General features: G+C 45.3%; 2 protein-coding genes across 3 annotated transcripts; one reads left to right on the top strand and one right to left on the bottom strand.

Annotated features, from left to right (window-relative positions):
- Positions 1–4,975: 4,975 nt before the first annotated feature.
- On the bottom strand, positions 4,976–79,421 carry XPO7 (exportin 7). 2 transcript variants are annotated; one of them, XM_045853139.1, is made up of 28 exons: positions 79,327–79,421; positions 39,103–39,249; positions 36,806–36,899; positions 36,081–36,247; positions 34,461–34,553; positions 32,014–32,118; positions 30,440–30,605; positions 29,647–29,720; positions 27,941–28,060; positions 26,720–26,866; positions 25,758–25,930; positions 23,462–23,655; positions 22,908–23,013; positions 21,332–21,467; positions 20,761–20,834; positions 19,525–19,605; positions 18,534–18,597; positions 18,049–18,157; positions 16,998–17,104; positions 14,289–14,377; positions 13,484–13,591; positions 11,664–11,746; positions 11,203–11,417; positions 10,842–10,980; positions 8,957–9,117; positions 8,076–8,174; positions 7,468–7,595; positions 4,976–6,569 (listed from the first exon to the last, which is right to left on the bottom strand). In XM_045853139.1, the coding sequence occupies exons 1-28, from the start codon at positions 79,342–79,344 to the stop codon at positions 6,476–6,478; spliced, it is 3,291 nt and encodes a 1,096-aa protein (XP_045709095.1). In that variant the 5' UTR covers positions 79,345–79,421; the 3' UTR covers positions 4,976–6,475. The 2 variants fall into 2 exon arrangements, with proteins under 2 accessions (XP_045709095.1, XP_045709096.1); XM_045853140.1 differs by having other exon boundaries at positions 34,488–34,553.
- A 6,209-nt stretch (positions 79,422–85,630) lies between these two features.
- Positions 85,631–90,049, top strand: DOK2 (docking protein 2). The gene is made up of 5 exons (XM_045853154.1): positions 85,631–85,797; positions 86,856–87,137; positions 87,354–87,441; positions 88,219–88,403; positions 88,944–90,049. Exons 1-5 carry the CDS (start codon positions 85,738–85,740, stop codon positions 89,547–89,549), a joined length of 1,221 nt encoding a protein of 406 aa, XP_045709110.1. The 5' UTR covers positions 85,631–85,737; the 3' UTR covers positions 89,550–90,049.
- Positions 90,050–121,896: the final 31,847 nt, after the last annotated feature.

The following is a 121,896-nucleotide window of genomic DNA, read 5'->3' as shown; positions in this document are numbered from 1 at the left end:
TGTACAGGTCTGGTATGAGCCTTGTTGAAAAATATATTCCTGTTTTCATATTTTTGGATGCTATAGCAAATAGTATATAAACTTTCATCTGCAGTAGTTTCAGTATCTAGAACTACAGTTGGTTTTTGTATATTGACCTTGTATTGTGACTTTGCTAAATTCTCTTATTAGTTACAGTAGCTTTTTTGTACTCTAAATCATATCTTGGAATAAAGACAGTTTCTCCTTGATCCATGTACTTTTATTTCTTTTTTGTGCCTATTTATTTTGGTGAGGCCCTCAGGTACAATGCTGAAAACAAGTAGTAAGAGTGGGCATCTTTTCCTTGTTCTCGATTTAAGGGGAAACATTATATTTTTTTACCTTTAAGTACGCAGTTGGTAGTTTTTTTCTAGATGTCTTTTCAAAAGGTTAAGAATGTTTCTATTCCTAGTTTGCTGAGAATTTTTACCATTAATGTGTATTGAATTTTGTCATGTGCTTTTTTGTCTTCTATTTAGAATATCAGCCGTCTCTTTTATTTATATGGTGAATTGCATTTATTAATTTTTTTAAAAGATTTTATTTATCCATTTTTTAGAGAGGGAAGGGAGGGAGAAAGAGAGAGAGAAACAGCAATGTGCGGTTGCTGGGGGCTGTGGCCTGCAACCCAGACATGTGCCCTGACTGGGAATTGAACCTGTGACACCTTGGTTCGCAGCCCGCACTCAATCCACTGAGCTAAGCCAGCCAGGGCCATTTATTGATTTTTTAAAATGTTAAACCAACCTTGAGTTCCTAGGATCAATGTCACGCTGTCATGATATCCTTTTTATATATTCCTAAATTTGATTTGCCTATAATTTGTTAAGGATTTCCACACTTATGTTCATGAGGAGTATTAATGTAAAAGGTTTTTTGTTTTCTTTTAATGTCTTTTGTCTATCCGGGAAATTCTTGGTTCATAAAATGATTCAAGTGTTCCCTCCTCTTCTATTTTCTGATTTTCGTGCCATTTCAGGTGGTGTGACTGCAAAAGCAGGGACGTTTCCTGGGCGCAGAGCACTCTGCCCTCATCTCCACTGTCCCCTGCTTCCTCAGCCTTGACTCAGTTGCCTGCTCTGTTCTCGAACCTGGGAAATCACTGTAGGATCCCCACCCCTTTATTCTCCACATCACATTAGTCAGAGTCCTGTTGATTCCCCCACCCTCTACCAACAGTTCTCAACTCCCCACAACCCTTGTCTTGGTTCAAATCCTTATTATTAGCTAGTGCGTCAAAGATTGGTCAATAGACTGCTTTGCCAATTGGCCCTGGGTGGAAATTGACGGCTTTTAGGATCAAACCCCAAACTCCCTTGCCCCCCGCCTCCCAACCCCGACAGACATGCGGAGGTCTGCACTCGGCCGCTGGCCATGCCGTATGGCGCCACCTGAAAGGGTACAGGAGTTTCGGGGGGGCTCTGTTTTCGCGCTGCCCGTGAGCTTCCCTGCCTTCTGCCACCTCTTTCTGTAGGTCTCCGCTCAGGCCCCTCTCTCATGCTCCCAGAGCACAGGGAGCCGTAGTGCGCATCCCCTCAGCCTGTCCGCGCAGCAACTGTGCTCTTCCAACTTGGGACACGTCTGGGAATAGCGCCTCTGTGATTGCCCCTGCGGACCCTGGGTGGAAGGCCGGGGGAACTCGAACCTCTACCGGGCACAGGGTTCCGTCGGGTCCGACGGCCGCAGCGGCCCAAGGCTGGCCTTGCTCAGAAGCGCTCCTGCAACCACTGAGCTCCTAAACTTTCTCGCTGCCGCAACACCAGGACACCCGGTGAAAAGACTCAGAACTGCGCCTGCGCATGGTGGCAGAGGCGGAGCAAGCGATGGCGCGAGGTGGACAGTCCGGGTTGTAGGCCTGTGTGCACAGCTCCGGCCGGGACTACAGGAATTCGTGGAACCACTTCCGGGGCGCGGCGTGTATCTGGAAGTAGTACCGGGGCAGGGGTAAACCCCTTCCCTCAATCCTCCCAGGGTTAGGGGTCAGATGTCGGTGACTTCTCTTTCCCTTTTGGTCGAGTTTAACCGCCCAAGCTGGGCAGCTGGGGCTCCGCCAAAATTAGGTCCAACCACTTTCCACCTACCGTCTCCTGCAGACTTTACCAAGGTTCTAGATGCACACCCTTCCACTCATCGTGAACTTTTTCGACTGGTCCCAGCTCGTAATGAGCACATGTTGGTTGCAGAGACGAAGAGAGAGGTTAGGACAACCTCAAATAGGAGAGAGGTTAGGACAACCTCAAATAGAACAGGTCGTTAGGCTGAGAGACAGGCCAGTAGAGGGAGACTTCAGAGAGAGTGGGCCTAGAACTCTCTCTACTCTGGGTCTTGGAACGGGTAGGTGGGCACAAGGCATGAACCTCCAGGCTGAGGAGTGAGGGTTCTACAGACGCGGAAAGGTGGGAGGTGGAGGCCGAGCTGTCCATGCCTGTGAACCGAGAGGTTCTGTCGCAGCGTTTGTACTTTGCTTGGTAGTTTGTAACACGCTTTGCTTTGTGATGAAGTCTAAGACTACAAGCTGTTTAAGGTCGGGGAATTGGTTTTCTAGTAAACAAATAACAGCCTGCTGAATTCTGGAGTAAAGAGTGGGTGCCTCACCTTCATCGCACAGCTTCGGCAGTCTTGGAAGAGCTGAGGGGAGGTGTGGGTTTCCCAACTGAAGAGATCACTGTGCTCTCTTACATCTGCCCACCCTTTAAAATCATCAGACTATACACTGGCAATCCTGAGCTGTACCTAAGGCTGAATCTGTTGTTCAGTTAATCGATTCTTACCCTGACTTTGGTTGCCCACCCAACCTTGAATCCAGGCATGCTTGGATCGGCTTAATTTGTTTCTCACTGGCCAACAGGGACCAGGAGAGCCCTCTGGTCACTCTATCCCCTTGTAAACTAATACTGGATGGGATGATCTGGGCCATATAGGTGATGCTGTATGCTCGTCTGAGTTTGTCTTTATAGTTGTCAAGCAGAATTGAATGGTATTTGGCCTACAGCAGATGCTAAATATCTGATGAACAGATAGCAGCAGCCAGCCTGTCCTGCAAACCTGAAGGGCTTTTCTGGGGAAGGGGGAGAATATTAGGAGCTTGAGCCTGCCCTCCCTTCTGATCATCTGCTGTTCCAGGACAGGTCATTTGTTTAGGTGACTCGCTATCCTGAAACACACCGACCTGAATTCCAGGGTAGCTAAGAAGCCCTGGATGGGTGTTAACAGACCCAGGGTCAATTTGCAGAGGCAAGAATCCTTAGACATTAATCACTTAGCACCTAATTGGCATTTGTATCAATTATGGTTGGCGAGTAAAAAAGAATTTTTATCTTTTTAAAGTATTTATAGAACGAGGACTCTTACACAGGTATAACTATTTACATTTTTCAAGGCTTTGTTATTAGACTTAGGGATTTTGCAGGTTTCCCTAAATTAAAAACTATTATTTTTAGTAGGCTGTAACTTTTCATACTTCAGTGGGAATAGACGATCCTTATCTGGGCACAGTCAACAAATACCTACATATATACACAATACTACAAATTGATAATCTACAGTAAAGGCTTCAGCTGTTTTGTCAATGTAAGGGACAATTGGGGTCAGTACACACTGTGTAAAGTACTTGAATCGATGACCTCAGTACCCAGGATAACCTAGAAACCAATACACTATGTGTAGCTGAATAAAATCTCCACCTGATTTTTCGCGGAAACTAAAGTTTAAAGGTAATCGGCTTTCACACTTAGTAGTTGACAAGTGACTATTACAAGAGGGGGCATCCAAAACCTGGTCAGCATGTGAAACTGACCAGAAAAAAGGGCTATGTTTTGGGTGCCCCCTCTTGTAACTGTCAATTAAGCAAGAGCAGCTGCACTGTTTAAGAAACTGTGGCTGTTGGGGGAGTTTAACTGTGGCCCTTGGTCACGACTGGACTGCACTAAGGCCCCATGGAGACCACCATCTCTGAGAAGTTTCTTGCTTCTGAAATAGTTTTTGTGACGGGAAGGGAGGGATCTGTGGTTGTACAGACCAATCAGCACCTCAGGATAGCTGGAGGGTGGAGGGCCTTCTTCAGGTACCTGGAGTGACCTTTTGTCTTGCTATAGAAATTGAATTCCAGGTCACTGAGGCAATGTGATTGGAGTGTTTGACATATTAATGAAGCCTGGCCACCTTACATTGTTTATATTAGGCTTAAACACAGACTGGGCTATGAAGAATAAATTGTTTGCCTTCTAGACCTTAGGATACAATTCTTTTGCCTTCAAAATAACTTAGCAGCAGGAAGTTACCCAGACGACAAACAGCAGGCAAAGGTCCACCCAGAAAGGGGGACAAGAGTGGCACTCTAGAGTCTGTGATTCATCAGCTATAAATCTGGTTTGAGGCAGGATTCCCATCTGTACCCAAATGTTCCAGCGTTTATGTCCTCTCATGCCTCGGTACTACACAGTCTGGGGGTGAGGCGCAGCTCCTCCTAACCACACTGTGCTGCATCCGCCCCATGGGTCTGCCACGTCCTGTAGCAGCTAACCCTTTATCCGTGAGCACGTCAGGATCTAATCCACATTACAGTCGATGTCAGAACACAAACAAAACTGGGCTTTCTGAAATACAACAGCATACATGTGTAAATATACACGTTCTCCTCACTCATACACAGCTTCTCACATCAGCATTGGTACACCGGACTTTAAAGATTCTAGTCACACTTGTTTTTAAACTTCAGCCAATATAAACCTTGTTCAAAGTGTTACAAAAAATGTACAGCCTGTAACTGCAGATTGAATTGTATTGTGTGTGTGTGTCAACTAAACCAATCATACTTTTAAAAGAAATCAAGTCAGACTCAGTCCAATGAGGAGGTAGTTTTACACGGTTGGGGGGTCCATCATCCACTGACTTTTAAGAATGCATGTTTAAACACGTCCCTGCAGACACACTAGACTTGATTGCTGAAACCGGGTCAGTAGAAACCATTGAAGTTTATTGGCGGTCACAATGCTTACACTGTAGGCAGCAAACACCCTTACAAGTCTATCCGCAACCTGATCACGCGAGAAAGGATTCACCACACAGTCGCCAGAGGAGAAGGAAGAGAAAATTAGTAGGTTTGTTTGTGGGGGTAGAGGAGAGAAATATAAATAAAACCTAATTGATGAGTGTCCCATGGGCAAGAGCTGAACTAGAGATGCGTACAACTAGCAGCAACAATTGTGGGAAAAGTACAAGGCAAATAGCTTTCTCCATTAATTTTCCTCTGTAGGTTAATTTTTTTAAATATTCAAAACATTTATTATGGTTTTCATTTTATAAAAATGTATATTTTTAAGGGGGTGGGAGAATGTTAAATACTTCATGCCAGGCAGACCTTGTTATTAAGAACCCCTCCGCTGTAGCAGCTTCCTCCAGTCCGCACATTCACGAGTGCAGGGTACATATATAAATATCCACACGCGCACATCCACACACATGCCGCAAGGGCTGGGGAAGACTAGACGTTACTGGCCACACGCAGCCAGGCCTCTGGTGGACTCATCCGCGTCGCTCCACCCGAGAGCAACGGGCTCCATCCCTTCTTTCCGGTCTCCACCTTTACAGAGACCAAGAACCAAAAGCACAGACTTACACCCACTTTTAAAAGCAAGAGGCATCTGTCTGAGGATGAGGGTAAGCAAAGTGGGGAGGAGGATGACACTAGGAACACCAAACACTTCTAGCTGGAGTTGTGTCACGGCAAGAGGCCGAGGGACCTGGGACAGCGTCTGTGGTCGGAAGGGGAGGGACGGTGCTCCGCATGGCTTTAAGTTCCTAATAACAAGGGTAATACAGTAACAGGAAGTGATAATTTGGGGGGCAAGGAAAAGGCAATAAGAAAAAATATACATTTGGAATTTTTACTTTTTTCTTTGCCTCTACACACTGTGTCACTAAATATATCTCTGCACGTTCACACATCCTCGTCCAGTAAAGCTTCAGGCCACCAGAATACACATTTTTTCCTCACTCGCATACACAACCCCTCACATCAGATCAGCATTGGTGCACTAGACTCTGTAAAAATTTTTCAGTCACACTTTTTTTTTTAAACTTGAGTCAATATAAACCTTGTTCAAAATGTTATGAAAAAATGTACATGTTTTTACAAGGCAGGTTGTGGCAGGACACTGGGGGTTCTCCGCCTTTGGGTGGCCCCAAGAGAGGGGGCTGGAGTCTCACATTTGCCTCTGTCTCCTCCCACCACCCTTCCCACCCCCCACCCCCAAGAACCAGCAGTGCCCTGCCCCCTAGTGAGTGCACTCACACCCATATTCCCTGGGGAAAACAGCTAGTTGACCTTTGCCACTTCCCCCACACCCCTGGAGGAGGGAGTCAGGGTCAGCCAGGCCCTCTCCCTTGTAATTGTTCGCCCCTTTGGGCCAGACCAAAAGGACGCTGCTCTGTACAGGTAGAGTCCGAGGAGGTGTCAGCTCATCATATCATTGCTATTCACGCCGTAAGTGGAATTCTTCATCGAATCGTTGACTTCTCGACGAAATGCTGACAGGTTCTGGGTGAACCTAAGAGAGGATGCACATAGGTTGGGGGAACAGAATGAAAGGGAAATGTTTTGCCTGAAATGTTTCTAGCAGACATCTGGCTGCTGAGAGGCAGAATGTATGAATTGATGGGTTCTGTTTCTGAAGTCAGTAAATCATCAGTCTTAAGACTAAGGGAAAGCTGGGCTAGTTTTGTGCCCCCTTCTACTTGCCACTTCATGGCTGGTCATAGCTGAGGCTGAAGGCCACCTTGGGTTCATGGCAGCACAGAAGGAATTTCACTGACAGAGGCGGGAAGTAACCTTCACAAAGGAAGAGGAAGAAGCTATCTCATTTCTTGGTGCTGAGAGCCATATGCTGGAGAATTGGCTACTGAGCACATGGGTTATGCCGTGTAATTGAGGAAGTGATTCAAAGGACATGAAACCAACATGCAGTCCCCCAATCACACCTTAATTAATTTTAAATTAAAATGCCATATTTTAAACTCAAGTAAAACTTAAAAATTGAGAAAAATCTGTTGTTCAATTTAGTCATTGGAGAACTTCTAAGAATGTATGTAACTTTTATGAAATCTAAATAAAATATTTCAGATGAAACTTGAGCATCTGAATTCAGATACCATGTAAGTATAAAATACATAAGATCTTGAACTTAATAAAAAGGAATGTTAAAATTCTCAATTTTTAAATATTGATCACACACTGACAATATTTTTGGTATAACGGGTTACATAAAAATACTGCCCGCTTCTTTTACCTTTTTGGAACATTGCTACTAGGAAATGTACAGTCAGTGATGTGGCCTGCTCTATTAGACAGCCCTGTTCACACAGCATCTGAGAGGCGAGGGGCCCCCTTGTGTCAACGACCTGAAAAACAATCTCCTAGGATTTCTCGGCAGGGCCCTCTATACTCACCTGTCTCTGTTTTTCGTTAGGAGATTGCGCTCTATGCCCTCCATCAGGTTTTCGAAACACAGATGCATAGCCTGCTGCTTCTCTGGAGGCTGGCTGTTCACGATACTGTTCCTTAGGTCGGAAAAGTACTGTGGGTCCAGGAGTGGCACGGGGTGAAGGGAGAAGAATGGGAAAAGGCGGATTAGTCCTCTGTCACCGCAGAGCGGAGGGAATGCTCTTCTCCCGCAAGACTGGACTATCTACTAAAACTGGCTACCTTTATTTTTAAAATTCAAGCAAGCAAGATCATGTACAATATCTACATCTCACAAACATCAAGAACTTAAACTCTGTAAACACTCTAAGTATTGGAACTAGAACTCAGGTCGCAGGTGCTCTGCTCTCCTTGTAACACTTGCTCACGCTTGACCTCTTCTGACCTGCCACATGTGCTGACTTCTACCGGGTAAGCGATTGCATGTGTTCAAAGCATGAGTAGGATGTGCTTAGAAAAACAGGCCACTTCACCGCTCACTGTGGGATGTTTGTGTGTTTCTCACAGTGTCCTCCTGGAAAATGTGCACCCACCCCTGCTGGTGGCTCCGGGCATCGGGGACTGGCCCGCTTACCTTCTCATTAAGCAGTATCAAGCCGAGCAGGGGTCGGGACATAGACCACTGGTTCCTGCAGTCTTCAAAGATGATGATGTTCAGCACCGTTGACAGCATCTGGAATCGAGAATCTGAAGCAGTGATCTAGTGGTGGCTACCCAAGTTAGAATTACAGATTCTAAACAGAGGAGTTTATTAGGATGGAAGCCTTTTCTGTCTGGAGTAAACCAGTGAAATATTTTGTGCAGCTTCACTGTGATCTTCTATTACAAGGTAAGTTTTTTTTTTTTTTAGGACATTTACTTTCCTGTTCTTTAAACTGACTTGATAATTCTTTTTAAGATGGACCTTCCTAGTCACTCTGATTTGTGGGAAACGGGATTGGTCGAGCCAAAGATTACAGTGCAAACTCACTTTGCACTACAGCTCCTTGCACTTGTCTCAGAAGGGATGGCTTTATACCATTTTGGGGCTGTGATGGGAATGTGAATTACTTCACTGTTTCCTTGGCAAGTAATGTAGACAAAGACGAGTTATGGGAGTAACAAGCTTTATGGCTGGATACTGCCAGCCCATGCTCCACTTACAGCCATGGGTGAGCAAAGTCATGGTCATGGAAGGAGAACAGTGTTCACGGGCCAGGCCCGAAGCCCAGGGGCTGTTGTGACACTCAGAGTGTCTGTATCCAGTGATTACTCAACACACCCATCATCCACTGCCATTTTAAGGATAAACTTCTCCTGGGCAGCATTAGTCTGGTGAGATATGAGTCAGACTCACTGTTTTGCTTGGCTTCCCCTCTCCTGAAGAGAGGTTCTTCCAGAGGGAAAGGAAAAGAGAGAGAGAGGTTCTTCCCCTGTGAGGCACCACTGTTGCTTGCTAACCCTCACGTTCCTCACCTGCTGGATCATTTCCGGATGCTGCTGCATGATATGCAGGAAGCGGTCACTCTCCTGGTTCAGGGGCGTTGTCCTCTTCTTGGTGCTACGTGACAGCTGCTTGAAGAGGTACGTCACAATGTGGTCCAGGCAGGAGCAGCAGCCCGTGCACACCATGGTGTCTAGAAGAGAAAGGGGAGGGCGGGGGAGAACAGGGACACTGAGCTACTGCTGGTGACTTGGGCAAACATGACTGCCCTTAGCTGGGGTCCCAGAGGTCCCTGGTCAGACTGTACTGTGACCAGTTCAGCTAAGGCCACTGCTCGGGATGCTTTCTGTTAACCCCTCACCCTTAATACAGGTCTCAGTTTGAAAGTGAGTGTGTGAAAACAATGTAGTATAGATGTATGTCTTCTGCTTCATAAAAAAATAACAAATAGTTTAGACGTAGCAAGTACTCCTACTGCACCAGACATTGTGCCGAGGACTTTGCAGATATTATCTCTAATTTATCCTCTTGAGGACTCCAGGAGATAGGCTTTCCATTTTACAAACGAGTAAACCAAAGCATGGAGAAGCTATGTGACTTGCCTCAAGATCCCACTGCTAGTAATTGCAGGGGCTGTGAACAGAATCCAAGAAGTGTGAGCAGTGAGTCTACCCCCTGACTACCTGGGGGATGCTGATGCACCCAGCTTAGTGCGGCCTATCAACACCGACACTGGCTAGGGTGGGTGCTGGCTTGTTTGTCTCTGGGGCGTCTTGGGGGAGTGTGCCAGTGGGGACTGCAGACTCATCCATTGCAGTTCACAAAGATGACACTGCAGTGCAGCCTGTGGACAGAGTTCTGACTTGGCGAGGCTCAGGACAGAAGACTAAGGGATGAACCTGTAAAAGAGGAAACCATTCTGCTCCTGTTTGTGCAGAGGTCCCTCTATTTTTAAGAAGCTATGAAGCAGCCTTCCCAAGCTGCCCTAGATACGGCTATCCGCCAGCTGAGGTAAATGTGCAGCAAAGGAGTGCAGAGGTGTGGGGAACTCCCCAGGGCGGACAGCCTGAAAGTCATTCTATGCACTTGCAGTGTATCAGGACTACTTTGCAGCTGACTTAACCTTCCTATTTATGTTGTGCTCAGCCCAATATAAAAGTGTATTTTATTCTCTGAACACACAGTAAGATGGCTGGAAGGCATCCTGAGGACAAAGCGGTCGATAGGAACCAGCTGGAGCAGGATGGAAAACGTCTGTACTGGCTGTGTAAAGCTCTCCCATAGCTTCGACTGCCTCAGGACAGACTCCAAACACCCCGACACGGCTGAAGAGCACCCTTGTGATCTCCAAGTTTGCCCCTGTCTCTCTCTTGCTCCAGCTTCATTCCTTTTCATCCTCTTCTGCACGGTGTGCAGCCATCTGGACTTCTGGATCTTTCTTGCCTCTAAGTGCTAGTACTTGTGGTTCTTGCTGCTAGGAAGCCCCACCGCCCTCATCCTGGTAAGACCTCTGCAGCCTTTCGTGCACGCTTGACACTGCCTCTTCTGTCTGCCTTCCCTGACACCCCTCCAGAAATCCAGGGGTTTGGGGTGCTTCCTGAGAACTCCCATAGCACTTCACACACCCCCTGCTGTCCTGGGTAAGCGAAGAGGCAGGTGTCTGTTTCATCCACAGATAAAAAGCTCCTAAAGGTCAGGGACTGTGTGGTACTAATCACTGTATCCTTAGTGCCCAGTATGTGTCTGGTCCTTAGGAGGTGATCAGTAAGGATCTGCTGGGTGAGAATGCAACTGTGGCATGCTCTGTTGGGAGGGCCGACTCCCTAAAGCAGTAATCCTTTGGATACTGGGGCAAGATTCTCTTTTTTGGTTTAGTTAAGTGGTAAAAAAAACCCCCCTGCCAACCCAGGTGCTTACCAAGTGCAGTGAGTCCTTCAGATATGGAAGAGAGAATATACATGATGACATGAGGTTCTAGGCTTGCAATAAAGTTCATGTGGTCCTGCGTCAGGACTTCCAGTAGTGAATAGTAAGACTGGCTGAGCTTGGGGTAGTCCTGTGGGAAAACAGGAAACCAAGTATCAGCTTAGGTGCTGTGAACCTCAGCATGCAGGGAGCAAGATCTTGAATAGAAGAGCTCAGTTCCCTTGATATGGGAAAACAAAACACCTAGTTGGAGCTAGGTTATAGTTCTCCAGAGAACTGTTCAATCGTGGTCTCAGGCCAAGAAAGCCTGAATGGGAGGGATCAAGGCCTGTCAATGAAGCTTAAGTCTTACCAGGAGGTCACTGTGGGGAATGGAGAGGAGCAGCTTGATGAAGGTCTGAAGAGCATTGTCCAGGGCATCGTCTCCATAGAGACGGAAGACTCCAAAGTTGACATAACTCCCACTGAGAGCAGCCTTCAGCATGGAGAAGCAGATGGAAATGCCCTTGAGCTTCAGTGCATAAACCTGATCCTTTGGGACCTCTCCTAGTGTCAGGATGCGATTGCCTGAGTAGACATGTGATAAATATATTTATTTAACCACATTACAATAGATAGTTTACATACCGACTCAACTCTCTTACTCCAAAGGCTCTCAGTGCCAGTTGACACTATAATACAAACATATGAGCAATCCAACATGCCTTGCAGTGCTGTCCTGGCTGCTACCTGCGCTAGCCCCAGGCCCCTACTGCACAGAGTGTGGTGCAGGTGCAATTCACTTCCAGGGCTGTGCTTCTCGGAAGCACTTACCATACATTGTTATCATCTTGCTAGTTTCTCTGAAGAGTAAAATGCCATTGGGGGAAGAGACATCAAACTGGAGTCGCTGGGATCTGAGCAGAGAACAAAAAAGGAGAGTCAGAGGTATGATGCCAGAAGACTGGGATACTCCAGGCTCTCAGCTGAGTACCTCAGGTGATTCTTTTTTCACTAAGATGTGTAGATTACATACCCTAATGTGAAATAACCAAGCTAATCAAAGGTATTTAACCAGTGATATAGCTTATATCTTGCAGGCCAAAATGCTAGATTTAAGTTCTATGGCTCAAATTGAAAACATTAAAAAAAAAAAAGAGGCAGCAGATAAAATTACTGTTTAAAACTCTCAGTTTTGTTTGATGAAAAGTAGAGCTTCCAACACTGTCACTTCTTGGGAGTATCAATTCAGTCTTCAGACGTTAATCTGCATTTACCTTAGCTTAGGTAGCAGCTAAGGGCGGGGACATGCCTCCTTACCCCTTTCTATGGCAAGAATGTGCAAAGGGACTGGGAATGCTGCACCATAAGTCAGGCAGGGCAGGCAAACATTTAAAACTGGCCTGAGATTTTAGTTCCTGACTGTGCCCTAGACCAGAGCAACTCTGGTTTGCTCTGCCTTTTAATGAGCTTCCCTCCCGACGCTGACTCCGTCGGGACCTAGCTCTACAATATGCCCTGAATCCTTTCACTTTCTCTACGGTCCTCTGCTTCCACTCCTGCCCCCTACAGTCCCATTCTTCCTGTGACAGCTAGAATGGCACCATTAAATAATATAAATGAGGCCACTTTAATTCGCACACCTCAGCAGCTTCCCGCTGCACTGAGAGCACAGGACTGTTCTTCACTACTGCAGTGCCACATCGCTGTGTGGGGGCCCCTGCCCGCCAGGCCCCCCCGTGTACCATGCTCCCTCCAGCGGTACTGTTCTGTCTAGCTCCAGCAAGCTCATCCCATAGCAGGACTTTGGCAGTTGTTTTCGATGTTTAGGATGCTCTCTGCCCTCTCTCTGCAGGGCAACCAGATTCCTTCCCGTCACTCAGACACCAGATTAAGCATCACCTTCTCTGACCCCTGCTCCCCCTCAATCCCTTTGTTTTAGTGCAGTTTGTCCCTACCCCTTTCCACTGTCTGAAATGATTGTCTGTGCTTGTTTTCTGTCTGTCACTCTCCCACAATGTAACGTCTAAGAGGGCCGAGGTTTGGTCCTGCACAATAGCTTAGGACACTGCCTGGCAAAGAGCAGATGCTCTCAAATCTCTATTTTATAAATGAGCAACTCCTGACTACAAGCCTTGTGGGAGGAAACCACCTCTTTTGAGTACCGCCCACTCCTCACCAAAACTATTCTCTCAGAAGAGATATGAGAGGCAGAAATGTCGGTCTGAAGTTCTAATTAAGTCAAAGTGCTGATTTTTCTTTTTCTCCGTCCCTAAATCACTGGGCAAATTGAACAATTTGGTGTTTTGGAAATTGTTCTTATTTTCTGTTAAAGTAAATCTTTACTGATCCAGCTGTAATTTGCCTATTAAGTACCTTTCTTAAGAAAGGGCATTGTAGTGTGTCCCTAGTCACTCTCAATTGCCTCTATGAAAGGTGAGGGGCACGGCATCATTACCAAATGTCCACTTTCGTGTGTATGCAGGGAGATCAGAATCCTGGCTGCCAAACTCACTTCTTGTAAGAATGAACAATGTGAGACTCTCTTCAGCAGTGAACCGTATCATCTTCCACAATATGCCCGAGATACTAGATAAAGCTGACTGGCTTCGGGCTGGCTCAGATAAAAGGGCAGCTGTGCCCTTCTTCCTTACCTGTTATGCACTAATTCAGCCATCAGCTTGAGCACAGGTGTGGTACAGGCTGGGTCGTGGTACCACAGCTCAATTGCCCGCTGGAGAATTGGCATGTAGGATGGGTATCTGTAAAGAAAAAGCTAAGGAAGAATTCTGAATCCAGGAAGGACAGAATTTAAAATTTCTCAGCTCTGGCCTAGTATAAACTGTCTGATTACAATTCTCTAATTTCCTGTCTTGCTAATTTGGAATGATTGTGTGCCCTTTAACTTGTAATAGGTACCTAATAATACATTGTAATTTATATACTGTCTTTCTTCTGAAGAGCACAATGTGTTTCATATTGTAATTTATTCTCTTACCACATGTGGTATGAAAGGGAATCAGCCATTCCTGTCACATAACTATTGGAGAAACAGAGGCACTCAGATTTGAAATGATTTGGTCAAATTATGAAGGTTTGCCTTTCTAATTCCTAGTAAAGCGGTCTTTTTTTTTTAGTAGACTGAAATGTCTCTCTTTCCTAAGTGCAGCAAGATTCCCATGCAACAGTTCCGCAGTGGGAGAGTTCGCCGGGCATTCCCATCTGTGACTCAGAGACGCTGGGAAGTGGTTCAGTCACTCTCCCAGCTCAGTGAGCAGGGCAGACGGCATCGTGTCATCAGACCATGGTGATACGACAGCTTACAGGACATGTGTATAGCAGGTGTTCCAGCCACTCTCCACCCTTTCTGCCTGACACTCCTCCCTCTGCCTTCTTCTCCAAGGACCTGTCACTTATTTAAACACCAGTGAAGGCCAGCTGTGATACGCGTTAGGATACATCCATTCAAACAGCATCATGAAGCTGGTCTTGGCATTGAAGGCAAAAGCTATCCCTCTCAGGTCTCTTACCAGGCCAACTAGAGTTCGCTGCAGAAGAAGGCAAAAATATGTTAAAAACAGAAGGAAAAGCAAACCTCTAACCACCCGATGGTGCCTTCACATACCTGTAATCAAATTCTTCCTCCCACCATTCAACAAATAACCCTTCCCAAATATTTGTAATTGGTCTCTTCCATATGAGAGTGAAATCTTTTCCCCTGGCAAATTATTTTCAGAACCAGGCTATACTAAAAAAGGGATAGTCCCTGGCCCATTATGGCAAAAACAGAGCCTGACCAAGGTTGAAGACATTAATGTGGTAAATCACGCAGAAAGCAGAGAAAGGAGAAAGCTTACACAAGAAGAGGTAGGGAAAGAAGGGAAAAAAGAAGAGGTGGACAACCATGTTCCCTGAAGGCCTGGCGCCACACCTAGTGACCGAAGGTGCCCGCAGCACCTCGGGGCCCAATGCGGACCCTGCTGGGAGGAAGACCGAGGAGGCCACACAGTTCCTGGAAATAAGACGGATGAGCCGAACCTTAGAGCTAAGAAGTACTACAGTACACTTTTTCAGAGAGAGACTGAGGCCTAGAGGTCAGGTGACTTGACTGAAGTCATGCTGCGAGCTGGCAAACAGGCCAGGAGTAAGCCTCACAGCACCAAGACTCCAAACCCAACACTTCCTCTCTTAGTAGAACTTTTACTTGTGGGCCCTGAACAGCAGTAAGACTCCTTGTAAAAGCTAGCAGTCGTCAGTAGGCTCAAGGAGGTAGCACATTGTGGATCCCGACTCCTTTGTTAAAAAATGTCTGCACTAACAGCCTGCCTTAAGCAAACAGTGCCATTCCTAAACCCATACCATGAGCTCCATGTTGAAGTCTCAGACATGGTCCATTTACAGACTTGTTACAGGAGGTGTAACAAAGATGGCAGCAGTTGTAGTTCATGGCCACGATGGTTCTTTTCATTAACTTTACCTGCATTACATGGAACTAATGTGATGGGGAAAAGGGCTGACATCCCTCAGTTATCCTTGACATTGGCTGTCACTCTAGCCTACATTATTGGTATGTTCCACACTAACATAGCTTTGAATGGTACTCATCTCAGACCCTAAAACTACACCAATATAAAGAAGGGGGGGAGTTAAGTGGTGCTGCTCTCTGACTTCCCTGCTGACTTGAATATAGAAAACTAAGAGGCTTTCTAAAGATGAAAAATTAACATTTTAGAACGTCAAGTAGTACCTGGCATTTTGGGGGGCAATACCCCTGGCTAGTTGGTAGGTCTAAAACTTAGCTTCAGTGTCATATGGACACTATGAAAACATCCTGCAAATATTAACAGCACAGTGTCTTCTGGTTTTGGTACAGAGATCTACAGGTAAGGAGAACAGATGTACATGAAATAAAAAGATAGGAAAAACAAAATCTAAAAATGACAATTCTGAGAGCCAGGAATCAATAATTAAGGGTAAATTTAAAATGTCAGTACTGGCTGGTGTGGCTCAGTGGATTGAGCGCCGGCCTGCAAACCAAAGGGTCATCAGTTTGATTCCCAGTCAGGGCAGAGGCCTGGGTTGCAGGACAGGTCCCCAGTGGGGGACACTTGAGAGGCAACCATACATTCATGTTTCTCTCCTTCTCTTTCTCTCTCCCTTCCCCTCTGTCTAAAAATAAAACAAATCTTTAAAAAAATTCCATATATAGAAATTCATAAAATCTTTTAAATGACTCATGTATCAAAGACATTTTAATGGAAATTAGAAAGTACAAAAAACTGAATGATAACAAAAATGTTAGACATCCAAACTTGTGAACGTAATGCTACTGGACTACACACCTAAATATGGTTACATGGTAAATTTTATGTGGGTTTTTAAAAAACTACTTTTTAAATCCTCATCTGAGGGCATGCTTATTGATTTTAGAGAGGAAGGGAGGAGAGAGGGAGAGAGAGAGGGTGAGAGGGAGGGACAGACAGACAAACAGGCACATATCTACGTGAGAGAAACAGCAACGGGTTGCCCCGACCCAGGATCACACCCACAACCCGGTAAGTGCCCCAACCAGGAACTCAACCCACAACCTTTTGGTGTACGGGGTGATGCTAAACCGAGTGAGCCAGCCAGAACCTGTGCGTGTGTGTGCACATGTGTGTTTTTACCATAGTTAAAAAGACAACTTCTGGATAATATACCTAGAGGCACATTTACAGTCTTACATGGCTACAAAAGGAAATAAGGACTGAAAAGTTAAGAAGTTAGAACAGAATAACCCCAAGGAAAATATATGAAAATAAAAATAAATGAAATACAAAACAGAAAATACAGAGCTAAAACAAAGTAAAAAAAAAAAAAAGACTAACGAAACTAATAGAGTATTAAAAAGGAAAAGGGAGCGTACACTAGACAGAGATTAACAGAGATTAACAAGGCAAGGCAAAAACATAACTTTATGCTCATACATTTAAACTTGAGACACACACACACAAATCCTAAAGGCTGCTTAGAAACACACTTTAACATAGGAGTTTATAAACCTATACTGGCTCTTCTATGTCAAAATCCTGGGAGTCTGGAACTCTTTTCTGCACTGCTAGCTAATCTAGTCTCCATAAGGAAATGTCCTCAACCAGAGGCTGACCAGTCAGCGGGTGAAGGACTCACCTTTGCCTCTTGCTCATTGAAAGTATTCGTGCTAAACATTTGGGCCACGGCCTCAAATGCTGCTGTGAGTGGCAGCATGAACTGCTCATACTGATCTTCATCCTCTCCTGTAAGGGAAACGAGCAGGACGTGACTCCAATACACAAAATACAAAGTTGTGTGTGCATGGAAAAAAAGACGTTATAAGAGATGAGCAGATCCAAGGCTAAATCAAAGGTCCTTTATTACCCCAACAGGTATTAGTAGTAACTTCAGAATAAAATGTATATATAGGAACCATTTTTAAACTAGAAAATGGCAAAAATCACCTTGTCCAGGAATGTTCAAATTTTTTTGATACTGACTGACAACATCAGAGATTCATGTAAATGTGTATAAGGCACTCTGGTGTTCATTACTTTTCATTCAGTGAGAACCAGTGTCAGCTGAGAAAGGACTAGTCTGGTGTGTGAGAGCTAGATGAGACTCGAACTTGAATCCGTGCATGTAGGGGCTTTGTTCACATTTTTCTTTTTTCAGTAACCTTTCATAAGCTTAAAAAATTTTAATATTACTGTAGTAGAAGTAGATTTAAATAGCCCAAACTTATGATGATGCCGTTCCACTTTGGGTACCAGTAGAGTCCACAGTGCTGATATCCCAGCTGGAGCTAGAAAGAGGCCCATGGCCCCTGGGCTCACATGTGCCATTGAACTGGGAAAGAAAAGACTTCACTGCCTGTCCCGGGTGGTTGCACCACTTTTGTGACTACAAGATGCATCCAGGGATCTCAGTTTCCAACTCCCCTATTTTATGGAAGAGAAATATAAACAGAATTTTAAACCCACTGCCCATCAGCTGAAATCTTCAGGTGCATTCTGTTATCTCTTCCAGGTATATGGACCACGACAGTGTGGCATAGTATTGGCGAAATCAGACTGTTATTTCATGTAGTTGTGTTACTGCTGAAACAACAGAAACGATCTTCTCCCACATCTAGTTTTCTATCCTCAAGTAAAAATTTAGAACTATGTCAGATTACTTTGTAAACCTCTAGGATTTATTGCAGTACCTAAATCCACCATGAGGAGACGCCCAAGTGCTGTGTAGAAGGTAGTCCGACACCGCATGTCTGTTAGGTTGGACTGATTGTTAATACCCAAAAACGAAAAGTGCTCGCTCTGTTGAAAAAGAGAAAACAACTGAAAACGACAGAATGCAAGCCAGTCATTTCAGACCTACTGAACCCTTTCAGGCTAATGGTTACATTGTTATTCCTTAAGGGTATGAAGGACATTTAAAAAAGGGTTTTTTTTGTTATTATTATCTACAACCAGTTTATCTTAGTATGAACAACAGCAGATCACTAGGACCCCAAAGAGCAGCTCTAATGACAGACAGCTAAGCTGGAGCTGTTGCTGTGGTGTGAGTCAGGAACCAACTTCGGCTGCAGCAGCACCCACCCAGGATCCAACCTAACATCTCCTTTACGTGCTGAGAAGGTATGAGTGGGGTGGCTTGAGAGCAGAGGTGGGAAGAGGGGCTACCATGACTCACCGTGTGATTGTTCAGCATGAACTGTACCGCACTAAGCTTCACTAGTTTCCTTACACTACTGTATGTAAGGACAAAGGAAGAGAGTCAAGGAAAGTGTGATGTGAATCCAGAATCTTTATAGCAGAAGGAAACTCTACTTTATCCTAGGTACAGTTTCTTTCTTTACTATGAATTCCATACTCAGATAATCTTGTTTTTCTTAACCACTTGAGTATAACACTGTCCAAAGGGAAAGCAAATGTGTTCTCTTCTAAGCAGTATTCAATCCACGGAGAACACACACTGAACTCCTGTCTGTAAGAAAATAGGAAGAGCCCAGCAGTGTCCCCAAGAGTCATGCATATCCTAAAGTGACTTCCTCCACAAGGCTTCTCAGAGACAATGAAGCCCTAAAGCCTCGCCAAAGGCATCCACTGTGTGCAGTGAGTCAACTTTCTCTCCCATGTCTTTAGGGTGGTACTAGCTATATAGAGTCTTTGAAAGAACTGAGAAAAAGCTTAGTATTTTAGGGTTTACTTCTTTGGCAGACCCTTGGTTGTGAAAGGTTATCTTAGAGTGATTCAAAATTTAAGCAGACCCAGTTCAAGTCAAGAGGAAGCACAGCCACTACTTTTACTGTGAAAACTTGTCAGCAGGTTGCTTCTACCAAAAGGCTGACAATCAGGATGGACTCTGCAGCCGCTGAGGATGCTGAAATCCTGGCCATAGAGAGTGTGTACCCACCAGACAGATCTGGTGGGTTTTGTGGGTCTCAGAGAGAGCCAGGGATAAATGTTAATAAACTATTGGCGGGTGGGTGGGCTCATTTTGGGAATCTGGAAATTATTCCTAGATTCTGCGTGGGCACTGCCTTTGGCTCCTGGGAGAAAGGAAGATACTTAAGTACACATAAAGCTAAATGAAAGTGGGAACAGCAGGTAGCTTCCCGCTTTCAAGAGGGCGGCACACCGCAGTTCCTGTTGTGCACAGAAGCTAGCTTAGAAAAGGATATCCAATGGAGAGGTCATTGAGAAGCTGTAGTGTCTTGGAGGTGATTGGTTCACAGCGGCCCCAGTACTTTAGGTTGGTGATGCTGGAGGACAAAAAGAAAAAAAAAAGCAGGAGACACTTTTGATTTGCCTGATTTCCTTGAGGGTTGGGAGAAGAAAATCATCCATCACGAATCACCACACATCTGCATCACCAATTCACAGACATCACAACCACAAAAAAATGGGTATAAAATCTCCGTACTTACATTTGGTTGACTAGAAAAATTATCCTTCAGATAATCTTCACTACTTGGTTCCAAAGCTACACTGGCCCATACCCAGGCCCTTGGAATTCTGGGGCACTCCAGGGCTGATTTCTGCAGCAAGGGTAAGAGATTTCTGCGGCAGTGATAACATGCAGACGTATGCAATTCTGCACCTGCACCATCCACTGTCAGCTGCAGAATTCTAGTAGCCCTTGCTTCTGGATTCTTGGCTGGCAGAGTCCTTTAAGACCCCCTTTGCCTTTTTCATCTTAAATTATTAACCAGCTCATGGAAATGAGTGTTTAGGATTGGGATAGTTGGAAGGAGGCAAAATGTCATTTTGCACACAGCCCTGGGTAATTTGGCTCCTAGTGTGTGCTTTGATAAATTGAACTCCTAAAAAACGGAAAATGTAAACAAAGGGGGCACAACTTAAAAAAACACAACAACAAAAAAGGGCCAATTAGGAGCTTTGTTTTCTTCCAACTTTGAAGACAAGTCAAACAAAAGCACTAGGTTTTAGAGATTCAAGACTCTCAAAGGGTGTGATGCTTCTTGAGAGGAACAAGCCTGTTTTAAAGTGGGGCTCTCCTCTGGGACGGGCATGCCTAGTGAAAATCAGCACCAGAAAGCAAGTGCCCACTAGGGGCACCCTGGCAGCAGGGAGATTGAGTGAGAGGCTGAGCACCAATCACTGGGAGGGAGGGCCATTTTCATGATGGCCCTGACAGGGTTTCACCTGTGACTCCAGAGGCTGTGGGTGAGAGTCCACGTGAACAAAATTAAATCCTTGCCTGTACAAGCCTGGAATGCTCTGGGGCCGGGCCATATCTCTAAGCACAGCTTGTCACACACTCAAATGCACAATTTTCTGACGCAAACGATCAATGCTGGAAAACCAAGGCACTGGCAGCACAATGCCAAGATCACATTTTACAGTTGCAACAGGATTGCAAGGGACACTTGCTGATGGCAAGCCAAAACACTTACATTTTTCCTATGAAGACGCTTAGGACCATGGTCTCATCATTCAAGCCCAGGACTTCCGAGAGCCGGCGGTACAGCTGGTGGCGGTAAAAGAGAAAGTAGCCGGAAACCAGGGATTAGAAAAATCATCTCTTAACACTGTTTGTGTCCTCATGCGGGACTAGGATGTGGGAAGAAAGTGGACAATGCCGGGTAGTCTACTGCAGTGATAAGCTAGTTTCTAAGTCTTACTAAATACTGGACAGATGCTGAGCTATCTTACAGTCCCCCTCAACCCTGAATTTACACTGTCACAGCCTCCTGCTGTTCTGAACATCAGTTCATGCACAGAGACTGAGAACTGACAATTCTGGGGACATCAACAGTTCTGGCTGGCCATTTGTTAAGTCCAGGGAGCACTAGAGAAGTGGGCCCACTCTTTGATGAGTCTCCCAACTCCACAGACTAAGACGACATTTGGACTACCCTGGTACATAAAACCTGGAGACTGTAGCTGAACTGCTTCCAGCTGTTTCCCTTAATCAGCAATCCCACAAGCAGAAAGAACCAATGGAGCCAACTGAGAGTGTGTTACCTTAGAGGATTTTTGCACCTGGTCCCCAATGTAGATCTTACGAAACTGTTCAAAAAAGCTCAGCATGGCCAGTTCTAGCTTCTCGTTGCCCGCCTGAGCCAAGCGAGAATCGGTGAGGTTCATCAGCTGGAGCACCCTAGAGGAAGCAGAGCAATGGTTCTCTCAACAGCAGGATATCCTGGCCACTCTAGAAATAGTCTTCCATGTCTCCTCTCCTTCCCATCCTATCTGAAAGGCATTCTCTGCAGGCTCTCAGCACTGTGCAGGGAACACATTTTCTTCTCCATTTCTGCCCCACAGGAACCACAGCCAAGGAATAAACATGAATGATTACTGAGAAGTTTAAACCCTTTAATCCAGAGAGACTGCAGACTGGGGCAGAACTCATAATCAGCTTAGAAATAGTGGGGGAAAAAAACCCTTGTACTACAATAATGGTCTTCCTTGAAATCCCTGTGAGACCTCGTGTAAAGCAATTTATTTTCCGAGTCCCAGTTCCTCATGTATAAACTGAGGGAGAATAAAGGAAGCTAGTGATTCTCAACTTTTTTTCTCAGAGCCATGAAGGAAATGGACACACGTGAAGGGCGATGTGCACATGGAGTAGCCCTTCCAGGGACCAAAGGCAGATATGCTACCTGTGACTTCATCCCTCTTCCTTGCACCCATGCCCCTGAGAGCGAGCCTATTGGGCTGCAGGTGAGGAATCATGCTGAATGAATGATAGTAGTATTACCATAAGCGAGTCATTTAACATTTCGATATTGTGAGAATAGGTAACAAGCCATTTGTGGCGTTTTGTGAGTCAGTGTAACTCAGTCATCGTGCTGCAACACTCAACAGAGAACTGGTATAGAAGGGACTGTCTAACTCAATTTATACTGTGACACACACAGTGTCACACCAGGCTGCAAACTCAAAGAGGTGTATTACATGTCATCCCTAGTAAATCTTTGCTCAACTCTTCAAAAAATGCCAATGTGACGTGCTGTGAAGACTTCTGTCAGGACTAAGGCACCTACGGGCAGATGGGCATCTGATAAACAAAATGGGGTAGAAAGAGACTGGAGGGGATTTTCAGAATACGAATAAAGGCTGTGGACCGAAATGCTCGGTACCAATAAATGCTAAGGCATCATGGTAAGATGTGCCGCCTCTAAGGAGAGTACCCAAAAGTTTAGAACCCTTCAGGGCAGCACTCCCCAGAAAGGCCAAACAAAGCGGCCCACATCTTAATCTGAGGTCCTGTCCTTCGGCAGAACTGAAGGCCGCTTCCCAGTCTGCTTTTCCTAATTCTGCACCCATCAACTCCATGCTCAATCACCACAAGAGTTTTTTGCTCAGGATGGTAGACAGAGTTCTTGCTATACTTATAAAAGGTTTAAAGTTGGACCTGTTTCTGTCCTTCATTTTCACAGGCAATCAGCTTTATGAGATTATATTCTGTAAATGGGGAGGAAAGCATTAATGAAAGCATTAACAAATCATGTCCAATTCCTGTGGTCCCAGAACCCGAACAGAGCATGGGCAGGGGCAGGCCCAGCAGTGACATGGGAAGCCAGGTGGGAGCACTTACCGACAGACAAGCTCGCCATCCATAGCATCTTGCTCATCAGTGCTGGCAAAAGAGACCCGGCCACCAATCACTGCACCAATGATGTAAACCAGCCACGTCAGCCTTCCTGCGACAGGAAGAAGATCCACCACTGTCACCTCCAGTGGTAATTTCAAGAAGAAATCCCTCACTGTGGGGTTCATTTCTTACTAGAAGCCTCCGTTACCTGTAGGACACTATGGAGAAGCCAGAGTCTTACTTCTCGTATGGAGTATAGCTACTACTCTACTCGGGGGAGGGTGACGCCAGGGGGCAATCCATCAGATGACTAAGGCTCCCCTATCAGCCAAGGTCATTATTTTTGGAGTGCAGTACTTTCTTAAATTTAAACGTGACCATTGCAGATGACTTCAGTTACTCTTCCCTAGTCCCCTGTGGCACTTAAATACATTTTTGTGTGTTCAGAGGTAACTGATGATGGAGGAAACCCTTTGAGGGAAGGCAGGAGGGAGGTGGCAGCGAGTGAAAGGGCACCGACAGCAACTGCTCCCAGGCCTGGCCCACCGCACGCTCACCTTCCTGCACGGCGATGTCCATCGGGCTCGCGGTGGCACTCTGCAGCAGCTCCTGATACGACTGGGCTGACTGGTCGAACAACTGCACCAGGAGCGCACACGTCTTCTCATACTCACAGCGCCCAATTGTAGACAGCTGGTCCAACTGCTGCTGGACCAGACCGGTGTCCTCCAGAGGATCCTCCAGTCCATCTCTACTCCCAAGGGAAGAAATAAGCCTATTGATTTCCCCATCTGAGCAGCTCTTTTTTCTTCATTTAGCCACTCTTTCCACACTACTTTTAACTAAGGAAGGAATATCAAAAAATTTGAAGCATATGTCTTCAACCTAGCACCAGTCTCCCTTTGGAATGTTTTGCTTGTTGGTGTCCAATCTTTCGATCTGAATTTCCAATTTGTAACATACGTTGGCCTGGACCGCTCATTCCTGTGTTTCTCCCCCTCAGGAGCTCTGACATCTTAGCCTCTCGCTTGTTCTCAACCACCGTAAACTTTGGGATGACAAACACCCTGTTTCTGAGTGCAGCCATTCTGACCAGATGTGTTTGGGAATTCAGAGACCTTCAGGTTTTAGGGAGGATATATGATATTTCTGCCATGTAATGTGAACCCTCAATGCGCTCTGCAGTATGTCAAGTACAGTATTACTACGGCAAAAATGTGTAAATAGTATGAAAAGTCATACTAAGTAGAATTTTTAAAAAAGATTACAAAGGGTTTCCAGTGCATGTCAAGTTTTGCCATCAAATGATTTTTGGTGCCAAACCTATGAGAAAACTTAAGTTTTCACATCTTGGATTTCAGAATTGTGGGCGGGGCCCTGTGGATTCACACCAGGCCTTGCCTTATCTACTGGTTTGTAAATTTGAAAATCTTATCATATCACAAGCTCTCTATGATTACACCACAGCATGACAACTCAGCTGCAGCAGCACCACCACTACCGGCAGGTCCCAGCTGTGTGTTACCATGGTCACACAGTGGGCCAAGTAATTTAATGCCCACAATGACTTCACCCAAGAGCACATGGCTGTAACCAGCTCTCTGGGCCCAGAGCACACAGGCAAAAGCACTCCCCAACATGGTCTCACTGAAACTGGCCGACTCCTCAGGAACAGAAACTATGTAGCTAATAAAACAACACCTCCCAGTGGGCTTCACAAATACTCAGCTTTTGAAATGATTCAAGTCATAAACAGCTGAGACAATGAACCATTATAACAATTAAATGCAGTCAAATCTAAGCAAATTAAGAATCCAACTTGGAAATAGCCGATGAAAGAGTATACAGAGTAATCTTAAAAGTTCTCATCACATGAAAAAACACTGTACCTATGTGTGGATGTTAACCACACTTACTGTGATCACCTTGCAATATAAAGAAATACTGAATCACTATATCGTACACCTGAAATTAACAGAATGCTGTATGTCAATTACACCTCAATTAAAAAAAGTTTAAATGAAATCTTAAGGGTGGGGCCCTAATCCAATAGGACTGGTGTCCTTAACGAGAAGAAACAACATAGATGTATCTGTGTGTGCGTGCACACACAGAGCAGGCCGTTTGGGGACACAGAGAGGAGGGCCGTCCACAAGCCAAGGAGAGGGGCCTCACCAGAAACCAACCCTGCTGCCACCTGGATCCCAGACTTCTAGCCTCTAAAACGGCGAGAAAAATAAATGTCTGTTGTAAACAAACAAACAAACAAACAAACAAAACCCAAAATCCAAATAAACAAAAAAACAAAAAAAAACCCATACACACAAACAAGAAAGGTCCTTAAAAGAAAGAATAACTTAACTTCACGAAGGTCATTTCTGAAAAGGTCTGACATTTCTTGAGTTACAAGTTTCTGGTCCAGTTAACAGGGCAGGCAGAAACCATGTGATAATGTAATGCGATTAGTGATCACTTGCCTAGAACTCCTGTATCTTCTAGTAAACTCTGGACTGTGTAATCCCTTTTTATCTATTTAATATTTTAGGAGTTCACATTATGCACCTATAATTTACATACTATGATTCTTACTATCCATAGTCTATAAACGTTTCTCTCTTGTTTAAAGAAAAATCAGTGACAAGGACAAACATTACACTGATATACTCTGCATTCGAAGACACCGCTCTGTCGGATTTTGCGCTGTTCTGCCAACGTAAGAACGTGACCACTAACAGTATTAGCTCCAATAAGACTCCCACCAAACACATTTTTGCCAACTGGGTGTCTGATCTCTGGCAAGTCTGACACCAGGCTACCGGTGGGGGAATGAGAGGGCTGTCCTAGTGTCCTTACCTCAGTATGATGTGCACAGACTCCAAACGGGATGTGATGTAGGCTTTGGTGACTTCAGGAGTGTAAGTTTCCAGCATGTGGGGCTCTGTGGCTTTCACATATGGCACAGAGGCAGCCAGCCGCTGCCACAAGCTCAGGAGATAGTGCACACTATTTGGGGCAAATTCCCAATGCTAAGGAAAACCAAGAGAGCAGGAGGCATATTTCTTATTTATACATAATACACCAGTCCCATGCCACTCGATACAAAGGATAAAGGCTTAAAAAAAAAAATGATAAACTTTTATGGGCTTTGTTCTGTGTATGGCAACTAGTCTAACATGTTTCTTAGTATTTTGGAGATTAAGCATCTAATGAGAAAGCTCCTCTATGCTGGATGAGTAAACCTTACCGCAAGGAAAACCCTGTGTTAATGACCCTCAAACATCAGTCTGTATGAGAATCACCTAGAGAACGTGGTAGAAACAGAGATGCCAGGGCTCCACCCGGAACCTAGTGAACCAGAAATTACGGGGGTAGGATCTAAAGCACCTGTCTTTTTCATCAGGCTCCCCAGATGATTTTGATGCGAGCCATAGCATTTGAGAAGTGCAGCTCTACATTACACGACTAAGACAGGGAGGGCACAGACTCTCTCCATTCTTCTGTTTAGCTATCTGTACCAACCCTGCCTTTCTGGAGGTGATTCTGAGGGGATTCTCCAGCCTTGCATCTCAGCATCATCCTGGCAATTCCCAAACCCTCTTTTCCCCACATTCCCTGCACTTCTGTAATATGCATGGGTAGGTCACAATAACAACTACTCTGCAGGGTTACCCCACATATACTTCTATTCACTTTCGGGGGGGAAAAAAAAGGAAGAAAGGGAGAAAGAAAGATTATAAGATTAAAAACAGTGAGCAAGGGAACAGGTTCCCATGTTTCCAATGTTTAGGAAAAAAGAGCCAAGCAATCAGACAAACCTGTAGGCTGGTCACTGTGAAGTTGGCTATCAATCGGATGACCTCAGGGTAGTTTTCCACCTTGACTAATTCTCCCAGTTGATAGTTACTCTTCAGTCGGGCCAGTAGTCTGCAAAACTCATGGTAATTGTTTGGGTCTGACAAACTCTGGTGACAGCACAGAAGGAAAACAAAATGCACAGTATAATTCACTACACTTCCAAATGACATTTGGGGTGGCATGAGGGGAGAGGGGGAATCTATTTTAACTTCTGAGATGCAAGTAATCATTCAGAATGACCCATTTGTATAATGTGTCTTAAAATAATTTTATAAAAAGGATGGTCACATCAATTACCTCATCTGTTCGTAATAATTATCTTGTGGCTTATTAGCCTCAATCAAAAGAGGCTGAAATGGAAGCCCAGAAGGATCACATTATAGGCCTAAGGTTGTAAAGCTGACAAATGGCAGACATGAAGCACGATCTAAGATGTAACCAATCTGTTTGCTTCCTATCAATTAAAGGAAAGATAATAAAATTTTCACTTTAACATCTGTCAAATTTATCAAGTACAATTGAACTATAGTAGCGAAGTTATGCAAATGTTTTATATATTTATATTATCATGGCTATAATAAATTTACCCATCCTTATATCATGTGTATATATTACACACTTATATTGAACTTCTGATTTGTTTGCATATTATACCAGCATATTTGTTTCCTTAAATATGTCTCCCTCTACTAACACAGGAAGACAGACTTGGGTTTGTTCACCGCTCTGTCCCTGGCACAAAGGTGTTTCATAAAATTTGTGGAATGAATGACAAATAGTTGAATAAGAAATCTCTCCCTTCTCACCTAAAAGCAGCCCTATACACTTCTGTAAATAATGTACATAAAAAAAAATGGAAACAAAAACAAATTTAAATTCTTAATTTCTTGGAGAAAAATAACTACAGTTCATTCATCTTTTCCTGTAGAAAGTGAGCTTTCCACAACTCTGGCATTCCTGAAGCTACAGGGTACATCTCCTCTTTTGGGGAAACATTCTCAAGAATTTTCTACAAATATGGATTCACTTAAATCTTTTGAAGAACAACAGACTGAGCTGTTTTCTGGGGTTTCCACTAAGTAAGGCCTCTAGATGGATATCCTTTTGACTCATAACAGACACATCCACACAAAATCATATATATATTCATATTCAAATAAAAACAAATCCTCAAGTCTTACCTGTGGATTTTCCAGTATTCGTTTAACACCATCAACGAGATGAGAGAGGAACTTGGCCCTCTCTGCGTTGTTGAACAGGGACCTTCTGACGGAGGCGATCTGGACTAAGCAGGACAAGACCTAAAAACAGGGCGCACCCCAATTATCACTGATTTTAAAAGACTGTACAGTGATTTTCACATCTTTTCCAATCCTGTAACATTCTTCTTTACACTTACCACTAATTCTATTCTTTCAACCTCTGCTATAATTATCATAATAGGGAAAGATCAAGGAGGATAGAACTTAAAAAAGAAAAAAAAAAAGCGTTATACCCAATTTGATCATAACACTACCTAAATTCATACTTTGGAAATTCATTAGGCATTATTCTCTGACCACCCCAATGGCTGCTATTCTTGTTAAGATATACATTTAAGGCTTGAAAATACCAAGCAATTCATCATTTGAATAAAGCTTTAGATCATATATATAATATTTTTTATTAAGACCTTTGGGCTAAATGAGGCTTTGCTATGTAGTGCTACAATGAAATAACCAAGTCATATCTGTGCCATGAAAAAAAAAAACAACAGTTTTTATGCTGAAAACTTTTTACCCTTTTCCTACTGTGCTAGGTATTTACACTCTCCGCCCCACCAGATTTATTTTCTAACCCCCGCCCCTCTGCTGTTCCCCTGGGAGGCTGGCCTCTGTGACTATCAACTACCAAGCTCCCTTGCCCTCGTGCTTCTAGTTGGCTTCAACCATTGGCATGTACCAGCAAGGAGATGAGGGCAGGAGGCAAGCAGCGCCACTCCCCTGCTAGGCCATGGCTGGCAGCTTCTCCACCTCTGTTGTGCAGCAGTCCCTAGGCCACAATGTCAGCTTTCTGCAGGGCTCCCTACTTTGCCCCTTGAAGTTTCCCATGTCTGCTCACCCCAGAGGGTACAGTCAATCCTCTTGTTGGATTTCCTTAATTCTGCCCATACCTTTATAAATAGCCTTTTCATTAATTACCTTTATTGACTACATTACCTTTTCCTAGAGTAAACTTGATAAAAACAACACTGAATTCAGACTTCGCTAAAGCAAAGGTCTACGTTAATCTGGGAAAGTACTACAATGACCAGGAAAGTAGAGCACTGTGGGAACACTATGCAAAACACTCACCAACTTATTATGTGTTCTTTGTATGTTTTGCACAACAGCGTTGTACCCAACATGCTGAAATACCAGACCTATGCCTTTTAGGACTTGAATGAATTTGGTGATTTGAGGAGTTTAATTACTGCTTTAAAGGAAAAATACATCATTCCCAAGAGTTTTCAAATGTTATTCAGAAATAAGTATGCAAGACTGCCTTCCCATTACAGCTTCTATTTATCACTTACGCCTGAGGGATTTTCAAAACCTTTCTCACTCAGGACACCCTTCAGGTCCACAATAAGGAGAATCCCTGCACTCTAGCCTGTGGCAATTTGAAGTATGGAGATGAGACCAAAAAAACTTGATTTCTACTGCAATTTGTCATTAGACAGGAATAATGTTAAAAAAAAATTAAGACTTGACTACAAGAACTTTTAAGCTACAAGCTTCATCCTGGCTAGATAACCAATTCTACTATTTCCATGCTTTAGTTCTGTGATTTTGTACCAAATAATAAACATGAAGCTCACTCATTATTGCCATTTCCAGAAATAGGTTCGCTTTAGAAACTGACTCACCAGAGGTGAAAATGAAGGAGGGATGGAATGATACAGGTCAAAAAACAGCTGCAGAGTCGAAGAGTCTAAGAACGCTGGAAGAAAGACACAAGAGCACTTCACTAAGGACGTCTGCACATGGCTACTGGCACTATGCATCGGGGAGCACGCATCTCTGCTTTCTCGTCTTACAGAATGTGTCCTTTGAAAGTGACGGGCAGCTCTTTTGAGAAACAGATTTATTCTTCTGATAATCAGAGAACTTAAGATAACCAAGACACTGTTCATAGCAGGAATTTTTATCTTTAGGAACACACAAACATAAACACATGTTCTTTTGTATGATTTTGTTTTTAAAGCTAGACATTACCACAAATGAACATCTCTGGGTGGTTAATATAAGATGGTCAAAGTCACATAGGCAAGTACTTAAGAGCTCCTCCAGGCTGGGGGACTCTAGAACAGGGATGTCAAACTCATTTTCACTGAGGCCCACATCAGCCTCATGGTGGCCTTCAAAGGGCCAAATGTAATTTTAGGACTGTATAAATGTAACTACTCCTTAACTAGGGGCAAGGAGCTTGGTGCTGCTGTTGTGCAGAAACAAGGTGCTGGGGCGGATTCAGCCCGCAGGTCCCCTGTGAGTCTAGAAGATCCTCCAAGAACCTCTCCCTTACTTCATAAAGACCGATGTTGAAATGCTAAATATTCTTGTACAATAAGCAAGGAATGGCTGGGGGGCCTTTAAATCATCCTACAGACGCTATGTGAGCTGAGTGAGCAGCAGCCTGTTTCTGGTGTGTGAATCCCTTACCTGATCTCCAGCTGGTGGGAATCTGGACTGTGCACAGGTCATCTGAGGACTCATCAGTAGACGTGCCAATGAAATCAAAGTTCAGGCAGTTATGAGTGAGTTTGAGCAGCTGCATGAGCAAACCATGCTGACTTTCATCATTCAAGTTTAGGTTCTTTCCGGAAGCCTGTAAAAATTACCATACAATGAGCCCCAATCACTCCTCTTTTAAATCTGCTACCAGACTCAGTAGTAGGCTGCTGAGCTAGAAAAGGAGGGCTCTATTTCGACGCTGAAACACGATGTTTCCCTGGCCACAAGATGTGGTGCTTCTCTTACCTTTCTGTCCCTAGGAAAATCCTAGCTCCTTATTTCATATTATAATATATTTATCATAAAGCATGATGCTCGTATTTAAAGAAATCTCCCTTTTGACACTTATTCTTTACATGTAGACACAGTGGCCAATGGAATTCCTGAAGCAATACGTGTGGTTACTTCATTTGTCTGTGAAATTCTAGCTATTTCTAGACAGGGTTAAGTTTCAACTCTGTTAGGGAGTTCTAGGAAGTTATATACCCTGTCCTACCTTTCTTTCTCTTTTTAATATTACCATCACAGGCATCAACAAATATCTCTCAAACAAAACTTAAAACACAATCACCACTGAACTTTATTTATTCACTCACAGTTTACCTGCCTACAGCTCAATGCTTGGACCATAGCTACTGGGACTCTCATAATCAAAGTTCACACCAGCTATGATCTTGGTCACGGCTGGCTAATTGTTTTTGATAGTATCAGCAAGGAGGATGCAACCCTTAGTTTTTTCAAAAGCATTTCCCCTCCACGGGCACAAGAACTTTTTTCAAGCAGCCTGCCCAACCTGAGGACGATCTGGGAATTCTGAGATAAATAATTAACTGAGGAAAAAGATGGACAACATTAAGCGGAATGACAGAAAGAATCCAAACTTGTTTCTAAAACAAAAATTGGGACATACTGGAAAATGAGAACAAGAACCAAAGAACCCCAAGTCTCCCAAATGAACAAAGAGCCAAAAGCTAATCCCATTTAGCTTTCTATGGGGACAGAGCAGCCTGGCATTGAAGTTAACATTTCTTAGTTCAATTCTATCAATAAATGAATTGAGACACCAACTTTTCTATTTTAAAACAGGTAATTTCCTTATGTGATACCATCTACCCCTTCAGGTTATGAAATCTAAATGGATGCTGAAATGTCACAATGTGTTTTTCCTTACAGATGTTGCTTGTCTATTTGCTGCTGTTAGCTCAGCAGGGGACAGGGAGTCAGCCTACTTTCAGTGTGTCGGCAATGTCACCCGAGCCTGCTTTCAGAGCACTAGAGCTAACATGCCTTACAGTGTTAGCTAATATCAGTGGTCAGTCTGGCAAGTTTCTTTAGCGTCTCGGGCATAGGTATTGTGTAAGAGATGATGATGATGTTTAAAGAGATGCATATGTGCTCATACGGTCCATTAAGAGATGATATCTGAGATGATATCTAACAAGTATCCACATTCTCATCCTTTCAAAATCAATGAGGAAGCCAGACCCAACCTACAATCTTACCTGTTTCAGTAAATTGCAGGAAAGTGTGAAGATATCAAATAATGACGAATCTCGGAAAGAAGAGGCTATTTTTCTGTGCTTGGTTAAAGGATGAGTGGTGTCTGCCTATGCAGAAAAATAAACCAATGCAAGTTTTAGAATTTACTGCAAACAAAAAAATTTTTCATGCAGACTTCATATAAACTAGATTTCCAGTAAGAGCAACATAAATACAAAACACATTTTTAACATTTAAATTACTATGAGATCAGAGTGAGAGGATGAAAAAACAACAAGCTGCTAAGGACAGCTGCCAGGATGGCATGTCTCTGGAACTCACAGAGGGAAGACAGGAAAAGGAACAAGTATCTCCATTGGCTAAGTTTTAAATTTCCTCTGCACTTAGGTAAAATTTAACAGATTTTGGCAGATATTGCTAATAATGACTACTATGTTGTATGGTGGTTTAGTTAAAAACAAACAAACAAACAAAAAAAAACAGACAAGAACCAAAGAACCCCAAGTCCCCCAAATGAACAAAGAGCCAGAAGCTAAATAGGCAAGACTTGGGTTTTGGTAAATAGTCAGTCCACTGGGCTGAAGTTACTGCAGAATTTCCAAAGTCATTAACCAACAGCCATGGACTTAAATGACCAACAGCCTGTAACCCCTTTCCTCCTTTTCCAATCTATTTACTTCTACATAGAGTCTAACTACAAAAGTAAACACTTCAATTCAATGGCTGTACTGGTCACTTATACTGCTGTTCTTATCTTTTTGCCACATTTTAAAGATTTCTGTGGTTAAGGACTCAATCTTTCACTTTTTTAGTATGTCCTCCATTCCTGACACATAGTAGGTACTCAACTGTGGAGTAAAAAACCTTCAAGGTTGTCAAGGGTATTTTAGCCTAACTGAAAGCTTAAATCTCTTCTATATACTGATCAATTCATCTAAGAGGGAGCTCATTTTGTTTCTGGCACATTAAAGAATAATGAGGCAAGATTTCTGACAGGCAACCAATTATGGGCCCTCTTAGATTTTATTTCTGAATTCAAATTGGAATGGTAACAGAAATACATTTTCTGATTGGAATCTGATAAACCCCTAAAAAACCCCACAGAAAATTAAGTTATATAAAGGTTCAAAATATTCCTCAATTCCAGCTTCAGTGTCATTGTGTTATCATAAATGCCCCAGGTAAATAAGCCATTGCTAGATTATACGTCATGTACCACATATTCTCTACTATGCTGACCATAATTACACTAAATGTTACACACATTTCTACTGTTTTCTACTCTTAAGTAAAATTTTGAAGTTTTTAAAAATACCAACACTGTACTTAGTTAATGTATGCTCTCTGACTACAAAGGTAACATTGGTTAAATAAGAAGTTAGTTATTAAGAGCACAGGCTATGGAATAAGACTGTGTGAGTTCAAGTTCAGATGCTGTTTGTTGCCTGCTGTGACACCTTGGACAAGTTACTTAGCCTTTATGTACCTCAGTTTCCTTCTCTAGAAAATGGGATAACCACAGTACCTATCTAGGACTATCATCAGAATGAAAGTAGTTAGTATAAGTGCTTAGAACAGTGCCTTTCACATAGTAATCACTCAAATGCAAAAGCTATTATTATTATAATTACCAACCACAGTGGGGATTGCAAGGGACAGTACTGGCTCCAGATTTTAATAGGTTTAATAAGCAAGTATATTTAAAATAGTACCAATTCACAGTTAAAATTTCTCATGGGTTAACAAAAATGTCTGCATAAATATGAGCAATAGCAAAAGTGATGCCAATGTAGTTATTAGCTGACAACCGAATGAGATGTTACAACTAATATTAATACTGCCCTGTTCAATAATGATAAATTTTAGCTGGATTCGAAAATAAATAACTGAAAAAATAATAGCCAGAACAAAAGAAAGCCACTGGCGTTTCCTCTGTAGTGATCGGTACCATCAACGACTATTGAGAAAACTACCTGGTATTCAGTAGAATGTTTTATGCATTCTGGACAGATTACTAGCTAAATCTTTAATGCTAGGACACAGTAATTAACTTTTGAATAATTATAAACATGCATTAGTGTATACAGCAGAAGAGGCACCACATGATGCTGGTTCCGCTTTTGTGATTCTTCTTTTTGGACTCATTCTCTTTCATTAGCAAAGAAATTACTTCATTAAGGCTTGAGACTTAGGACATTGCTCGCCTGCATCTCTAATAATGAACGGGAATCCCAGTGAGGAAAGCTGAGATCAGGATAAAATATGCTGGAGACAACAGGGGACCAGGACAACATGAGCAAAGCAAGTTGTACTTACAGAGGAAAGTCCAACGCAACTATTTTGTTTCAAAAGGGCATTCATCACTTACCGCAAAAGCACACAACTGCCAAAAAAGATCATCCCACACAGAGCAGAAAACACCAATACTAAGAAAAAATATGGCACTTACTTCAATGAGGAAGGCTGTAGCACTTACTTGATTAATTTCATTGGTTAGCTGAGATAAAATTGTGACTCCAATGATGCAGTATTCAACACTATCCTGGTTAAAAAAAAAAAAAGTAAAGCAGAAAGAGGTGGTGTGTGAAGCTGACTTCAGCACTGGAAATGCAAGTCATCCTTTAGAAATGACAGAATCATGGGCTGCTATTAAGGCTGCCTAGACAAGGTAGCATGAAATTGTGGTTTAAAGTTGCTGCTTTGCAGGACATAAAACCTAAGCGCTATAAAGGAAGACTGCTAAATCTGACTTCATCAAAACTGGAACCTTTTGTATTTTAAAAAGAACCATAAGCATTACACCATGCACATTATAAAAAGAAAAAGTGGCAAAGCACACTTAAGACAAATTACAAATGAATGTGTAACACAATTTACTAAGAAACTGTACAACAAGAAAAAGGCAAAGAGCCTGATTTAAAAAATGTAAAAATGTAAAAAAAAAAAATCAGTAAGAAGTTCATTGAATAACAAAAATTAAGTAGTAAACTAACATATGAAAAATTGTTCCATTCTATTTACGATTCAAATGCTGAGATACCAATTATTTTTACCTATTAAAATGGAAAAAACAACAAAGCTGAGGTACCAGGGGGCACAGGGAAATAGGTTAATTATTGAGGAAGCAACGTTTTTTGAGGGTGAATTGGAAATATCTTTAAATGCCAAAGTACACATATCCTTTTGATTGAATAATTCCAATAATCTATACACTTATTCCTACATACTTATTCAAAGTATAAGATCTATCTATCCATCCATCTGAACTGTCATTGAAGTATTTATTTAACAGTTTAACAGTCAAAATATATAAACAAGACATGTTTCCTCCCCTTCCCAGGAACAAGCCTGTTCCTTTCCTTCTCCCTTCCCTCTCTTCTTTCCCAGCAGGTGTGCTCCTAAACTCTAAGGGTCCCAACAAGACTTGCAACCAGGGGAGTAACGGACAGCGCAGTTTGGCCTGGGCTAATCTCCAAGGCCCCCTTTCCTCTGCGCCTTTCAGTGAACTGACAGCAGCCTGGCCTTGGCTCACTCTTTCCCTCAGTGTTTCCAGAGAGCCAAGGCAGCTCTGCCTAATAGTTTCCTGTTGCTTCTTCTACCCTAGGCCCTTCTTTCACTTTGTCTAGCTAATAAATGTACTCTCAAGTGCTGGCAGGTGGCTCAGCTGGTTGGAGCATTGTCCCGTACACCAAAAGGTTGCAGGTTCGATCCCTAGTTGGGCCACATATGAGAGGCAACTGATCAATGTTTCTCTCATATGGATGTTTCTCTCTCAACTCAATAAATGTACTCTCAGAAACACCAACCTAAAGGCCTACCCATAAGAGATCAGTTAATTAAATTATGGTATTTTAGATCAGAATACGATGTACACATTAGAAAGAATAAAGGAGGTTTGCTTGTACTGTCATGTAAACATGCAAAGCCAAGACATATTATGAGGAAAACGGGCACAAAAGATAATCACCAAATAATTCTATTTTGTGTACTTTTTAGATACAACAGAATATAACTAAGTATCCACATGTTGCTTCTCCCATTCCTATGACATTAAATATATACATCATACCTGTAAAAACCTTGTGACATCTGTGATTGCATTTCTGAAGACATAATCATCCTTCTGACAGTCAAACCAGCCCAGTTTTGTGATTCTGGCATATAACTGAATAAGTGCTTGTGTCACGAAAGTAGCCAGCTTTGGCCGAGTGGCAAGGTAGTTGAGCACATAGTTCCCTATAAAAGAGAAACAATCCACATGATTAAAAAGCTCTTTCAGGAAAGGACATACATCTTTAAATGCACGAAATGTCCAAGAAATGGCAAATTTGTATTATTAGCCCTAACCTCCCTTAATACTTCATGGTATTGAGAAATGGGACTTTGAATTTAAGATTAGTAGGCTTTCCAATTAAGAATTTTATACTTGTCATAACAAAGAACCTGAAGTATGGCAGCCTTGAATCTACTCCTAGAGGGTTGAAAAACATGGTCTGCACAGAATTCAAAATCCTTAACATTGTTTTTCTTAGTTATTAGTGACAGTAAGGACTGAATGAAAGAAACCTTCTGATGACAAAAGGGGTTACTCAGGCTTTATCTAGCAGTAATTATTTTGGGCACTCTTCACGTTTGTAAGCTGAAAATTTGGGTGGGGGGTGGGCTGTATTCCAGATATTCTGTATGCTTAGCAAATTCAGAACATTACCAAACAAGCAACATAAGCTGAACTATTACCAGCAATCACTAAACAAACTACTTTCTTTAGGAGAGAAGAGATGATTCTCTACTTACGAATATCTATTCGCTGTTCCAATGGTAGAGGGTTGTTTGTGCGTGATACAAGCTTTGTAAGGCATGTAGCTGCCAGTAACTGGGAGTATGACGACTGTGGAAAGAGGGGAAAGTCAGTCAGGAGGTATTTTATTTGGAGATTTGTGCTCAGATTCAAGAAAGGTTAGTTCTGCTGTATTCGATCTTTTGGATTTTAGAGGGTCTATCACTTTTAGAGGCCTATAGAGTGTACAGAGGTCTCATTGAGCTGATTTCAACCATGAACAAGGGCAGGATAAAGTGAACGCCAATCACACCAATCCAGTATCTCCATCACTCCAAGGGGGCAGATGATAGGTAGAGGGGATCTTCTCAGAAAGATTCTAATTTTTAGAAAACAAATCTCTTCTTCTTAAAAAAAAAAAAGACATCTTCTCCTATCAATAACCTTGTTAAAGTGATATTTCAAGAAATTTCACCTCACAAACCCTCTTCAAAAAATATTCACCTCAGAATATTCCTATAGTATGGCAGGAAGAAAGAAAGAGAAGTATTAGAGGAAACCACCATACCGTGGTGCACAGTTAAACCACAAATTATGTCTTTCTCCCAGCACAGCTATTAATCAGCTACAACTTTGGAAAATACATACACTAAAGTAAATTCATAACAATTTTTTATGAGAAAGAAAAAATATGGCCACAGCGATGGAATACCATTATCGTATTCTCCAGTGTGGATTTTCATGAAGTTTAACCTTATGTAGAATTGGAATAATCTCTCTGATCATAATGCACAAGAATGTGCAAGGAGTCATGTGCAAATCCCTTATGTGGTTACACTACATACTATCATATAACAGACACTTAGAAACATCAAAATAATTTAATCAAGGACAAAGGATAACTTTCTATGAGACTTAAGCCCTCAAGGCAGCAGGCCATCCACAGGCATTACATAATACCACCTGTTATAAAAATAATTTAAGCTTAAGAAAAAAATCTATCAAAGTGACAGACATGTGACTTTTATTCAGCACCCTTGGACGTGGTTTAAACTGATTAGAGGTGGGTGTGTCAAATCAACAATGATGCAAGAGATGCTACTGTAACTATGTAATGTGGTGTGTCACTATACACTACGTAACACACACATGGTCTTTACACTCAGTAATTCCAATAAATCTGCCAAGTCACTAAGAAGTCAATAGAGATTGAAAAGGAAACCCCCCATACTTTAGTGTTTTCAGCACCACAGCGACCCTATTTTATTCTAGCCTGCTGCCTGCCAACAGGAGGGTCTTGACTTAACAAGGCCAGCGATGACTCTATGGGGCTCCAGTGGGAGTCAAGGAGAAAACCTAGTGGTGCGTCTTCCACAGTACAAACGTAGTGGATCAATCCTAGGATCGAGTACTGAATAGATATCGATAAAATACCACAGGTGAAAACAGAACAGAGCACCATGCAACTTCTGACCACAATTCTTGGAAAAAGTTAGCTTACCAGCTACTAAAGGATAATTTTTAGACACCTGTAATCTGTTCTACTTATTGCATAATAGTGTAACACTCCTAATGAAAATAAAAAAAGGGAGTCATCTAGAACTCTACCCTGTTAACAAACCAGCTGCTCTCATTCTTCTCACAGTTCCCTTCAGTCATAAGTATGGTACTAGCTGCTATTCTGGTTGAATTCTGACTTGTGAAGTCCTTTCATGATACTCTGGTTGGATTTTTAGTGTTCCTAAGACCCCTGTTGTGCCAGAAACATTAATCAAACTATGTCTCATTAAAAGCATCATTTTGGTCACTGTGCTATTTGCTGCTGGAAGAGGCTCTAATTCCATTTTTTAAAACTGCAACTTCCTGTAATTTTCATGGTCAAGATCATTCCCCCTCTACACGTCTAAGTCAACAAGCAGCGGCTATAGTACAAAGGAGGAAAAATAAGGAAGACTAGGGATTTTGTAAGGTGACATGGACTTTGTGGATAAGAAAGGTCATTTATACATAACCCTGTTTTTGCAAAGAGGTATTACTTAAAAATAAACCACAGAAAAGGAGTCCCAGAAATCAGACTCCAGATGAAAAATGACAGGACAAAATATACGTTCAGTATTATTTTACTGCTGAGGCTATATGGCTTTCTTTTTTATTTTTGCTAACCTGGCAGGTATGGCGCTTTTAAAAAGTGAAATTAAGAAGGCAGAGGCACCAAGAAGAATCAGGGAAAAGAAGCAATCCCAATACACTCCTAAACCAGAGTATATTTTCTTAAATTTCCGCTATCCTTTATGATTTTTCAAATCTTACGTACACTTCCTCTTTCGAGGAGTAGCTGGCACTTGTTCAGGCAATCAGGGCTGTTGGTGAATTCAACCAAAGCTTTCTCTGCCTGGAGTCGAGTGGTTGTGTCTGTGGTTTCATACAGCTGTTTGCACAGGTTCTCGAGCTGGGCCAGGCTCTGGAAAAGATCAGTCAAGAAAGAATTCAATACAGCTTACTATATAAGCAAGATACTGTGCTTGAAGTTACTAGACAAAGAGAAATAATCATCAATGAAGACAGACTTGCTTCTCAGCTCTGAGAAGCTGGGTGACTTTTATTTAATAACATCCGCTTATAACTCTTTCTTTGATGCTTTAGAAGACAAGATGATAGAATGCCCAATCAATCTATATACCTTTTCAGTTATTCCCTTAAAGTTCAATCATGAATAATACTTTTCCCTTGAAAATACCCATTCTCCTAAGCTTTTCCAAAGGATTTTCAAATAAAAATTCAGAATTTACTTGTCTGCTGATACTATGAATAGTAGAGGCACTGCTGTAAAATTAAGCACATAAACACCTACTATAGGTGTCACATACATTTTTACATACTTTTAAATATTTTCCCTTTGCCAAGTACTTATTAGCTCACAATTATTCAGGAAGATGGCCAGCTTCGCTGAGAACCCTTTAGCACGCACATACGCACCTTCCTCCCTGGGTCCCTCATGGCTAACGTCCAGCAGACTCTCTTCTGCTGCACTTTAAACTCTTGCTTTGGTTCCAAATTTAAATGGCAGGGTCAAAATAAATTCAACCCTAACATATGCTCACTCAGAGATAAAACAAGGGAAACGCCCCCAAACAAACCCTTCTCACCAAATCCTGAACCAGTTCCAAGGAGGCAGGAAGGGGATGGGTGTGTGCTTTGGTCAAAACCCCAAAGGGACACAAATCTCCTTTCACTTAATGTGATGTTTAAAAGCCAAGAGGAAAGAACTAGTAAGAGTTGATTTAACTATCACCTTTCACTAACTGGAGAGGAGGACAAACATCTGTTAGTCGTTAAAGGTATGGTTTGGACTTTAAGAAGGAATTTTCTACAGTAGCAAGATTTGGTTTAGTTCAAGGAATTCTACTATTAGAAATGACAATTCTGACAATAACAAACTTAAACCAACTTGGGTAAATATCCTAAAATATATTACATAGCCAGTCTGCCCAAAGCTTTTATTATTACTTTATTTCTCTATGCTGTGACTATAAATCACAGCTCTTCCACTAAGCAGGAAAGCCCTTGAGGCAGGAATACCTATTTTACTCAACATGATTAATAAATTTCCAACATTAATCTAAAGGAAACAAGAAAGACAAAAATGCTGACACACTAAGATCATCAGTCTCACTTCAGAGAGCCCCCCACCCCTGCAAGACCAAACACAACCACCCCCACGCCAGAACAAAACAAAACAAAAGAAAACCAAACCAAACCAGTGGTCAGAACACCTTGGAACTTGGATTAGGCTTATGTTTAACTGGTTCCTCTCTGACTTTCACTCAATACCTTCTTCAATTCAAAAGCACAGAGACAATCACACTTGCAAAGATCTCAAGGAATAAAGTTCTATAAACACTACCTAGATTTTTTCACATATAAACACCAGGAATTAATTATATGTATTCCATAAAATACATGTGAAAGTCAGTGATCTGCTTGCCAATACTGGCCCAAGGCTCTACTGACAAATCAGTTTAATTATAAATTTCCACATTCCTAAGCAAGGGATTAAATTTCCCTCACAAGGTTTTCCTTTCAACACTAGCAGGCAAATTTTTTTCCCCCGACCTATAAAATGGTTCACTTAAAAGAAAGGGAACAAATTATTTTAAAAATAGGTAATACAGAAGACATTCAACATAAAGACACCCTAACTAAATGGAAAAACAGCTATAAAATCTGGTACTCACTTTTAGGGAGCAACAGCAGCCTCATAACCTCCAAAGCCACCCCACACTGAGCTTTCCAAAACCCTGAGCAGATTTCCCTAAACAGTCATGCTGCTTCAAGTATAATGATCTCCTTAAAGTCTGATCAATCAGTTCCTGGCAGCACCTCCAGTGCAACTCTTGTTTATGTTTATTACAACAAAGTTGTTCAAACAGCAATGGCTGAGCATCTGTCACCAGTGGTTCCTCACAGTTAAAAACAGACGTACAGGTTATGGTGGGATTTTTGCTGTCGCGGTGTTTTGCTTTAATTTAGCAGAGAAAAACATACTGCAGGGTAAATCTGGAAATGAGTTCTCGGCTCAGGGAACAAGACTGTTTAAAAAGCAAAAAAGTAATTTGACCACTCACACAAACCATCTGAAGAACTAGAGCTCTATTTCTTCGCTTCTAGAAGAACAGACAGGAAACAACTGTGTTTTCACAAACACTAAGTAGAAACGTCGAAAACCCGCAGGGTTAGGGCTGCCCATACTCCTGCCATGGAAGGGGCAGGGCAGAGACATGTATGTCACTTTGTTTTGGATTCCCATGTTTCTAAAGCAAATTTCATAGATTATTTTGAATCATCTTTTTTCTGGACCTAGAATAAAATAATTTATCCTACAATTACTTAATTAGCTATTAAAAGCAGTACTTCACATTTAGGATAGCAACAACACCCCCCAGCATGTTCCCGCTTTGCTTGGTCACACCTGTGTGACACCAGTTCTTACTAAGGGTGGCTACCATCCCATGATGCCAGTCAGTCACACAGAGAACATCTGTTTTCTATTCCTGAGATCGCCAAACCTATAAGCCACAGAGAAGCTCCATCTGGTCCCACTGCAAAAGAAAAGCTGAGCCCTGGCTGGCGTAGCTCAGTGGATTGAGCGTGGGCTGGGAACCAAAGTGTCCCAGGTTCGATTCCCAGCCAGGGTATATTCCTGGGTTGCAGGCCAGAACCCCCAGCAACCGCACATTGGTGTTTCTCTCTCTCTCCCTCTCTCTCCCCCCCTCCCCTTCCCTCTCTGAAGATAAAGAAATAAAATAAAATCTTATAAAAAAAAAAAAAGAAAAGCTGGTTGGGTGAAATACTTCACAGAACGGTAAGGTGATCTTCAACTAACAAAGTACTGCTTTAGTATAAAAAACTGGAGGGGATCAAACCCCCAAGCCCAGACCACAATGATTTCACCAACAATAGTCATGGAAGGTATCAAAAGAATGTATCTTATTTAATTTTAGCAATGTTATTATATATAGTCTTTTAAATCTGGATAGAGAAAATGCAGCTCAATTCTTCTCTTTTCAATAGAAGGTGCTACTGGTTGAGACTATGAACCTCAGAATACAATAATTTATCTGAAGAGTTGCCTCTAGACTAGAAGAAAATGAAAATTTTGTTTGTATGTCATACTATTTCACAAAGCACAATACCGTGGAGTTTATTCTTATTAATTTGTAAAATATGCTTTTTTAAAAGCCCACAGTATATATTTTTTAAATTAGTCTCACTGCTTTAAAGGAAAAAATCCACTTGGAACTTTGCACCCAAAGACTAGGATACTTGCTTTCAGGAAGGATTTGATGACAGTCCCAGCAATGCCGACGACAATCATAACCTGTGGATGACTAGTGAGATCTGCAGGTAGCATATCCTTAATCTGACAGCTACCTGCACCACCTGAAATGATGAGAAGCCACCACCCCATCACAAACTATAAAGGGAGGCTCAACCCAGAGAAGTTCTCATGAAGAGTATGGAGTAGAATTACCATAATGATAGCTAAGAACTGCTGAAAAAAGAAAATCAAGCCACTTTCAACCTGTTTATAAAACTTCATTAATTTAGATCTTCCTAGTTGGAATTTTTCTATGTATTAGGAGAACACTTTGTTAAGTAAGTTAAAAGATGCATACTGAGCCTGCTAGAAAATAAACCTTTTTAAAAATCTATCAGTAAGGTTAAAAAGATGATATACTATTATATTTAATTCTTATCTAGTCAGTAAGGCATTCTTATTGTCAATGGGTAACCAATTATCGCAAATATTACTTTTCCGTAATAATTCAGTAACAATAATTATTGAGATTAAAAAAACACAAGTGGCAAAGCAGTATGTAGATAATATCATGTATGATATATGTTGGCAAATTCATAGAAGAAAATCTGGATCAATACAAACCAAACAATTCTCTCTGGAGGTGACATTACGGGAGAGTTTCAATTTCTATGTTGTATGTGTTCTTATAACTTTTGGATTTTTGACCATAAACATATATTACTTGTAAGCAGGAAAAAAACAACAACCCAACAACTATATATAGATAGTACAGATTTAAGCTACACCCTTTTTCTAAATCGATCCTTCTAATTAGTTACACATTACTAATTAATAGCTGATGCTGTTTCCAATCAGAATTCATAAAACAAATTCATCAAACCAGAAAGGCAAAAGGCTAAATTTTTAAAAAGTATGTCTGTTTATTATCACTTTTACCTTGTTCCTTCTTACCAATAATAGATGTTGATGGTTTAAACGGCCTGACAAGAACACTGAATGAAGTTTTCCTCTTGTTTATAAAGCAACAAGAGGCAATCTTGTAGGCCAAAGCTATTTTGGTTTTATACATATATCGGCAGGTTTCTAGGATGTTACTGCAGTGGCGTCAGTGGGGGAAAGGCCATGGCTCTTTGGATAAGATGTTTACACATGCAAACTATTTTTTTTAAAAGTTAAGGAAAAAAGTTTCCAAAGCCAGCGAAAGACTTTTATCTGTACTTTACAAGAGGTCCTCCAAATGGCCAAGGATAAAGGAAAGGTGCTTCTGTGCAACAATCACAAAGAAATGGAAACTCAAACCACAATGAGGTGTCCATTAGAATGACTAAAACGAAAACGCCAAGACCAAGTGTTGGTTGGGATGTGAGACAACTGGAACTCGCACACTGCTTGAGGAGCCTGAGTCGGTTCAGCCACAGTGGAAAATCGGCAGTGTCTATGAAAGCTACACGGACACGTTGTAACCCAGCCACTCCGCGCTCCTAGATACACACCCTGCAGATACGTGTGCTAAATTCACCGACCCCCTCACCAGAAAACAGTACGAGAATGCTCATCGCAGCACTAAATGTAATAGTCCCCAAACAGAAAGCTACCAATACTGGTATGAATAAATGCTCCATTTCTTAATCTGCCAATTTTGGGAAAAACCCATTGCACTGTACATTTATAATGTATTTTTCTGTATGTTATACTTCAATAAGAAGCTTTGAAAACGGATGAACGCCAGTTTTCCCCAAATTCTCCAGGTATTTATGCTCATCTATTTCTTTCTGATGTGAATGATCAATAATCAAAACTGCACTTTAGATTTAGAATGCATTAGGAAGCTTTAGAAAGCATCCATTCATGCTTTTAGAACCACAACTCCTATGACTTTCTCAGTAAACAAATAAGCTAAGACTTCTAGATGCATTTAGGGACACTCTCTTTCTGAGAGTACTGAGGGTGAGTAAAACTTTTTGGTTGCAGATGCTGTGTAATGTGTATGGCTGTAAAACAAGATAAAACACATATTTTGGGCAAGTGATAATGCCACGCTAGAGCCTTGCACACATTAGATAAGGATGACAAGTCTGCTAACATATGAGACTGCAGAACTCCACACTTCAAAACACTAATCAATTCTAACTTGTAATAAACACATATGATTTTGCACTGTGGTAACAGGCAGCCCAATCATATGTAAACAAATTATTTTATGACATAAACAGCCAGACTAACTATGTCTGGTCCCTTAAAGGCTTATTGACTCATAAATTTAACTCAACAGAAAGAAAGCTGCAGTATAAGCTGAATTTTCTAAAGTGCCAGTCCTCAAACTGGCCCACATTTTTGTTTCTCACCTAGTTTAAAACTTTGATTTTAAAGTTTGATGTAATTACCAATATTTTATAATAATATACTTGGTTTTCTAGCTTCCCACTAAAAATCAGAAGACCCGACAGTGTCACCGTCAGATGACACTAAGAAGGCCATGCTCTGGGTGGGCCATCTCCAGTTCACCACAGCTCCCTAAGCTTCCTCCCCTCACTCTAACATCCTGTCATTTCATACCAGTGGTTCGCTCCAGGATGTGACATTAAAGAGTAGGCATATGGTAGTCCAACAGATTTTGGCTTACCTTTGTGCACTAACTTTTTGCCAAATGTCATCTTTTGAGTACAAGGAGCTACATAAAGTTTAGGCAGAGGAAAGAATTAGATTGAGAGCTACACAGTTTGGATACTAGTCTTAGTAATTAACTGTGTGACTCTGGGCAAGTCAATTTTCTTGAGCTTCAGTTTTCTCATGCGTAAAATAAGTGGGTTTTATTACATTGTTTTTAAAAGACACTTCCAGTTCTAAACTGCTATGCTTGCAATATACCGTTCTTCCTATTTTAATTGTATAAGTAAGTCAGATTTAAAAGCAAGTATTAAAATGGAAATGATCATGAAAATAGGACTATTTCTTTAAAAAGATTTTTATTTATTTATTTTTACAGAGGAGAAGGGAGGGAGAAAGAGGGAGAGAAACATTAATGTGTGGTTGCCTCCCCAGGTGGCCCCTAATGGGGACCTGGCCAACAAGCCAGGCACGTGCCCAAACTGGGAATCAAACTGGCGACCCTTTGGTTCATAGGCTGGAGCTCAATCCACTGAGCCAAACCAGCCAGCACTGGGGCAAATTTTTTAAAGAAGAGAATTGCACTTAAGTAAATAGATCAGGTAATACTCCTGCTCACCCACTCTCACTGTAGCTAGGAGCTTACAACTTTAGTGACCTAGCAGCAGGAAGAAGTATCCTTTTGGAGAGGAGGGTCAGGACAGTATAACAGGTTAAGACCTCAGATGTCCAACAAATCCTTCTTCTTCTATTTACTAGCTGTGGGGATATGATTAATTTACTCAATCTTTCAAACCAGTTCCTTTATTTTTAATTGTTCTATTACAGTTGTCCCAATTTTCTCCCACTGCTCTCCTCTGTTCCCCCCAATCACTTCCCACCCTGTTGTCCATATCCATGGGTCATTTATACTTGTTCCTTAGCTGATTTTAAATAGAAATAACATCTACTTCACAAGGTTGTAAAAGACTATGCGGTATTATATGTAAATTGTTAATTGCTGAGTTTATTACTGGCTGTATGGATTACAATGGCTACCAAAAACTCTGGGGAAGAACAGCTTTTATAAGTACATGTATAAATGTGTAGAAAATTTGAATTGTTTCTTTCAGGAGGGTTATAAATGCCTTTCCCTGTAGGGTTAGAAGGTTAGGGGCACAATATACAATTGATCCTCATTCTTAGTGGATTCCATATTTATAAATTTACCTACTTGCTAAAATTCATTTGTAACCCCAAAATCAATACAGCGATTTTATGGTCATTTGTGGACATGCACAGAATGGTGAAAAATCTGAGGAGCCTGCCTGACACACATTCCCACTGTTGTACATGGCACTGCTCTGCCTCGTTTCAGCTCTCATACCACAAACTAGTGTGCCTCTTCTATGTTTTATTTAGTGCCATGGTTTTTAACAGTTTTATGTTTTTTGTTGCCAATTTTGCTGTTTAAAATGGCCCCCAAGCATAATGCTGAAGTGCTGCATACTGTTCCTAGGCACAAGCAGGCTGTGTGAAAGCACATGTTAGGTTAAGCTTCATGCAGCAGTATTAAATAAGGTGTCTTTACACAGAAACACAAATAAGACAAGGTTAAAGTTTGGCGGATGATCAGAGGTTGGCAGAACCTAAGCCTGTATACCCTTTGGAGCAATGGTTCAGTGCATACTGGCTAACTGAATGTTCCTTGGCAACTTTATACCACGTAACTACCACAGATAATGAGGATCAACTGTATTTCTGGCATCATTGGTGGTATTCAGTAAATATTTCTCCACAGAAAAAGAATTATGTTACCACTGTTACAGACATTTGTTCAGAGATTATTACTAACTTATGTAACTTCCATATTAATGTCCATAATATTCAAATTCTTGCACGACTGACTCAAATGTTTGCTTCAATTGCCATTTATGTTAATTATGCATTGTCATTTTAGTTAATAAGCACTAATGCATATACTACATGTAAAAGATGAAAGTGCACCTTAGTGTCTGACACACAGCAGGAGCTGTACAGAGATGTTTTGCAAAAATGGATAAGCCTAACAACTTTTTTTTAAAAGTTTTTATTTTTAAAGTTTTTTTTTAGGGGGGGGAGAGAGAGAGAGAGAGAGAGAGAGAGAGAGAGAGAGAGAGAGAGAGAGACATCAATGTGCGGTTGCTGGGGGCCGTGGACTGCAACCCAGGCATGTGCCCTGACTGAGAATCGAACCTGCGATACTTTGGTTTGCAGCCGACACTCAATCCACTGAGCTAAGCCAGCAAGGCAGCCTAACAACTTTTAACAAGCTTCTAAAGGGACTTGGGTTAAAATGGCAGATTGACTACATACCTAACTTTGTTCCCTCCCAAGCCCAAACTAAAAGGACACTAAAGGAATTTTTTTTTAAAGTCATAAACACACAAGGATTATGACAGGAGACTGGTCAATAGCAACAAAATTTTAGAATCTAGAAAAATCAGTAGTAATGAACTTAACTGACTTCAGAAAGCCAAATCCCTTGCCAGTGGTGAGGGAAAACCAAGCTGATTTACACTTTGTGCTCAGATGTTAAATACAGATGGGGGAGGGGAGGAAGAACAGGGGAAAGTATTTCTGAGAAGCCACATTCCCAGATATCTTCCCTTACTCGATGCCTCTGAACAACTGCCCCATGTTCTCTGGACTGGGATTCACCAAGGCAGCCAAAAGCACACTTGAAAACGTGGGCATCACATAAGCTAACAGGCTGATTAAACAGCCACATGCACATCAAATGCCACCGATTCTCCCCGTACACTGGTTCTCCCACCCAGAAATGCCAGTGTCCAGACCATACTCTCTAGGCACAAGTTGGGAAGATTTCTTCCTGAGAATCTCATTGGTCGTAAAGGAAATATCTCCAGATGCACTGGTAGAGGGGTTACCCAATAATGGCAGTCAGATTACCCTACTGTGATGCCACAAGCAGACAAGCCTCACCTCCTACACTTAAGAGATTCCCATCAGCTTTGCAGTCTCTTCAACTTGATTTGAAGCAAATAATTAAGGCTTACCAATTTTTGTTAAAGCCTTTAATGTAGAAGATAGTATTAAGAATAAAACAGACAAAAAGTGGAGTCACTTAAGCCAAGCCCCACATCACCAAACTAAGACTTAATTACAGTTTCAGTTCTCCCAGAAATGGAATCTTAAACCAGTCAATCAGGAAAGTAACTCTGCACTAACACACCCGCCTTTCCACCTAGTGCGATTCCCTTGTTCCTGCTCTCTTCTACCTGTCAAAGTCTTTCATTTTATACAGCTCCACAGAGCTCCTTTCTACCTGCTAGAATAAATGCTGGCCAACTGAACCTGGTATTTGCTCAAATAAACTCTTAAAATTTTTGATATGCCTCAGTTTATCTTTTAACAATTTGAATCTACACACACACACACACACACACACACACACACACACACACTAACCTACCTGAAACAAAGAGAAACTACAGGGAGAAGGAAACTTGAAAAATAAAATAAAAAAATTAAAAGAGGGGGAGTTATAAAAAATATTAATCTCACCAAAAGAAAATATATTGTAACTATGGAATAACTAGACTCTCTAAACAAACATTTAAAGAACACAAAGAGATCTTAGAAATTAAAAACACAATAGCAAAGACAAAATAGTCTATCAGAGGGTTAGAAAATAAAATTCAATTCTCTCAAAAAGTAGAGAAAAAGGACAGAGATGAAAAATAAGAAAGTACAGATAAAATTAGAGGCCTGATCCTGGAGGTCCAACATCCAATGAACACAAGTTCCAGTCAGAACAGAGTGAAGGAGAGAAAACACTAATTCGAGAAAACTTCTAGAACCGAAGAACATGGGTGCCAAAGTGAAAAGGCCTACTGAATGCCAAGCATATAACAGATAAAAGTCAAATCACACCCAAGGCTCTTACTGTGAAACCTCAGAAACCTGAGGGACAAAAAGGAGATTCTATAAGCTGCCCTGGGGGTTGGGACAAAAAACAAATAAAACCCAAGCCAGGTTAACACACAAACTATGAGGGATCAGCTGGCTCTGAACATCACAAAAGCAGACACTGAAAATAAGCCAACAGAACCATCTCTGCAGGATTCTGAAGGAGAAAAATCAACAGAGAATGCTATACACAGGCCCACAAGTAAACAAACAAGGGCAAAGCCAAGCTGCTCCAGCATGGAAGGCCACAAGAACCCACCAACCTGTGCTTCTATTAAAGCATGTGCTTCCCACCAAAATGAGGGCAATCCCATAAAAAGGTGAGCAGGGAACGCAGGAGATGGTAACTACAACACAGGACAGGGACATCAAGGAATCCCTGGAAGGATGGTGAAGGGAGATCCTGGCATGACAACTGTGTGCTACCTATCCAGAGCAACCAGGCTTGATCTAAGCAAAGTGGCCCCAGGGCCAAGTCCTGTTCTGAAAGGCATCACCAAGACGCCTGCTGCCACTCAGGGCAGAATACTCCATGCGAGTTCTCATGTTAAGAAATTTTCACCCTAATCTGTGTTGAAGTTTATGGAAAAGCCATAAACTTCATGGACTTTATCAACTGACAAAGTAACCACTCTCCATTAAACTTTGGAAAGTTTTTCTATAGAGCCATATAATCATTTTAAACTAACATTCCAAGGACAGAGGGAGTTGTGCAACATGCAAGGATGGCACTGAAATTAATACTATGTTTACAAGCTGTAACAGGCTTCAGGCATAAAAATTTTTGTAGCCTATGATTTATAAATGGAGTTCCAATCAGGAAAAAACAAGAAAGAACAATACACTTGGTTTTTTCACCTTCACTTCCTGAATGAAAAAGGCTGTCCCTCCAATGCCTTTTATGAAACCCGAGTCTGCTGCACTGACAGTATTAGAAGGCAAAAAACCAAACGGCCGAGTAAGAGGGCAGATCACCCCAGGAAAGGCAGCCAACACTGAGACATATGAGAACACACAGATTCGCAGTTTGAAACAATCACAATCACAAATAAACTTTACTGCTTCCCTAAAACCTTGTTTTTAAAAGAAAATCTATTTAGGGAAAACAATCCTGTAATCATTCAACACTCCTGTTAAAAGTGCTAAACCACATCTCTAACAATTTAAATTGGAATATACTGCTTATGGCTATTATCAGGCTTTTTTCCCCTTACAGATTTAATAATGATTTTTACCACCTAGCAAACATGGTCAAACAATTGACTTCTAAAGGTCAGAAAGTGAGAGCCTACTGGTTAAGTATTAAAGGAGCCAAAATGTGAGAGTTGTGTAGACTTTAACCTTATTTAGTCCTGGTTTCCAAGAACTATTTGTTTTTTTTAGTTCTTTGCTATTTAAGTTATAACACAGAGAGATATTGTTGGGCCAGTGTGCATTTATTATCTTAATTTTATGTTCTTAATATCAGTTTGGTACCAGACTTAAACTTTAAAATATTGGGGTTATTTTGTGCAGAATCATACTAAAATATTAAAAGTGTCATTCGAACACTGATTTGTAAATATGAAAGCAAAGGAAGCAATCAAACAATCACCAATCATTACACAAGCTTCATATTATGTTCTACAATAACTAAATAAAAAAGATCTCAGACTCAAGCATGTATATTTAATTTTATTAATAGGCTAGCTAAATAAACGCAACTGGCCTGGTAAGTATCCAAAGAACTTCAGGAATCTTAGGGTTTCCCCACTTCTTTATGTTACTAGTTCTTACAATTTCCACTGCTGATAGGAACTGCACTTACAAACAAATTAATGTGCTTAAGAGAATAAAAAGAACAGCCACAAATCGGGAGAAAATCTTATAAAACATCTATTTGAGAGAAGATTGGCATTCAAAATATATAAAGAACTCTTAAAACTCAACAACTCAATTAAAAATTTGCCAAAATTTTGAACAGCCACTTCACCAAAGATGTACAGAGGGCAGCTAAGCATAAGAAAAGAAGCTTAACAATATATGTGATCAGGGAAATGCAAATTAAAACAATAGGAAGATACTACTACACACCTATTAGAATGGCTCAAATTGACAACACTGAAAACACCAAACGCTGACGGGGATGTGGAGCAACAGGAACTCTCACTCACTGTGGGTGGGAATGCAAAATGTAACAGCTACCTTGGAAGACAGTTTGACAGTTTCTTACAAAAATAAACATACTGTTACCATATGATCCAGCAATTGCTTTCCACAGTATTTACCCAAATGTGTTGAAAACATATCTACACAAAACCTGCACGTGAGTGTTTACATGAGGTTTATTCAGAATTGCCAACACTTGGATGCAACCAAGGTGTCCTTCAGTAGGTGAACAAGTAAATAAACTGTGGTCCATCCAGACAATGGAATCTTATTTAGTGGGGGGGGGGGGGAAGAGCTACCAAGCTACAAATACACATAGAAGAACCTTAAATGTGTATTACTAGTAAAAAAAGTCAATCTGAAAAGGCTACACATGGCATGATTCCACCTCCGTGACATTTAGGAAAAGGCAAAAGTACAGAAACTATAAAAAGAGCAGTAGTTGCCAAGAGTTCGTGTGCGTGTGCGTGTGTGTATGGGGTAGTGGTGGTGGGGGGGATGAACAGGCTGAGTCCAGGGGATGTTTAAGGATGTGCAACACTGTGATGTGGATACACATCATTATACATTTGTCACAACCCACAGACTGTACAACACAAAGAGCAGACTTTAGTTAACACTAACGTATCAATGCTGGCACATCAGCTGTAATATACCACATGTTAATAGAGGAAAATGTGAGTATGGGAGGATGAGGAGCTATGTGAGAACTCTGCTTTCCACTCAATTTTTTTTCTGTAAACCTAAAACTGCTCTAAAAAGTAAAGTATATTACAAAAGAAAATCTATTAAAAACAAATCTAATCTGTCAGTTTAAAAAAGTCTTACTCCTCCTCCCCAAATTTTATCTTACTGTTGTTTGGTTTACTAACTAATGTTCTATAATAAACATGACATTTTTACATTCTAGCTTTCAACCCACTGGTCCACTTGGCAGAGCAATAAAATGCTTAAAATTCTCTAATTATAACACTGTTATTCATATCCAAAGAAGAAAATTCTTCTTTGCTACTTTTTGAATTCTACTTTTCTCCCAAATACTAGTTTACCACATAGTCTTAATGAACTCCAAAGTTAGGCAGTATTTTATCTCCCCTCCTGAATAACTCAGTGGTCTTACAACATGAACTATGATCAGTTACATTCTGTTATGGCCCATTATTATGGTTTTGTCTTTTTAGGAGTAAGAATTACACATTACTATTATTTCACACAATGTTTGCTTAGATTTCCTTACGGTCACTGATATCACTGCTCACCTTTACTTTTCTCATAACCAAAACTTTCTAGAGTACTTTCCTTCTTTAAGTATATCTTTTATATAGAAGTTCCTTAAGTAAAAATTTGTTGATGGTAAACTCAGTTTCTGTCAATCTACAAATAACTAATAATGCCTTCATTCTTGAAAGATAATTTTGTTGGGAACACAATTTTAAGTTGCTATTTCTTTTTCTCTGCACTATCTTTTGGCTTCCAGGTCGCTGTTCTCTCTATAAGACTTTAATTTATAGGCGATTTCCCTAATTTTAAGACCTGTTTATCTTCATAGTATGTAGCTTTACTACAAAATACATCAAGATGATCATTAAAAATTTACCTCACTTTGTAAATGCAGAGCAACCCTAACTTACATTCACATTTTTTCAGTTCTAGAAAATTCTCAGCCAATATTCTTCAAATGTTTGTCTCTCCTCCACTTTCTTTCGAAGTATGTTATATCCTTCAAATATCTTAACCTTTCATATTTCTCCGGCCCCACCTCCCTGCACTGTACTCTGAATGGGATCTTCGGACCTTCTGATGCTCTCTCTTCCTCCCTGTGTCTAATATGCTAACCTACTGATTGGGTCAAAACTTCAATGACTGTACTTTTAACATACTCCATTTTATTTTTTTTCAAATGCGAGCCATCATTTCTGCCAATTACTTTTTGCATGCTCATTTTTTCTTCTAAAAATTCATTATTTAAGTATTTCATACATAGCTTAATTCTGTATCTAATGATGTTCCCATTATCTGAAGTAGCCGGTGTGTTTGGGGGAAAGGATCAAGTAATTTAAACCAGCTGCTTAAATTTTCTGCTCAATCTCATTTATGAGCACCTTTTTCTGTGTGGGGTAATATAAACTCGTAATTCATTGATATACATCTGTGGAAACTGGAATAGCGCCATTTTCCCGTTTCTGCTGGTGGCTAGGAAGTGCTAAGAACTCCAGTGCTTTCTAGGATCCTGGGCTGACATGGAAGTTTCAGCTTTAGTCTCCTCACTTTGCAGCAGGCACAGGTGTTCAGTCTCGGCGTCTGACCAGAGCATGATTTTCGCTTCCCAACTCATTCTGCACCCTCCAGCTTGAGTGGGTTCCTTTATATTCATTAATGGGGTGGAAGACTTGGAGATTTCCCTTATTTCTTACAAGCTTATCAATGCTTACTCAGATTCTAACAGGATCTACTTATATTATAGTGACAGGGTATTTCAGAGAAAGTTTGCCATACAGTAGAAAACAGACTTCCTATTCATTTTTCATTCCAAGAAAGTTTCCTTACTTTTTTTGAGTAAGGTCAATTATGTTTTTAAAAGGAATTGTTTTAACACTTTACTAAGCATTTCTGAGTACTGTATAGAATTTTCAAGTAGTGTATTCTGCTCTACTGCGAGAAATTTCAAGAAGTCCCCCCCACCCAAATATGTTGAACAAGATCTCTCCCATTGTATACCTATGTAGCTTTTCTATACCCACAGGTGGGATCAGGTATTTATCTGTGTAAACGTTTATCTTGTCAGATTTAGAGAAGTTTTCTAGTCTAAGATGTTTTTAGCTTCAATTATCAAACAATCTACTCCTTACCCTGTTTATGAGCAGCATATTAAATTCATACTCCACCAGTTACTTGTTGATATGATTGTTTCTCTTATTATCCTCTGAAATGACAGGATATCTTAGTTATTTTTGATTTTTGAGGGCATGTAGGAATATGTAAGTCAAAGGAGGTATTCAATAAACGCATACTAATAGAATGTCCTTGTCTAAGTTGCTGACAAAAATGTTGAATAGGGTAAGAAGCCAATGGTCAGAGCCCTGAGACCCACAGTGGAGACCCTGTTGCTAGCCATCAAGGACCAACTGTTTAGCACTCTTGGATATGGCTGCTCAGCTATTCAATGATTTATCAGATAGTTCACATTGTATTAAATCTTACACTTTAGCCAATGACCTAATGTCCATTAGGCTATTCAGAGAAATTTTATCAAATGCTTTGCTGAAATCCAGATATATTCTGTCTATAGCTTTTCCTTTCTCTACTAGCCTTTCTGAATATTCAAATCACACTGATCTCTTTAGCACAAACTTTGACTTCAGCTATACACATTTTTACACTTTATATGCTGCCTTACTGAATGAATTTATAACTTATCTTCTCAGGACATTTAACAGTGTTGAACATATAGTAAACCATCAATAAATAACTACTTTATTACACACACTATCTTTTAAATGTGTGGTAATTGGGTGAAAATGAGAACTCCATCTCTAGTCTCACTCTCACCAGAGGGAAAATAGGGGAGAAGAAATAGGATTTTGTATTTAGTTACCATCAATGGAATAAACAATGTTGTGTTTAATAAAATTACTCATTTTAATACTACCAAACACTCTTCATTTCCTTAAATATTATTTCTTCAAAGTAGAGCAACAAATACTTGTGAGAGAAATGTATTCAGTTACCCAAAGAGTAAAGGGACCTATACATTTCTCAGATGATGTGAAATACAATATTTTGAAACATGCTGTCAATCACTGTAGCACACTAACACTACAGTCCTAAATATGTTTACTTAATTGATGACATCCAAAAGGAACTTCCAAATACTATCAAGTTCTAATTCTTGACAACCCTGGGAAAACCACATTGTGTGCCAATTCCATAAAAATACAAGAAAGTATTTTCATATCTGTCTCAAAATGTAGACAAGATGGGTGCTAAATATAACAGCCAGTAAGACTCCACAAAGTTCTCTAGTTCAATGATTGTCAAAGTACAGCCAGTGGACTCCTAGGGTTACTGAGACCCTTTCAGGAGGTCTACAAAATCCAAACTGCTTTCTTACTAATACTAAGACATTATTCACCTTTTTACTGCACTGACATTTGCACAGATGGTGCACCAACAGCACAAAGGCAACGGTGGATAAAACTGCTGATGCTTTAGCACAACCCAAGGCAGTAGCATCAAGAGTATGTTAAGCAGTCATTGTATTTTTCATTGCCACACACTTATTTTTACAAAGAAAAAGAAAAAAAAGCTAGTTCCAGTTGAGAACGTCTGTAGTAAAGGAAGTGATGTTATTACACTACCTAGAGGACATATCTTTTTAATACTCTATGTGACAAATGGGGAGTATGCATAAAATGCTTCTGCTGGATAGTAATAGGTTTTCATGGAGCAGAGTAAAGAAGTTCAGATGTGGTTTTAGACTCCACATTACGACTAACCTTCACGGTACTACTTGTCAAAGTACTGAAGTTCTGATCCAAAATGATCAGAAAAGGCTATTAAAACACTCCTCCCTTTTCCAAATTACTTATCTGTGTGGGGATGGATTTTATCCATACATTTCAACCCAAACAATATATGGTAATAGACTGAATACAGAAGTAAATACAGTCAGCCCCCCAGATCCTCAGGTTTTAAATTAGCAGATTCAACCAACAATGCACTGACAATATTCAGGGGAAAAATGTGATGTTATTGACATGTACCCTGTAGTTAAGCCTACAAGAGCTGCCTCTATACTGAGCATAAAGCTTTTTCTCTTGTCATTCCCTAAATCAATACAGTACAACTATTACTTAGCATTTACATTGCATTAGGTATCACAAGTAATCTAGAAATCATCGGAAGTACACAGGAGGATATGCATAGATTATATGCAAATACCATGCCACTTTATATAAGGGACTTGAGCATCCGTGCGGGTGGGGGGTGTGTACTACAACCAAGACCCATGGATACTGAGGGTCAACTGAATGAGAATCTAGCAGGATTCCATTAACCCAACAATTAAAGAGACAAATAAACAAACAAACAAACAAATAAATAAAAATAACGCTAACTTTACTAAATTTTTGTTTTCTCTTGGAAACTTTTTTCAGAAAAATGTTTATAATAGATTATGATTGTTAAACGAATTTAAACACACTCTAAAAAATTTGCTTTAATTTCTAAAATGTAAATACTCTAGCTATAAATTAATATAAATAAAAACTCTTTGGGGCCCTTAATAATATTAAAGAGGGTAAAGGGGTACTCTCAACTCTCATGTTATCCTCAAAACCATCCAATAGGAAATAGATATTATTCCCCCTTTTCAGATGAAAAACAGAACATTCTATCTGCAAAGCAGTGAGTGTTTTCACATCTATTACTAATAAAATTACATGAATGGGACTTCTGGCCAAGATGGAGGTGTAGTTAGACACACAGTGCCTCCTTGCACAACCAAAATTAAGGACAACAAAAATTTAGAAACAACAACAACAACAACAACAAACCCAGGTCTGACAGAAAATTGAACTATACGGAAGTCCAACAACCATTCATCCAGACTGGTAAGAGGGGTAGAGTTGGCGGCTGGCAGAGAGGGGTTGTGGCAGGAAAAACTGGTGGTTGGCAGTCCTGGGCGCACAATAGGCTGCTGGCAGACCCAGTGAGGCACGCAAAGCCTCTGACTGTGGACACACATTCGCGTGTACATAAACCAGGTGAAAATGGGGAGTGAGACAGACTGTGCAAGCCAGGGCCCCAGCGCCAGGAAATAAAGCCTAAAAGCACCTATTGAAAACACTTGTGAGGGTTGAGGTGCTGAGAGAGACTCCCAGCCTCACAGGAGAGTTCGTTGAAGAGACCCATAGGGTCCTAGAACCTACGCAAGCCCACCCACCCAGGAACCAGCACTAGAAGAGCCCAATTTGCTTGTGGGAAGCAGCGGAGGGGACTGAAATTCGAGAGTGGAGCAAGGGCCATTGTTCCCTCTCTGACCCTGCCCCCACATATAGCCTCACAACCCAGGGACTGGGTTGCCCCGCCCTGGTGAACACCCAAGGCTCCACCCCTCATACGTAACAGGCACAACCAGCCCCCTCCAAAAAAGGCTCAAATGGAAGAACAGGTCAAAGCCCCAGAGCCAATACATCTAAGCGACCAAGAGACAGCCAACCTATCAGATGCACAGTTCAAAGCACTGGTGATTAGGATGCTCACAGAATTGGTTGACTTTGGCTGCCAATTAGATGAAAAAATGAAGGCTACACTAAGTGAAATGAAGGAAAATGCACAGGGAACCAATAGTGATGGGAAAAAAACTGGGACTCAAATCAATGGAGTGGATCAGAAGGAAGAAAGAAACAACCAAACAGAAAAGAATGAAGAAACAAGAATTCAAAAAAAACGAGGAGAGGCTTAGGAACCTTCAGGACATTTTGAAATGTTCCAGTATCCGAATTATAGGGGTACCAGAAGGGGAAGAGGAAGAGCAACAAATGGGAAAGTTATTTGAACAAATAATAAAGGAGAACTCCCCCAATATGGCAAAGGAAATAGACTTCCAGCAAGTCCAGGAAGCTCAGGGAGACCCAAGGAGGAACACACCAAGGCACATCATTATTATATTATCCAAGATTAAAATGCAGAGAATTCTAGAAGCAGCAAGAGATAAGGGGACAGTCTCCTACAAAGAGGTTCCCATCAGACTGTCAGCTGACTTCTCAAAAGAGACCTTACAGGCAAGAAGGGGCTGGAAAGAAGTATTCCAAGTCATGAAAGACAAGGACCTACATCCCCAATTGCTCTATCCAGCAAAGCTTTCATTTAGAATGGAAGGGCAGATAAAGTGCTTCTCAGATAAGGTCAAGTTAAAGGAGTTCATCATCACCAAGCCCTTATTACATGAAATGTTAAAGGGACTTATCTAAGAAAAAGAAGATTAAGAACATGAACAGTAAAAAGACAGCAAACTCACAGTTATTAACAACCACACCTAAAACAAAAACAAAAACAACTAGAATAGGAACAGAATCACAGAAAAGGAGATCACATGGAGGGTTAGCAATAGGCGAGTGGGAGGAGGAGAGAGGGAGAAAAGGTACAGAGAATAAGTAGCATAGACAGTAGGTAGAAAATAGACAGGGGGAAGGCAAGAATAGTATGGGAAATGTAGAAGCTAAAGAACTTATGATACATGGACATGAACTAAAGGGGGGCATGTGGGTGGGAGGGGGTACGCAGGCTGGAGAGGAATGAAGGGGGGGGAAATGGGACAACTGTAATAGCATAATCAATAAAGTATATTTAAAAAATTACATGAATGAAAGACATTCCAGTTTGGGAACTGCAAAGTTAAAGCAAAAAGCATTTTTAAACTTAAGGACTTCAGTATGCTAATGTATACCATGAATTTCTGAGAGATACAATACACAGTCTCCTACCTTCTAAGACCAAACAATCCTTTTGTGTGTGGAATAGGTGACAGACCAATGAGCCATGGAATACTGATTCTTAGGAAATGCTACTGCTGTGGCCTTACGCAATTTGAAGATTCACAGAAGTTTGTGATTAATCTTTGAGACCATTACAAAATATGTATGATTTCATCAGTACAGTCCATTGGTTAAGAGAGGCATCATTACACAATCATTTTTTATGGGGCAGAAATTTAGTGGCTTGGATGTTATAAAGGACTGCAGATTCTAGATACAAGCTGCCTCTATGAAACAAAAGGACAAAATTGTTGATTATATCTTCTGGACATTAGGAGAGGTCATGGTGGAAGAAATAATTACCAATGATCCCGACTGCTCATCATAATCACTTAGGCATGCTCTACAATAATCAAATTGCCACAATCAAGATTATGATTCAGTCAGTTGAGGTGGGGTTAGCAAGCAGAGGGAAAAGACTAGAAAGCTTGGATTTCAAGAGGATAAAACATGACTTACCGCCAAGATGCAGGTGTAGGCAGATACACTTTGCCTCCTGGCACAATCAAAAGGACAACAAATTTAAAAACAAAAAATAACCAGAACTGCCAGAAAATTGAATTGTATGGAAGTCTGACACCCAAGAAGTTAGAGAAGAAACATTCCTTCAGACTGGTAGGAGGTATAGAGAGGACGTGGAGCAAGGCCGTGGCTGGAGGACCAAGCGGTCCCACATTTGTGTGCAGATAACTGGGAAGAAGAACTGGGAAGCGAGACAGATTGAGTAACCCAGGGTTCTAGCGCAGGGAAATAAAGCCTCAAAACCTCTGGTGAGAAAAACTTGTAGGGGTTGCGGCAGCAGGAGAAACTCCTAGCCTCACAGGAGAGTTCGCTGGAGAGACCCACAGGGTCCTAGAATGTACACAAACCCACCTACCCAGGGAATCAGCACCAGAAGGGGGCCCAATCCACTTGTGGGTAGCGGAAGAAGTGACCGAAAGTGCACAGAGAGAGCCCTGGCTGGTGTAGCAGGCCATGACCCCCCAGCAACCGCACATTGACGTCTCTTTCTGTCTCACTTTCTCCCTCCCTTCCCTCTCTAAAAATAAATAAATAAAATATTAAAAAAGAAAGAAAGAAAGAAAGTGCACAGAGAGCTGAACAAGCGGCATTGTTCCCTCTCGGACCCTTCCCCCACATACAGTGCCACATGGCAGTAAGGTGGGTTGCCCTGCCCTGGTGAATACCTAAGGCTACGCCCCTTACTACATAATAGGTCCATGGAGACAAATATGGCCCACATGAAAAAGCAGATCAAAGCTCCAAAACCAGAACTAAGCAATAAAGAGCCAACCTATCAGATGCACAGTTCAAAACACTGGTAATGAGGATGCTCAGAGAAATGGTGGAGTATGGTCTCAAAATGGAGGAAAAAGTGAAAGTATGCAAAGTGAAATGAAGAGAAATGTACAGGGAACCAAGAGTGGCAGGAAGGAAACTGGGACTCAAATCACCAACTTGGAGAAGAAGGAAGAAGCAGACATTCAACCAGAACAGAATGAAGAAACAAGAATCCAAAAAAAATGAAGAGAGGCAACCTTAAATGTTCCAACATCCGAATCATAGGGGTGCCAGAAGGAGAAGAAGAGCAAGAAATTAAAAACTTATTTGAAAAAATAATGAAGGAGAACCTCCCCAATCTGCCAAAAGAAATTAACTTCCAGGAAGCCCCGAGAGGTCCAAAGAAGTTGGATCCAAGGAAGTACACACCAAGACACATCATAATTACATTACCTAAGATTAAAGGTAAGGAGAGAATCTTAAAAGCAGCAAGAGATATGAAGACAGTCACCTGCAAAGGAATTCCCATAAGACTATCAGCTGATTTCTCAAAAGAACCCTTGCAGGCAAGAAGGGGCTGGAAAGGCAAGGACTTACATCCAAGATTACTCTACCCAGCAAAGCTATCATTTAGAACGGAAGGGCAGATAAAGTGCTCCGCAGGTAAGGTCAAGTTAAAGGAGTTCATCATCACCAGGCCCTTATTATATGAAATGTTAAAGGGACTTATCTAAGAAAAAGATGATGATCAAAACTACAAATAGTAAAATGACAATAAACTCACAACTCAACTGAACCTAAAACAACAACAACAAAAAACTAACCAAACAGCTAGAACAGGAACAGAATCACAGAAATGGAGATCACATGGAGGGTTATCAGTGGGGAGGGGAAAGAGAAGAATGTGGGGGAGGTACAGGGAGTATGAAGCATAATTGGTAGGTACCAAATAGACAGGTGGGAGGTTAAGAGCAGTATAGGAAATAGACCCATGGACATGAACTAAGGTGGGGGGCGAATGTGGGTCGGGAAGTGCAGGGGAGAGGAGAATAAAGGGGGGAAATGGGACAATTGTAATAGCATATCAATAAAATATATTAAAAAAGAGAAAACATAAAAATTAAATATATATATAAAGAGGATAAAACAGAAAGGCATATGCCTCTACCTGCCATCTCAGAAGGGAGTCAGTATAAATCATGAACTATGACTGAACGAATTTGGTAACCTCTGGATCTTTTTAGTGTATATTTCAGGATTGCATGACTGTAATAGATGTGATTTAGGGTTAAATTCCTACTCCATAACTGTTTGTGTGAAATTGGGCCAATTATTTAACCTCCCTGTGTCTCAGTTTCCTCATCTATAATGTGAAAATAACATACACGTTTGTGTTGGCATGAGGTTTAAATAATGTACTTAGCAAAGTGGTAATAACTCAATGTAAATGATCATTACTGTTATTCCTGGTCAGTCTCCCAGTAGTGATTAGAAGTCAAACTGTTAAAAGGGGGAAAGCCTATGGTACTATATCAGGGGGAAACTGTACATAGAGATGTTTTGGAGAAGAAAACCCCAAGGTACAGAAAGAGATGGGACAAGTAAAAAAGAAAAGAAAAAAAAATGAGGAAAGACTGAGTCTCTGGGATTTGCAGAAATCGGACAGAGAAAGAAGGATCCTGCCAGTACATACTGCTTGTAGGGACTGCACAGGCCTGAGAGAAGCCATGCATTTAATTGGGAGGAAGTCCCAACATCCCAAAATCCCAGGCAACATTTTACATATAAGAAAACTAAAGTCTGACAGTTATATGCCCAAGGTTACACTGCTATTACATGGATTAGAATTTAGATATTGCTTCAAATCCAATGTACTTTCCACTAAACCATACTGTCTGGAAAAAAAATTCTCCCTTAAGTCATGTCTATGAGAAAGAAGTAAGAGGCCAAGTTATTTGATGAAAATAATATATACCAACAAATACATTGTTAGATCTATTTATCAGAAAAGAGGGAGAACTGGCAAGAAACTTGTTTGAGAGCTTAATACTAGAGTTTTAACCCTGGCTCTCACTGATCCTGTGACTTTGGGCAAAAAGCTTAATTTCCGATCAGTTTGTACACCTGGAAGAAGCTTGTCTGCACCCTGAAAAATCAAAATAATGTATTTGAAAATAATGTATTATGAAACTTGTTATAAACTAGGTTCAAACTTCTGGTTCCAGCAGTATGGCAAAGTAGTTACCTTAAAAAATCCCTGACACAAATATCTAATTATTCCAGCAAAGGAAGGAAAGAAGAAAGGAAAGGTAGAAAGAAGGAAGGGAAGGAAGGGGGGGAAAAAGTCCCTTACCCGAGTCTGAGGCTAGCATGATCTCATACCAAAAGCAGACAAGGGAAGAGCACAGAATAATAAAAGAATATTACAGCCCAATTTTTATTTATGAAGTTAAAAAAATATCCCAAATGGAATATTAGCAACCTAAACCCAATACAATAAATTCGACAAAATTCATATGGAATTTTGATGCTAAAATTCATATGGAAGAGAAAAAGGGCCAAGAATAATGAAGACCATTTTCAAGAAGTAGTTTGGGAGCACTTATCTTACAAGAGACCAAAACTGATTATAAAGCTACATTAATTAAGACAGTATGATACAGGTGTAGGGATAGAGAAATACACCAATGAAACAGAGCACCCAAAAGGAAACTTCTTGTATCACAGACATGGCAAAACAACTCAGCGGAGAAAGGCTGAGTGGACTATACAATAAGCATGGTTGAAAATCCATGTTAGAAAAGTACAATTAGATCTCTACCCAAAAATGAATTTCAGTAGGTAACATTGAAAGTATGATAAAAATCCAGGTTTTTACTTTTTCACAGAAATAGCAATATATTCAGAATAGAATGGTTTAAACAAAGGGCATTCTTCCAGAAAATAATTTGATTTTCTAAGTACTGGCATAAATGTTCCAGCTAGATGAACTAAAATGACAATGTTATATATTATAATAGGATAAAAAATATATACACACATATATGTCTAATATTCCAAGCACAAGTTAAACGTATATAAAAATAGTATAGCCCTTATAGATAACATATTACCGGGGGAAAGGGAATTTTATTAATGCAAATGTCCTTATTTTAGTAACATCATTTTTCATGAACTAATTCCAACAATCAAACTGAAAAACAGGAAGAGAAAAATTACACAGGTGATCATGAACTAATTTGCACTGCATTTCCATCTTTCTGCTGTCGCAACCTCTGTCCCTGCAACTGGAAATTAGAATCACGATACTATACTCCTTGCTTTTCCCATTTAATTTGTGGGATGAGAATTTTAATAAATCATTCAAATCTCTGAAAATCTGGTCTGAACGCCTGCATAGCCATCCATTATATTCTTGTACATGCTGGTCCTAGCCTCCCTTGGCTCACTAAATTTCAGCCACGATGGTCTTTTCCAGTTCTGTGTGGCGAGGGCTTCCTCACCATGGCGTCTATAAACAAGTCATTTGTTTTTGTTTAGTACACTGCCCCCTTCCTTCCCTCCACATCATCCTCACTGAGCATTACAAATAAGAAATCAGGCCCTGGCCTGGTAGCTCAGTTGGTTAGAGCACAGTCCCAATGGGCCAAGGTTTCGGGTTCCATCTCTGGTCAGGGCACATATAAGAAAATCAATGAATGTACAAATAAGTGGAACAACAAATCGATGTTTCTCCCTCCCTTTACTCTTTCTAAAAAAATTAAACAAAAAACAGAAATCAGCACTCTGAAAATACTATCAAACGTCCTCTTTCTTCATATCACTTATCACAATTTGTAAATATATGTTTATTGGTATAATTTGTGAAGTATCTGTAAGCAAAGACCATACCTATTTTGTTCTCTGCTTTATCTCTAGTATTTGGCACAGTCTGTCTCAGAGAAGTGAAATATACAATTAAAGAAACCATTTTCTTGTCTAAACCTATTTTTGCCTAAACTTCCTTAAGCATGTTTACTTATATTTTTCTTTAATTGCACTAATTGTATAATAACTAAGATTTTAATAGTTGGGAAAGTTAAAATTCTTACATTATCTCTAAAAACCAGTAATACACAGTCAGTTATCCTCCAAGGGCAAATTAAGAATGTAAATTGCATCTTCACATTCTAAAATTCTTACTATCTTCAAAAGTTATGTGATTCTAATCCCATTTCATTAATCTGATAGAAGTATTATTTTGATCACCATGGGTATGCAATACAATTATTGCATTCACAAATAAAACATTCTAAATATTCAGTTGTGGGTAAACAAAGACAGACATTGGGTGGAGAAATGTTAACTGGCTTTCGTAAAACACCCACATAAATGAAATGTAACAAGAAATTACTGTTGTACATTATTAGAATAGTTGTCTGTTTAAAAACAGGGGTTAGGGTAGCATTCCAATTTTAAACAAAATTGCACATGTGTTTGAAAAATAATAATTTATGTACCCCCAAGCCTTGAATTAGAGTTATTTGTACACTGCAGCACATCATCTACTAAGTAACAGTAACAACAATAGCATCATAACATCCAGCAAAAGGAGGATGTTTCAATAGTTTTCTGAAACTTCAGAATGTGAGGTGCACCTGCAATCCTGGCAGCAAAGTACTATAGTATACCACAGGCCAACCAATACTCTCTTGCCCCACAGCAATGCATCCTTGATTACCTAAAAGAAATTGGTATATATATTAAATACATGCTACAGCCAATTTTCTCTGAATGACCCTGTTTTGTATGTTTCTTTATATCTGTATATCACAGGTATCAAGAACGAACAGGCTGGAGTTGCTGAGTCTAGGGTTGATTTAATATTCTGAGATATTAAGCTAGCATAGCATGTCCTCCTGGCCTTACAGTCTAACTATTACTACTAAATATTTAAAAATCTGTTAGTAAGAATGAAAAAAATTTTAAAGAAATAAAGAGGACAGTGAGTTTTTACTGGACTAAAAATTCTAAAGAAAGCCTCTCAGTTTTCCTTATCTCTTTTCTCATGAGAAATCCCCAAACACTACATGTATTCCTTTAGAAGACTCAGCAAAAAAGAAGCATATGAAATTCATCCTTGAACTGATTCAGAGAACCAAAGAATTCAGAGTTGCATATTTACCCTCTGATCGCAAAAAAAAAAAAAGAGTAGTAAAGAATATTAAGTAAACGTTTCTTAAGAAGTTTTGGGATACATGCCCCATGCATGCCCATTTTGTGATTCTCTGCAATTCTAAATAATTTCTCCCTGAACAGTTTTGTAAAATATCAATCTACCTTTCAAGTTTATACTACTATATGACCTATGAAAAATACATTTCAGAAACTCATCAAGTCAAATAATAAGGGGGACCAGGCAAGCTGTGAAACAGAAGATTTAGGAGAGTCTTTTAACAGAAGAAATGGGAGGTTTAAAAAAAGAAGTCTTTTCTGGATACCCCTCACACACTCCCTATGATGGGGAAAAGAAAAACTAATCCAGTTTGCCAAAAGTGAAACATGGAATGGGGAGACAAAGCAGACCAAGTGCAAATTAGGTAGATTTAGTTTGAACTGCCTTAACAATAAAGAGAAAAGCACTTTACTCCTGCTGCTAACAGAATCTGGGGCTATTCCAGCAAACAAGCTAGAATAAAACATCAGATTTTCACTCAACTGTTTTCAGTTGTTGTTAAGACATCAGATAGGTATATATGAGCAGCTAACATTTTCCATATTTACAATATCTGATATATCCTGAAATGGGTTTTCACTATGAAAATGTGAGTTCTAACCCAGGTCGGTAACAGGTGAACAGCTACCTACTGGACATCTCCTCTCAAATGTATGCAAGCATCTCAAATCTGTATATTTGAGGCTGACCTAACCATCTTTTTTTCCCCCCAACATTTTGGTCATTCATTCACTGTCTACCTAGCTGCCCAGAAATGTGACAACATGCCTTCTCACTTTACATAGTCAACTGTCAACCAAACCCCACCAAGTGTAATAATTACCTTCGCTGCCATGTCCTGTTCTCCACCCTCACCTTGGTTCACGTCCCAATTAATTCTTGTCTGAACTACTGCTTCATCTCCTACTTTGTCCACATTCGATCAATTTTCTCTATATCGCCACAGTGATGTGATTATTCTGTCACTTAACTTACAAACCTTCATTTATACATCTACAATACAAATTCTTTAGTATAACAGGCTCTTCTTCACGTTCCAGTCCCTTCCTACCATTACAATTTCACGTCTTGTGTTGCTCCTCTATTTCCAATATAGCAGCGATATTTAATTGCTTTCACTTACCTGGAATGTCCATGAACATATATAGTGTTATTTACGGTGCTCTCTCTCTGCCCAGAGAACACCACATCTGTTAAGATCTGGCTTTAGTCATTCACCACTTTAAGAAGTATTTCTTGGCCTTCCAAAGGAGGACTGACATTTGTGTCTCATTATGTTCTGTGCACACGTGCCATATTACCCATATCACTCTATATTCCTTATTGGTGTATTTATCTAGCTACCGCAGTTCTGGAGCACAAATGCTGTGCCTACTCACTGTTATATTTCCACTGCCTAGCAATCTGGCACACAGAACCACAATGAAAACCTATCAGCCAGAGGGAGAAATGTTTACTGACAGGTATATTAGTTGTCAGTTCTCCCATGTCACCAAATCACCAAGAAGATGATACTATTATAAACACCACTATTCTGTTGAAGAAGTAAACATATAGGGTGCATCTGAGACAAATCAGGTCAATCGAGAATGACAAAAACTATGTTTGAAATCAGAAATAAATTGTTTCTAAATGTACCTTTCCAGAAGCCTCTCAAAACCCCATTCATTATACACTTCCTCCTATCTCTACACAAGAACATCAATACAACACTCATATGCCACTTTCTCAGTGCTGGCTGGTGCACGTGGTTTCCTATTTCAGTAAAACATTTACTTGTAGTGTGGATGATACTGACAGGGCTAATCAATCACCAAAACTCCATGTGAAGATGATGATTCATGCGGTATAATAATTACATTTTTTCTTTTTTTTGCCAAAGAAAAGGACAACTACTTGAAAATATATTTATTGACCTTTACTTCACTATGGTCCTAAGAAATGGGTTGTTAGGCAATCTCATCATGGTGCAAACTTCAGAGTGTAGGCACACTAACCTAGATGGGATAACCAACTACACACCTAGGCTACGTGGTCCAGCCTACTGCTCCTGGGCTACAAGCCTGTATAGCATGTTACTCTGTGGAATACTGCAGGCAACTGTAACACAAGAAGTATTTGTATATGTAAACACAGAAAAGGTACAGTAAAAATAGAGAATAAATGATAAAATGGTTCACCTGTATAGGGAGGGCACTTACCATAAATGGAGCCTGCAGGACTAGAAGTTGCTCTGGCTGCATAAGTGAGTTGAAGAGTGAATGTGAAAACCTAGGACATTATTGTATAACACTGCAGACTTTATGAACACTGTATGCTTAAGCTACACTAACTTTATTTAAAAATATTTTTCTTCAATAACATACTAACTGTAGTTTACTGTAACTTTTTTACTTTACAAACTTTCTAATTTTTTACAACCTTCTCCTTTGTACTAACACTTAGCTTAAAACACAAACACACTGTACAGCTATATAAAAATATTTTCTTAATTTATAACCTTATTGTATAGCACTTTTTCATTGTTTAATTTTTTTACTTTTAAAACTTTTTTTGGTTAAGAACTAAGATACAAGCCCTGGCTAGGTAGCTCAGTTGGCTGGGGCATCGTCCCCATACACCAAGGTCGCAGGTCAGGGCATGTGTAAGAATCAACCAATGAATGCATGAGTAATTGGAACAACAAACGGATGTTTCTCTCTCTAAGTCAATTGAAAACAAAAATAAAACTAAGACACAAACACACACTTTGGTTTAGGCATAAACAGGGTCAGGATCACCCATATCATTGACCCTGGTGTGTCTCCCACCTCCACACCTTGTCCCACAGGAGGGTGTTCAATGACAACAGCCTGAAGGAACCTGTTATCTCCTATGACAACAGTGCCTTCTCCCGGAACACCTCCTGCTGGAGGAGCTTCTTGAGAAAGTTACCACTCTTTTCAGAAATGCGTCCATGGGTTTGTTTGGCTTCTCTTCTTCATCATACATTTGCTTGTAAGCAGAAAATGCATCATGAGCATTCCTCTCTATTAAGGAAAACCTTTCAGTGGTAGTCTCCCTGTTTTCAGACTTTTCAAGAAGCCTGCTAAAATCTGCAAAAGCTTCAGCTAAACCCTTCACTGCAAATGTTCCTGGGGGGGGCGGGTCTTCTTTTCCTTCTCCCAGTTTTTTCTCTTTCCTCTTCTCCAGCTATGCATTCCTGTTCCAGTTCCAACGATCCAGTCATTGGTCAGTCCTCAGAAACTACCTCCACATGCGCCTCAGTGTCATCCTACCCCACCCCCCACTCCCCGGGGAAAGGCATTTGCCGTTTCCACCACAGTCTTGATTGCTGCAGCCTCCTCATCCTTGGTAAATCTTGTGAATCTCTTCAGTGTCTTCTTTCAGGTTGCCATTCATGTAGCCTCTTACTGGCAACATTAGCAGTGGATTCTGTATACTTAGGGGCCATGATGAACAGGACACGAGAGTAAATCAGGTAGAAGAGAAAATGATGCAACCAGGAGACATGGCAAACACAGGATGTATGAGGTTGCTGCCAGTATAACATAGCATATTGTTTGCAGCAAACTTTTGTTTAAATAAGTAGAAAGAGTACACTCTAAAATTATGATGATTAGTAAATGTACAAACCAGCAACATAGATGCTTATTATCCTATTATGTACTGTATGTAATTGTACTCACTTTTATAGGACTGGTAGCACGGTAGGTTTGTTTATACCAGCATCACCACAAATAAGTGAATAATGCACTGTGCTATGAAGGTACAATGGCTATGATGTGACTAAGTGACAAGAATTTTTCAGCTCCATTACAATCTTAGGGAATATAATCTCACTGTCGAATAGGGGGTATGTCATTAACCAAAATGTCATCATGTGGTACATGACTGTATTAAGAAAGTTATACCTGTCCCTAAGAAAAGAATCACACAAAACAGTTTTTAGTGATATGAAGGATAAATTCAATCCTAATACCGGCCATCTTAATCATTTTAATTTAGACTATTTCTGGGTTGTTTTCAAAACGAATGCTATCATTATTAAAAACTTTTAAGAGCAATAATACTTTAAAATTAGTAGTTGAAGGGAACTAGGCTTGCTAGTATACCGTAAGTGATTCATGGTTTTAATACCTTCCTCAATAGTCCAATCTTACCTGTAAAATTGTTACAAATACATGAGAATTTTAAAAGAGTTATTTTTGCAAATGCTTTGGGGAAAAATACATTTACATTTTTAAATGTCCTTAAAACACTACTTCCTATCAGTAAAATTCTGAATATCTTTTAAGTTAATTGCTTCCTCGCACTCACTTGGCTAAGAGGGCAGAACAAATCATAGGCTCCTATGTGAACAGTAAGTAATCTTAAATCCTCTAATATAGTCATCTGCATTCACACCTGGGAGAATGAGTTTATTTTCTAGCTCATTCTAGGTTATTTTACTGGCATACACAAAAGCAAAGCTATAACCTAAGTTCCACTTCTGCTGCCATCCCTGTGGTTGGGTGGCAAGTTCCTCTTGTTCTAGAATAGTACAGGTCCAGTAGAAATCTCCTGATAATGGAAATATTTTATAGTTGCACTGTGCAACATGGTAATTACTAGTTATATATTGCTGCTGAGCACTTGAAATGTGGTCAACTCAACTGAAGGACTTAATTTTTAACTTAATCTAAATTAAATAGTGACATGTGGCTACCGGTTACTATTTTGGACTGTGCAGTAGAGATCCCAGAATGCCATAGTCAACAAAATATATCAAGTCAGACCTGGCTCCTGTCAAACTGGACTTGAGTTAGAACCATACTGGGTTACCCTCTTTCCCACTCAAAAGCCAGGCAATAGATCCAAGGGGACATACAGCCAGGAGTCTGCAAACTTTTTCTGCAAAGGGCTAGACAGAAAATATTCTACATTTTGTGGGCCAATAAGCCAAAAGGTCTCTGTTGCAACTAATCAACTCTGCCATTTCAGCACAAAAGTAGCCAGACGATCTGTAAAGCAACTTGTGTGACTGTGTTCCAATAAAACTTTTATTTATAAACAGCAAAATTAGAATTTCATATAATGATCATGTGTCATAGAATATTACCTCTTTTAGATTTTTTCAACTATTAAAAAATGTAAAAACTATTCTTAGTTCACGGGCCATGCAAAAACAGATCACTGGGCCAAACCATCAGCCTGGTTTGTAAATCTCTGAAATACATGGAAGGTTACTACTAGACATCAAACAAGTACAAACTTAAAACCACAATCAGATCCCACAAAAACGGCAACATCAAAGGTCAGTGAAGACACGGAGCACCTGGAACTCTCCTATGCTGCTAGTGAAATATGATACAATCACTTTGGAAAACTGACAGTTTCTTTAAAAAGTTAAACATACATAGAACCCAGACATTCTATTTCTAGATACTTAACTCAAGAAGCTAAAATTTATGTCCAAAGACTTGCAAATGAATATTTATAGACTGTTTATTCAGTGACTAAAAACTAGAAACAACTCAAATACCCCCAAGCAGTGAATGGGTATATAATATGCGGTACATTTATACAATGGAATACAACCACTCAGCAATAAAAAGAAAGAAAAAATAACCAACTATTGATAATGATGCAACAACTGAATGATTACCAAAATCACTGTACTGAGTAAAATAAGTAAAACAAAAGAGTACACAGTAAGTCTGTTTTATAAAATTTCAGGAAATGCAGCTAATTTACAGTGACCGAAAGCATATTGGGGTGGCCTGGGGCTGAGAGGACATACTGCAGAGTTAGGGGAAAGTGCTCTGCGTTCTGACAGCTGTGAAGGAGACACAGGTGTGCATTTTGTCCAGTTGCACACTTTAAATGGTGCCATTACTGTATACACAAAGATGATTCTGCTGGCATCATATTTGCCCACAGCAATCCCTATGACTTTACTTTTGTAAGTGCTGTTTAAATTTGAGGAGCTGGGTAAGGAGGGATAAACGGGAAGCTGAAGTCTCACACTACCACTGCTGATGGGAAGTGTACCTCTGGGACCTCTAGGGCACAGTGACAGAAACCACATCAAAGAGCTTAGAATTGACAAGCTGTAGGAATTCTGTGCATAGAAACCTTTCCTGTTCCCAACACTGTGTTGTCCCTGTCTGGAATGTGGATTTTAAGTTAGACTACAATGTAGAATTCCAAGAATTAGTAAATAATTCTTTACATTACAGCAAGTTTTAATTTGTAACACCTTTGGGATAATGTCCTCATTTTAAAAACATCCTATTGCTCAGGTTCAATTTGTTTAAAAACTTTGTTATATTGGGTTGGCCAAAAAGTCCATTAAGTTTTTTCATTAAAATAAAAGCCATTTTTTGTTTTCAACAACTTAAATGATTTGGATATTTTGAGAACATCAGCTATTTCCTGCATAGTGTAACACTGATTGTTCTCAATCAATGTCTCAATTTGATTGCTATCAACTTCAACTTGTCTACCTGACCGTGGAGCACTGTCCAGGGAGAAAGCTCCAGCATGAAACTTCACAAACCACTCTGACAAATTCGGCCAGTCACAGAACCTTCTCCGTACACTGCACAAACCCTTTTTGCACTTCAGTTGCATTTTTACCTTGCTTGATATAATAAAGCATAATATGCTGAAAATGTTACATGTTTTCTTCCATCCTGTTTTAAAATGGCTACACAAAAATTCACCAATTTTGATATTTTTAAAAAATGCACACTGATATAACAGCTGTCACAACACAATCTAATACAATTGTTTTGAATGATGTTAAAGACAACAAAGTGTTACTAGAGCATCTTATGGAAAAAACCAAATGAACTTTTTTGGCAACCCAATAGATCTTATGAAGGCTTGAAGAAACTTGCTCAGCCCTGGCACAACAGGTCAAAATATTAAGAGTAGGGAAAACAAAGTTCCACTTTCCAGTTAGTTTTAATTATTCTTCTAAATTCTTGTCTATGCACTAGACTAGTTTTTGACAAAACCTTACAGGATTCCTCAGGGTCAATGATAAGCTGACAATAAAAAAGTCATCTACAACAAAAAACAAATAATATTCTAATCTGTGGCTATACATTTGACAAGATGGGGATGAATTTTTTTCCCCCCACCAAGAACAGATATGTGAAACACACTCCTGGCTTCCTAGAGCAAACTATGTGTTTGTTACAAGTTCCTAAAGTCAAATTACATTTCATGCTTGGCATTAGACAATGTCTTTTTTGGAAGACAGGAAGAAAACACCAAAATTCAGGAGTCAGTAAAGGAGAATGAAGTTAAAAAACTGAACTTTGAAATGATTTTTGCCAAATTTATGACACATGCTTTAAAACTCTGCAAGCAATTCTAAATAAAATTAGGAAAAAAATACTGAAAAACAAACAACACCTGCATCTCTCACCTTTCCTTTTTACATCTTAAATACATCCCCCCTTTGAACCATGCAACCAACTCAAACTGTAGGGCAAATATTTAGATAATAATTCTTTCTAAGGCTACACACTTTAAATATAATTAATCATACAAATTACAGATGAAATCAGTATTTGTGTCCAACACAAGTTTGAACCCATAAAAAAATCAGAAGGACATCACAGCTGTAAGATCATTACTTCCTGAAAGAGCACAAGGGATACTGCATTAATTTAGTTTTGTTCAGAGGTATTTTAAGAAATGCATTTTGGGCCCTGGCTGGTGTGGCTCAGTGGATTCAGCACTGGCCTGTGAACCAAAAGGTTACTGGTTTGATTCCCAGTCAGTGGATATGCCTGGGTTACAGGCCAGTTTCCCACTAGGGGGCGGTGCATGAGATGAAACTACGAACTGATGTTTCTGTCCTTCTCTTTCTCCCTTCCCCTCTGTCTAAAAATAATTAAATAAAATCTTTTAAAGAATGCATTTTGGTTGTTTTCCAAGGACTCTTAAGTGAGAATCCTTTTTCAGTATATTAGCATCAACATCTAATTTCTCGTCCCGTAAGAACGGTCTCTCACTGCTTACAGATGGGGTAGAGGAAGGCATATTAAGAGAAATGAAACAGAAACATTAATATGAACATAAATATCTTAGAAAAATTTATGAAAATGTACATGTGAATTGAGAACACAGTGGTTTACCTGGGAGAATGGTAAAGATAACAACTGGAAATCCCAACCAGAATGTTGGAAATACAAGGGATTTAGCAGGTCACCTAATCCAGGCTCCAAGACAAAATGAACTGCCCAATTTAATGGCATAATACAGCTAAAAGGGATTAGCATGGTGCCTGGCTAACACAGGCTCAATAAATGTTGCTTCTCTCTCCCTCTCTCCTCCCCACAACCAGGTCCCATACCAGTTAAGTTTTACAACAACTGCCATCACAATCATCACCTGAATGGTTCAACTGTGCACCAGGCTTCCCAAGACGTCCTCCTATCAGCCTATTTCAAAGAAGATTTCATTACTATTATCTCAACAATACCAACTTTCTAGAGTTACTGTGAACATTAAATGAGGCCATATAAAGCAGCAAGCAGCTAAAAGTCCAATAAATGCTAGCATGAAGTTTCCAATTCTGCCTTCTCTCAAACACACCCTTTCCATTTAAGGTAGGAGGGTATGTGTGTGCACATGCATGAATATGTGTGAAGGGTGGAGAGAGCCAGGGATGCAAATATCAGACATAGGACCCAGTTTTTGATCATTACCCTTCTTTCCTCAAGATTCTGATATGCCCCTTGGGTATCAACCTCATTTCATTGAGAACCCCCTGCTACAGTGAGTCACTACAAAGGAGAGGTGTGAACTCAGATGTACTGGAAGGGGAGGAAATGGTCATGGGAGTAACAGTCTCCATTCGGGAACATGCTGACAAAACACTAATCTCATTACAAACCCTATTTCCCCAATTAAGAGGCAAAGCTCCTGAAAATAGGATATCACATCTTATATTCCTTCAATGTGTCAGCCTAACACTTAGAACAGGACACTACACACTTGACAGTCACTGTCATCCTCAAAATTCAGTATTTACAAATTCAGTCTACATATAACTCTCTGGGAACACACACTGTGACTCTCAAGTAGCCTCTTACATAGGTCAAAAGAGAAACACTTGTAAAGCAGTTTCTGAATAAAATGTAGTGAGCATTTTCATCTAAAAAGGAATGTACCTTTAAACTCTAGTTCTGAAGTCCATGAATGGCCTGAAATTGTAGGCAGATTTCTGAGAAGGTACCCTTTTCCTTCCTGGAGAGCACACAGCTTCCATCACATTCTCAACAAACACCCAAACTGCCCAGTAGCTGAAGAACCACTGCCCTCTATTACTTCTCCCCTGGCTTTGAAGTTCAAGCTCTCATGTTCAAAGGCAAGCCTTACTCAGCTTGACTTCTAGCATATTAAAAATCAAATGAAAGGATAGTAGTTACCCTCAGGAGAGTGTACAATTAGTTGTCGAGAGGGGGACTTGTGAGGCACTGATAATATTGTGGATTTAGATGTGATTACAAAAGAGTGTTAACTTTGTGACAATTCATCAAGCTGAACACTCAAGATTTTTGTAAATATTTGAAGGTATATATATTTAAAAATTTTCCTTTTGAAGGTGTATTTTAATAAGATTAAAAAAATAAACCGGTAACAAAGATGGGTGGCTATACAAAGCAGACATCAATGTGTAATGAGAAAAAGAAGTCCTTAAAAATTAAAAGACCTTGCGATGAAGACCTGAAACCTCTGGGCAACTGCTAGTAGAACACTGAGGCCCTGAGTCCATCAGCCTATGAGTGACTGAGGCCTGTCAGTGACCACAGGAGCAAGCACAACAGCAGATACTCCACCCTCAGCCAAGCCTTCAGGCTGACTGCAGCCCCAGCTGACAGCTTGATTTCAAATGAAAGACCCTGGACTAAAGCTCTCAAGATAAGCCACTCAGATTCCTGAGGAAATCTGCAAGATAATATATGCTTGGTGTTTAAAAAAAAAGATGCAATTTCTAAACATTCTCTTCCTTAAGATGTACTGAAGTAGCCTCAGTAGTTATACCTACAGAGACATTAGCTTATCGGTTTAAATTGGCAACTTTCCCTTTTCAAAAGGCTGTGGTGCAATGTTGCTTTCAAAACTCACCAGAGAAAAAAGAAAATACAGCTGGTGATTATGAACATTAATTTCTGGATCAAATGGGAGTTAATTTCTCTGTAACATACAGAGTAGGAAGCTTCTCAATGCTTCTTTCTCCTACCTCCATTTAAATTAGAGATTCTATTAGAATAATGTTTTGTGTTCTATTGCCTAAATGTTTGAATGATACCACATTCAATATACATCCCTTAACTTTTCCGAAGGTTTTTCTCACAAGAGGAAATATACTAAAGTCAGAGTTATTAACTACATGTAAACTTATTATTATATAAACCTACAGAAGAGATAGATGGGTTCAGTGAGGGAAGGTAGCTATTCCAATATCACCCAACACAAATGCATCATGTTGTGAAATCGATGCATTAGTTCTTGCATCTGTTTGTACTTCTGAAGCCTTCTCAAAGAGAGCACCAGAATTGGACACTTCAGCACTCTGGCTCCGGTGTCTTTTCTCAGCTCTGCAGTGCCCAGCACAGCAATGGGCCTTGTACATATTAAGCATTAGAGTATTAGCATAACTGGAAAAAAGTCACAAAAGCTACCATTTTTTTCAATTTGAAATTCTCCGAAATTGTACAGAACCCCCTTCTCAAAGTGGACTACCCATAGTTGCTATCATTTCTTGCCTATTTTTAAAAGCTGGAAAAGACAACTATCAATTCTGCTATGATCAGGCTAAACTTCTGCACTCTGTTAAATTTTAACCTGCCAGTTGTAACAGTTCTTCATGGCTCCCTGGAGTTAAATTGGTGGTCAATGTTTAATTACTGCACATTAAATTTAAAACAAATTATGATTATATGAAAACAGTATTTTCTGAATCCAGTAAATAATATTTTAAGATTCTGTGTAAGATCTGGCATAACAAGAAAATAACCCCCCAAATCCCTAGAATTAGCTTTCATTTACATTAATATTCATACTATAATTAGTATATATTTAATGTTTGTACAGTAAGTAACACACTTGATATATAATTATAGTACTATATATTCTTCCTTTTCCTCAAGATCCTGATCACCAGCCAGCACTACTAAAGCTAATATCTGAACCTTCCTAATCTTTTTTATTACTATTGGATTCTAAGAGTTGCCTTCATCTTTTTGCAATAACTAGCCAGCAAGCAAAAACACTGAATCCTAATTAGCTTCATCTAACTTTAGATATAAATAAATTTAAAAAAAGATGAGCATTTACTTTATGACGATAAATACAAATGAACTTGTTTTGCTTTTTTACAGTCAATGCTCTACAACCTCTGCCTTCTTGGTGGGTGATAGATGTGATCTAAGACCAATAATAAAAAAACCCACGACAATAAGGAGGTGCTTCCAGCCACTCCTCTGAGGAAGCTTGCCTATGACATCTGCAAAGTTAAAGGACACATCAGATGTTATTTTTTTCATTACTAATGTTTTATGACACTTAAATCTTCCATAAAACACTTATCAATCAAAAGAGATCCTCAAGACGTCAGCCTGAGAATCATGACACTTACTGTCAATTAAAAAAAAAAAGCAAAAAACTGCTCACCCTGGTGGTTCAGAAAAGTATTAGATAATAATGACTCAACTATTTAATATTACACTTGAAACTTTCAAATAATCACCACCTTGAATTTATAGGACTCCCTTTTATTCCTATTTGAACAGTGTTTTGAGAAAGGAATTCCCCCTCAGTGGACTTCACATTTGTCTCTAATTCTTTTATATTCATTCCCTAAGGGGAAATTGTTGTTTTTTTATTGAGGTTTTCTACTACAATGTTAAAGTCTGTGAGTGTCCAATACTACAAGTAATTCAGTGGTCTAACAAAGAAAAGCAATATATGCCCATTTTCTTTAAAGAGAAAAAAATTATCTCACAAACTTATCCTATTGATATAAAGACTACTTGGAGAGTAACATACTATACTTCTTAAAAGTAAAATAAAACACTGGCACACTCTTATTATTTTTTAAAGTTATTAATTTCTTACTCTGGTAGATTTTCATTTTGGGATGGATGGAAGAAAAACATCACCTTACAAAAAATAAGGTAGACCGTCCTTTGAGAAAGAAACGCTATAATGATTGCTTTGATGCACTCTGACTTTCCTCTGCTGAGGAATGACAACCTTTTTGTCAAAGTATGGGAGAGATCACATTAAGAGGTGCTTCTTTACAGGAGACAGAACAGATGCATCTTCACAGAACTGCATGAACTTCCCCTGAATTCCCCTTTGAATACACGGCCTCGATGGAAAGGCAATCTGCTCCAAGCCTGTCCTGAAATCTCAGGGGCACCCTTCTTCCCCGGGGCAGATAAGAACACCCATACCAAAGTTAAAGGGCTTTGGCTCACTTAGCCTTACCTTAAATAAATCTCCTATCAGTTCAGTGCTTTGGTTTTGTTTCTTTTAAAAATAACAGATTACTTGCCTACCTACTCTATTAGCACAGACGAATATTTTTTAAATCATGTAAAATCTTTCACACTTCTTAGAAATTGCTGCTATAAAACTCAAAGTGCTATACATTTATCATTATCATCATCATCATTTTTGTATCAAGTTTTACTACTACTTCTTAATTAGGCCAGATAATGGCTTTAAAACACCAATCTTGTGGTCCTCCATCTGCACAATTTTTGAGGTAATTTTGTCCTAATACCTTGTCCCTCACACTCTGAAGACTTACTCTTATTGATCCCTGGCCTGAATATTTAGTCCCTCTCTCCCAAATCAAAGAACCTGGTAAAAGTCACATCATTCCAGCCTCTTGTGGACACCACATAAGGAATGAGATCATTGATTTTACTTGAGAAATACTATATAATGTGCACAAAAAGCGGTATCTGTCATGCTCTCTACTTTGCAGAACACAAAACCTGTGCAGTCATCTAGAAAATCCGAAGGTTTCTGATGACAGATTTGTATCAGTAACTGCCATAAAAACATCAGATCTAAGGCACAGATTGGAAAAACTTCATAGAGTTTGCAAGAAATACCCCCGCACTCCTCCAGGTTCGGTTCGGGCGGTCCCTTCCTAGGTGGGGCCTGTGCCCTGCCGGTGAGAAGTGGCCAGGGCCCAAAGCACACCTTTGGAAGCTCGGGAGCCGGATGGAGACCCTCCAGAGCGACGGCTGCACCCTACAGAACACCTCCCGCGTCAGACACACCCCCTCCACCCCACGTTTCATGGGAGGTGTGGGCATTCAACTCCGTCGTGCAGAGGGGCGCCGGAGGGCGGGCGGGCCCAGGCCCGGGCACCCATTTTGGAGGATGGGGAGCTCGGCCATGCAGGCTGCGCGATTAGGAGTGTGAAAGGGAGGGGCGCATCCACGGGAGGGGAGGCCGGAAGGGGGTCTCTTGTATTCGGGGGCGTGAGAAGGCAGGCGGCGGGAAAGACTCGAGAGAACGAGGTTTCACAGCGCAAGCTTCTCTTTTTGTTATTCATTTAGAGCTGGCGGGTGGAATGGCTAAGTCCCCTCAGGACAGGCGGCAAAGGGGTCTCCCTCCGTCCCGCGCCGTGGGGGCACTGAGGATTCGCGGAAGGCCTCCCTCCGGCGGGAAGACAGAGATTGCGGAGCGCGGTCGGCTGTGCGCGCCAGGGCGCTGATTCCCGCACCCCCGGCCCCGAGCCAGAGGCGTGGGACGGGGTGCGAGGAGATGGAGGAGGCCCCCGGCCCGGGAGGCGGGAAAGGCCCGGGAGCCCCGGGACGGGCGGCGGCTCGGGGCCCCAAGCAGCGGCGGCACGGGCCCAGCGAGCCCCAAGCCGGCCGAGCCCCAGGGGCCGCGTGCGTCCCACTCCCCACTCTGTGCGGCCGCCCCCTCCCCCGCCGTTCCTCTCACCTGCACATGATCCGCCATTTTGCTCCATTCATGCTCCTCTCCGGCCCCCTCCCCCCCAGCGCGCACCTCGGCCCGGCCGCCGCCGCTGCCGCCGCCGTCGCCGCTGCGCCTGCGCGCTGGGGGCCCGACGCTACGCTGGCGGCGTAACGCGGCCCAGCTGCGCAGGCCCCGACGGTCGGCCGGTGGTTGGAGAATGCGCAGCGCGGCCGGGACGCCGTAAAGGCGCGGGCAACGTCAGCGGCCGGAGCCGTCGGGGGCGGGGGCTAGGGGGGCGGCGGCAGCGCGGCCCGGGGAGCGCGGAGGGAGGGGGCCGGGAACAAAGCTTTGTTTACATGGGTTTAAAGGGGCCGCGCGCTTGGGCTGGCTGGCGCTGGGGCGGGAGCTCGCGCTGCTTGAACAGGTCCGCGCGGCCAGGGCTCCTGGAAAGGCCCGGACTTGTCCCTGCCCAGAGCCCCGCACCTGGCGGACTCCTGTCTTCCCGAGCGTCCTCCTCTGAGTGCCCCCTGGATGCCCCCAGTCCCCGCCGTGGGCCACGGCTGTGACATTGCATCCCTGAGGCGTCTGGCTCTGTGCCCACCGCCCATAACCCCACTTAAGATGCCTGCGTTCTTCTTGACTTTTCAAACTTTCTGCTCCAGTAGACAAGGGCTATTGCTTTCTGATCCTGGGTTTTACCGGGAACCAAAACAGTAACCTCGTTTTCATTTCTATCCTTTTTTCTATAATCATGCATGGAAATAGCCGCCAAATAATGGTAATGGTAGAAATATGCAGAGGGCACAGCTCCAATCTTCCCAAATACCGTAGATTGTTATCTTAGTAGAAGGTTGCCTCCTGAGAAGGGTCAGGTGTTGAGAAATAGGGTTGGAGGGGGATCAAGGGGTTTTTAGGACTCTGGGCTCTGTGAGTGGGAAAGCCATCCTTCTGTGTCAGACCAGGTCAGTCCCTGCCTGCTGAAGCCAATTTCAGTTTTTCCCTTTAGGAATTATCTGGTTAGATAATGATGGTTCCTGTTTTCCTTTGGATTCCACCCTGGCTTCCAATCAAGGCCCTCAGATTAAACTTGAACTGCATTCTGAGCGAGTTGGTTGTTGGGAGTTTGTACTGACTGGGGGCTAGCTACCACGTGCGAGGAAAACGATGATGGTAGTGAATAACACTTTCTGTTGTGGATAGAGTAGACCGGAGCTAAGAGTTCATTCCAATCTTCGTCCTCCAGGTGTGCTTCCTGGTTTGCCGGGGTATGACACCTAAAAACTACACTACCCAGACTTCCCTGCAGCTAGGGTGCTGCAGGATAGGCTCCGCCTATTTCACTGAGGTAAGACTGTGCAGACTGCTTTTGACTGTTGCCTCTGGGATGTAGTGGGGTTTTTTGTTGTTTTTTAACAACCTTGCAGTGTTGGAAGTTCCCTCAGTGTAGAGAGCAGGGGTGGTGGGCAGGTGCTTCCTGACCTTCACGTCACAGCTATAGTGGTATATTCTTGGAGTCACAATTTCTTTTTTAAAATTTTTAAAAATTTCATTCATTCATTTATTTTTAGAGAGAGGGAAAGGGAGAGAGAGAAATACTGATTTTTTGACTCTTGTACACACCCCAACCAGGGACTGTGTCCCAGGCATGTGCCCTAACAGAATCAAACAACAGCCTTTTGATTTTGTGGGATGACACCCAATCCCACTGATTCACACTGATAGGGGACTTAAGAGTTGGAAATTTTTAGTTTAAGGTAAATAGTTATAAACCTAGCAAGTAATGTGTATGTTAAAACTTTTGTTTCAGAAACTACAGATAAGGCCCACACTGGCTCCTGGGAAAACAGCTGACCTCCCAGGGCACTGCTAAAGATTACCACCTGGGAACAATGGGCAGCATCTAGGCTATTGTGTTTCAGGGAGGGGCAAAGGACAGCCTGCCCCTGGGAACAGCTAATCACCCAGGACAAGAATGTTGCAGTTTCTTCCACCTGACCCTCCGTGAATTTCAAAACCCCTCCACACCTTGTTTATTTCCTGCTATAGAAACCTTGACCTGGAAAGAAAAGAGAAGATGATCTGTTAGGGTAGAACCCACCATCTTCTCAGATCATCGGCCATCTAAATAAAGTGCCCATAAAGATTCAATCGCTGTCATTGCTTATTGGGTTTGGTAGTGACAGGCAGCCTGAACTCTGGTGTCTTTTCTGGTTTCAATACCGGTCAGGGCAAGTCATAATTTCAATGTCAGTCTTCCAATACCCTATCTTCCTGATTGGGTAGAAGTTAACAGCTCCCAGTGGGCCAGGCCAAAATCCCATCTCCCACCATACCCTTCCCTACACTGGTTTCTCCTATCCTCCCTATCTTAGTAAATGGTACCACCATTCATCCAGTTGCTCAGACTGAAAACCCAGGAGCCATCTTGATTGCTAGTGTCTCAGCAGACTCCACACCCAGTCCACTTGGAAGTCCTGTTGAATCTTTATCTAATACATACTCAAATCTGGCTGCTTCTCTCATGGCCACCACTAACACCCTGTCTAGGCCACCATCATATATTTCCTGGGCTCTAGCAATAGATTCCCAACTAGTTTCTCTGCTTCCTAGCTTGCCTTCGGATAATCCATTTCCCACATAGCTGCAGAACATTCTTTTAAAATCATAAATCAGATAACATATCCCTGCTTAAAAATCCTTAAGTGGCCTCCTAGTGCATTTAGAAAACATTCCAAATCTTGGCTGGGGCCCCAGATGACATGTGATCTGACCTCATCTCTGCCATGCCAGCTCTTGTTCCCGGTGCTGTGGTCCTTCTGCCCTTCTTCAGTTTCCTCACATCCAGGGGTTCCTGCTTGAGGGCCTTTACATTTGAAGTAATCTCTGCCTGAAATATTGATTTCCTCAGATCTTTAAGTGGCTGCTTCCCTCATGCCATTGACTTTTTTTTTTGTAAGAGAAAATAACCAAATTTAATGCATACATATGTATGGGAACCCCACATACATGAGAGAATCAGAGACCCCACCTCACAGGAGGTTCAGAGTTGGAAAGGAAATTTGGGTGTGTAACATTCTGAGCTGAGTAGAGAAGGTGCCCTGGGGCCTTCAGACGGCCACTGCAGGGTGAGAAGAGGAGCAGAGTTTAGTGAATGCAAAACTTTCCCACCCTGCAGACACTTCGGAAGAGGTTGTCTCTGATCTCCTATTATGGGCTAGGCCCCTGATTTAAGCTCCTCTAGGTAATTAAGAGAGGCGGGGCAGAAGTTTCTTTTGAACCTATGGCTAAAGTTGCCTTTAACTCAGAACAATCTGCAAACCACAGAGGCACATCTTGGGGTGATTTGTTCTGAACTGCCACAGTTCCCTCCTCTGAAATTCCCTTGAAAGCTTCACATCCCAGAAGTCGACCTCATTAAACTGTCCTCAGTCTGGAGAGCAGTTCCGTTCAGTTTAACAGTTGGGTCTCACTTTAGGAAGCGGTGATGCAGGTGGGCTCCCAAAGATAAATAAACTTGTGGTTCGAGCGACCAGGTAGGCATCTCTGGGAACAAAAGCAAAGAGGAATGATTGGAGCAGACAATGATCTCAGTTCTGAGTTCTGGAGGCAGCCAGTCAAGACTTTTAGATGCCTAACTTGAATCGCCTTCATTTCCAGTTCAGTTTTATCTTCTCAGAGAGGCTTTTCTTGTTAGGCCACGAAAGCTGCCCCGACCCCAATACTGTCACACTTCCGGCATCGATCACTGTCCGAAGCTCTTTACTTGGACGTTTGCGCTTTTCATTGTCAGGGTCTCCCACCAAAAAGTAACTGCGGCTGAACAAAGCTCCTGTCTGTCCTCTTCGTGCTCTGTCCCCAGTACCTCTGTACAGAGTAGGTGCTTAATAATGAATTTTGAACTAATTAACTTCTTTATAGCTCAGTCTCGTTCTAATGGTGTGTGGGGCTCATAGGAGAACATAAAGCTTTTGAAGTGTTAGGTCAATATTAAGGAACAGTTATGTTATATTATAAGCCCTTCCTCTCAGAGTTTCCAGAATTGGGTTCATGTTCTCTCTCTCTCCTGGGTTTTCTTTTTTACTTAGTACTGAGAAAAGTGGTATAGCTAATGGAAAAGTGATGAGGACTAGGAATGGAACTCAAGAGACTGGTACTGTCCTCCCTCCCCCGCAGTCAGGGACCACTGGGGTGGGAGGTGAGGGGTGTCCCTTCCTAGCCAATAAAGCAGAAAGAGACACCAAGGGGTACCCTACACCTTACTTGTGCCTCCTTATAAAAACACTGGGACCCTTTCCTATACAATGGTTTCTCTGCTCATCACTGGTGCCTGGGTGACCTAAGGGCCTCTAATTTTCTGCCCTCAGCTGTGTCTTGGAGTTGTCTTCTGGGTCACTCACTGATCACAGGGTCCACCTGTGGCTAGGAAGAAGGTATGGGGTTAGTGCTTCCACTGCAGGGTCAGTCTTGCCAAGGAAAGTGGGAGGGGCCTTGAGGGGAGTCTCTCTTAGGACACTCCTGCTGTGTTATCTTTTGCAGACAACAGCCACAGGCAAGGGGGGCCATGAGGGTGTGTGGCATAGCTCAGCCTCAGGCCTCCAGGTTTAAATAGCTTTCCAGTCCTGTGGTAAGCTCGGGCGCCCCCCCGTGGTTCCAACCGGAACTGGGTTTACCTCAGGGGAAGGCGATCAGATCAGAGTAGAGGAAGAACATCTATTGTCTTGCTACCCAGAGTGTGTTAGGCCCACTCACCAACAGCACCAGCATTCCAGGTCTCACTCCACAGCTACTATGTCAGGGTCTGCCCTTTAACAAGATCTGCATATTTCAGGCTGAAAGGCACTGCTCTGGCAGCAGCTCCGGAAGCCCTTCCTGCTCTATAGGGAGATGCTGACGTTGGCTTCAGATAGTGTCTTTCCTTAGGGGCTGAAGAGATGGAATCATCCTGGTCCCATTTCCATACTCCTGACCACTTCTCAAAGCACGTTCCCCACCAGCGCCCTTGGTCCTCCCTTGGTCTCTGGATCATCCTGTTGGAGCCCAGGCAGCAGGCCGAGTGCCAGGGGCTTCACGTGACTCAACCTTCTCCTCCAAGAGCTCACAACATTCATCTTTTGAAGCTGTTTGAGTGTGCAGCAGAAGGCCTGAGCTGTGCCCTCTCTGCTCTCCTTCCCGAGGCACTTGAACTCCAGGTGGCAGAGGAAGTAGCCCAGTTACATAAACCTCTTGTGGGGTTACCCCAAGAATGCTGGTTTAGTTCTCCCAGTCCCTCCAACATTCTGCACCATGCCTCCCTCAGATTGCTTCATAAAACCATCTGGCTGTAAGTTAAATATTCTCTGGGGAGCTTAGGTTCCCCCAAACAATGTGCCTTCTTGCATGAAGTCTGGATGCCACTTCGGAGCCAGCAGTAAAAGGACCGTTGAATTGAAGATCAGAAGCCCTGGAACTTCCTTCCGTGCCCCCGCAGCCCTGCAACCTCAGGAGGAGAGTTACCAACAGGGGTGTCACACCTGCCCTTCCTTTTCCAGGGCTAGGTAGTGTGGCTGGCAGCTGTGTGTGCCTAGGAGCTTGGCTAACTAGGAAGCACTTTTGTTTCCGTGACTGTGAATTGATTTTTTAAAAATATAAGTGATCGCTATTGTAACTTAAAAAGATAATGTCTAGATGAAACTCAAGTGTCTTTATAACGCTCACCAAGTCTGGAAGGATGGTGAAGTCCCCCAGGTTGGATGCGCTCTGGGAGGGGAGCATGTGAGGACACTCGTCAGTCTGGAACCTCAGGGAGGCCGGGAGAGCTTGGGTTGTTGTTGGGGGCAGGGAGTGCTCCTGTGCTCTGCAAGCTGGCGTGCTGTGTGGCTCAGCTCTTACACTGTCCTGAGGCCTGGGATTGGTTTGGTGGCCTTGAGCACATCCCCCAGACCTTCCTGAACCTGTCTCCCCATTTTTAAATTAGGAAGTTGGGCTGGTCGACTTCTGAGTTCTCTTCCAGCTCTGTCAGGCTAAGCACCCAGCTGGAGTGAGGGGGCCTTTGTTGTGGGCTTGACTCTCAGGCTTGGTTTCAGGGTCTCCTCATTCCCATGGGTCAGCCACTCTCCTTGGTGACTCCCCATGCCGGCTTCTGTACCTGAGTTGTTGCTCGACAAAGAGCTGGAGGTGGGCTGTTTGGAAATTAACTCTCACTGACTGAAAATGCAGGAAGCTCGACTGTGAAACTCAACTCATCAAAAAGAAAAAAACACACACACACAGAGCTGGAAACCGCAGGGCCTATCAGCCTGTCGTCATCAAGCAGACTAGAATAGTGCAGAGAACTCGAGGCAGAGAGGAAATGAACTTGAGAGCAGGGGGAACACGCTGTGGGGCAGAGCAGAGAGAAAGAGGGCGGCGGTGGAAGGAGCGGCCGGCCACAGTGCCGGGCACCGCGATGGTGGGAGGATGGCAGACGCGGTGAAGCAGGGTTTCCTGTACCTTCAGCAGCAGCAGACTTTCGGAAAGGTAGGAGGGGCGAGTCTGGCCCGCGAGGAATTTCCAGGGAGGAGAGGAGTGCGCCGAATGTCCCCCAACCCTTGTGGGATGGTGGAGACCCAGAGCTGAACTTGGGTGGGCTCCTTCCTTTGTGGCTGCCTGTGCCCCCAAGCAGGCCCCACACTGTGCTCTCTGCTGATGCTGCCCCCTGCCCGCCCCCCCCCTCCCCGCTGGGGAAGGGATGGTAAAGGGAGGCTCTGACTCCCTCTCTTACCTCTCTGGCTCTGTGGTGACTTCTTCTCATGGGAGGGAAAGGGAAGCTTAGGTTCCCCCCTTGGAAGGGAAAGAGAGAAGCAGCAGAGAGGGTAATTCAGGGCTGCAGTGAGGGTCCTTCCTTCTTGCCCGCCCCATGGGGGGTAGGTTTGGCTGGTGTAGGCTTGAGCAGAGAGCCCCAGTGTGTCCGATCTCCTTCTCCTTCCCTGGCCTCTTTGAAGCAGGAACTCCTCTTTCCCTCAACTGATCCACACTGGACACCCCACTCTCTTTGTCTCTCTCCTCCCATTTTTCTCTCCCCCTCCCCCCTCCCCCCTTCCTCCCTTCTCTCCCTTCCTCCCTTTCTGCCATCCTGTCAAGGGATGAGGTGGGAAGGTTCAGGAGGGTCGAGTGAAGGTCCTGGAGGGAAGGCCTTCTACACGAGAGTGATGGTCTCCCTGTTGGCCCTGGTGCTGCCCTCCCCACACCTCCTCTGGGCCTCATGGACTCACAGGCTTTCTGCCCCTAGGCGTGGACCCCCTGGGCTGGGCCCGCCTGGCCTCGCAGCCAGTCTTCACTGTGCTGCCTCTGCCTCCAGCGTGTTCTCTGCTGTCATCCCAGGCCCCTCTCTGGGCTGCCTGTGGTGGGTCTCTAGTTCCAATGCTTTCTGGTTCCTCAGGCCCTGTTTGTGTTCCTCCTGGGCTCTTACCACTCTCCCCATCCCCAAGGGGCTGCCCCAGTCCCTTTCTATGGTTCCACCACTTCCCTCTGCTCACCGTCTCTCCATCTCTGGTTGGCTCCCTCTCGGCACCCCCTTGCCATGCATCTGGGTTCAGAAATGGCGCAGGTTTGGGGCTACACTGTATGGACAGTCGGGCTGTGCCTTGGCCCGGCTGGAGCTCCAGGAGGGCCCGGAGAAGTCGCGCCGGGGAGAGGCTGCCCGAAGGGTGATCCGTCTCAGTGACTGTCTGCGGGTGACTGAGGCCAGTGGAGAGGCCAGCAGTCCCAAGGACACCAGCGCCTTCTTCCTGGAGACCAAGGAGCGCCTGTACCTGCTGGCGGCCCCCACAGCTGAGCGAAGCGACTGGGTGCAGGCCATCTGCCTCCTAGCCTTCCCTGTGAGTTGTGCGGGGGTGCAGAAAGGGCAAGGGGGTGGGGGCAGTTGGTACTTGTGGTGGGCAGGTGTTGTAAGGGTCACGGCCAGGGTGTTGGGGGTGGTTCCTTGGTGGGGGTGACCCACGGGGCAGCAGGCTGAGTGTGCCCCGAAAGAAAGCCTAGGCCCGAGGTGGAGCTTGGGCTTGGCGACAGTGCTGAGAGCCTGGCCTTCTCCCCAGGGCCAGAGGAAGAAGCTGTCGGGGCCAGAGGGGCCCGGCAGCCGGCCCCACATGGAGGAGAATGAACTGTACAGCACCGCAACCACAGGTGAGGGGGCGCAGTGGGGCCACTGGGGTGGAGGTGTGGGCCAGCCTTCTGGCTGCCTCGCCTCTGTGTCTTGAGTCTTCCTGCCTGTGGTTGTCCCCTGCCCAGCCGGCCCCCTTATCAGCCTCTCTGCATCGCTTCCGGGCATGGCCCAAGGTGGAGTGCCCTGCCCGCCTTGACTGTCAGCCCTTCACCCCAATTCGCCCCCGCTTGCTGGCCCTGCTGGTGGGGTGGGGCAGGCCTGAGGGGCTCGCTGAAGGTGCTGCTCTGAACCCTTTGTTGTTAGGACCTGAGCAACTTGTAAAACGAAAAAAGAAAGGCTTTCTTTCTGTGGATTAAAGGTGTCTTGTGACAGGGAGCTTTTTGCTGACAAGGCAATCCCCCCCTTGCGGTCCGTCTGGTCTTTGGGTGGGTGTGTGTGGGAGGAGAAGGAAGGGGGGGGCGTCCAGGCTCCACCCACAGTGGGTGAGGAGGCTGACAGCTGTGAGGGCAGGGTGGGGTGCACCTGTGGCTGGGACAGGGGGCACTGGGGAGGTGGCTGGGTTGATGAGACGGAAAAGACAGGGCTGTGGCTCTGGCAACAAGGTAGGAAGGATGTGGGCACGAGGCTGGGGTACATGTGGCCAGGTCAGGATGCCTATCAGGGGCGGGAGAGGTATGTGGCGTTTGGGGGAGTTTGACTGACGTGAATGGCTGTTTCTAGCAGCCTCTGGCCCGCACTCATTGAGAGCAGGGCAGAGTTGAGGCCAGCGAACAGCCTTCTCTCCCCTCTCTCCCCAGTGGCCCCCTGCAAGGAGTTTGCTGTGACAGTGAGACCCACAGAAGCCAGTGAAAGGTGCCAGCTCCGGGGGTCCTACACCCTCCGGACTGGAAAGAATGCCCTGGAGCTGTGGGGTGGCCCAGAGCCCCGCACCCAGCTGTACGACTGGCCCTACAGGTTCCTGCGGCGCTTTGGGCGCGACAAGGTGAGCTGGGGCTCTGCAGCAGGTGGAGAGAAAGGATGAGCGAGGGGCGAAGAGAGATGGTGGGGAGAGGTGCAAGGGGCCCTTCGAGGATGAGACAGAGGGAGGAGGGAGGAAAGAGGAGATAAAGGCCCGAAGGAGAGCATGGGAAGGGAACCAGAGGAGCTGGAGTGAAAGCAGAGATGCTGGTGGGAGAGAGGGCAGAGGAGGGCGGCCAAGGACGGAGACCAGGAGAGGCAGAGCAGTCGGAGTCAGTGGTTGCGGGTGTTCCTAAGGATGAAGTGTGCAGTGCGTGCCTGGCTCTACCCATGGATAGATGGGAGGGGGCGTGAGGGGAGTGGAGAAGGAGGTGAGAGGGGGCTTTGATGGTAAGGAAAAACATGGAGGGGGGTAGGCAGGGAAGAAACAGCTCGGGGAGAGGGCTCCCACAGGTCCCAGTGGAGGGAAGTTGGAGGTGATGGGTGTGAGTTTTGGAGCTGGGCCCAGGAGAATCAACCCTGCTCTGTGGCCGAGCCAGTCATCTGCCTTTCCCCTTCGTCCCAGGTAACCTTTTCCTTTGAGGCAGGCCGGCGGTGTGTCTCTGGAGAGGGCAACTTTGAGTTCAAAACCCATCAAGGCAATGAGATCTTCTTGGCTCTGGAAGAGGCCATCTCTGCTCAGAAGAATGCGGCCCCTCCTGGGCCCCAAACCCAGCTAGCCACAGGGCCAGCGGTGCAGCCGCGGCCGGAGAGCCCCTACTCCCGGCCCCACGACTCACTGCCGCCACCTTCACCTACCGCCCCAGTGTCCAGCTCCCGGCCTCGGGGGCCAGAGGGGGAATACGCAGTGCCCTTCGATGCGGTGGCCCGTAACCTGGGGAAGAGCTTGAGGGGCATCCTCATGGTCCCTCCGCAGCCCCCCGCTGACCCTCTGTATGACAGCATTGAGGAGCATCCACCTTTGAGACCCGACCACATATACGACGAGCCGGAGGGAGTGGCAGTCCTGTCCCTGTATGACAGCCCACAGGAACCCCAGGGTGAGGCCTGGAGGAGGCAGGCCACAGCAGATGGAGACCCCAGTGGCCTCCAGCACACTTACCCAGTGGGGAAGGACTGGCCACAGGAAACCGAGTATGACAATGTTGTACTTAAGAAAGGCCCAAAGTGATGGTGGGCTAAGGAGCTGGGGGCCCCACGGAATGCCAGTGCTGAGGTGGGCCTGTGCACACCAGGAGGGGTGGGAGGCTGGTGAGGAGGAGCATGATGGGGAAGGCAGGCCGCCCTTCTGGTTTTTGCTGATGACTCTTGCCCACTGGGCCCCAGGCACCTCCACCTGCTCCTCTCACAATCCTAGGCTCCAGCTGCCCTTGTCTGGTCCCAGGTATTGTCCCTGGGGGTCTGCTGGGTGAGTCACCGCCCCAAAGCAGGAAGTGTGCTCTGAAGAGATCCACGCCCTCCTACTCCTTTTGTACTTCCTCTTGTTTCTTTCCCGGGTCCAAGGAAGGGAGCCCCAGGCATCTAGGGCACAGGACAGGAGGATGTCAGCCAACCGCCTGGCTTGTGCCAGCCTTCTACCTGCTAATGTCCCCTTTGGAGGACAGCCCTGGTGGGTGGCAGCAGTGCCCTGCGGGTTTTGGACTCCCCTGTGGCATTAAATGTTCCCCAAAAGCTCGTGCATGGCATCAGTGCTGTGGGGGTGGAGGTGGGCCAGCCGCAGCCTTGTGAGGAATGGATGCTTCAATGGGCCGCCACCTCCCAGCTGCACCGTCCTCTGGGGGCCTAGGTTGGGTCCCAAATACCTGAGCCGGGGATCTGCAGACGTAGGGGCCCTGCAGGAAAAGGTCCAAGCATCTCTAACCCTTTGCTGGTGTAGGGCCAACACCAGAAACATGGTGGGGGGTGGGGGTGTGTGTGTGAAGAGCTAGACTGGACGACAGGAAAGAGCTGGCAGTTCCGAGCCCCTTCTGTGCCAGAAAGGGGATGGACCCTTTTCAGCTCCTTGCCTTCCTTGAGACTTGCCCAAGAACCCTTTCCACCCTGTAATTCCCCATTGGCCCTGGCGTCCTGTTTCCCCGCAGGTTGGGGCCTGTGTGCTGTGTTCCTCAAAACCGGCTTTCCTGGAAAGTAGGTCCGCACATTGCTGCTGCAGCCAGCCAGCCAGGGCTACGGAGCACCGTCTGTAGGCTCTGAACTGCCCTGGCCTTGAGCCGCCTACAGCCCAGAAGGGGGCTGAGACAGGGGCACAGATGTCTATCCTGAGAGGGGACTTAGTGCCACAGAGGGACTCAGGGCCTTGGGTCAGAGGAGATACCTCTGGGTCCACTGGAGAACCCAGACAGGCTCCCTGTGGAAAGTGGCATTTAAAGGGGGCTCTCGGTGGGGGGGGCGGGGGGAGTGGGAGGGGACTTGATGATTAAGGAGATGTGAAGAGAGCATCCTGGATAGAAAGGCCAGCTCAAGCAAAGGGGCGGGCGCTCTCAGGAGAGAGCTCTGCGTTCTGAGTGGAGGGCACATGGCAGCCTGGTAGGGAGGGTGGGCTCCGCCTGTTGTGGAGGAAAATGTGGCTAATTGGGGGTGGGACAAGGCTTCAGAGCAGAGTCCCCAAGTGCCTGGTGGGCAGGGGCTGACCAGTGAGGGCCGTTCAGAAAGGACTGGGGGCCGGAAGGACGCTGTGGAGGCAGGGCCCGCAGACCCTGGAGTTACACTGGATGTTGAACACAGAGAAATAGGGTTTCCAGAGGGATTAGGATTTGGGGAAGAGAGAGAGCTTAGTTTCTGATGTGTTCAGGTTAAAATGGCTTTACTCTGTCCAGCCAGAGGGGTACCAATAGCAGCTGGCAAGGGGCTCTCCAGTGGGAGGGAGGTGAGAGAGACCTAAGGATCTCCCGGCAGCCTCCCAGGTGTGCTGTGATATAAGATGTATCTCTCGGTGCCTCTGCTGGCATTAAAGGAATCTGAGGCTCTTCAAGCAGGCTGGAGACAGGCTGGAGGCCTTCCAGAAGCCCTGGCTCTTTTTGTGTGTGCCAATGGGCTGTCCCTGATGCCACCACCCAGCCCTAGCCCTGGAAGACCCTGTCTCTAAAGGTTTCAGGCGCTTCCCAGTCTGGGCTTGGCGGTAGGATTTGGCGGGGCCCTCAGGGCAAGGATGCCCCCTTTCCTGTTTCTATCCGTAGCACTTGAGGAGGATGTTCCAGCAGGGGGCAGTGCTAGCCTGTGGAAAAGGCTGCCAGGGGGTTGTCTGCTGCCAGGCCTGCGGGCTTGGCCCTGAAGGAGAGAAATTAAATATTTACAAACCCAGAGAATAGAGGGTATAGCTTGAGGAATCTGCATTTCAGAACTTGTTCCTTCAGATACACATAATCCTCTGTCCTCCTCCTCCTCCTCCTCAAGATCCCGGGACTTCTGAATTCTTTGTTCTGGTGCTACCGGCTTTGCTGGAAAGGGGAAGTGGTAGATTGGGGCTGTAGGGAGAGGCTGGTGAGGGCTGCCAGGGGGGAAGTGGAGCATTTGGGGAACTTGGAAAGGGTAATGAAAGTCCTTGAGACCGTTGTGGAGGACGCTGACCACACTGCCAGGGCCTTTGCAGAAGACGGGACCAGGCGGTGGGTCAACCGCACCCCCGTTGGTGAAACATGCATCATCTCTTAGTTCATTCCTCCCACGAGCCCTGTCGCCCGCCTGGAGCCCCTCGCAGAGGGGCTGGTGGGGACAGTTGCTGGGTGGATTCATGAAGGCATGAGTCAGGGGGATCCGCCTCCTCAGACAGAAGCACAGAGGGAAAGCCCTTCCTCCTTACAGGGTCTCTGCCACCTTGGGTCGAAGGGCAAATTCACAGGTCAGGAGACAGACGACTGGTTTCAACAGGGGCAGGGCAAAGTAAGCCAGAGGACTGAGAAAGGGCCCTCAGCCCCAGGATCTGTCTGCTACCTGCAGCCGTTGATACCATGGACACTGTTTCCGTTTGCTAACTATGATGCAGAGGCAACTTCAGGGCAGGCCAGAACCAGCCTGTGACTGGTGCCCGTCATAGAGCTGTGCACAGGGGTTCACGTAACCGCATGTGCACACACAGGAGCGCATGGCGTTGCTCTCCCTGCTCTGTTTCTTCCCCCTCTCTGTTGTCTCCTCTTGCATGTTCTTTTTCCAGAGCATATGAATGGGGTGTGAGTGCATGTGAGTGTGTGTGTGTGTTGGCCTTCCGTCCACCTGGAAGTCTGCTCCCAGGCCAGGGCCCCGGCGAGCTCCAGCCTTGGAGCTCCAGGGTGAGTGGAGGCCCAGACTGCCTGTGCCTCTCTGCTCTCTGGATTCCTCCCTGATGGCAGCGCAAGCTGTTGTTGCCACCACCTTTCAGCTGTGATGCTAAGCAGCCTCCAGCCTCCTGCCTCATGGGCGCTGATTCAATTAGCCAAGGTGCCCACCTCCTGCCAGGGCCATTTATAAAATCAGCTGGGGCAGCTGGAGACTTCAGGGAGGGCAGGGCTGGGCAGCAGCGGGGAGGTCGGTGAGCTGGGTGGGGAGGCAAAGGAATGGGGGAGGCTGGTAGGAGCATCTGGTCTGATTAGCTATTGGGCTGGCTTTCCTGGGCAGGCGGTGGCGCGTCACTGCCTGGTCCGATCCTCAACTCCCAGCCCCGGCTGATGCCGGCAGGCGCAGAGCAGGATCCATCCATCTCCAGGCTCTCTTCCTAGCTCTCCCCCACCCGCCACCTCTGGAGCCCTCTCCTTGACGCCATCAGCTCCTGGATCCTCCAGCCAGAGGTGGCTGGTGTATGCAGGAGGAGTGGAGTGGGTAGCAGGGGTTCTGAGGGATTTGTGGGGAAGCTGGAGTCCCGGGGTTGGGTTGAGTAATTCTGGGACTTGCACCCCAGGGCGGGGACAGCCTGTGCTTTAAGGAGTCTGATCAGAGAGGGCAGGCTGGGGGGTGGACTGAAGGTATGCCTGGGGGGGCAGCAGCATTTGGGAAAATGATGTTCTTGAGTTCTTACAGCATTCTCACTCGTACAGGCTGCTCTGGGGGTGGTTTGGTGTGGTCGGTTAGGCACACAGACTGGAGCCTGGCTCCCTGTGTTCAACTTCTGGCTCTGCCACTTGCTAGCTGTGTGTCTCTGTGCACCTGTTTGCACCTCTGATAGTAGTAATTTGTTGCCAGAGGCTTGCTGTGAAGGCGAAGTGAGTGAGTAAAAGCACACTCTCTAGAATGGTACACGGCACACACAGGGCTGCAGCGAGCTCCATGGTCCAGGGCTGCGTGAACCCCCTGGTGGAATGCCACTCCACCTGCCAGCAGCTCCGCCAGGCCAGCAGCGCAAGGCAAGGTGTGCCTTTTTACAGGCACGGGAATGGAGACATAGACAAGCAGAGTCCCTCTGTGGAAGTGGGAGGGCCTGCTTGGGGAGGAGAGGTAGGATTTTGATAGGAAGAAAGAAAAGTGGAGAAGTATTCCAGGAGAGGTGAGGGAGCCTCATCAAAGGCCTCTCTGCTGCAGGATGGGTGGCTCCTGGCCAAGGGACCTCTGCACAGCTGGGCAGAGCAGGCTTGCCCACCCTGTGATGCCCAGAATGGGAGAGCTTGGAAGGAAAGCTGCTTTCTGGACTAGAAGACCTTTGGCTAGAAGCAAAGCTGGAGAGCCAAAGCCACAGGACCTGTTTCTTCCTTTCATCTGAGCTGCTCGCTGCATCCACACTGGGCCCTGCAGCTGGTACAGGGACACGGGGTGGACTCCCTGCTGGGCAGGAGCTCCTGGTGGTCCCATTGGCATTGGCCTACCATCTGGTGTGATCAGTGAGTGTGCAGCCTGGGGCCCACCCGTCTCCCTGTGCCCATCTCCAAACCCGGAAAGGGAGGCTGAGCAGAAGGGCATGTGGGGGCAGAGAGCACTCTGAAGGAGGTTTGCCTTTTTTTCCGCTGGGCTGCACACGGCCCATGGGCGGGGTTCATTCTTTACCTAATGTATCTTTGTACCTCCAGCAAGTAACGCAACACCCAGCACAGGGTCCGCAGGCTTGGATAACTCTCTTTGGATGGAAAGAGTAAAGGAGGCCCACTTTACTTGGAATGGGGGAACACAGGTGCTCCCCAAAACGCAGTGATTTGTGAAGCCCTGGGAGGATTCTCTATCCCGGGAGGATCCTGCTGACTCCAGGAATCCCTTCCTCAGCTTTGGGGCCTGCCCTTCCTCTCCCAGCAGGGCTCTTTTAAATGCCAAAGCCCCAGGCGGGGCCTCCTCTGAGTGATTAATAATCCTGGGAGACAGCTCATGTGAAAGGTGTAGGCCTGGCCTTGCCGGAGGCAGGTGGCCCCTGTGGCAGCAGGAAGGGGGGGCCGAAGGGGGAAATGGCCGGGAGCTGGGTCTGGAGTAAGGAGGTCGGCTGGTGCAGTGCCTCTCTGCCTCCTAAAACCGGGCAGCCAGGCCTGTGGGTGCAGGAGGCACCCACAGGGCCCTGGGCACAGGGCAAACTTCTTAGCAGGCCCAATCTGGGATGGAACCTAGACCTGGCAGGTTTCCCCTGTCACTGCCCGCCTGCCTCCTGTGCCGTCTCCGAACCGGCGCTGCGGAAACCCCTCTTCCCTGGTGTCTCATGGGCAGAGTGTCTGAGCCCAGTGAGGCCTCAGCAACCTTTCGGCCCGAGTCCTTATCTTCCACTTAAGGAAACCGAGGCCAAGATCATTTTTAATTCCTCTCAGATGTATTTATATTTTACTAGAATTTGCTTACTGTTGTGCTTAATGCAAAAGAACAAGTCACTGATGTTGAGACTGGCATCGTCCACAGGGAAGTCATTTTTGACCTGCTATGTGGGTAGGGGAGGGGCAGGGGAGGGCTCTACCGTCTCTATGCAAGGCTTTCTTCCTTTCCCCAGTGTCATGTGGAGGCTAAAAATATATGGACACTTTTCCTTGTGCTTTCTGAGTTCTAGGCTGGGCTAAAAACCAAATTAACAGGAGAAAAACCAGTTCAATGCATGTATGTGGGAAATTCACGTAGGTATGAGGAACCCATGAAAATTCAAAAGCCAGTGAGGCAACATCAGGTATGTTTGGGACAAAGGAGAAAAGGAAGGGAATGGGGCACCGAATCTCAGAAGTGAGAACGGGCAACTTGAGGAGGGCGTTGAGGAAGAGTGGAGCACACAGGGCAAGAAAGTCCTTGCCAGGGGCTCGGAGACAGTGGGCTGGGTGGGCCTGCCCGAAACCCGCTTGTTACTCGCTTGAAACCCGCTTGTTGTCTTAATTAGGTCAAAGCAGCACCCTAAGACCTTCTTGAGGCAGGTTGCTCTGTCTAAATCTCTTGGGCAGGAAAGCGGGGGAGGGTCAAAGGTTCTTCCTGAGTCTTTTGTTTCTTACTAAACCGCTTAAAATCAATATCTGAAAAAGCAGATTCAGGTGGCAGAATTTTGGTTCCTTCAATCACCACGCGTGTCCCAGGGCAACCGCCCAGGGAGTGAGCCAGATGCCCGGGTTAATCCAGGGCAGCTGGCATGGAGCTGCACATTTTCTGTGGGTCAACCCACTGGTCTATTTGGGAAGGACATCCAGGCAGGCCTATCCCCTTTTCGTTGTCCTCCAAGAACTACCCCCACCCAGCCCCTTGCGCATCTTATCCTTCACCCCAGAGCGGCTGTCCTCAGCAGGCAGCTCCAAAGCAGGGTGCAGCAGCGAGACCTGGCTCCGAGGTCCTGATCCCGGCCTCCACCCACAGACAGGCTCGACTCAGTGAGTGAGTGCGAGGTGAGGGTGGGCCAGGGGCCAATGGAGAGACCGGCTGTGGAGAGGTGAGTGGGCTGGATCTGGCTGACCAGGAAGATGTGGACTCACTAGGAACAAACAGATGGTGGCTGGGTGTGGAGCCAGAGGTCCCAGTGGGGCGGGGGTAGGTATCCAGGGAACTAGGGGGCAGTGTGGGAGCAGCTGGGATGGGACCTCCTGCCTGGTCACAGAGGAAGGAGAAGCCTCAGGGGTCTGTGGCTTGACTGAAGCAGATCTCACTGCCACCAGGTGGCCTGGGTGGTGGCTTTGCCCAATCCCAGGGTTATGCTTGAGACCAGTGGGAAAAACCCTGCTCTTCTGCAGGAGAGCTGACTGAGAGAGAATGGAAACCTGACTGGCTGTGGAGGTGGGATGTGGTGCTGGGGGAAAGGTTGGGGGCCAGAATGTGGCCAGCCTGGGTGGGCTTAGTGGGGACCAGCTGCGTTTGGAGCACTTGGATTCTCTGTGCACAAAGGCCTGGGAGGCTGGAGACAAGCTGCTCACAGGAGGTGGAAATGGGTGCCCAGAGCCAGGCATCCAGGGTCTGGGGCCTGAAGGGCCAGTTGGGCCACATGGACCAGCCAAACCCAGCCTGAACCCAAGGCAGAGCCTGGGCCACCGCTCTGAGGGCATTCGGACTTGCAGGTTCTGCCAGATTCTGACAGCTGACCTGTGCTCTCTGGTTCCTGCCTCTTGCTTGGCTGGCCCAGCTCAGAGTCCTGCTTCCTGTAGACAAAATAGAGCTGCACTCCTCCAACACAACCCCCCAGAAAGGTCTTTTGACTCCTTTGATGGCTAAGGCAGCAAGGCTGGCAGTGAGGCCAGCAGCGGGGCAGAGGGCTGCATGCTTGAGGCGTCTTAGCTTGTTCAGCAGCTCCATGCCCTTAACCTCCTGTGTCCATGAGGAGGGAAAACACGACTGGACTAGGAGCTATGAGCCCTGCTTGGCTGTGGGACGGTGGGCAGGTCTGCACCTCTGCACCTCTCAGGGCCTTGCTTTGCCATCTGCAGAATGACAGAGTTGGATTCCAGGTTAGAAGACCTTTAAAGTACCCATGAACTAACTCTACAGCCCCTTGTTCCGGGGAAATTGCCAGGACAGCAAGGCAGCAGAAATGGCTTTGATAAGAGGCGGTGTGGAAAACATGGGGTCAAAAGTCTTAATTTAAACACATGGTGGGCCCGCCACTGGGATTCAGGCTGTGTCCCACAGAGGTGCGTCCTGGGAGAGAACTCCCCCTAGAGGAAGGAGGTGACACTGCAGGGTCTCTGCCCCCGGCTGTGCAGATTGAGCAATGAACACCGCTAGGGGCGCCATTCATACTGGCAGCTTCAGTGAACCCCACGAGCTTGACCAAGGAATGAAGCAGAGGTTGTCAGAGCACAGGATGGAGTGCTTTGGGAACTGTGTGGTGTCTACAAGCCCGTCGTGGGCACCAGGGACACCATCCCCGGAGACCGTGGTGGAATTGTGTCTGGGGCCTGTCTCCAGGACTCATGCCTCTTTGCTGAGAGCGCTGGCTGTACGCTTGGGCATTCCTATGCAGGACGCTGAGACAGGGAAGGAAAGGAAGCGTCTCCGTGATTTGTTACAGGTTGCCAAGTACTGCCGTCGGTTCCTAGGATCCAGTGCCTTGAGGGTTTGTGGTGCCCATTGGACATAGAAGTGCAGAAGCGGAAGATGTAGGTGTGTTGGTCTCAGTGGAGCTGGCATGCGGCAGGAACACAGAGAGCTAGCACCTGGGGACAGCTATGAATGCCTGGCAAGCACTTTTCATGGGCTGGGGTCCTTCACCAGCAGACACAGGGATGTCAAATCCATCTCATCTTCCTTGGAAGCTGTTCTTAGAGCAGCCCCTCTGTCTGGCAGCCTCTTCTCCCTGCCGCAGTCCCAGCAGGGCACACTCTCCTGCAGCTATGAGGAATCCCTGTATCTGGGTCCAAATCCTCCCTGATCTGACCCCCTCCCCGCTCCATGTACCCTCCTTCCTTGCCACAGGCCTGGTCCTCTTGGTTCCTTTCACAGAGGGAGTCAGGAGAGGAGACAGCAGCTTTTGCTTACGGAAGTTACAGTCAGCCACAGAGCCTGCTTTGTCACTGTGTGTCATGTCTCAAGTACTTGGATGTGGGTGCCGTCTGGGGGTGTGGTGATGATGGCCTCTCTCCTGTGCACAGGTTTCCTGGAATCCAGAGCGTCCCACATTCTTCCTTGTCCCTTTCAGAACAGTGGGTGTTATTTGTATTTTACTGATGATGAAACTGAAGTTCAGAGAGACAGGATGGCTTGCCCAAAGTCACCATGCTCCTGAGTAGCGGCGTGGGACTCAGCCAAGCCCTTGCCAGCATGCCTGAACACCTGCATGGGGAGGTGGCACCAAGCAGCTGGCTGCCAGTGTTGCTCATCACAGTCCCTGCAGAACAAGAGGGACTTGAGGGTGTCCAAGAGGAGGTGTAGCAGGCAGAAAGAGAAGGAGCTCCAGGACTTGCCCGGCAGCACTGCTACCCTGGCCAAGTCGCTTCACTTCCCTGGGCCTCCGGTTTCTCATCTGCAAGACTGGATTAGTAACATCCACCAACCTCATGCGGTTGTTGTGTGGCTTAAATAAGATCACAGGCAAGCGAGTGGAAGTTGTGTGCCTTTGGAAGTTGCTGTCCTGCCTGCCAAGTCCTTCCTTTGCCAGGTGCCCTCCTGACAGGGGCAGCCCTTCAGGTTGTGATCAGGTTGTGCCTTCACTCACAACATATCCCCTCTAGTGACCAAACTCTGTCCTTCCACCCAGAGTGCCCTCTCTCCTCCCCCAGCATAGGGGCTGCGCTGCACACCCTGCCCTGGAAAGACTCCCCAAGGCCTAGGTGGAGCCAGGTCTCCTCTCTAAAGCTGGGCACCCGCACCCCATGCTGTGTCTGCAGACCCCGAGCACAGAGCACACCCCACCTGGGGCGTCTCTGTCTCTCCTCTGGGCTCCTGAGGCAGGAGCTTGTCCTTCCTTCTGTAGCCTCGCACCTGGCCAGAGACGGCCCTGTGACAGAATGAGGAAGGAAGGGAGGGAGGGAGGGAGGAAGGAAAGGAGGGAGAAATATAAGGGAGGGAGACAGACACCTTCTGAAACAGGCCCTTGCCCACCTGTCCTATGCTCTCCCCACCCACCCTTACCCCCCTCCCTCCCCTCTCCCCACAATACCATCCCAAGCCTTGACTTTCTGCTGCAGAATGACCACTGATACCCCACATGGCCACACTGCTCCCTCCAGATCTTGGTGTGAAAAAGAGAAATGGCCCAGATTAAGGCTGAGTAATGAGCCATGTGAGGTGAGGAAGCACGGTGTTCCCCACTCATTTTGGCTGGTCCAGAGCTTGCCGGCTCCAGTCACCTCCTCCTCCTGCAGCCCAGGGAACATTTCCAGACGGTGGCCTGCCAGGGGCCTGGCTCCGCACACTCCCCTCCACTGGGCCCCAAGAGCTCTGTGGCTGTTGGGGTGTTAGGTGGAGGAGGAGATGGGCAAGAACAGAGGGCGGGTCCCAGGGCTCTTGCACACCCCTTAAAATAAGCAGCTCCCCCTGGCCCCAGGGCTTGCATAGGCCGATAGGCTAGTCCTTCCTTCACAGACCAGCCCCCCAAGAGGCCTGCCTTCCTCCAGCCCTGATCCGGTCCCCTCCCCTGCTTTATTCTGCCCCACAGTGGGGGCTGCCATTTGACATACAGAAATTTTGGGTGGTGGTGGTGGTTGTGTTTCTTTGTTTATTGTCCCCCTGTCCCCCAAATGTAAACTCCACAAGGGCCAAGATTTTTGTCTCTTGTTTAGTCTGCACCTCCAGGACCAAGAATGCTGTTTGGCACTTTGTTGGCACTTGGTCAGCGTTTGCTGAATGAATGGAAATAGACATCTCCATCCTCAACTCAAACACACACATACCACCCTGATGCCTCTATCCAGACCAGCTCCTGGCCCATCTGCCTCCCGTTGAAATGGTAATAACTGAAGTGTTAGCTGGTGATGAACTTAAGATGTGACCACTTTGTAGAGGTAGGTGCATTTTATAGGGGAGGGCTTGAAAAATGATAAACTCACGGGCCAATGGAGTGAAGGTATAAAGGATGAGTTGTATGGGGGAGATATTTCAGGCTACTCCTCTGCTCCACTCAAATTGCCTTAAAGCAGATGAACACATGGGAACCTTGGAACCCCGAGTCACGCAGTTGCAGTGGTGTCCCGCCCCAAACCCCAGCTTAGCAGTCCCTGATTGCTGGGGAAGCTGTAGCACCCTCTGAGCTCTCCCCTGCCCCATCCAGCCCCCGACACGAGGCCTTTTGTCTGCGTCCAGCCTGTCCGTGCCTGGAGTTGGAGCACAGGGCAGCAGTTCCCAGGCAGTGCTGGGCATGGCCCATCCACAGCTCCCAGCGATTCCCTGGCACCTCCCAGGTAGGTGTCATTAGGCCAAGAGCCTCAGGTGCCCAGAGAGCTGGCACATTGGCCCTTGGCACTGATTCCACAGCAAGGCCACAATGATATGGAGGAAGCAGGAGAGCACGCAGAAGCCAGGGACTAGTGAGTCCAAGGATGAACCCTCCTTACAGAGCGTCTAGTGTGTGCCGATCACGGGCGTGCCCTGGGGAGGGGACCATCCCACACCCCAGGCCGCTGTCTTCGCCCCCAGGGCCTATCAGCTCTGATCTAGCCTAGGACTTGGGCTGTTTTAGGGGTGCCAACCTAGAGCCCAGCCTTGGAGGACCCCTGAAAATAGAAGAGTCCTTCGGATTGTCTCCCCACTTAGGGAGACCTCCCCATATGAGTGATGTCTGAGCTTTCCTGGCCGGGGACCCCAGCTTTCTGAGCCGATGCTATGGCCCCTGTTGCAGGTGCTCCGAACAGGCCCATCGTGGGCACAGACCTGCTGGAGGAAGAGTTGACTGCGTGACAGGGCTGCCCCTCCTGCAGCCCCGCCTTCTGGGGGCAGGAGGGGGCCCTGAAGGCCCAAGCCAGCAGCAGCAGGAGGGTGCCCAGAGACACCAGCGAAGAGTGGCCAGGACACTTGGGGTGTGACTGCCATGGAAGCACACCCTCCCCCCACCTGCTCAGCCCTCTTAGGGCACACCTTGAACCACTGGCATACTCGCTCAATGGAAACCATGGCTACCTCCCAGGTCCTGTGCAGGGGAGTGGGAGTCAACAGGAAGGGCTTCTGGGCTCTCCTAGAGTGGGCGTGGGATGGGAAAGGGCACGCAGGCTCCAGCCTGACCGGCGCTCCTCTCTGTGGGCAGGGCAGCGAGTTGCAGGCTCCGGGAGCCCAGGCACTCGCCACTGTCCCCTACATACAGCCCTCCATGTGCAGTTGGTCTCCACTGATCTGCTTAAGGTTTTGCCAACCAGTCAGTTCTCCATCCCAGTTACAATCCCGCCCTCCTCAGGCCAGCCATCATCTGACCACATGCCCAGACCAGCAGGAAGGGGCAGCCTCTTAAAGGATCCAGGCCCGACCCTCCAGTGCTCTGTCATCTGCCTGCAGGTACCAAAGGCCCCCTCTGCCCTGGGATCTTGACGCTGGTCTGGCCTTTTGTGCTCCCTCTGGGGAGCTTCAGAGGCAGCTGGCCAAGCTGAGAGTAAGTGGGTCTTTGAACTCGCTACCCCCCACTGCCTCCATGGGGCATCCCCCTCCCATTGCTCTCAGCTCCATGCCCGGGGTGGGGCGGGGCTCAGACGACCCCTGAGATGTGACCTGATCAGAGTTTCAGCATCTGTTTGCCCTAAGGGACTCCAGAGGATGACCAAGACTTAGACTGACAGAGGCCCATAGCAGGCCTCCTGAGAGCTGTGCTCCTCACAGGCAGATCCCAATAGGACAAGGAACACTGTCACTGGGGGCGGGGGGGGGGTGCCGAGGGACCCTAGTGATTATGGATCCAATGCTCTCCTTTACAGCATTGAGGAGACAGGCTTGTGGAAACAGGCTTGAGGGGCCCAGAGCTACTCAAGGTTTTCAGAGCTGCAGGCAGGGAGCTGTCCCTCCCCCGACTCAGCTCCAGCAGGCTTGCGACAGACAGACGGGGTGGTAGAATGTGAGCAACCCACACCAGGGGCAGGAAACGGGATGCTCTCATTTGCAGCACTTGCCGCTTTCCAGGGTATAAACATTGCTGCTGTCAACTGATGGCTCTTGGTGCCAACTCAAAGCCAATGAGAATCTATAATTCCTGGTGCAGTGAAGACAGAGACGTTATTTGTGGCAAAACAGCTCAGCTGTGATACAGAGTGGTTATAGAACAGTTCCGCAGCCAGGTCCCTCGCTGGCTGGGCAGTGCTACTATTTGATGGTCTGTCCTGCTCTTTGCCCATCTGCTTTGTGCTGCGTGCTGGTCTGCGACAGCTCCTGGTGGTGGTGGTTCAACTTGGTCAGGGTAACAAAAGTCTTCATTCTCTGGTGGAAAGGGAAAATATCCTCTCAAAGAGCAAGAGGGGAGCTGGCTTATATGGACAGGTGTCCCCAGTCCTGGTCCTTGATTGGTTCTTCCTCATGCAGATGAGGACTTTGAATTCTCACAGTTTAATTGGTCCAAAAGGCAGTGTCCTGATCGATCAGAATAGAGCCACTCCGATTGGCTGGAATTGCACAGCTCTGATTGGATGGGGAAAACTCTGTCCTATTGGCTGAAATAAGACTCCAGGAACTCCTTTATAAGGGCTGGCTCAGTGGGCAGACACACAGTGCAGGCCTGCAGTCTAGTGCAGAGGCTTCTCCCTGAAGTGCAGGTTGCATGAGAGGCCCCATGCAGAAATGGCTGCTAGGCTCTGGTGTTTGTTTGTTTGTTTGTTTTGTTTTGTTTAGCCCAGTTAGCCACCAGAGTCCTTCTTAGTAGGTATCTTTTTATCTCAGGGTTCACACCACTGCGGCCACTTTCAAGATATTGGTAGACAGCATCTGGCTTGTAAACCTCCTGAAAATCTCCCCGTGGGCTCTCAGTGTGGATCAACCCCAGTGCACCCAGCTGCAGGCCCCCTCCTTCCCAACACTGCAGGAAGCTCCGGTCTCCCTCCCCCTGCCGCCTCACTCACCTCCGCAGAAGAGACTAGGTTCACATAAAAGGGTGTGATTTGAAAGTTGTCAACTTGTGAGGTTTGAAAACTTTTATTTCCTCTACTCAAAAAAGAAATAATATTAAAAGATTCATGGATTGCTTCCCACTATAATAATTTCTGGAAGGGACCACTGTGATTTAATTCAAACCTTTAGCTGGTTTTGCAGATACGGACAGTCTGCTCTGAGGGTGGAGGTTCTGGCCTGATGGTGCAGCCAATAACTAAGGAGCCATGAGCCCTATCTCAGGCCCCTTGGTCCCTGGCTCTCCCTTCTGCTGCATCTCAGCTCCGTTCCAGGTTCAGTCGGGTGGATTCAGGCAGGCAAGAGAAAAAGGCATGATAGAGTTTGGCTTTGCCACACACCAGCCTGTGGCTTTGAGCCAGTATCTTAGATGCCTTGAGTCTTAGCTTCATCGTTTTAAAATACGGATCTTATTAATACTCGCCTTCTGCATCTCTCAGGGGGTGTTGTAAAGACCAAAGGGGATAAATGGGCAGCAAAGTACATCCAAGGGAAGGAAATACAAATGGTTCTTAAATGTGTGTGACGATGTTCAATCCCATTCAAAATAAGAGAAATGTAAGTTAAAATTACACCAATAAATAATTTTTTCAGCTATCAGATTGGCAAGATTCCAGCATTTGGTAACACTTAATGGAGAAGCTGTGAGGACACACGCACTCTTATATTTCTCATGGAGCCTCCACGGAGGGCCATTTGGCAAGAGCTACAAACATTGTAAATACTCCTATCTTCTGACCCAGCAATTCCACTTCTGGGAACGTGTCCTACGGATATGTTTGCCTAAGCACGAAGGGTCTGTGTTTATGGCTTTTGCAGTGTTGTTTGAGGTGGGACAGATTTGAAACAATGTAAATGTCCACCAAGAGGGGTCTTTGGGAGACACGACTCAGCCACACAAGGGGGAGTTGTGCAGCTGTGGGACGGAAAGAGAAAGGAGCTTTGGACTGATGTGTAAGATATTGTCAAGTGAGGAAAAGCACGGAACAGAACACCATGTGCAGTATGTACATTTTGTGTTCCAAACAGGAGGACAGAGGAATGTGTGTGGTGCGTACTGAGTGAAGCTCTGGAGGAACCTCTGACAGTGGTTAGCTGTGGGTGTAAGGGTGGGATCTTGAGGAATAAGAGGTTGGAGTAATGGAGAGTTGTCACGGTTTTCCTTTTAATGCACATATTTTAATTTTTGAATCATGTGAGTATATTAACAATTCAAAAATGTAAACTAAAAATGGCTTTGTACACTGTGAAGCTCCAGTTATGTGGGCTATAGCTGATATAAAAATGAGCTAAATTGCATGACTAGGACCAGGGTCTGTGGGGTGAGGGGCAAAAGGAGAATGCTAGGGGTTCTGGGGAGGGTGAAAGCAGTTGAAGTGAGGGGCCTTCAAGGAAAAGCATTCTTCCCGTCTTATTGGACAGTGGTTGGTCGGAAGGACGTGGAGGGCCAGGGTTGAGGGTGAGGACCGATGGTCTTGCCAGGATTGGTCAGATTGGTGGTTGTCTCTAGTTTGGGTCCTGTGGCCAAGGCACCCCTGTTTGCTCAGCAGCGCCGGCTCCCTAGCGGGGCAGGGAGAGCTGTGCTGGGCTGGAGAAGGGCTCTTGTGTGTGGAGTTTGAGCTGGTCCCCTGAGCTAGGTGTGAGCAGGAGCGCTCTGCCTGCAGCAGCCCATTGGACCCTCTCACGTGTGGTTGAATGCGCTCCATTTCAGTGAGGTAGCATGTGGTTGGCTCCATTTTCCAGATGATGTGGCTGAGGCACAGGAAGATCAAACCCCTTATTCAAGCTGCAGCCATGGGGGTGTTGGGCTCTGAGTCCAGCCAGTCGGGCTCTGGAGTGGTCCTCCCAGCCACCATGGGCCTCTTGGTGGCAGACCCTGGCTCCCTCACGTCCCTGCTGGTGCTGTCCCCCAGCTCCCCGTGCCTTCCACCGTTCTCAGATCAGCACGCCACCCCTGGGTCGGACAGGAGCCCCAGACTTTCTGTTGGGGACGAGCGTTGCTTGTCGGGAGACCCCTTTGTCTCTCCCGGATGTCATCTGGGCAGGCACAGTCTGGAGCCACCCAGGTGTCGGGCTGCAGGCATTAGAGCACCTCCCCCCGCCCCTTGCATCTCTGACATCCCCGAAAACAAACCCTCACAGACAAGGGATCTGGGGGGAGGTGGGGCTGCCAGGCAAAGAGCGAGCATCATGGCTCCAATTAAAGTTGTGAGGATCCATCTTCTACGCAGCCCCCTCAGAAACTGACATTTATTAGGTTGTCAAAGCTGATTTTTCTTCCTGGCCCTCTTCTGCCCCCAGCTGTGTGTGTGTGTGTGTGTGTGTGAACACACATGTAAATACCAATATTGTGCTTTTTAAAAACTGAGGACATGGCCTTCAACCCTGTCAGAGATCTGGCTTCTTGATTCCCGGTAAAGCGGAAGGCAGCGACTCTGGGGTCGGACATCTGAGGTGATAGCCGCCGGTCACCTGGGGGTGAAGCCAGCCCTGTGCAGAGACAGAGGTTGCCTACTGTGTGGTTTTAGCAGTGCCCCCACCCCCTGAAAATATTTCTCCTCTATGTGCCACCAAACCTGGAATTCCTCCACTGGGGGACTCAGTCCTGTGAATTTATTCATCTTTTTCCTGGGGTCGCTTTTACAGTGAAAGACGAGTCTCCGGGAGGGAACCGCGTTAAATCGCTAGTGTCCCAGAAGCGCAGGACTCGGGCTGGAACAGATCCCGGAGATAGTCTTCCCTTCCCTCGTGGGAGGGAGCTGGAGTCGGGTCGGGGGGGGACCAAGGGACTTGCCCAAGGTCACGCATCCCATCTGTGGCCGCGACGTGGCTGCCACCCAGGGCCTCTGGCTCCCAGCTCCGTGGGGTTTAGTTATCGAGTCGGCTTGCTTTGGGGACAAGAGGGAGGCTGCCCATGTGCAGCCCCGGCCCCCAAATGCGGAAGGCCCAAGTGGGGGTGGGGACAGAGAAAACCTGTAGAAAAGCAGGACAGATGTGAAGACACTTCTGCCTGCGCCCCGTTTCTTCTCATCGTGGGTGTTGCCATTTTCGAGCCACGTTTATAGGTCAGGACGTCGGAGGGCGCGCTGCCCTGGCTGGCTGGGCACGGCGGCTCTCCCCAGGGCGAAGGCCCGGCTCAGTGTCCATCTCCACCTTCGCTGTTGTTTGCCATGTTTTTATTAACATAACATAATGTTTTTCTCTAACTCATTTTTAACTTATTTAAAAATGAACCTTTGTTTTACTACTGTGCAAGGAAAACCAGTTATCACTTGCCAGAAATAGATGGTAATCATAAAAAGAAATATAATGAGATCAAAACACAGTTATTAAAATATTGTTACTTGCCTTTCCTGCCAAAAGCTTTTAGCCGGAAGATGGTTTCTTCTTTGTAAAAAGGAAAATTAACGTGTTGGGAAGGCATTAAAAATCCGGTGGCCCCAGGCGAGACCCTGCGGTAAGCAGGGTGCGCATTAGCTTCCCAGGGCGGCCGCACTGGGGGCTCCCAGCCACGGAAGGTGCTGTGCCCCAGCTCTGCAGTCCGGGAGTCGGCACACGAGGGTCGAGTGTCCAGTGTCGGCAGGGCCGGGCTCGCTCTGAAAACTCTTGAGGAGAATCCTTCCTTGCCTCTTTAAAACATTTAAAAAAATTTTTCAATTACAGTTGACATTCAATGTTATATTAGTTTCAGGTGTACAGCGTAGTGGTTGGACAATCATACAATTTATGAAGTGATCCCTCGATAACTCTGGCCCCCATCTGGCACCACACACAGACGACTGTTACAGTGTCATCGGTTACATTCCTTACGCTGCACTAGGCACTCATCCCGGTGACTGCTCTGCAGCCGCCGCGCTGTGTTTCCTGAGCCCTTCGCCTTTGTCACCCCTCCCATCTGGTAACCGTCGGGTTGTTCTCCGTATCTCTAAATCTGTTTCGGTTTGGCTTGTTTATTTTATTCTCCACATATAAGTAAAATCATATGGTATTTGTCTTTCTCTGTCTGGCTTATTTCATTTAGCATAATACCCTCTAGGTCCATCTATATTGTTGCAAATGCTAGGATATTATTCTTTTAAAGCTCAGTAATATTCCACTGTACATATGCGCTGCTTCTTCCTCACGCACTCATCTACTGATGGACACTTGGTCTGCGTCCATATCCTGGCTATTTTGAATAATGCTGCAACGAACATAGGGGTGCTTATATCTTTTCAAATTAGTGTTTTGAATTTCTTCCTATAAATACCCAGAAGTGGGGTTGCTGAGTCATAAGGTACTTCTATTTTTAATTTCTTGAGGAAACTCCATACTGTTTTCACAGTGGCTGCACCAGTCTGCATTCCCACCAACCATGTACTAAGGTTCCCCTCTCTCCACACCCTCACCAGCACTCATTTGTTGACTTGTGGATGACAGCCATCCTGACAGGCGTGAGAGGACATCTCACTGTGGTCTGCTTTGCCTCTCACACATACTGCAGTGGCTTCTGGTGCCTGGCCGGTGGTCCGTCTCTTCCTTGTGCTACTGGAGGAAATAGGTCCTTCAGCAGTGTCGTGGGAACAGAATTTCAGGACACTCACACAGGAGGAATTTTAAACAGTAGTGGCAAGAATATTAGAGTGAAAAGCCATGGTATGCTCTTGGAGAGGCAGAGAGCAGGCAGGTTAGAGGGCAGCGGCTGCGTGGACTCAGGAAAGGAAGTTACTGAGGCAAACGGAGAGCCCTCCGCTGCTGCTTGCTGCTGTCTTGGTTGCAAGTCTTGTGGGACCCTTAGAGTTTAGGAAGAAAGAAGGTAAAAAGTAAGTGTGTGCCCCAGAGGAGGAAGAGCATGGACATGGTCCAAGGAGGGTTCTTTGTCTAACTTCCATATGTTTCCTTGGGTTCAGGAAAGAGCAAGCTTTCTTTTAAACCACCCAGTCTCTTCCTGGGCTTTCCCCAGGCTCGTGCTTGCACCCTCCCAGCATCCAGCCTCCTTCCTGGCTTCCCTGGTGCCGTGCCCTTCCCCAGTCCAAGCCTTTCCCTAGACTTCCCCAGGCCGGTGCCCTTCCCTTTGTATGGTCACCATTTGGGCTCCTACTGCAAATGAGCTTAGTAAAAGGGGTTCTCTCTTGCCATTTTCTCCCCCCTTCTCCTCCATGAATCCAGTGCAGCCATGCTGGTTACCACTCCCCCCACCCCCAACACTGCGGCTGTTACTGCTGTCTTTCCTGCCTAGTCCACTGGGCGGAAGTTTGCCCTGTTTGGTGCAGAGATGCTGGCTACTTCCCTGGCTGACGGTTCCATTCACTCCCTCCCCTTCTGTTACCATCTAACTAACTGCCGCTCTAACCCTTGCTTTGTGGCTGCATCCCTCCAACCCCTGCCTTCATTGCCACATGGCTCCCTCCTCCTGTCTTATTTCATGTGACCGTCTCCTTACAAAGCCAGGGGTCCTGTTGGGTCAGGGCCTGCCCCCTCCAATGTGGCCTCATCCAAACCAAGTGCACCTGTAGCAACCGTTTCCAAATGAGGTCACACTCGGAGGTGAGGGAGGCTGAGACTTCATCATGTCTTTGCAGAGGTGTGGGGGCACCATTTCTCCATAGCAGGGTCTTTGAAAGACAGTGAGAAGGGAGGATTGCTTCACTGTGCGGTCAGCACTGTCCACTGCCTGTCCAGGTCCAGCAGCAGGACTCCAGTGGACTTCAAGGGCGTGGGAAGGCCACCTCTCCTCCTGGGCTGAGGGGCACGGAGGCCCTGTGGCTTCGGAGCAGGTGGCGTTCTTGAGGCCTGAGCAGACCTTTGGCAAGTCGGCTCCGGGGCCAGTAGGCAGCCCCAGGGTCAGGGTGGGTGTGGTCCCCAGGACACTCAGCCCATTTGGGGCAGAAATCAGCATCTTAGCCCTGCAGTCCACAATTGTTGCTCCCATGAGTCTGGTCCCATGGGCACGAACAGCAGAAAGGGCCAGAAGGGGGATGAGGCGAGCAAGGGGTGGGGAGGAGTGGAGGTGCTGTTGCTTCCAGGCCAGAGGCAGCTGTGGCTCCGGCAGGAGCCTCTTAGGCTCTGGGAGGAGCAAAGCCCCTGCTCTCTGGGAGCACTGCTGGGGTGGGGGAGGGGAGGGGAGGCAGAGCGTGGACACGCCAGGTGGTGGTAGGCTAAGGGGAAAAATAAAGTGGGTTAAGAGGATAGGGAAGAATATTCCTGGCAGAGGGAGCAGCAAGCAGCTGTGGGGCTGAGCCGAGTGGGAGGGAAGAGTTGGGGAAAGGAGGCAGAGAGGCAGTGGGGTGCCAGGCCTTGGGAGGCCTGGTAACTCCACGTGGGTAAGGATGTGGTATTTTATCCTAAGTGCCAGTGCAGGATTTTGAGCAGAGACATCAGTAACCTGACTTACTTTTGTCCCCTACTGCTGTGCTGAGAAGAGACAATGAGGGGCAGGAGTGGAGGCAGAGGGAGGCTCTGGCAGTCATGTGGACTGTCGAGGTGATGGTGGCTGAGACCAGGTGACAGTGGTGGTGAGAAGTGACTGGATTTTGGATATTCTTTGCAAGTAGGTCCAGTGAGATTTCCCGATTGGATGGGCTTCGGGCGAGAGACATTCAGGCAGCGAGGTGTTTTGGAGCAGCTGGAAGGAGGGAGCTGCCGTTGGCTGGGATGATGAAGGCGGCAGGAGGTGCAGGTCCGGGACGATCGAGGGCTCCCAGTGGGGCAGGCTGAGGTTAAGAGGTACCGTTCCAGCAGCGACGGTGGGTGGGGAGTCACACGCAGGAGCCCAGAACGTAGGGGAGAGTGTGGCCCCGGAGATGGGACTTCATGAGTTAGTTATTACAGGTGAGATGGTATATAAAAGCCACATAACAGAATGAGCTCACTTTGAGAGTGAGTGTTTGTAAAAAAAAAAAAAGGTAAGAAGTCAAAGGACTGATCCCTGGGGCCCTGCAGTAAGGGAGGCCCTGAGGACCCATCAACAGAGGACAGGGAGGAGGCAGCTGGTGACAGGAGAGGTGGGAGAGGAGAACCAGCAGAGAGAGCGAGTGGAGTGGCTGGCGTCCTGGAGGCACTGGAGGAAAGTGTTCCGAGGAGGGGGTGGTGACTCACCCTGTTAATGAAATGCTGCTGATGGGTCACTGCCAGAGGAGGGAAGGCAGAGAGGCAGGCCAGCGGCGGAGCCTGTGGGCTCCCCTGGCTGCGGCTTCTCTCAGGGAAGCGAGAGCCACAGGCTGGGGGCAAGGGTGGGAAGGAGGAGTTGGCAGCATGAGGAGGGGCAAAAGCGGAGCTCAGGGAACGTGGCCACAGCTGAGCAGCACTTACGGCCACTTGACTAGTGGCAGCTCCAGAATTTCTCTCTCTGAAGGACTTGGAGATGTAGATCTGGTCGGAAGGGGAGCTTGACAATGACCCTGCGAAGTGCCCAGAGGAGGTTGGGGTGCTTCGGTCCTCCACAGCAGAGGGACGGGGAGCTGAAGGGGGCAGAAAATAAGGCCGCCAACCCCTTAGGACATCCCCCTCCCAGGTCAGGGGAGGGGGAGGGAGACCCTTTGAGGTGGGGTAGGCCACGGGGCTGGGGACCAAGCCGTCTGCTCTGTCACCAGAAGCAGCCAGTGGGGTGAGAAGGGAGGAGCAGGACCAGAGAGGAGGACACCAGGTAAAACTGAGCCACACCCCTCACCTGTGAGGAAAGGACACTCCTGTGGCACCTCTTGCTCCCTCCCCCTCTCAAAGCTGCAGGTGAGACGTGTAGGCAAATCTTTCTGAGCGCAGATGGGCTGTATCTGTGCAGCACCTGGTCGGGTTAAACACACACATGCGCACGTTCAAACATCAAAGCTGTCACCTGGCACCAGGAATTTATGCAAAGATGTTGCCAGGGCATAAAATGTCCCTGGAACTCCTTTTTGGGAAATTCAACCGAGCGTGTGACACACTCTGACTTTTCTCTGTGGGGGCCACTCTTTGCCTTTCAAGGGTAGATTTGATTTCTGGAAACAGCCCAGAGTCATTTAGAGCCAAGTGTGATGACGGAAATTAGGGATTAGAATGTTTGTGGCCACCGATGAGGTTGGATACAGATAGAATAAAACTTGCTTTGTCTTGTTTAAACAGGGACAATACTTCTTTTACAGGATTTAATAAGGTATAGTGTGTAAAGTGCCTGGCGCAGTTTTTGATCCACAGCAGGCATCTCATAATTGGTAATAATGAATATTCCTGAAACAGAGATCCTGGAATGAATGGAAGAATCACTGAAATAAGCTATTCATTCCCCAAGGTGACGGCTTTGAAGGGACAGACTTTGTCTAGACTGATACGTTTTGCTAAGCAGATTTATAACTGTATAATTTTATCTGTTGATCTCTTTACCAACCTTGCAAATAGGGAGATCAGAGGCTCCGTATCAGAGAAAAGAGCAGCTGGAGGAGATGATGGGGAACGGGAAATGCCAACGCCTCAGTGACCTTATGACCAGCAGAGTCTGCTGGTGGCCCCTGGCTGCCCAGCTCGAGACAGACTGCTTCCAGGGGACAGGGACAGAGGTCCGGTGTGCCCTCCCCTCCCCCACACCACCAGCAGGCTTCTCTGCAGGGTTGCTGATGCCAGGGAGAAACTTGGGGGTGAGAAAGTCTTTGGCTTAAATTTTCAATCTTTCAGTCAAAGATCAAATAAGCAGGAGGAAGATAGCGCGGGAGTCATTTACAGCTTTGTGTGAAGAAGGTTACTAGCTCATTTCCCGAGACCAAGCCTGGATCGAGTGTGGAGACAGCAGAAGGGGCCACGGTGGTTCTGCCCAAAGGTGGGGAAGGAGGAGACGTGGCTGGGAGGGAGAGGGGCCAGGGCGCAGGACCTCGTGCTCTGCTCTGTGCAGAGCCAGACCTGCTCTGTGCTCCCCTCCCGGGCACACGAGGGAGCGTGCAGCCGGGCTGTGCACGGTGTCAGCCTGCTGCCCTGCAGGGCCGCAGAGAGCCCTGGTCTGGACCTCTGGACTCTCCTTCAGCCAGGCTGGCAACTTGGGTTGCTCGCTCCCTGGGCCTCAGTTTCCCATGAGAGAAAATGGCGGCTGGGACTGTATGCGTGTTTCCTAGACTTTTTGTTTTTAACCTTGATCTGCAGTAAGAAATGCATTTTACATCGAGACCCAGTGTATGTTTCGTATTGTGTGTATATATGCGGATGGATATATACCGTTTGGTGTTAATTTTATGTATCAACTTGACGGGCCCTGCGGTGCCCAGATTAAACATTGTTTCCGGGTGTGTCTGTGAGGCTGTCTCTGGGTGAGGTGAGCATTTGAACCCGTGGACTCGGTACAGTGGGTGGCCCTCTCCGACGTGGGCACCTCCAGCCCATCGAGGGCCTGAATGGCACAGAGGCAGAGGCAGGAGGAATCTGCCCTCTTTCTCCTCCCTCTTTGAGCTGGGACATTTATCCTGTCTCCTGGCCCCGGACTCAAGTCATCATTTACACCATAGGCCCCCCTGGCTCCCAGGTGGTTAGGCGAGAACCGCACTGCATCCCCAGCTCGCCAGGGTCTCTAGCACGTGGATGGCGGGCCTTGGGACTCCTCAGGAAGCCCCACTTCTGGGCCAATTCTTCATTCTCTGCCTGTCTCTGCCTCTCTCTCTTCTCCTACACACAGGGTGGGGCAAACATAGGGTCACAGTACTCGTATGGGAACTAATGCAATTATTAATAAATAGTACAAGAATAAACTCTGCATTTTGCATACTCACCACTATGAACCTACATCACCCCACCCTGTGTGTGTATTTGTGTATTGGTATGTGCATATATCTGTATATATGTGTCTGTATATACATCTGTATAAGCATATAGGTATATATCCTGTTGTTCTGTTTCTCTGAAGAACCCTGACTAATATGCGCACATCGTATATGCATGTTTCTGTGCACATTTATCTCTATTATCTCTCTATCACCCACCATCTATCTATATAACTGGACCAAAATTGCAAGACTTGCAGTTTGAAAACATTGCGAGTCGGTGGTCGATAATGCCCTTTCCAATTCTGCTATTTTAAGCTTATTTCCAAGCCCTTCATTGGCTGGTCGGTTGAAGGTACAGGTAAAGGTCACAGGGACATGTGCCTGCTGAGCCCTCGGCGCCTGGCGCAGCTCAGCGGTGGCGGCAGCGTTCTCTCACTGTCAGGTGTTCCGTTTGCTCTTGTGGCCTGAGTCGGCCTCGGCACCTCGGAGCCCACCTCACCTCTCCCCGGCTGGCTTTTTCCTTCAGGTGTTAATACTTCTCACTTTCTGCTGTGTCCTGTAATTTTTTGTTGTGAGATTACCTCCCCCCCAGTTTTATCGAGGTGTGATTTACAAATAGAATTTTAATATATTTGAAGTGTACGACGTGGTGATCTGGTGTATGTGTTCGTGCTGAAATGATTTCTATCATCAGGTTAATTAACCGACCCGTCACCTCACACAGTCACGTGTGTATGTGTGTGTGTGTGTGAGAGAGAGAGAGAGAGAGAGAGAGAGAGAGAGAGAATGCTTAAAACCTACTCTCCTGGCAAACTTCCGGTACAGAGTGCGCGGCTCACCACAGTCACCAGCTGCGCACAAGCTCCTCAGACCTTGTTCGTCTGCTAGCTGAAAGTGTGTACCCTTCTACCGACCTCTCCCTGTTTCTTCTCCCCACCGCCCCCATCCCCACAACCACCATTCTGGACTGTTTCTACCTTTAACGAAAGGCCGTCTCTAGATGATGCAGTGTGGTGCCTGCCTGACTTAGTTCACTCAGCGTGGTGCCCTCTAGGTTCGTTCATGCTGTTGCAAATGGCAGTATTTTTCTTTTTATTTTATTTTATTCTATTTATTTATTTTAGAGAGAGGAGAAGGGAGGGAGAAAGAGAGGGAGAGAAACACTGATTGGTTGCCTCTCACACACTCCCAAATGGGGCCCTGGCCTGCAACCCAGGCGAGTGCCCTGACTGGGAATCGAACTGGCGACCGTTTGGTTCACAGGCCCAGGCTCAATCCACTGCACCACACCAGCCAGGGCAGATTTCCTTATTTTTTTATGACTGAATAATATTCCATCATATGTACATAGCACGTTTCCTCTATTCATTCGTCTGCCCACTGAGACTTGGCTGTTTCTTCTCAGCTGTGGCTGTCCTGACTGATGCTGCGGTGACCATGGCGGGCACATAGATCTGGGGTGACGTCTTCAGTGCTTTCTCTGCAGGAATCCTTTGATGTTTAAGTGTGAGTTGTGTTCTTACTCAGAGGCTCTATGTGTTTCCCTTTTGCAAGTGAAATCACTTTAAGATAAACTTTCCTTGCGGTGCCTCTTAGCTGGTACACGTTTCAGCCCCAGATCCACGTGAAGCCACTGTTTGATCAGGAGTTATCAGGGAGACTCTGCTCGGGTAGAGGCAGGCAGGTACTCCCACCATCTCCAGGTGTGGGTGGGTTTATTTAGGGTGTAGAGCTGCCCCGGCTTTGGGGTGGGGGCCTCCCACTCTACTTGAGCCCAGATTTTGTCTCCAGAGCTCCTTCCCTTCATGTTGACTCATTAAAACTCAAGCTTGAGGCCAACAGGGACACTCTGATGACCCCCACCCTTGCCTGGGGTTTAGTGGGCACTTACCTCCTGACATTGGGCTTTCTGATGACTTTTAGCCCTTGAGGATTTTTCTTTTCTCCCAGCTGAGCCAAGCATTTATGAAATTATTTTAGTTTTACTTGTCCTATTTTTTGGTGTTCTTTACTGCAAGCGTTTTCTGAACATCTGAACTGTCGATTACCGGAAACAACAGGTCCCATCAGTGCTTTCTCCTGACGGAGAAATCCCGCAGCACAGACCCCGCCTCGCTCACAGCGGGAGAAGGGTGCAGCCCTGAGGTCTGTGCAGCACAGCCTCTGCCGGAGGGCTGGGTACAGAGGCTTTCTTCTGAGCGTGCGGTGGGGCAGGGGAGCCAGCTGGGCACCTTGAAGCAGCCCCTTGCCTAAAAGAGTGGCTGCCTGCGTTCCCCGACACGCCAGCGTGGATACTTACTCACTGTGGGGCTTGGGGCTGGCAGCTTGAGCCCTGGAGCCCTGTCTGTGGAGTGGGGTAGTATTGGTGCCACCGACGGAGCTTCGGGAAGATTACCCGTGCTCAGCTCCCTACCTGGTCTTCAGCAGTGGTGAGTGCTCAGTGAGTGCCGGCTGCTGCTGTAGGACGTCCTGCCCTCCAGGCTGTGGTGGCTGTGGGTTCCCCTCATCTGAAAAGGCGGCCATCTCAGCACGGGGGTGGGGGTGGGGTGCTGGGGACCCGGGTTCCTGTCTAGCTGTGTGAATTGGGGCATGTCAGCCCATTTCACTACTGCCTCCCATGGAAACATCGTCCTCCTCTGTGGAATGAGAGGGTGGGCTAGGTGATTTCCGAGCACCTTCTCGCCCTCACAGCCTGTGAGTCTCATATGACACTGCTGTGAACAGCACATGGTGCCTGTGAAGCACAGCTTCCTCCCAGGAGCCCTCCGCGTGTGGACCGGCTCGGCTGCACGTCCCAGCACCGATCTGTCAAATTTGGATCTCTGGAATTTAGCACATGTTTTCTTTTTAAAATTAAGAAAATTTTAATTTTTAAAAAATTTATTTCAGAGAGAGCGAGAGGAAGGAAGAGAGAGAGAAACATTAATTTGTTGTCCCACGTATTCATTGGTTGCTTCTGGTCTGCCCTGACCAGGGATTGAGCCCACCCGCTGCCCGGCCAGGGTAGCGCGATTTTCCCAGAAGGGCGAGGTGGTGTTTGCTCCCAGGGCCAGCTCACAGAACGCAGCTCCATCCACAAGCGAAGCGGGAACATTGCACATTTGTGCTGTAAGTGGTAGTAAGCAACACTGTCCCAACACAGGCAATTAAGCAGAACAGGAAACAAGTCCATTGAATAAGGACTCACTATTTATCCGGGATCCTGGGGCTTGAGGGAAGCAGGTTAATTTAGAAGACGAGGGAAGTTCTGGAGATGTGTGTGGGGTGGGGTGGGGGGTCCCTGGGCTCTCTTAAGAGATTCTGCCTGGGGCTGATGGCACAGCTTCTTTATTTTTACTTACTTACTTATCTATTTATTTTACTGTGGTTACAGTTTATGTTTTTTCTTAAAAAAGATTTATTTATTCTCTCTGCCTGGTGTGGCTCAGTGGATTGAGTGCCAGCCTGAGAACCAAAGCATCACTGGTTCGATTCCCAGTCAGGCAGGGCACATGCCTGGGTTGCAGGCCAGGTCTCCAGTAAGGGGTGTATGTGAGAGGCAACCACATATTGATGTTTCTTTCCCTCCCTTTCTCCCTCCCTTCCCTCCTCTCTAAAAATAAATAAAATCTTTATAAAAAGGTTTATTTATTTATCTATTTTTAGACAGAGGGGAAAGGAGGGAGAAAGAGAGGGGAAGAAACGTCAATGTGTGGTTGCCTCTCACACGCCCCTGCTGGGGACTTGGCCTGTACCCCAGGCATGTGCCCTGACTGGGAATTGAACCTGTGACTGGCACTCAATCCACCGAGCCATACCAGCCAGGGCTATTTTATGTTTTTTTAAGTATATTTTATTGATTATGCTATTACCATTGTCCCATTTTTTTTCTCCCCTTTATCCCCCTGTGCTCTGCACCCCCCCTCCTGGCAACATTCCCCCCACCCCACCTTAGTGCATGTCCATGGGTCATACATATAAGTTCTTTGGCTTCTCCATTTCCTATACTATTCTTAACCTCTCCCTGTCTATTTTGTGCTTACCAATTATGTTTCTTATTCGGGCACAGGTTCTTTAAATGTCTGAGTTTGGTTAAAAATGCAGGGATTCCTCCCACAGCACCTTATCTGTCCCTGACCTGAGCCCTTCCCTATGTCCCACAGGCATGGCGATCTCTGGGGCTCAGCGGCGAAGGGCGGAGAGTGGGGAGGAGAAAAGGGAACAGGCGGCGAGACAGCCATCTCCCCGGCAGCACCATGGGCCTGTGTTGTTGGGCCTGATTTTTTAATGCAATACTACAAATTACTTTATTTTATTTCTCCATCTTTATTGAGGTATAATTGACAAATAAAAAAACTGTGTATTTTTCAGGTGTGTGGCTCAGTGTTCTGATATACACATTGTAAAATAATCACTACAGTCAGTCTAATGAACATGCACGCATTCCTCACCTTGTGTACTTACCTTTTTTTCCTTCTGTGGTGAGAACACTGAACATCCATCCTCTTAGGAAATACCAAGTGTGTAGTGCAGTGTCCGAATAGCATCTTAAAGCTTTTAAAAAATCATCTTCTAGGACGTTACTTCCAGGCAATTAAAAATATTCAGATTTCTGGTTATGGGAAGCCCTAGAGACCTGGGGTATGACACTGAACTTCCACAGATGACAACAAGCAGGTGCTTACCTGGCTAAGTCCCCTTATTCAATACAAATATTTTCTGGGTGGCCTCAAAAAATATTTGAGGCCACCCAGGCCTGTTGGCGTTTGAGTTTGGAAACCCCAGGTGACATCATTTAGTGAGGGGATTAAAAAGAATGTGACGATGATTGCAGGAAAGAGATGATCTGAGAAGGAATCAACTGAAAGAAGTAATAAATGATACAAAGAAAAAAGGGAGGTTAGTTGTGTATTGTTACTGAAAGGAAGAGGAAAGGGGAAAGGGGGTCACGTCAGGTCAGGGCAGGGCAGCCAGTTCCTGCTTTGGCCACCAGGTGGCATCTCAGCCCCAGCGCAGCTTTGTTAATGTTCAAGGGGCCTTCTGAATGGTGGGGAGATGCAATGCACAAATGTTCAGTGTACCTATGTATTGTACATGAGGTCTCTAAGTTAAGAGTCAGAAATCTCTGGGCCAAATCCTGGGGTTCCCAGAGAAAAGAGTATGCCTATATCTCAGATATAAGGGCAACTGGGCTGTGGTATGGGTGCTCTCTTGATCACTAGGGTGAACTTGGTGACCTGGATGAATGGGTGGGGCTTCCCTCTAGCTTCACTGTTCCAGGTGAGACTGCCCATAGTTCTCTGCTGCTTACAGGTGGGGGCTGCTTCCTCCTACTCATGTCACCATTACAGGCTATCTTCCCCTGTCCCTGTGTTGTTTGATAGTTTCTGAGTAGCTACAGCAGACCGGACTCCCCTGGGGCATCATTCTCAAGTTTTGGTGGGCATCCGTCCCACTTGGGGAGCTTAGTTACAGGCGGAGGTCCATCTCAGATGTTATGAAACAGACCCTCGGGCTGGCGGCTTAGGAATCTGCCTAAAACAAGCAGCCACAGTCGCTCTGATGCAGGGGTCCTCAGCCTGCCACTCTGGAGCCTGGCTATAAGAAGTTTGGCTGATGGGTTCATGGAAGCCTGTAGCACATAGCATGGGGACTGGTCAGAGCTTCAGCAAGTCCCTCTCCTCTGTGTCCCACTCTGCAAAATGAGGGATTTGGACGGGTGGGGCTCTAGATGCTCCTCTCGCTCTACCAGTTGGAATCCCACAGCTGTGCCTCTTGTTCAGAGGCCTCCCCAGGGTGGACATCCACTTCTCTGCTCAGGCCCACTTCTCAGATGGCCGTGCAGCTGTAGCTGGTTCAGGGGCTACTTCCTGCTGCTCCTGGACCACGCATTCCCCCAGCCCAGTCTCCGGATGCTGAGGAAGGGCCCAGAGAACAGGCTCCTGGGTACCAGGGAGAGCCTGCGTCTTAGCCTCCTGCATCCTGATGGACTTCCTCCTCCAAATCATGTGTTACTGGCCTCTGGTGCAGAAGGAAGCTGTGTCCCAGATGCGTGGTAACCAAGGCCCTGCAGGGCTGTTCCTGGGTGAACTTGACTTGTAGCTTTCTGGGTCTTTCTGTGCTCCTGTGCTCAGAGCTTGCCTCCCGCTCATGGCATGCAGGTGTTGTTAACTGACTGTGTCTCCCCCACATTTATATGGAAATTCTAACCCCTAGTGGGACTGTATTTGGAGAGAGGGCTTTTAAAGAGATACTTAGGGTTAAATAAGGTCATAAGGGTGGGGCCCTGATCTGATAGACATGGTGTCCTTATAACAAGAGGAAGAGACACCAGAGCTCGCTCTGCAGGAGCACAGAGGAACGGCCCGGTGAGGACAGTGGGAGGACCGTGGTTTTCAAGCCAGTGACAGGGCCTTTGGCAGAAACTGACCCTGCTGACACTGGGATCTCAGACTTCTAGCCTCCTGCCCTCTCTGTTGTTTAAGCACCATGGTGTTTTGCTATAGTGGCCCAGTCAGACTAATACAAGAGGGAATACTCATTCATTCATTCATTCAAGCAAGTAGCACATTTGTACATAATGAATTACTTATAAGCAGCCTTCAGGTTACTCTGGGCTTTGGGAGATCACAACAAGGTCACTGTGGTTCAAGTTTTTCCATCTTCACCCAAACTCCCCCAGAAGTCTCACATCCAGCCCTGCATTTCTGGACACTGGATGCAGTACTGCAAGCTCACTTCGGCCCTTTAACTGCTCCCCCACAAAGTACTACTCTTGGCATCACAAGATAAAAGCCTGAGAAGTAAGGTGCCATTCTGGGGCATTGCTTGGGTATGCACATGTGTGGGCTTGTGTGTGGGGACCCCAAGCCTTTGTGTAAGTACAGTGGTCACATGTGGGCCCAGTAAATGAGGCTGAGGGAGAGCTCAGGAGTTGGAGTGCTCCACACATTTGTTTACATGGAAAAGACTAGATTTGAGTCTAAATCCCTGGGTTGAAATAAGCTTTTGTGTGTCAGTTATGCTATAGGCAAGATACTTAATTTCTCTGGTCCTCAATATCTTGCTCTGTGAAACCAAGAGAATGGAAATGTTTCTCAGAGGGGACCTGTGAGGACTGCTGGGCACAGTGGAAACCCACTAGCTGCGTGCTGCCCTCATGCATGAGGGTCCAGACGCTCTGCTCTCCGGGGGCTGGTGCCTGCTTCTGCTCTCCGGCAGTCCCCTCCCCGTGGCTTGTTGACTCTGGCACCCAGGGAGGAGGCGAGACCACAGGCTGGGTGTCCTCCCTGAGCCGGGGCTCCCGGAAACGTTGGTTTCCCTTTCCTCCTCTTTCCCCATGTGCCTGGCCCTGGCCCCTGCTGGGTGTTCAAGAATTATTTCTGAACACATAAATGATTGAATGAATGAATGAATGACACTCAATACCCATGTACTGACTGGAACGAAGCGTTTTGTGGGACTCCTTTGAGCTTTCTACCTGGCTTCTTGTCAGCTGGAATGAGGATGGGGGATACAGATAAAATCAATGTTTCTCTTGCTGTTTCTGCTGAGAGTAATGCTGATCTACCCCCGTCGTCTGGGGAGCGGAGGACGGGAAAGGAAGTTCTCTGAGCACTTGTGAGGCCTGCGAGTGGCCCTGGTGTAGTCGTCTCTCTGCTATAGGGTCCTCAATGGCTTCTGTTTATTGAACAATTACTATGTGCTGGGTGCTGGGGGTGAAAGCATGACCCAAATGGACCATTAGTTATCTCACAAGACGGCATTTTCTTCTCACTTAATCTTTTGAACAGCTGTGCTAGGACCAGATGAAATATGGCACAGGAAGAGAGTCTATAAACTGTAAAGTGCTATAAAATGTCAGGGACCATTATAAAGATGGTTAGCACCCCCTCCCCCCGCCTCTGCAGCCGGTCCAGTAGCCTCCCGGTGCAGTGTTGGCACCCACCTTGCCTGTCTCCTTCCCGGCTAATTGGGGAGGCTCTCCAGGCCTGATTTATGTGGACGTTCACACACTCACCCACTGAACATTATTCTAATCAGACACCTCATTATTGGAAGCCTGCCTTCTCGGGCTGCCTGGCCAGGGTTATTACAGGATATTATACAGACCATTTGCACGGCCACCTTCAGGTCATTTCCATTACTTTAAGCTACTTACAGGCCCATTTTCTTCTCCATAATATTTGCCTAATTCGATTACTCCACAGCCTCAGTCGAGTTCAAAATGGAACCAGGATTTACACCTGGGAGCAAAGTCAACTGGATCCCGACACGCCCTCAGCCCCGGGGGGCCTGACTGGCCCCGGCGGATGGCTGGGACTCGTGGGAGAGTGACCTACAGCGGGCGATGGCACACAGGAGGCTTTTCCAGTCCTCGAGTCCCTGTCTGTGATTCGTGTAGAGCCTTCCGTCCTTTTCCCTTGTGCCCGTAACATGCTTTAGCGTAACTGATCATGTAACACCTGTTTTCCTGCAGACATCAAGCTGCCTGAGGGCGAGGACTCTGCCATCTGCTTGTTCCTGTGTCCCCAACCTGTAGCAAAATGGCCTGTAACTGATCAATGAATAGGTACGTGTTTGTTGATTGACTGATTGAATCGGTGGTTCCTTAACTGCTTAACTGCTTTAACCATCTCTGCTAGGAATGGGGTACCTAAGACTGCTCAGAGGTTAGTTCTGACTTGGGGTTGATGCCCCTATTCCTGCTGTCCTGTTTGTGTCCCCAGCCCAGTGTCTGGTTCCCCAGGGCCCAGTCTGGCACTTCTGTTCACTGACTGGTGCTATCTGGGGTGAGAGGCCGGGGAGCACTGACCTCCAGAGCGGGGTCCCCAGCCGGAGGCAGCTTTCCCTCCCAGGAGGCTCAGCAATGCCTGGGGCTGTCTTTGGTCGTCATGACTGAGGGATGCCACTGGCATCCGGCGGCAGGTCGGGGTGTTGCCTGACACTCTACAGCGCACAGGGTGGCCTCCCACGACGGAGATGGCCCATCCG

This window comes from Phyllostomus hastatus, unplaced genomic scaffold (assembly GCF_019186645.2).
Source record: "Phyllostomus hastatus isolate PE091 unplaced genomic scaffold, TTU_PhHast_1.1 phas_contig_98, whole genome shotgun sequence".
NCBI lineage: Eukaryota > Metazoa > Chordata > Mammalia > Chiroptera > Phyllostomidae > Phyllostomus > Phyllostomus hastatus.
Note: the sequence above shows the minus strand (reverse complement) of the source record. Positions and strands in the feature narration are given on the sequence as shown.

Excerpts from the sequence above, each read along its gene's own strand:
- XPO7 (XM_045853139.1), bottom strand. Across the intron at positions 36,248-36,805 it reads GGAACAGCGAATAGATATTC|GGAACTATGTGCTCAACTAC; the intron begins GTAAGTAGAGAA and ends TCTCTTTTATAG. Across the intron at positions 23,014-23,461 it reads GGACATCGCCGTGCAGGAAG|GAAGGCTGACGTGGCTGGTT; the intron begins GTGAGCGTGCGG and ends TTCCTGTCGCAG.
- DOK2 (XM_045853154.1), top strand. The coding sequence starts at position 85,738 with ATGGCAGACGCGGTGAAGCAGGGTTTCCTGTACCTTCAGCAGCAGCAG. Across the intron at positions 87,138-87,353 it reads TCTGCCTCCTAGCCTTCCCT|GGCCAGAGGAAGAAGCTGTC; the intron begins GTGAGTTGTGCG and ends CCTTCTCCCCAG. Across the intron at positions 87,442-88,218 it reads GTACAGCACCGCAACCACAG|TGGCCCCCTGCAAGGAGTTT; the intron begins GTGAGGGGGCGC and ends CTCTCTCCCCAG.